This window comes from Gossypium hirsutum, chromosome A10 (genome assembly GCF_007990345.1).
Source record: "Gossypium hirsutum isolate 1008001.06 chromosome A10, Gossypium_hirsutum_v2.1, whole genome shotgun sequence".
NCBI lineage: Eukaryota > Viridiplantae > Streptophyta > Magnoliopsida > Malvales > Malvaceae > Gossypium > Gossypium hirsutum.
In genome coordinates, this window is record NC_053433.1 from 51,639,387 (window position 1) to 51,783,565 (window position 144,179).

Here is a 144,179-nt window from a genome sequence, read left to right on the forward strand (position 1 = left end):
GCCACATTCAATGTTTGAATTCCATTCAAACTCTTGACCGATCAGCCCACCGTTTGCACCGCCTCAGCATGCCAAGAGTCCTGATCAGACCCCAACTCCTTCCCCACGCATGTAGCAAAAATCCCAACCTTGCGTGCATGTCCAGACCTCCGTCTGCCTTGCGCCCTTGCGCCTTCGCCCAAGCTGCTGGCCACTGCACCACATTTTCTCCTTTACTAATATATGGTTACAATTAATTATAAACCTTACCTGCTGAAGCTTTGGTCCGCTTAAAAATAAAAGGGGAATTTCGCCTTCCACGCAACTCGAACCTGTGCCCTTGTGGAACTCCTAGCACACTACTACCACTGCGCCACAAACGTTCTTGTAGCATAACTCGGTCGCAACTATTCTTAAACCTTACTTTAGTGTGACCTGGCTTCTAAAATAAAAACAAGCCTTTGCGTGCGCCAACCCTTGAACCTAGGCACTATACCACACTCCCAGCGCCTCTACCACTGGACCGAGCTTCCTTTTGTGTTACCTTTTAACACACCCCAACTACATATAAGGCTTCCCTGCATCGTTCCCTGATATAAAGAAAAATAAAACACTTTTGCACATGCTGGGAGTCGAACCCCAGCTCTCCCTCCCACTACCTAGCATGCTAACCACTGGGCCAGGTACGCTTCTTTGTGCCAGTCTTGCCCAATTTATTTTATAAGCCTTATGCCCAGATTCCCTCTATGAGGCAAAAATTAAAACAATTTTTTTCCTAGAGTTTACCCCCAAAACAACAATACTTTTATAAATATATATGTATTTTTTTTCTTTCCTATCTAATAATAATAATTATAATAATAATTTTATAAATATATCTAATAATAAAAATTTCAAATATCAATAATACAGTAAATAATAATAATTTTCATAAAAATTTTTCAAACATACATACTGTAACGCCCCCACGCCCGAAACCGTCGCCGGATTCGAGCTTGAGGGGTTACCGAACATAATTTATCAAATTAAGAACTTCAAATCATTTGTTTCTACATTCACAGCTTTCTAACTACCCGCATCACAGTTACAAGAAAAATCATATCTCGAGTTACGAAACTCGAAATCAAGATCCATAAATTTTCCATGAATCTAGACTCATATATCTATTTACTAATTTTTTTATAGAATTTTTTATTGGGCCAATTAGTACAGTTTATTAATTAAATTATCCCCTGTTTCAGGGTTCGACTGCTCTGACCTCTGTGTATTACGAATCAGATATATCTCTATAAAAAATTTCAATGACTATGAGGTTTGTTTCTATTAAAACTAGACTCAATAAGGAATCTGTACATATAAATAAAACCTTCTAATTATTTTAGTAAATTTATTATGAATTTTTAAAGTCAGAACAGGGGATCCAAAAATCACTCTGGCCCTATTTCACAAAAGTTTAAATATCTCATAAAATATAATTTATATGCCTGTTTTGTTCAATCCACATGAAAATAGACTCATTAAGCTTAAATTTCATAACTTACTCATTATTTAGTTCCATTTATACTATTTTTAGTGATTTTTCAAATTCATGTCATTGCTGCAGCAATATTCTGTTTTAAGGCAAGTTTCATCTTTCCATGAATTTTTATGAACTAGATAACCTATTAAACTTCCATAATATCAAACATGATCTAAATTAGCCATCACCATGACTTATCAATATCAAACATTTTCTCAACCAAACATGGCCATATCATAAAATTATTTACACAAAAAAAGTATATTGCTATACATGCCATACTTAAGTTTTACAAGCCATTTACCCAGATGAAAGTCCTTTGGATAGTGTGATCGAACTTTCGACCTGTCCCGATTCTTGAGCCGGCTTGTTCAAAACTACAGTGAATGAAAAGGAAGGAGTAAGCATAAATTCTTAGTAAGTTCATATGTAAATAACAAGTAACATAACAATACAAATATACCAAACAACTTTAGCACGGTACCACATATATCACATCTTTAAACATCATTCATCATCTTACCACCTTATCATTGTTGTATTTATTTTCAACCCGAGGGTTAAGAACATACCTGTCCAAAGTGTCCATTTCACAACACTTACCCAAAACATCACTTATATCTTAAGTGCTCTTCCATTAAACTAGAAATTTCACCCGTTGAACACATCGGAATACAACTCGGATACACGGATAATTTGCACATAAGTGCCTCATATGTAATCAAGAAATCATGTAACCCGCCCCTAAGTGAACTTGGACTCAACTCAACGAGCTCGGGCGTTCGCATTCATAAGTGAACTCGGACTCAACTCAACGAGTTCGGATGCCTAGTTACATCTCACGAACTCGGACTCAACTCAACGAGTTCGGACATTTGCATCCATAAGTGAACTCGGACTCAACTCAACGAGTTTGGATGCTCAACCATCCTAGTGACATGTCACTTGTATCCTAATCTATTCCTAAGGTTCAAACGGGATTTTCCTCGAACACATCTCCTTGCCATCTTCCGTAAAATATCGAAACCAATACTCGGTAGTACTTTATATTTAACAATTAATACACATAATTTGCATTTTATTCGAAAATAACCACAAAGCATAATATTTCATGATAATAATCAGCATCATATCATATAAACAACATTAATAACTTAAAAATAACATTTATGCTACATTATTTACACATGAACTTACCTTGGTACCAAAATTTAAAGATTTTGCAATTTAGTCCACAATCTTTTCTTTTCATCGATCACGACTTGAATCTCGTTTCTCTTGATCTATGATGCCAAATTAATCTTATTTAATACATACATTCATCAAAACAGCATTTAATACGAACTTTGGAAAATTACACTTTTGCCCCTAAACTTTTGCATAATTACACTTTTGCCCCTAGGCTCGGGAATTAAACTTTATTCCTTATTCTTATGTTTTATAACATGCTGATCACTTTTCCCTTCTATGGCAACATCAAATTCTCTCTCTAACATATACTTGTGACTATTAGGTATTTTTGCCGATTAAGCCCTTTTACTTGTTTTCACTAAAAACTGAGTAGCACAAGTTGTCTAACATAATTTAAAACCTAATATTCTATCATAAAACATCAAAATACAAAAATTTCACCTATGGGTATTTTTCCAAATATAAACCCTAGGTTGAATTATTGCTAGCATAAGCTTAATCGAGCTTCCGGGATTCCAAAAACGTAAAGAACATTAAAAACGGGGCTTGGAATCACTTACTATGGAGCTTGGAAGCTTGAAACAAACCCTAGCTATGGAGAACCCTTGAAATTTTGGCCTAATGAAGAAGATGGACAAAAATTGGCTTTTAATTTTGTTTTAATTCATTTTAATAACTAAATGACCAAAATACCTTTACTACTAAACTTTCCAAAAATTCCTTCCATGTCCTAATTTTGTCCATGAACTTAAAATTGGTCAAATTGCTATTTAAGACCTCCCCATTAATATTCCAAAACAATTTCATACTAAAAGCTTCTAGAATGCAAGTTTTGCAACTTATTCGATTTAGTCCCTACTTTCAGTTTAAGCACTTTAGGCATAGAATTTCATCACGAAATTTTCACACAATCATGCAATCATATCATAATCATCAAAATAATTATAAAATAATTATTTCTATCTCAGATTTATGGTCACAAAACCACTATTCCGATTAAGCCCTAATTCAGGATATTACACATACAGTAATATTTTTCTAATAATAATAATTTTATCTCATAATACTAATTAAAATTTCATAAAAATTTAAAATGTCCGTAATAATAAATACAGTAAAAATTTTCTAGTAGTAATTTAATTCAAAAATTTTTTCTTAAACGATAATATTTAAAACTTCTTAATTATTCAGGTTTTCTTCTATCCGAATCCCAGACTCAAAGCCCACTCTTCTAGGCCCCAAATTCAGGGTGTTACAAAGTCAGTATGCTCACTCGGCCTAGCACATGAACATGTGACTTCGCCGTGTGACCCAAGTTAGAGTGCTCCAAAGTTTGGACATGAGCTGGGACACAACTGTGTGTCCTATTACGGGTGCCCACACGGCCTAAAACACAGGCGTCTCTTCATCGTGTGAGACACATGGCCTGGCCACATGGGGGTGTGTCCCCTGTACCTTTGAAAAATTTTAATGTTTTCTGAAAAAATTTTGAGTACCCGGTTTAGTCCTGACTTATTTTTAACATCTATTTTGAGCTTCGAGGGCTCACATAAGGGACAATATTATTAATTTGGATTAAGTTATGATATGAATGCTAGATGATATGAAATATCTGCTATTTGTCATGTAAATTTTGGTAGTGCTTTGTAACCCTGTATCGGTGACGGATTCAGGTTAGGGGTGCTACACTAACAACGAGTTATCCCACGCTAAGTCGAATTACAGGCAATACGTGTGAGCTATGAACTGCGAACTGTTAGATGATACCTGTGCATGCAAGCATTAGTAAAATACACTGAAAACATGTCAAGTCTTTTTGTTATGAAAATTAGATGAAAATAGACTGAGTTAGTAATATTTTCATGGGATTACTTGCTGATTGGATTGATTAACCAGCTTATACATGTGTACAAGTTATGTTTTTCAAGTTTCAAGATAGGTTAGTTGGATTAGTTGTGTTTGGTAAGATGATTGTCTATAAAAATCATGTAATGCTTTGTTGAAATTAATGAAAATTTGTTTTTTTTTTCATTCATTGCTAGCATGTTTGTGAGCAAGCTTGTAAGTTCTTTGTTCCTTAGACAAAAAATGCCAACAATTGATATCCAAAGCCATTGAGCTTTAACGGCCATTTTTTTGTGTTTCTGCAAAAAATGTCTTCAGCAAGTTTTTCACCTCTGCCACCACCTGTGTTATATGGTGAAAACTACCATATTTGGGTAGTAAAGATGAAGACCTACCATTAGGCTTTTGACTTGTGGGAGGTAGTGGTTGATGATATTGAGCCACCACCATTGAGGGCGAATCCTACCATAGCACAAATCAGGCAACATAGTGATAAGCGTGCTAAGAAGTACAAGGCCTGTGAGACATGTGATTTTCACCAGGATTATGGCCTATGAGACTCCCAAAGAAGCTTGGGATAAGCTAAAAGAGGAGTTTCAAGGTTTGGATAATTTATGTCATTAATTAGGCAGCTCATTAATCTCAAGAGAGATTTTGGGAACTTGAAGATGAAGGAGGCTGAAATAGTGAAGCAATATGTAGACATGATAATGGTACTGGTCAACAGCATTAGACTACTAAAGGACCAGTTCGGTGATAGTAGGGTGGTTGAGAAAGTCATAACCACACTTCTAAAGAGGTACAAGTAAAAAATTTTCTTTCTTGAAGACTTGAGGAACATATCAACAATATCTCTACCTAAGTTGATCAATACTTTGTATGATCAAGAACAAAGAAGAGCAAGCAGAGAAAAGGGGCACTCTGAGGAAGCCTTTCAGGCAAGAAACAGAGAAGGCTCTAGCTTATCAAGCTATTAAAAAAGAAGAAGGATTGGACAGAAAAGAAAGAGAAGAGTTGGATAGATAGTGGAAAGGAAAAAAATCCACCATGCTCTCATTGCAAGAAGACCAATCACCTAGAGAGGTATTACTGGTTTGTAACAGCCCGATTTTGGGCTGAGTCGAAACAATGGTTTTGGAACCACCATTCTGAGACCGGAGAATTTATTTTTAATGTTATTTTATGTGTTATAGGATGATTATATGAGTGAATGAAAATTTTGGTGAACTAAATTTAGCGATTGCTTGCTTAATTTTTAAAAAAGACCAAATCGCATAAAGTTCGAAAGTTTCGTTCTACTAGCTAAATGTGTCAAATAGCTATAGAACATTAAATTAGGGGTATTTATTGAGTAAATAGACCATAAATATGTTAGTGGCTGATCAAGGAGACAAAAATATTGCAGGGTCAAAGTTAGGTGAAATGTTGGTGACTAATTTGACTAGTAATATAATAAAATAAAGAAAAAATGTATCATCTTTCATCTTCCTTCTTTCCCATTGAAAATACCAGAAAAAAGGGGTTTTGAAAGCTCAAAAATATCAACAACTTATATCCCTTACAAGTAAGTGATTTTGATGGCCTTTCTTGATAATTTTTGTACTTTTGGGACTCTTATAGCATAATCTAGCTAATGAGGGGACTATTTTGCAAAATGGTTGAAAGTGTAGGGTTTTTCCATGAGATTATTCATGTTTTTTTCTGAATTTTTAAGGAAGAAAATGAATCTTGGTTGTTAAATAAATAACTTTTGTGAAAGGATTTTCATGAAAACACCTAATATGGACCATTTTGTAAAGTTTGTTAAATGGATGGGAATTGTGTGAAATAATTGGAATTGTGAGTTTCTACAAGAGTAATAAAGGTTGGGCTAGGCTTGGTTAATGATGAAATTTGATAAAAAAAAATGTTTTACGAGCCTAGGGGCAAAAATCATAATTTTTGTGAAAGTCTAGGGGCAAATTGGTCATTTTTCCAAAGTATGAATTGTGGAACGCTTAATTTAATGTGATGATTAAATGAGTAAAATTTATTATTTTAGATCAAGAAAATCGAGGTTTAGGGTTAAATCAAGAAAGTACGTGGTTTAGGACAAAAAGGGAATAATTAGCCGTTTTTGCATTCGAGGTAAGTCCGTGTGACTAAATAAGCATATTATCCATGTTATTGTTAATATACTTGAAATCTATCTTGCTATGATTGTATTGAATTATATGTTGATGATATTGAGTATGAGAAAGTGATGCCAAATGTTAATAACATTTATGTGATGATTGAATACATTGGAAATTTGATTGAATATGATATTCCATTGAAATGAGGAAGATGTACGTAAATATTACAAATTTATCATTATTATGCATTTAATGATTGATTTTGCATAAAATGTTTGAATGTGGCTATGAGTAATGTATGATGAGATTAATATGGGAAACTCCCAGTTGAACCATAGGAATAGATCGGATATTCATGCCATGATGCTAAGGAGATATGAGAGCTAGTGTAAGACCATGTTGGGGACATGGCATCGGTCTCGATATATGAGAGCTAGTGTAAGACCATGTCTAGGACATGGCATCGGCCTCGAGACATGAGAGTTAGTGTAAGACCTTGTCTGGGATATGGCATCAGCCTCGAAATATGAGAGCTAGTGTAAGACTATGTCTGGGACATGGCATCGGCCTCGAGATATGAGAGCTAGTGTAAGACCATGTTTGGGACATGGCATCGGCCTCGAGATATGAGAGCCAGTGTAAGACCATGTCTAGGACATGGCATTGGCTTGATATATGTCAGTGTAAGACTATGTTTGGGACATGGCATCGGCACCGATAGATGAGAGCTAGTGTAAGACCATGTCTGGGACATGGCATCGACCTCAATATACGAGAGTCAATGTAAGACCATGTTTCGGACACGGCATCGACTTTGATGTGTGAGCCAATGTAAGACTATGTTCGGGACATGGCGTCGGCACCTTACCCTTCGCTTGAGGCTTATTGAATATCCCATAGTATTCCAAATGGTTCAACGGGAAATTTACAGTTTATGTTGGAATAAGAGAGGTTATGACCATGATGTGAGTGATACAAGTACTTACATGAAATTCATTAAATGCGTGCTCAATGTATGTTGTACGGCTAGTAAGGAGTGAATATGAGTAAGATATGTTTGTGATCATGTTGGAAGGGTACAGGTATGTACTAAAAATTCATGAGTGATGAGCTCGATGTATATTGGAATTTTAGTAAGAATGTAAATGAGTAAGTCATACCTATGAGAATGACTTTCTGACGACCTTGTAAATATTAGGTTAATACCTATGGTGTATAATTATGTGGTAAATTTGATGGATGATTATGTATGAGGCTTTTAGGTTGAATTAAATTAGGACATGATATGTCTATCCCTTCAACTTGTGGCCTAATGAATATGAAAAGAGAAATTGATCGGCATGAAAGCCTATTTAAAGATAATTATGAAAGGGTAAAATTAGCATTGAAATAGTTTTGGACAGCAACAACAGTTCGACTTTGAAAATCCACCAAAAATTTTGGAAATCGCATTAGATGCTGAATAAAATATGAAATTAAAGCTTCTTGAGTCTAGTTTCATATATGAGAATATTTGTAAGCAAAAGAAGTTTATATTATGAGATATTTGAATTGATGTGAGATAGAGTCAGAATGATTATAGAGTCAGAATGATTTCAAAATCCCCTATTCCAATTTGAGAAAATCATTAAAAATCGTATAAAAATAATTATGGGTTATAATTTATATGCTTAGAATAATTAATGAGTCTATTGTCAAAAAAATAAAAGGGAACTTCATCTGAATCCGGTACAAGGAGATAATTAATTTTTAGTGAACAGGGGTCGGAATTGTTAGATAGCAAAACAGGGCTAATTTTAAAGAATAAACTGTACTTATTGGCTAGACCAAAAATTCTGAAAATTTTATGGTAAGAAGATATGAGTCTAGTTTCAGGAAAAATTAGCAGAACTTAATTTGGATTCTGTAACTCCAGATATAAATAATTTAGTGACTGCAACTCGAGAAAATAGTTTGACTTGAACATAAGCAAAAATGCAAATATTGTGGTATTACCTTGAGAAGCAAGTTGATAAATTGCTTATTAATTTCATACGGTCTTACTAAGCTATAAAGCTTACTCCCTTCCTTTCCTTTTCTTTAGTATTGACAAGTTAGCTCGGGGTTGGAGGTCGTCGGAGGTAGCACCACACTATCAAACCATCACCTTTGGAATATTGATATATATATGCTAAGCGCCTTCAAGTGAGTGGCATGTATAGGGACTTGGTTTTTTTTTATGACAAGTGTTAACATCACTAGTCAAATGTATTGGCCTATATTGAGTTATTTGTATATAGCCATGAAAGGTGGCTCATTTTGATTGTGGTTTGTGAACGTATCTATGTATGCTATGTTCTAATGCTTGTGACGTGATTATGTTTGTTGGCCATATATGGTTGGTGTTATGAAATATGTGAATGATGAATGTTTTATGACCAATCTAAATGGTCATGGCCATGAATTAAAAGTGTAATATGGAAATAAAGATGTGAAGGATTAAGGGTAACTTAAAGGCTTGGAAAATAGCCTAAGTGTTGGCCACATGGGCTGAGACACGGCCGTGTGTCTCAACCATGTGGGGGACACGACCTTAGCACACGGGCGTGTGGCTTAGCCGAGTGGTCCAAATTATTCACTGACGTCATAGTTAGAGAGTTACATGGCTTGAGGACACGGGCGTGTCCCTATGTCCACACGGGCGTGTGACCTTGTGTCATGGAAAAATTTTCTAAGTTTTCCAAAAACTTTCTAAGGTTCTCTGTTTAGTCTCTAACTACTTTCAATGCATGTTTAAGGCTTCGTAGGCCTGTGTATGGGACGTTATGCATGTGTATGAAAAGTTTTGATACGAATAAAATTTTATAGCTCGATTTTTGCATGTTTGTGAAGGATTAAGTTCGGTAATGCCTCGTACCCTGTTCCGGCGTCGGACACAGGTAAGGGGTGTTACATGGTTCAAGCCAGATATTTAGTGTAGAAGCTGTAAACAATTTGGTCATGTGGAGAAAGTAAACAAAACCAAAGGATAGTAATAGTAGCAGCAGAACCATACTCAAGCTTAGGTTTCTGATGAAACCCAAGCTCACGAGGAGCATCTGTTCACTACCTCTTGTTTTGCTTCAAGTAGAAAAGTCAACAAGAGTTGGTTGATTAACAGTGTTGCACAAACCATATGACTTCAAATGAAAGGATATTCAAGCTGATTGAAAAAAATTGCATTTCAAAAGTCAAAATTGGAAATGGTTAACTTATTAAGGCTAAGGTAAAATGTGATGTGCTAATTAGCACTTCGACATGTGCTAAAGTAATCCCAGATGTTTTTAAGTGCTGGAGTTAGACCATAATCTTCTTAGCATTGGTAAATTGCTTGAGAAGAAATACACTGTTGTTTTTAAAGTTAAATGTTGTACTATATTTGATTAACTGGGATAGGAAGTTGTGACAATCTCAATGAATAATAGAAGCTTTATGCTGGATTGTAGCCTCAAAAGCCTATACTAGTTTAGTGGATGAATCACATAGTTGGCACAAAAGACAGGGACATGTGAATTATAAATCCCTTAGTCAAGTGTACAAGTTAAATTTGGTTGAGAAGATGACTAAAGTTAAAGATGAAGCTAAAGATGAAGGCTTCGATGACCTTCCTTTTAAAGGCACAATGCTTATTGTTGAAGCTTATCATAGATGTGACTTAACAGTGTTAGAGCCTGAAAATTTTGAAAAAGCTGCACAAGAAACAAAATTGGTGTTTACGACATAGAAGCCAAGGAGGAGTGTTAGAACATAGCCATCCATGTAGCAGCTCTCTCACTTGACGAGATGTAAAAGTACAAGCCAAAATGGCAGATAGTCCAAGTGCAAGCCAAGTGGCGAACAATCCAAGTACAAGCCAAGTGGCAGACAGTCTAAGTACAAGCCAAAGGGAGGATAGTCCAAGTGCAAGCTAAAATGGTGAACACTCAAATAGTGAGCTATCCTATGATAAGTCAAACTACAAGTAATACGTGCGAGCTATGATCTACAAACTGTGAGATGATGCCTTAGTGCATGCGAGCAGTAGCAAAATACATGGAAAACATGTCAAGTCCTCTTTTCTATGAAACTTAGTTGACAATAGACTGGGTTAGTAATGTTTTCATGGGGTTAGGTGTTGATTGGATTGATTAATCAGCTTATACATATGTACAAGTTATGTTTGTCATGTTTCAAGATAGGTTAGTTGGATTAGTTGAGTGTGGTAAGATGATTATCTATAAAAATCGTGTAATGCTTTGTTGAAAGTAATGAAAATATGTTTTTTTTTCACTCCTGGCTAGCATATTTGTGAGCAAGCTTTTAAGTTCTCTGTTCTTCTTTAGACAGAAAATGCCAACACAAATAAACACAAAAACAAGTTATCACAAAAATTTAAAAATTATTTTTTCATATTAATATAGAGAATAAAAAGTTCCATTTCATGATTAATCTAGAAAATGAAGTTTGAACAGGTAATGCCCAAGCTCGACCTGAATCACCAGGTCCGAATCTTGGATATTACATCATACTTAACAAAGTTTCAAAACATACAACACATACTTCTGATTTTAAAGCATATTTATTATGTAAAAGGTCTCATTATTAAAGAAAAGTATTTAAAAGTAAAAATAAAATTTTACGTCAGGCTTATCATAATTTAATTACAACATAAAAGTTTACTAAAGATTGACTCCAAAAGGCGTAATTCTACTATACACCACTTTTCCAGGTTGACCACTATATGCATAATAACTCAGTTCGCCCTTCTTTGGCATATTCCTGGTGTCGTCCATCCTAGAGTAATCATTCACAACAATACTTGGAACATAATCATAACATTTGTAAGTTATACAAATTTAGTGAGTTTAAGTACAAAATACCTTTAAACTTTTCTTGCTAAATTCTACATTTTGACTTTTTGGATTACCATTTCTATCTTTGGTAGATACCTTCACAGCTTTAAATCTATATATATATATATATACTTTATACATACTTATATTGTAACACCCTTAACCCCTCTCCATCGTCGAAATAGGATCACGAGCATTACTAAACAATCACAACATTTAATTACATCATAACTAAAGCTACAAGTTGACTATTTACATCACATCATACAGGGAACAATACATGCTAATTTAATATTTCCATAATAATGTCTCATACAATCGAATAATGAGTTATGATATGTAATGCTAAAACTTGGTATTCCACTGTCTACACTCTTATCACTATTTATCCCCCTCTTGAAAGCGAGAAGTTGGATACATAACAATACTATTCCAAATCAGAGTAAAAAGACTCTTATAGTCCTTAATACAAGTTTACGGAGCCCTAAAAATAGCTTATTAAAAAATAGGGACTAATATGAAACAATTCTAAAAGTTTAGGGAAAATCTCAAAAATACCTAGAAACAGGGGTCACACAATCATATGGCCAGGCCGTGTGGAACGCCCTAGACCGTGTGACTTTTGAAGTTGGGACACATGGCCGTGTCCCAGCTCGTGTCTCTGCCCGTGTAACTCATTTACTTGGGACACACGGGCGTGTCCCAACCCATGTCTCTCTGCCTGTGTAGCTCACTAACTTGGGTAACACGGTCGTGTGTCAGCAAATGTGGGAACTACACTTATACTATTTTACAATAGGTTTAGGGCACATGCCCATGTGTGTGCCCATGTGTGTCACACGGCCGTGTGACAAACTGTGTCCCAAGCCATGTGTACCTAAATGTACCTTAAAACTCAAGTTTACCAAATTGTGTTTACTTGGACATTAAGCAACCAATTCACCAATCATTTAACCTATTCAAAACACAATTAAACAAGCTTAAAACAAGCCAAAAAAACTATCATAAGTGCCTAAACAATGTACCCTCATTAGTACCATATTTTATATCTTCAAAGAATTTGACAAAACATCAACCATTCATAACTTTCATTCATACCAAATTTGTCAAAATTAAACTAACATTTAGCTACTTATGCTAGCAAGCATTAAGCTAAACACATACCAAAACATTAAACTAAGCTACCATACCAAACATAGTCTCAACCACAACCATATATACAAATAACCATTATTTCACTAGAAAACCAAAATATCATCACATTATAAACAATATCAGTCAAATGACCTCATAGGTACATGCCATTACAAAATAGAACATCACCACACTTGAGTTTGGGATTCGTTGTTCAGAGTTGGGTCTATGATATGCTGAAAACATCTAACCTGTGCACGGAAAACAAAACCGTACGTTGAGTATAACTCAGTGGTATTTCTATAATTCGAACAATTTAAACTTGATATGAGTAATTAAAATGTAAGAATGCACAAGTAATGTCATGAACATATGTTTCAGTTCAATAATATAAACTTTCCTCAATCCTTATTCACATCCACTAAATTTTACATGCTCTTGTACATGACAATGGCATTTCATATAGCATTTGATAATTTCAACTCATGTAGTGGCATGATTCATCCCCTTGATCAATATATGACTTCATTTCAATATTCATATCTCATTTCATCATTTCATATTTCATTTCCCATCTCATATCCATTTCTCATCTTTTTCATCTCAATATCACATATAAGTTTTATAATTTAATTTCCCCTATTAACATGACTCGGACTCGGACGGATACACAGATCCAACCAACACACCATTTTAGCACCTAGTGCCTCATTAGACAAATTTGAAATAATAACTACGCCCAACGCTAAATAAGTTGACACTCAATGTCTCATCAGTTAAATCGAAGCAAATTGGCACCCAATGCCTCATCGACTCAAGGTCGAAGAAATCCCTAAACTTTTCCTATCTTATGGCATACCATTTATATCCGACTTAGCCCAAACCAATTAATAGGGTTCCATTTCACTTTCCAATACATCCAATGTCCAAATCTCATATATGTACATTGTCACATATAGACATATATTCAATACAATATTCATATAAGCAACACATTTCATGATATACAAGCTTTGTCCATTCAAATCAACTATGGATTCAATTCAGCTCAAGTACAAGAGTTCTCACCTCAATACTTATCATACACAACAATTCAATATGCAACAATTTATAACTTAGTTCGGATCATAGAAACACAAACAGTATATTCCAAGCTACTCAACGTCGGCCTTGTCTTTCTTTTTCTTACCTGAGGATTCTGGGACAACATTTGCTACAGAATAAAATAATTTAGTCCCTGTTACTCAAAATTAATAATTAATTCCACAATTTAGTCCTTTTTCCACTTTTAACTTAAAAATTTATCAATTTAACCCCTAGTACTTAAACTATTCAACAATGACAACATCTAAAATCTTAAACAATACTAAAAATTATAACATGGGTCGAGTAGCTCTAGGTACTAGGATTCCAAAAACTTAAAAATTAGAAGAAAATGGACTAAATTGACTAACCAATTGAACTTGGAAAGTTAGAAAACCCTAGGTGTTGTTGGCCTCTCCTTCTGTTCTTTCTTTCTTTTCTTTCTTTTTAATTTGCATGCATTGTTTCATCTCTTTCCACTTTCTTTATTGTTTCTTTTTATTATGTTTATTTCTTATTATTATATGCATACATTAAAGTTACTTAAAACAATATATATTTAATAACATAACATTAATTGTCTTTAACCCATGTCCATCCGCTTTAAAAGAACAAAGATATAATTGCTACTTTAGTCCTTTTAATTTATTTTAATCTATAATTATTTCAATCTATAATTCAACTTTTAACACCTACGTGATTTAATCCCTGTACCTAAACAACTCCTAATTTCACGAAAATTACTTAACCAAAAACTAATTCACTACAAAAATAACCTCGTAAATATTTAATAAAAATATTTACGGGTTCGTTTTACTGGAATGGAGTCTCGAATCTCACTTTCTGTCACCCCTAACAATCGGGTCGTTACATACATGCCATTTACCGTTCTTTACTTATTATCTTTCACTTAACTCTTTGGCTATCTCCAGATCTTACGAGACAGTACAATCTCTTCTATTATCATCAAACAACCTTTCAACATTTATTCCAGAACAGTTGTTCACCGATACTATTCTCTTTGCGAATACTACTTACATATCTTTCATTTGGCGGATACCCTTACTAAGTATGATAATCATATCATATCTTGTCTCAGATCAATGCATATTCATACCAATAAGAATTATTCTAGAAGAATTCCAACACATCCTTGTTACATAATACAAAAATAAACCAAGATGACAAACAACTCAGATTTCATAATATTTCAAAACGAGCCATGGTACCATTCAAATATGACAAATTCCAGACACTCATGTTTCAGCACTATGTAATGTAAACTAGCTTAGATTAAAAAATGCTTATATCTTTCATGACTACGAATACACCCATATTCTTAGACTAACAGATTTATACTCTCTTTGAACACACAGATACACATTTCTTTTCAAGATACTTCCCTTAAGACTTATTTGATTACATCATGAAACTAACTCAATCAGATTAACTTCAGATGTATCATACCCTTACCATATACTCATCTATCAAAGATTTCTCATAACTTATCCAGAACTTACCACAAGGGTGAATAACCACATTCTATCACACAAATATCATTGAATACTCCAATATAATGATACAGAACTTGCCACAAAGGCTTAGCAGATCACTCCACACAAGCAAACATATAGAATCACGTGTTTACTGTCCCGTCGGACTTTCACAGAAGGTGCCATGAGTTTCTCCCTTGTGGACTTATACTTAACTTCATATCGGGATCTGTCAGTTCGATCTACAAATTACTGAAGGCATCACCATGAATATTTATACAACCATATATTGCCATGGGTCTCAACCATATGGATTTTACCCATTCTCATGTTGTGATCTATCAGTCCAGTCTTCATCTTACTGGAAGCTACACTATGAGTGTTTTCATATCATACATTGTCATGGGTCTCAACCACATGGTCTTAAACTTATTTTCATATCATGATCTGCTAGTCTGGTTAGCAATATATTTGACCTACTAGAGGCATCACAAGGGATGTTTTATCTAAAACTTACTTACCCAGATTTGTTCACACATAGTTGATCGATTCGTACATTCATTATATCAAATATTACCTGTATACATACAAGTCACTTTTTATTCATATAGTACTTCATACATAACTTCATTATACACATATAACATCTTTACTATATATACTTCACAAACTTACCCATTACCTGAGGTTTTATCATTAAATATATGTATTTACTTGAACAATTAACATGCAGTAGTCAAAATAGAGACTCACCTAATACTCACCTAAACTGTAGCTCGAAGCTCTAGACTCGGACATTCATCTCAACCCAGCAGCAACCACTGCTTAAAGAACACAAATTCACCATTGAAAACCCATTTTCATACAATTTGCTAACATCTCAATCATAGATAACCTCCATGCAAGACCTTGTATTCATACTTACTGTTCCTATAACTCTTAATATATTTACTTCTTCAAAAACCTAACATGCATAACTATAATACTTACCAGGAGGTAGAACAACCACTGATTAAATCAAGAACCTTAGTTTCCAACTTACTGGGAAAAAGATATGTAATTAATGCAAAGTAACATTATTCAAAATAATAACTAATTAACATAATTAACTCTAATATTAATTAAGTGATAATTAATATGCTTAGAATTTCAATTTTTTATCATTATATATAATCAGGGTCAATTTGACAGAAAGTATAAAAACTAGAAACTAAAAATATCATTATACCAACTAAAAACAGTGCCACTTAGCAATCTAGTGACAAAAAAAAAACAATTTTGAAAACTTTAGTGACTAAATTGTAACTTTTTTAGTTAAGTAACCAAAACTAAAACTTACACATAGTTTAGTGACTAATAGTGTAGTTTATCAGTTTCTTTTAAAATAAAATTAACACAACTTTTATTTACATCAATATTTTTTTAATCTAATAATAGTAAATTATAATTATCGCATTCCTTCTTCCCTATATTTTATACTTAATGTTCTATTCAAATAACAAATTTATCCTAAAATTAGCATAATTTTTTAATTAATAAATTTAATTTAAATTCTAATTATTTTTAAATGTGTAGTTATCACAACTTCTATTAAATTATAATTATTTTTAAATGTATAATTATCACAACTTTTATTTATTTCAACTTTTTAACTAATAATTATAAATTAGATATTATAATTATTTTTAAATGTGAATTTAATAATACCATGAAAAATAAATGGTATTCTCATTAGTTAAAAAGTTTTTTTCAAACTCGTACTTTTATATGTCATGTAACGACTCGGTTTTGAGTGGTGTCAGAAAAGACTATTTTGGGACATCTTTTCCGTAAATCAAACCTGTAAATATTATTATTAAATATTTACAGAGTTATTGTATTTTTGAATTGAATTTTGGATGAGAAATTTAGTCAAAAATATATTTAATTAGGGCTCAAAGACTAAATTGTAAAAGTTTACAACTATAAACTTATAATTGACCAAAGGCTTAAGGATTTATATAGCAATTAAACCAAGATCTAAAATGGAAAATTTACCATTTTAGAATTAGTGGATGGTTGGATGCTAACTTGTTAAAATAGTATTAAAATTAAAATTATATTAAATTATAAATTATAAAAGTAAACTAATATATATGAAAGCATAGAAAGAAAGAGAAATCGTTTCTCTTCTTTTCTTCAAAGGATCGAAATCTCTATTTTTGAGGAGGAAGGAATCAGTTTAGGGCTCCAAACTTTAGTCCCTCAGTTGGTGAGTTAATTTAGTCCTTTTCTTGTAATTGATATGTTTTTGAGGTATTAAGAGCTTGATTTAGCTAGCCTGTGTACCAATTTGTAAAATTTTTAAAGTTTTAGAATATTTCCATTGATGATTTCTTGAATTTTTAGGTATTAAATTGATAGATTTTAAGCTTATAAGTGAAAAAGAACTAATTTGTAATGTTAAATTGCTAGTTTTTTAACATAGGGACTAAAGTGTATAAATTTTGAAATTGGTGTAAATTTTCTGTAATTATTGATAATATAAAGTTATATAAGGGTGTATTTGAGATCAATTTCGAAATTGAAGCTCCAATTCAAAAGTTATAACAACTTTGATTTTAGGGACTAAATTGAGTAAAATGTTATTTTTTTATAAAATGAAAATTGATTGTGAATTTGGTTGAATATTGATGGTATTATATATTTATGTTAATTCTTAGCCAACGCCAGTCCATATTCCTCGAGAGGAAAAGAAAAAGCTAAAGTCGTCGACGAATAGCTTGGAATTTCTGATTTGTATTTCTATAATTCAAACCACTTCAATTGTTGTATATCTATTCTATTTTACATGGTAAGTTTATGAGGTGGGCTAAAATTGATAAATTGAGTTGACTTGATACGATTTTGATTGATAACTGAGATGGAGGACTAAATTGAATAAAATTGAAAATATTTTAAATTGATTTAAATATAAAATTGACTTTGTATTCAAATGAATCATGCTATGATACTTATGAATTGATAATTTGGTTGATGAACTAAAAACGATAAATTGTGAAATTTGAACTATATTATGAATTGGACAAATGAATACCTACTAATTGATTAGACAAATTTAGATATACTTGGCATGTCATAGGATAGATTGAGTATGGGTTACTTTGGCTACGTGTCGAAGAATGTTGGGCACAAATTTTACTTCGGTTATACCGATGAGCGCTAGATGCAATTTATTTACTTAGGATTTTTCGATGAGACACTAGGTGCCAAAATTGGTGTGTTGGTTGGATTAATGTATCTGTTCGAGTTCGAGTTAGGTCAATAGGGATTTTAAATGTAAAATTAATAATCACAAATGAAATTGATGGATAATGTGAAAAATTATGTAAATCGAATTATAAGCACGAAAGATTGGTATGAAATTGAGACAAATCGATCAGTTCGATTCGAGATATGTTGTGATAGTGTATGATACTCCTATACTAGTTAATTGAACTTGAATGGAATAATTCATATAGTGGAATGTACATTATAACATGTTGTTTGACATTGGTATTGAATGGCCTTTCTATGAAGTGTTTTTAATTGATTTAAGTTGTATTATAATGTTTGATTATAGAAAAACCACTGAGTTTATTACTCAGCGTACGTTTTGTTTTTGTGCATGGGTTAGGTTTCAAGTGAAATTTCGAACAATGACTTCAGTATCCAAATAGAATCCAGACTCAACAATGTTAGTGAATCCCCTTTTTATTTTGTTAGTTGGCATGTACCTAGTGGAGTCACCTTAATATTTTGTTATGTTTAGGATTGTTGAATTTGAAATTAGTATATGATTATAAACATGTATATACTAAGTTGGTAATTGAAGTTCGGTATAATTTGATTATATGTGCTAATGTTGATGTATGAAAATTGATAGATTAATGATATGTTAGGTATATATATATTGAGCTTGGTAGGAATTTAAGCATTGAAAAATTGCTTAGTTTGATTGAATGGTATTATTTGGTTAATTAATAGAAATAGGGTATAAGTATGTTATTGAATGTATAACAATGTGTCTATGATCCTAGTTGAAATGGTACAAGGATAAATTGTTGATGCATAGTTAAAGATGACATGCTTTGATATTGGTTAGAATGCATATAAGGCATATAGAATGCATATAAGGCATATGAATTGGTATTTAAGATGTGAATTGGTATGGTTTAATAATGGATTGGAATGAGGTAGGTACCAAATGCAGAATTTGAAAATTGTCTATGAGTTATCGATGTTTTAGGAAGGGTATTGATACTTTAGTATTTTTTTTTCAAAACATCGAACTGTAAAATAGTATCGATACAAGGGTAAAGTATTGATACTTTGTAGAAGGTACCGATACTTTAAAAAAGTTATTGATACCTTTGATTTTTGTTCAATTTTTCTAAACTTCAAAGCTCAAATTAGTATCAATACCAAGTAGGGGTATTGATTCTTGATTTGAAATTTTATAAAATATTACAATTTGACCCTTTTTCTCATTAACCTACTTGGTACCTTATCAAATGAAGAAGATAATGGAAATAAAGTAAAAGGTTTTTTTCTAGCAAGATTTAATGGAACAAGATTTACTCACTTCTCCAGTAGTATGACACCTTATTAATGCTTTTAACTCAATTTTTCATTGTTGAAAAAAATTGCACTTTAAGTCCCCTTACTTCTTAAATTTTATAATTTAGTCCTGAAATTGAATTCCATGAAATTAAAACATATTATAAGTCATCCTTATGTCCTTGGCTCTTATTTTCTCAACTTGATCAAATTACATTGTAGCCCTCTAATTTTTCAAAATTTATAATTTGGTCCCTTTGTACCAAAATCTCATATTTTCACAATCATTCTCTCAAATTTCCTCTTCTAAAAATCAAAGCGATTCTTTAAGACTTCATTTATAGAACTTGTTTTCAAATTCTCTTCAAAATTTCATTGTATTGAGTCTCAGAGCAGTACCATTTACTGTACCAAAAATTTGGAGTGTTACACAAGTGATTGAAATGTCGAGGTTCCAAATGAGGAAAATAAACCAGGCTAACAAAGAGAGACCAAGGTTGCCGTACGGACAAAAAGCATGTGTCTTCGAAATGTTTGGACCGCTTCAAGGTTCCCAGGATCCCTAAAGTATTGACTATTGCAACGAGGGGTCAGTGCCCTAGGCACGAAAGGCGCCTATTGCATGACAACTCGGTTGGCTTCCAGAGTTGACAAACTCTTCGGCCTCTTCTATGGATGAGAAGCTTCGGGGTATATCTTGGAAAGTTACTTCCTAAGCTTGGCAGGGAGAAACCTTCGATGGAGAGTTGATTCCCAAACTTTCCACCATTTCATACGCTCAAAAGTAAGCTGTCATGTTGCTTAATTATTTCCTACCAAATCGCTGTCGTTTCAACATTGTAAAAGTCCAGCCTACCTTGCCTGTGAAAACGAAAATGAACCACTCACCTGACAAGACAAGATCAGTCCCTAATAATTTTATCCCGTTCTCAATTATCAAACATATATAAATGAAAAGGAAGATGGCAAAAGCAAATATCATCAACCATATAACATTCAGAGCAAATCAAAGAATTTTTGGTAATGGGTATTGCCATACAATGCCTTAATTGTGCCTAAAAATTAATAGTAAAAAAAAAAACATTACATCTTTTTCCACCAAAAATTAAAAACAATAGACAATGAAAGCCAATGACACTATAACCAAATTTCTTAGCACATCACAAGTCATTCTTCCCCCCCCCCCCCTTTTTGTAACATTTTACAAAGCTACGGATCCTATACTTAGTTACAAAAATAATACAACCCCCAGGTAACTCAAACAAGCTCATCTTACCATTCATCGACTGTTTCGAAAGAAGTTGAGATCCCAGCGACGCATCAAACCATCCATGATGTTATTAGAGGGGTTCCTTACAACTGTTACAGTGGCTTTTGTGCTACCTGACATGTCAGCATCAGATGAACTTTGGGTACTTGCTGATGAATCAGTTCGAGCACAGGATGTGCTCACTGTTTCCTCGGTTGACGGAGCTCTATCAAATGCACGTCCCAAAGATGACACGCTAGTATCAGGGGATGCATGCTCCAGGCCAACATTGGAGCCATTGATTACTAAGGTGGATTGTGTCTCAAAAGGTACCTGATCATGTACCACTTGAGTGGAAGTGGATTCTAGAGGCAAGGAACTGGACTTTTCCGTGGTGGAACAAGTATCCCTGCCATTTATTTCATCTTTCTTTGCAGACTCTGAAGAATCAGCACAAGCCTTGGCTTGCTCTTCTGTCTGAGGTTGTCGCATATCTAAGTCCTTTAAGGACTCAATTATGGCTTCCATAAACATCTGAACCCATCAATAAAAAACTGATGAAGGGTTATAAGTTGATTAAATAGCCATGAATTGTTTTGGACATAATGAAAGATGAGAGTTTTAACTCACCCTCTCTTCTTCCTCCACATTACATGGGAAGCCTGTCAAGTCATCCAGTTGATATTCTACGTACTGATCATCATCCATTGTTGTTGCCACATGTGGGTCAAAGGGATGACCATTGGATAATTCGAAACTTATCATATTGGATGATGATGAACCATTATCAACGGTATCTTTATCCTGCAGTAAATACGATTTGTCAGTGACACCTTTATCTTCCTCCCTCCCACATCATATGACAATATGATTACAATTCTAGTGACACCGCCAACAAGTCTTTAGTGCAGCATCCATTTATAGAACTTTTTCCTTTGCATTGCCCAAAGTTGGAAAATACAGGGACGGGGGAATACCTGACATCCAGGGAGATGTTCTTCAGATGGTATATCAGAAGGAACCTGGGCATAATCGAAGCCACAGATATTAGGCACAAGTAAAAAAAAAAAAAAAAAGTTTCATCTCTTCCAAAGTTAAGATGATAAACCATAAACAATGATAAAGCATAGAACTGTTTACAATGATTTCAAATTCATGACATTGTTTTTCCTTCATATTCTTCTTAAGTTTAGAAGTCTGTTTCAAATGAAAAACAAAATATTAGGCTCTGTTTAGTTTCAAGAAATAAAAGCCATTTTCCTTTTCGTTTTTTTTTTAAATAAAAAAGATAGAGAAAAACATGTTTGGTTGAAAATTTTAAAAAGAAAATTTAAGAAATGAAATGAAGATAAATGAAATTAGAAATCAATAAAAGGTTATTTCCAAATTTTCTCTGGAAAAATTGAAAACAAGAGTTTTAAACATTAAATAAACTGATCCTGACTCAAACCCATTTAAACACAAAAATTCAAATCTATTACCCTGATTAAAATCTATACAAATTTAGGAATTTTTCTTTTCTTTAATTTCTCATGTTTTTATCATAGAAAATAGGTACCAAACATATTTTTAATGTTTTCACTATTGAAAACAAAAATTTATTTCTATTTGCCAAATGTATTTTTCCATTTTTAAAAAGTAAACTGAATTATTTTTTGAAAATAAAAAAAAAATTCAGAAACCAAATGGAGCCTTATTCATCCATGCATGTATCCAGATTTTCATTAAATTGCATTACCACTTGAAATGCAGTAAATTTGAAGATGAATGAAGAAAATATTTACAGCCCATTCTTGAGAAACGACAATAAATAAAGAAACTAAACTGACCTCTGTTCGACTCATAGGTCTTTTGGAACGAACTTGGTTAATGGCATCTGATGTGCTGCTAGTTGCTGGAAACCAGTAAGAGAACCAACGCAATACAATATCATTAACAGGAGTAGCAAAACTTGGCATTTAAGGGAGAAACACAAGGTACACTGGTAATACCTTTAGATGCAGTTGATGAATCTGGGAAAAAGCCTACTTCAGGGATGGCCCAAGTACCCTGAATGTAAATTAGTTAGCAAAAGATTGTCAGATATGACATCAGGGACTTCTAATAAAAATTACGACCACCTTATCCTCATCTTAATTTTAGAGTTCAGCTTACCTTACCAAAATAATCATGTATTGAATCATAAAGTGTTGCCCCCACCTCATCCTCGGGAGGTTGCAGGACATTGTGAAAAAAGATATTTATGGAATCAAAGTAAAACTGAGGACGAGGAGAGTTGTGGTCTCCCTCAAATTTGATAATATTCTTATCACCCTGCAAAAGTAGTGAGTCAATGCACAAAGCATTGCATGAAATACAAGATTAGCTCAAAAACTGAGAAATCAAACAACATTCAATTTATAACTTATACTTTATGAATGTAGATAGATGATAGAAAACCATGTTCAATCACACACATTGATTGGATGTATAAAAGCTAATGAAAAATGGAATCCACAATTTATGGTACCAAACTCTCCTATAAACCGCATTCTTCTTTCTAGGCCAAAACAACTCCATACTTTTTTCCCAAAGTACAGGCCATAAAGAAAATACAGGTCTAGCAAGTAGTTGAGAAGAGCCATCAACTGGATTATCTTCAATCGTCTTGAAAGGTTAATTGAAAGGGAGAGGAATCACGTATCTTTATACAAACATGATTATCATCTTTTTCCAATTTGCAGTTCTATACATGTATAAACAACAAGCTTTAATCCCATATAATACATAGGTATTGGTTTTATTTTTTAGATTATTAACTTGTTTATAAATATTTATGATAGTTTGAGCCTGAGAATATTAAATACAATTGATCTACTCCTGAAAAAAATATTTTTTAATATTAAGTAAATAAATATTTTGATTTTTATACTAATAAAATTAATCATTATTTCAAGTATCATTTATGAGGTAATTTAGTTAGTAAATTATTTAATGGCCTTTATTCAATATTTTAGTAAGCTTACCATCCAAAATTTCATTGATTTAATAATGAACATTAATCTCCAAATAACTATAATGAAAAGTTTGTTACTCAAATAACTGATAAAATAATTGTTTTAATTAATCTAGTAATCTGTTTTTATCAAAAAAAAATGTATTAGTTATTAGAAAAATAAATTTAACATATATACCTCTTAAAGACAAAGTTACAAAATAAAAATAATAACTAACAATTGTTTATTGGCTTAAAGCCTTACTACAATATTTTGATGATAGAAATATATATATATGGTAAATGACATAATTTAGGCATTATCTTTTACTAAAAGAAACTACTTAAATTATCAGATTTGATATTTGAATTTGAAATTTAAAATGCGTATGTAGCAATTTGCCAAAGTGTCTGATTGTTACCATAGGTTCTATGTAGTCAATGTAAGCATACCTTATATGATATGGTTGAAAATTCCTAATATATAAAAAAATATTTATGAATTAAAGGAAATAAAGGATATATGCACATTTTTAAAAATAAATTTAATGGCTAAAAATAATAATATATGATCTACCATTCTATTTGGATTTGAGAATTTGAATTCAAAATATAAATATTTTCCTTTATCCTACATGACATGAAGAGAAATTGTCCACAAAGACATCATGTCAACACACCTTATCTGGTAGTTCATACCTTGTGATAATATATATATGTGTGTGTGTGTGTGTGTGTGTGTGTGTATCTACGCTATTATTGACTCTCACTGAATTTGATGTCACTTGACTCAATGACATCAACTTAGTAGTAAAAGTACATAAAAAACCAAGCTGCATAATAAATACTAGAAACCTATGCGTGTGGAAACCACATATTTAGAATACAAATGTGCGTATAATAATAAATTATGCATATCAAAATAAAATGTATGAAAAACATCAAAATAAAGCTTCGGTTGAGTGGTACAATTCAATTGGTGCGGGTTCAAATCTCATCATTAACATATTTTAATTGGTTTTTGTTAAAATAAAAAGACTAAAATACCCTCGATTAATATAACTCATTTTAATTAAAGAAGGAAATTATTGTAATTTCTCTAAATGAGTTGGTGCCTTGTTGACTCGTGACCCCAACGCAACCAGGGACTTTATTAATAATATAGATATATTATTAAAGTTAAATTGATAATTTAATTTATCATTTTATGTAAAATTATTTTTCTTATTTACCCACTCTCCTATTTTACCCCCATTTTCACTCCCTTTATATTGAGTTGTTTCACTCTTTTCATTATTTTTACTTTTTTTCCTATTAAAAATATCTTATTTTCTTTCCCATTATTCTTTATTTCTATTTTAAATATTTGCAATAACTATTCATAAAAAATATGAATTCGTTATCAAATTCTATCAATAAAAAGAATACACAACTTACCATATAAGCCTCAAATATTCGATCTGAATGATGAGGGCGTATAAAATCATCACCAATAGCGTGCCCAAACAGTGCTGGAACAAAGCAAGATTTCGCCACCTAAATTAAAGTGAAGTGAATTTAACTTTATGCAAACATAATAATACATTAAAAAAAAAAAAAGCATTGACAAGTGAAATCATTCAATCTTCAATAAATAAGCAGAGAGAGTAACAAACAATCAATTTATCTTTCAGGTTCTCTTACAAGTTAGTAGAACAAAGTAAAAAGGTAATAGGCCAAAATGTTATTTAGATCAACTTTAACATAAAAGAAACATGTTAAGCAATAAAGTAAAAAGGTACTAGGCCAAAATGTTATTTAGATAAACTTTAACATAAAAGAAACATGTTAAGCAAAACATTAAGGCTTTACATGGTAGAATGGAAAACTGGAAGGATTGCAAGAGATAGTGGAAATGTTGGAAGGAAAACAGAAATGTGCAACAAATGAACTAGGAGAGACGGTCAGTTTCTAAAACTTTTTATTTCCTTGGGGGGTTGGGGGGTATCAGTTTCTATCCTTATTGAAACTACTCAAGTCAAATTGAAAATAACAGAGGCAAGAAAGTAAGGTCAGAAATTTACAAGACTATTGAAAATAACAGAGGCAAGAAAGTAAGGTCAGAAATTTACAAGACTATCCATCTATTTCTTATTAAATTTTATCTTTTTATCTCCACTTGCAAAGGATATAATTGTAAAAAAAATGTAACTTTTATTTTCCTTTTTCCAGTCCTCAGCTCTACTAAGAAATGAATGGAAAGAATCATTTTCTTCATCCAGTTGCCTATTTTTCCTAAAGTAGACTAATGGAAAGAAAAAACATGATTTCCATCCCTCTACTTTTCTCTTCTTCCAACTTTGCATCTTTCCTTTTTTCATTATCCTTGACAAAAGAAATCAATTCAAAAAAATCAGAAAAAACTCAGACCATGGGAAACCAGAAACATGAGTTACATGATCAATGCGAAAAAGTAAATTATCTCCAGACTAGAACCTTGATGGTGTTCAGGCCTGTTATGTCAAACTTCGCCTTTTTCTGGATAGATTTTCGCATGAACTGGATTGCAAACTTAACCTGGAGCAAGCAAATATAGAAATAGGGTCATAGGACAACATAAGCAGTTATCTCAAGGTTCTTATATTGTAATAAAAAAATATTTGAACACTTCAATAAGCAGTTAGACAGGATAAATTGGGCACAGATAACAACAATAGAACAAAAAGACAAAGGCTGATAACTCAACTTCAACAGCAACATAACTTATCAACAACAACATATTTTACTTGCAGAGGATGATGTATGTCAATTTTATATCACTGCTCTTAAAATTTTTCATTTTGTCTGTAGTTGTACTTGACTGTTAATTAGAAAGAACATGGTATAGACTGACAAGACAGCAATAAAATGTATACAAATGCATCTAATAAACTTGCAAAACAGAACTTGCCCCTCAGTCAATTGATTAACCAATCAGAGGGAAGAAAACATGCTAATTATTGGATGCAGTAGTTAGAATGTGTACATGAAGAACTAAAATCCCAACACTACAGTTTTTCTTATTTCTGTTATTTTGGATATAACACCACCATTCCTTACAATAGTTGCCAGCACTAAATTTCCCACACAATCTTTATGACCAAAAATATATGCTAGACTGGTGGTTAGTTCGTTACCCACATAGACAAAAAGAGCTAAAATCAACAAAATATATAATAATAAATTAATACAAAGCATATACTTACAGTGAACTTGGGCAAACGGAATTTATAAGTATCTACTAGTTCCAGCATCAGCTCGACCAAGTCAGAAAAAGGACTGTCAAGAACAATTCCCGCAATTGAAGGATCCTCAGCTCCATACATTAGGCTGTGAACAATCATTTACATCCTTGATGTCACATAAACATGCAGAAACACATCCGCTATAATAGGTTCACATGAATTTATACAAGCAGATGAGGAAAGACATCAAACTTAAACAATTGTTCTTAATACATAATTGAGAAGTTGAGGCAGGAAATCATTAAATAAAACTCCAGAAATTCATTAAAGTTGGTGAGATGGAAATTATGAGATGTGCTTTCACGCTCAAATCTTTAGAACAGCAAGTTGAAAAGAAAATGGCGAGGGCTTTAGAAACCTGGTAACAGCACCCATTGAGCGGCCCCATAAGCCAATCAAAGAGACATTTCCATCTGCCCGCAGATAATCAACTACAGCTTTCAGATCATCCTTCTGAAAAAATGGAAAAGAAAATCAGGCAGAAGTTTATGACATGCAAGCTAGTCATCGAAAAAGTATCCAACCATCATCCATATGTTGCATACTTTTCACCCACTTTCCACTGCCTTCAATATCCTTGTTTAAGATGAATTTTACATTTTTTTCACTTGGTAATATAAATTGAACTCATCTTTCTTCTCTGTATAAATTCACAGATATCAATGTGGTGTTTCAAAATTAGTGAACAATATTTCACTTTATTGTTTAGAAATATATGGGTTTGTTATTTTAAGAACTTCCAAATGTGAATTAATAAGAAGAATTCACTTTATACCAAGGAGAAGTATCAAAGTAAGAAGAGAAGGGCTATTTTAGGCTTTTTAATTTATTTAACTTACAAGATTGCATTTCAAACGTCATAATTTATTCAACCAGTGGTCAACACTAACAAGCTTAATCAAGGTTCAATCCATATGCCTAAAAATCCAGGTATTCACCCCAAAACAAGTTTACCAAGAAAAAGCTAACAGTCGCTATTCAGCACATATAAAGTAAGAATACCCCAAATAACCCAAGACAAACAACAATTAATATAGCCAATTTGCAGAGATGCACATTATTACAAGTTCACGACAATTAAAGGTTGCATGCTTTACCAAAAAATATTAATCTAATACAAGAAAAGGTATTTTCCTGCACCCATAAGAAAAGTGACAATAAAAAGTTCTAGATTTTTGTTCAAGTAGTTAGTTAGCCACTCACTTCATTCCAACCCAAGGTGACATGCTCTCCTCCAGATAACCCAGATCCTGAAAAATCAAGAGTGAAAACGGTAATATTTGAAGGCAGCAAAATAATAGCAGCTTCACTGGCATCAGCCCTGCAGCCACTGCACAAAATCAAGATGTGCTAGCAGTCAGAAATGATGTCTACAACACACTAAGTAATTTTAATAATAAACTAAAAAGAGTCAAGTAAAAATGTACAACATTTTAGTTGGTTGGCAGCCAGCATTGAAGATGTAACAATAGGATACACACATATATTAGATCTGAAAGTAAGAAACAATTGGATATAACAGAAACTAGATATCAAAGCCTAACACTAGCCAACTGCAATATAGAATACTAAAGCAATTGACATCTGAAACAAACACAACCCACTTCCAATAATTTTTTTTTCATTATCTTTTATTTTTCTCATTTATGTCATTCCAACACTTATTCCTAATAAATGTTCAAGAAAAGGAAATTCTTAATGTCATTCAGCAATTTGTCAGCAAGACTGATGCTCTAATATTGCCTTGCATACGAACTATTTAATTAACATTAGAAAGAAATAAGAAACCAACTAATCCAAATATAAGTTTACTAGCAGATACAAGTAATTTGATTCAAATGTCGATATCCCAATTACAATAACCTTCATTCAAGTGTATTAACTCCTTTATTTTTCCTGCCAATCCTGAAGTATTTGGTGCCTAGATTACAGAAAAGTGACAAATGCGAGTATGTAAAAGCTAAGTTGTATGAAGTAAATTGAAAATAAAAGAACCAACCCTCTATTTTGCTAGAGGTGGTTTAAGTGATAATGAAATTGAACAAGTTTTAGGAAGAAGAATGATTCTCTCTTATTACTTCTAATCTGAATACAGCCTTTTAAAGAATAGCAGGAAAAATAAAAAAGGAAATAAACTCTAGAAATTAGCCTATCCCTAAAAATTAGTAATTTGATTATGGCTAATAGTACAAGGAAATTCCTAGCACTAATGTAGAAAATCTGCTTAATTTAAGGAATTCCAACACTCCCCCTCAAGCTGGAGTGTAGATGTGAATCAAACCCAGCTTGCCCACAATTTCTTCGAACATTTTTCTTGAAATGCAACCCCTTACCAGGAGTCCCTTTTAAGTATCTCAATATCCTGTAGGCAGCTTCCAAATGTTTCTCCCGTTGATATCTCCCCCTGTCTACTTCTTCTCCATCCTTGTCAGTTCCTAATTTAAGGTTGGGTTCCATAGGAGTCTTGTCTATGTTCTTTGGAGTTTCTACACAGTCAACATTATAAACAAAGGCATTGTAGGATTTAGACAAGTTTCCATAGGATACAAACCGAGAAATGGGATGTTGAGTGCAGCTCCTAGTGCCCTTTCTTACTGCAATTGGAAGATGGATGGAAGATGAAGGAGGTGAAACTTCTTCCTCAGGACAGTCCTCGGGTAAAGATGGCATAAGCACTGCTGTTTCGGTCTCAGGCAGCTGATGTCTCCGAGAGTATACACGAAGTCCCTGAGTTTTTCCTTGTTGTTTTTCCGAATGAGTGGGCTGTTTTTCTTCATTAGTATGATTAATCACCCTTGTTTCTTGTTGCTGAACAGTGGAGATAGGAAAAACAGGTTCCAAAACAGGAACAACAGTGGCTGTAGGATTTTCAGCAGGTTTTGTAGTTGTGGTAGGGCTGACAGGTTCCAAAACAGGAATAACAGTGGCTGTAGGATTTTCAGCAGGTTTTGTAGTGGTAGTAGGGCTGATAAAGTCTTGAGATATAATGAGAAGATTGCTCAAGGTCTCATCTTCACTAAGTATCTCCCCCTGAAGATGAGAGGCTGAAAAATATGGCTCGTTTTCGAAGAAAGTAACATCAAGGGACACAAACATCCGGTGTAAGATTGGAGAGTAGCACTTGTACCCTTTTTGTGCAGGTGAGTAACCAATAAAGACACAAGTGTGAGCTCTAGGATCAAGTTTAGATCGGTTAGGTTGATGGTTGTGGACAAATGCTTTGCAACCAAATGTTTTGGTTGGGAGATTAGGAACACGAAATAAGGGAAATTTTTTTTGAAAAGTATGTAAAGGTGTTTGAAAGTTTAATACCTTTGATGGGAGTCGGTTTATAAGATAACAAGCAGTGAGGACAGCTTCTCCCCATAAATACTTTGGTACACCCATAGTAAACATAAGGGCACGAGCCACGGCTACAAGGTGTCTGTTTTTCCTCTCGGAAACCCCGTTTTGTTGAGGGGTGTCAGGACAAGAACTTTGATGTATGATTAAGTACTCTCTCCCATTATCAGTTCTAAGGGTGTGAATATTTGAATTGAACTGAGTTCGAATCATTGAATGAAAATTTTTGAAGACTCTAGAGACTTCGGATTTTTCTTTAAGGAGATAGACCCAACAAACTCTAGTGTGGTCATCAATGAAAGTTATGAACCACCTAGCCCCTGTGATGTTTTTTACTCGACTGGCTCCCCATAGATCGCTGTGGATTAAAGAGAAAGGTTGAGATTGAACATAAGGTTTCAAAGGATAACGGACACAAGTGTGTTTAGACAGTTGGCAAACTTCACAGTTCAATGAACTAATTTTCTTATTTAGAAATAGTAGAGGAAACAGTTTCTTCAAGTACATGAAATTCGGGTGTCCTAGTCTACAATGCCATAGCATGATAGAATCGTCTTTTGATGTAGATAAGGCCATCCCTTCTTTTGAACTGTTTTTGTTCCAAACATATAAGCCATCATTAACTTTAGCAGTGCCAATCATCTTCTCCGATTCCTGTTCCTGAACCACACAACCGAAAGCAGAAAATTCAGCAAGTACTTTTTCATCCCTGGTAAGCTTGCTAATTGAGAGTAAATTACAAGAAAGATTCGGAACATGTAAAACTTTATCAAGGGAAAAATTTTCAATAAGTCTCACTGTCCCCATTCCAGCCACCGGCGAGTAAGATCCATCAGCTATGCGAATCCGAGAGTGATCATGACAAGGTAAATAGGTGTGAAACAAACTTAGATTACCTGTCATGTGGTCGGATGCACCCGAGTCTAGTATCCAGGAAGTTGTGATAGGTTCGTGTGTAGTATTTAAAGCAATACCTTGAATAGCTAGTGACCCACTGGCTGTAGGAGTCCCGAGTAGTTTATGAAGAGCCTCAAGTTGAGTTTTGGTTAGCCTAACATTCTGAGCATCTTCTTCAGTAGTAGATATCATTGCTGCCTTGTTTTCTTTCTGTTTTTTTCCTTCAGGATAGCCATGGAGTTTGAAGCATTTCTCCTTGGTATGCCCAACCCGATTACAGTGGCTACACCATGGCCTTTTTGAACCAGAATCAATTCCATCTTTGAACCTTTGAGATTGAGGGCCTCTTGAAATAAGAGCAGAGTTCTCAAAAGGATGATGACCAGCTACGGTCAATAGTTTTAATTCTCTTGCGTCTCCCAACATAATAAGACGCCGTTTCTCTTCCCTCCTTACTTCAGCAAATGCTTCTCCTATGGTTGGCAGTGTGGTTCTGCCTAGTATTCGTCCTCGGACCTCATCAAGATCACGATTTAGTCCTACTAGGAACTCATAGAGACGTTCTTTGTTAAGATGATCCATGAACTTGGTGTGTTCCAAGCCCTCGCCCCAATCAACTTCATAATACATGTCTAACTCCTGCCATAAGATCTTTAGGTTGTTGTAATATTGAGTGACTTCAAGTGCTCCTTGTCGAATATCTTTCAACTTTAATTTGAACTCGAATACTTGGGAAGTATTTCCAAGATCCGAGTAATTCTCCTTAATTGCATCTCACATTTCTTTGGCAGTTTTGAAAAAAAGATACGTTCGGCTTATATGACCTTCCATCGAATTTATAAGCCAAGCCATAACCATTGAGTTGTTAAGCTCCCAAGTTGCATAACCAGAGTCTGTTGATGCTGGTCGAGGAATTTGTCCATTAATGTACCCAATTTTTCCTCGGCCACGAAGAACCATAAGGACAGATTGTGACCATTGCAGGAAATTTTTTCCATCTAATCGATGATTTGTGGTTATAAGAGAAGAGTTAAGGTCCCCCTGTGGGATTCCTTGACTGTGATTTTGAGTTATTTGTGAGATCTCAGTCTCAGAGGAATTTTCGGTGTCACCCATGGGAGTAGGGTTTCTAACAGAGAAAAACAGAACAAGAGAAGAGAAGAAAGAGCAGGATCAAATGGATTCCTGATGCTCTTGATACCATGAACAAGTTTTAGGAAGAAGAATGATTCTCTCTGATTACTTCTAATCTGAATACAGCCTTTTAAAGAATAGTAGGAAAAATAAAAAAGGAAATAATCTCTAGAAATTAGCCTATCCCTAAAAATTAGTAATTTGATTATGGCTAATAGTACAAGGAAATTCCTAGCACTAATGTAGAAAATCTGCTTAATTTAAGGAATTCCAACAGAAATGATAGCAACAGAAACTATAGCTAGAAAAATCAATAGTCTAACAGTTATTGCATATATAACTTACCAAATTTCATTATCACTGGTACAAGTACACCATATAAGCAAACGAAAAAAGAAAGTAAATAAAAAGCAGGGTATTTATCCAGATATATCTATACCAAGAAAAACCAATGCTATTTATTAGAAGGTTGGAGTTGATAGATACAAGCAAGTTGGACGAAAAGGCCCTTTCCTGTGCAAATGCAAAATCTTAAGTTCCTTAATTTTTTTAAAAAAAAAATTCAAATCTTAAGCTCCTTTTCTTTTAATTTCCACAAATAATTATTCAATTGCCTACATTTTCCATGGGGACCAATAAAACGTCTATGTCACCTGTTTCCATGGCAGTAAATCACACAGGGCAGAGGTTTCCCTTCAGGACTAACCAGCGGTACATAATGACTACACTGTAGAACATCTCCTCTGCCATTTTTAACCTGCAAAATGGCCAAAACACAAGACTTATGATGCAGAGCAACTTAAACTCATGCTAATTATAAGAAATCATAAATAAATAAATAATTTTCTGCTCAGGTACGTACAAAATGATTGTCTACTAACCCCTCACTTCGCAACTAAAAAAAATGAAAACACACAAATAGGACAAGATTTTTATTTACAATAACTCTTCATGATCTAATTACACGTCCAAAAATATTGTCACATAAAAATTAGATTAGGAAATCAACAGTTTAAACAGTTTTACTCCTATGGTTATTGATTTATCCATGTACCCAAGCTTTACATCTTATCTAGAGTTGACCAAAACGGCTGTTTACTTTGTGCTTGAAGACCTTAAGCCTTTCAAACCATCCTACACATACCCCCATAAGCAATTTCATCCGAGTATGTTGATGCCCAGAGATTCCTTTCTAAACTAACAAGATCTCAACTTCAATATTAGTGCAAGTCAATCAAATCTTCATTTAGGGTTACATCTTATAAAGAAAGTATTAATCTTGTTAGAACACACCTCAGACCAGCCCACCAGATAAAAAGATAACAGAAATGTAGTTTCAGAACTGATTTTGCAATTGAAACAGCATCTCTGAGACAAAAACCTAGGCTTACAAGTAAAAAGAATTTGATTTTAGCCTATCTTGTACCAACATGCAGAAGAATGGCCGGCAATTCAAATTTCTATGAGCTTCAATCTTCAATAATGTGTCATAAAGCACATGCCAGCACCACAACGGTTGCCAAGTGCCAATAAGGAAAAGATTCAAAATTACGAATCAAGTCAAAGAAAAGTATAAAATAAATGACCTTTCTCTGTAATGTTTCCTGCCAAAGGAAAAGAAAAGTAAAGAGGTACAATTGCTAGGGGCACCTAACTAACTGGTTTTAGTTTACCAGTAATATGAATGTGTTGATGACAAGACAATGCAGTCATATCTATTGTACTACTACATTTTTTTTAAAGAAAGTTATTTAATTGAGGGATCAGGGAAATGAACAGATTAACATCATAAATAGGTTTGGGAAAAACCAATAAAGTTACGAATTTTAGGAAACTAAATAAATCTAAAATTTTTCATGCGTATATAACTTTAAACTGTACCTCTATATCCTTTCTCTGATACCATTTCCCTTTCAACATGAACTCTTCATCCAAAAGATCACTTTCTGGATTGTATTCAGCTCTGCCACCAAACAATAATACCCATTAGAAATTGGGTACAATAATATTCAGTCTTAAATTAATGATGTCTCAAACGTGTTCATGAAAACAGATTTTGACTATCTTTTGATTCACTTATCTTTCTTGTTTAATATCTCATGAAAGGATCTCAGTGCCCTTTCCATAAATCTGCTGATTATATACCATCTTATCTCCAGCGTAGAACAGCGTTACAACAATATGCTTAAAGCCAGATGACTTATGTTTCTAAATTTCTGGCTATAGTTTTACATTCATGAAGATATAACCTTACCAATAATAGTCAAAATTCCACAGCTAAGCTGAACAAACTATAACTTACAGTATTTATTATTATTATTAATCCAAACATAAGTTTAACAGAAAACAATAACAAAATCACCCAAAGACTCGCATGCCAGAACCCATGAAAGGTTTGAGATTCAAAAACCCACAACTCCCATAACAAGAGAAAAATAATATATATTTATATATGCACAAGAAAAGAAAATTATACAAAATTAATAAAATTAACCAAATCAAGAGCCAAAAGAAAGCCATCACAAATAATCAGACATGCTCTGAAATTATGGAAAGATTATAGGGAACCACGAAGTAACGTAAATTATAAAATTCCAACGGTAAGAGCCCTATAATAACAATAATAATCACCCAGGTATGCTTGCTTAGAAACTGTCAACATGAATAAAAAAATAAAAACTTCAAATCTGATGCTATATAAAAGGGGTGCAAGTAAAAAGCAACGGTTTTCTTTTCTCTTAAATTTTAAATCCCAATTTTTCCTTTCTCTTAACTTTCCTCGTCAACCAAATGGAACAGATCATAAAAAATAAAAAAAATTTAAATTTTATTAAAAAAAAGGGAACAAGATCGTAAAAGAATATTTTTAAAAAAATTAAATTCAACAAAAAGGGAAACAAGGCAATTTTTTTTCCAAAAAAAGTAAAATTAAAAACGGAAAGATTACTACCTGGGAGGGCGTATTATGAAGTTAACAAGCTGCTCCATAGATTTCCAAAAATGATAACTAAAGTGATCCGGGCTGTGCTGTTCTTGTTGAGTTAATGATGTTTCCAAAACCCAACAACAAAAACCTAGAGTTTGTGAGAAGAAATTCTATTATACTATTATGATAAATAAAAGAAAAAGACAACAGCGCATCAAAGAAAAAAGAACCTTGCGATGAGTAAAGAAAAAGGGTTTTCTTTGAAGAAGAAGAAGAACAACTTTGTCAAATGTTGTTGTTGCTGTTGATGTTTCCCGAGTTTCTTTCTTTCCTCCCTTCAAAAACGAAATGTTTTCTTTTAAATAATAATTTTTTGGTTTTCTTTGCCATGCCAGCCCAGCCAAGTGTCTTAATCTTTGCCTCTCTGGCTGTTTGCACGTGCTCAAGAAGTTGGTACGTGTTTGAGAATGAGTTGGGACTGAAATTAATTGGGTTAGAGGTCTTGATAAGTGGAGCCCAACAGATTTTCTTGTTACACTTTTACTCGGGTTGGGTTGGGTTGGGTTTTTAGATTTTTTTTCTATCGTTTATTATAATTTGGTTATCGGCCTAATTTTTTATTTTTGTATTTTTAGATTTATTTGGAAAAAAATTTATTTTATGATTTTTTGTTATTACTCGGCAAAATTTCAAATATTTTTTTATAAATATTTATAAAAATTAATAATTTTTAAAGTAAATAAAAATAATCAATACTATGATTTTTTTAAAAAGTACTTTTTATAGAATTTTTAAGTTACTCTCACTATTTTAAATTAACATATTTGTTTTTTATCATAAAAATTAAAATTAATTATAAATTAAATAAAAATAGAATACAATTTAGTTTCGAGTAGCCATAGTTTTTAAACTTGCATTCTATAGATCATCCAAATACTTTGGTTTGAGTAAGTTTTTAGTTTTTCTTGATTAGCCTTACTTCTACTCATAAACTCTCAAACCCTTAAATCAAAAGAAATATATGCTTAAACACGTTTAAATCTAAGACCTCTTAAGTATTGCAATAGCAACGATGCCAACTGAGCTAAAAATCGATGAGCCGAATTGATTTTCAAATTCGTTGTTTAAGGTTTTTGTCATAATTATTTTAGTTTACCAAACTCCAATCAAATACTTTTACCATTCAAAAAAGGCTTAAATAAAAAATTGACCACCAAATTATAGTCTTTTTCCTACTTAGTTACTTTTTTTTACCTAAAGTGATACTTAAACTTTGATTATATAACTACTTTTAATCCAAACCGTTCCGCCATTTAAAAAAAAAAGTTAGATCTAATTAAAATGTGAAATGTATCATTTTTAATTAAATAAAAAGTTTTAAATTAAAATTTTAATTAAATATTATATTTTTTTATTTTCTCTCATTTCCCTACATTTCATCATCTTCTTTCTCATCCTTTATCCCCAAAAGAGGTGTTCAAAGTCCCATCCACCCTCTTCATTGTCTTTAGTCACCTCCTTATCTTTCAAAATTGCATTGATTACATCTGACAAAAACTTTTTCTTATGATTTTCATTTTACAGTAGCCATCTTTCAACCCTTTCTCTTTTATTCTCCGAACCCTTTCTTAAATTCGAATTTGAAAAGAAAATTATGAAATCATTAATTATTAATTGAATAAAATTAAATTGGAAAACATTTCATATGAAATGAAAAAAAAAACATGTATGGACCGGATCCAAATCCCTCCAAAAAAATTACAAACTCATAGTTTGTGTGTTTTCCTTATCTTGTTTATTACTTACTTCAAATTTTGAATATATATATCGTCAAAAAAAAATTTGTTTTGAATTGTACAGTGCTTGAATGGTGTTAAAATGGAGAAAATTAGTTGTGAATAATAAATTATGTGTTAATTTTTGTCAAGCATGCAACTTTTTGATTGATATGAGATAATTTGATTAATTTTAAAGTAGACTAATCATTTTTTGTGGTTAAATGGCATAATAGACTTAAAGTGATTACGTATGTAAAAATGTTTGATTTTCTGCTATATGATAAATAAGTACTATAGATGTTTGTAGATAATTATGGCTAAATCAATTATTATTTATTGGTTTAATTAAAAGAACGAAAGAACTTGTGGGTTGTGGAATGCTTAAGGATGGCCTAAGGGTATTGTTTGAATAACCCGTGTTTAAATAACCTACCTTTATGCTATGTATCCTAGTTCCCATGTTTGAGCCTATTTACTCTTCCTTGATGAGCATGTCTATAATATTGAAACATTGAGCCAAATTTAAATTGAAACTTGAACCTTTCCCTATCTTTGGTCTTTTATTGCAAGATGAAATAGATGTTAGGCCATAAATATTGAGGGCGTAGGTAGAGACATCTTGGTGGTTTCAAAAGAAATTGAGTGAAAAAAAAGTGAAGATATGAGACAATATGGTGAGTATAGAACTCTCGCAAAAATGTGCATAATGGAAAATACTTGAGCAAATAAAAGCATTGTGAGGGTTAAAAGCAAAGCGAATGGATATAATAATGGATTTGGTTAAAAGCATTGGGACTGAAAAAGAGTAGAATATTTAAATGAGCTTAAATGAAAAATAATCTTCAAGCTTAAAAGAACATTTTCCATTCTACAATGCACTAAAACTTGCTAGCTTTTTATACTCACCAATATTGGACTAAATCTTCTACATCTTTTGGAGAAATAAGGAAGGTGAGAAAAAAAGAAATAAGGCGGTGAACCTAGTAGATAAAATTGGAGGTGAAAGGGAACAATGTTATGTAACCTCCCTAACCCGACCTAGATGTTACGGTTGGATTCTGAAGGCTACATTGGCCACTAAAATGACCTAGTAAAATAATTAGATTTTCAAAACAGTCTTTTTAGGTCATCTGCTTATCTTTGAAGTAAAACTTTGCGTGTTTATCTTAGTTTTACAAAAACATCTATTTATTAATGTTGATTTGAGTTATGGTCTAATTTGATAAAAGATTTAATATTTTGAAAGCTTAGTTGATTATTTGATTGAGTTCACTTTTCAGAAAATCCTGTTTTAGTGTCGCATAGTGGAAAAAGAGAGATTATCATACTTTACTTAAATGTATATTTCATACATAATTAATCCAATCATTAATTTAACCAGTTTTAACATTTTTTAATGTAATGCAAAATTCCCAAAATACCAAGTTTGAACCAATGGCACAATCAAATTAAAAACAGTACAGACCCAAATAAAAATTTATAAAAATAAAGTTGATGAAAATAAATTTTAACAGAAAAGTCTGAGATAATCCTCTGAGTGTCATGTCCGAATTCTAACCTCGCCGGTTATCTGTAATATGGTAAACAAATGGGTGAGCTTAAAAAGCTCAATGTGAGTCATAAACATAAATATCCATTGCAGTACAATAGACATAACATACAAGCTAGCAGTTTTTCAGAAAATGACAATAGTATAGAATCACAGAGTTGACAATATGCTTGTGCATTTTTATGAATGACAATGCAATTTTTGTATTACAAAGAGTTCCTACCCAACACTCGCTATACACCACAGTAAGAGTTCCCTAAAACTCATCTATCCTTACACATTGCATTATGGATAAACCACCAGTAATTACAAATAAACTGCTACTAAGTTATGGATAAACCACCAGGAATTGCAAATAAACTGTCAGTAAGTTGTAGATAAATTGGTAGTAAGTTGTGGATAAACCATCTGTAATTGCAGAAAAACTATCAGTAAGTTGTGAATAAACCACTAGTAATTATAGATAAACTGCTAGTAATTTATGAATAAACCACTAATAATTGCAAATAAACTGTCAGTAACTTCTTCTTTACATATTGTCCCAACCCTATGCAATGTATTATGGCATATCAAGCATATCTGTAGTAGAATTAGTTCAATAACATGCTTCAACATATGATCAATAATAACAATAACAATATTGACATGCTAAATCATGCAATAAATTTAACAGTAACAATAGGCAAGCTTGAACATGTGATCAATTTCAATTTAGTGATTAATCAATATTAGTAAGCATGTGCTCTCATCACAAATCATGTGATCAGTAACAGTAACATACAATAACAGAGTACACATATTCAACCAACATAGTTAGGGCTCATACACAACCAGTTATAGCGCCCAATTCACTTGCTCACATTTGGCCATACCAGAAACCATAGATAGGGGACACTTACATTCGTCCAACCCTAAAAAAGGGCAAAAATCTCATTCGGCTATTACTCCAAAGGCACTCATGAAATCGGTTAGTCTCAATTAAGGCAAGGATGCATTCAAATATCACCAAATACACATAATTTACTTATGGTCAAGACATACACCTTCGTACAAAAATTTGATTTGCACTACTCAAATCTACAACACCCTTACAATTCAAATCTGATTAGCTCTCGTATAGAGCTGAATCTTGAACAAAATAACACCACATCAAAAACACACATGTTAAAATCGATTAAGCACCATAAATGATTCAGCAAAAATAAATTACAAGATCTGATTTCAAGACAACTTACCCCTTTTCCTCAATTTACAAATATGAAACCATAGCACTATTACAAATCAGATCTAGTCTGACACGTTAAATCTGTACCTTAAACAATGAAATACACACTTATTAGAATCAGCCTTGTTAGATCCAGAAAGAAAATAGTGAGATCTGATTAATAGAACAAAAAGAGGGATGTTAGCACACTTGTTTCACATTCGAAAATAGAGATCTAAGCTTGAAAAAACACTTACATGCCACTAGTAAATAGATCGAAAGTGACAAATTTTTCATAGAGGATGAATACAACAATCAACCAAGATGGATTCAGCCAAAAAGGATGATAGGATAGAAGGGAAAGAAAAGAAAAGAAAAATGAGAGATTAAGAGAGAGCAAAGGACAGCGGCAAAGCAAAAGCAAGAGAAAAAATTGAAAGGAAGGCGAAGGGGAAGGGGTGACAAAGAGGAGAGCAAATGAGAAAAAGAGGAGTTGAACAGAAAAAAAATGTTCAATACTATAGTTTAAAGAGCTTGGGATGATAATTAGGGTTTAGGAGCAAAACTTACTAAAAATAAAAATATGCGAGGGAGGGGAATTGATCCTAAAACTCAAGTACTAAACTAGTAACATTTAACCATTTGACCAGAAAATGATTTATTATCAAACGTATATAACATATTAATAAAAATCGGGATGTAACAACTCTCCCCTCTTTAAAAGAAATTTCATCCTTGAAATTTACCTGATCTAAACAAATATAGATACTTTTGATGAATTAAGTCTTCCGACTCCTATGTGGCCTCTTCAATGCCATGGTTTCACCATAAAACTTTAACTAGTGGAATTCCATTTCTTACTCAGAACTTTTACCTCATGATCCAAAATTTCCACAAATTTCAATCTCATCTTTATCTCCTTAATCGGAACGACATAAAATGGGTCAAATCAGTACCGTCTCAACATAGAAACATGGAACACATCATGAATACGGTTGAGCTTAGGAGGTAACTTGATATGAGCAACTCAGTCCAATTCAAAGATCATAATAGAGATGGGCTTAGTTTCCTTCAAGGCCTAATTATGATATCCAAATCCAAGCAGCTAAAAACAAAACTTAACTTATTCCTTCAAGACTTTATCACAAAAAAAAATTCAAGAAAAAAAGTTAAAGCTTCAATACGACGGATTTTAGAGATCGAATAGTCGTGCTTGAAAGCTCAGGTTGGGATCGATCGATGAAGAGAGATCTAATGAAAGCTGAGTAGCGGCTGGAACTAGCGGTTTCCAAAAACCCGCGAACTTCAACTCGAGCCTTTTTAAAATTAAAAGATCTCTACTTCCTAAGTAAGGGAGAATTCTTGTACATGTCGCCAAGAACCAAAATAGCTTTATCAAAAGAATAAGAATCACACACACACACACACACACACACACACACACACACACACACACACACACACACACACACACACACACACACACACACACACACACACACACACACACACACACACACACACACACTCATAGCGCAACCTCTCCTACTGATTGATCTTCTTAACAACAATGAGTTGACGCCACTCTATCTACGCTGACCCTCTCGTCTTTCTTCTTTTTTTTTATATTTTATTACATTACTGGTTAAGGCGAGAAAGAAGATCCTAACAATCGGCGCTGCTTATTTAGCATTTCACAAGAGTCAAGCAAAGAAAAAAGGGGATTCGAGCAGAATTGAACTGATGATGACGGTCTGACCTTACAGGGCGTGACTCGTCGTCCTTAAAGCACTAAGTTATTTACAGATCTCATCTAGCGCCCTAGCTATCTTTATCTTACATCAAGTTAGAAGGACTTCTTAGCCGACTGTGTTAAGCATACGCACATTGACACATTTCTTTGTGTCATTCTTTATCACATGCGCATGATTGAATAAGTGTTGCCGCCGGAATGCGAGGGTAGGAGAGTAGAGTTTAGATGGATAGCAATAAAAAAAGTTAGCTGATTCGATACGTCTTAGATATAATGTGCTCTCTGATTTTGCCTTGGTGTGTTTCCTTCTCAGGCAATCTAATCTCTCTGGGCATGAGCTAGTTAAAGCTTCAATACGACGGATTTTGGAGCAATGATGAATTAGAAGAGGCTAATTTTGTGCGTCAGCCCAAACTTTCAATCTATCATGACAAGCCCATGTGGAAAATTTTAACAAGCTTAGGCACTTCACTTCAAGGACCCCAATCAATCCCATAAGCCTAGACGTTTCATATTAGGTTCGGGTTTTAGGCTTAATTTTTATTATATATAAGCCCAATATTGTATTTATCAACTCTTATTATTTTATTATTATTTTATTCCAATTTTTTATTAAGTATTTTAAGTTATTTAGGAGTTTTATGTTAACAAGAAAGTTTAGTTTAAAACTACTTCTTGTTTAGATTAAATTAGAATTCTTGTATACTTAAGAGTTTTATTTAGATTTATTTAGCTAGCCTATATATAGGCCTTTGCATTGTACACAAATCATACAATTGATTATTATTCAACTTCTCTTTTGAGTTAATAAATTCTCTTTGAGTTTTTCTTTCGGGAATTTCTCTTGAGTTTTCTTTTAGAAGAGTTTTAACAATCTTTTCAGATTACGGGGATCATCTTCAAACTTTTTCTTGGAGGGGAAATCAGAGCCGCTTGAAGGGAGTTGTGGATTTTTCATGTTTCTAAGGCTTCTTAGGACTTTACATACCACGTTTTATCTTTTTATCTATCTTCTTTATTTTTCTTATTTATTAATTCTAATCTTAGATTTCATTATACTATTTTATTCATCTTAGTTATTTATTTTTATCTAACTTGGATTTCGTTTGCATTTTAGGTTGTGTCAGAATCCAAGTTTCTTTTTGAACATCTAGAGCTCTCAGTCAAATCCGTGACTTTGAAAAAGTTTATGATCCGCTTCCGCATTCATTCGCCTCATTCCTTATCATAACTGTTGGATCTGGTGCCCTAAGTATAGTATTTTCGTCAATACACACTTGTAATTTTTTTAACATATTGCTTAATAAAAAAAATTCATTGATTACATTAATATACTTTGTAAAATTGTCCCCACATGGTTTTTGTATCCAAAGAAAAATGGAAGCAAATGTTGCTCATTGGTTATCTAATTTTAACTAATATTAAACGATATTAAGTGGTTGGATCGTAGTACCTAAAGACAACTTGTATTAGTAGACGAACCTAAACATGTCTTTAGTCTAATAGGAAATGAGCTAACCAATTAAAAGACTAATATGTCGTCTATCAAGTCCAATTGTAGAGATGCCTTATCTTGGGCATCAGAGTAGATGACTCCCAAAAGATAGAGACATAGATATGACTGATTGGACTGACAGTACATTGGACAGGACCCAAGCAGAATAGATCCTAAATCCGTTAATAGATTCATTCACTTGTGACATTCATAGTGTGACATACCTAAATCATGAGTGGATGGCGAACTATGTATGTGTGACTCGTACACTTTGATGTAAGTAAAAGCTTGAGTTCAAATAGATAAGGAACTGAAAGCTAGTGCGTTGGGTGTACGACCTCTATAGTATGTAGCGTCATTCAAAATAGTGGAATTCATAGCCCAAAACATGGGTAAATGGTATCCTCTCGTTGGCTTTACATGGTTGATGAAAAGTAAACGTAGCCACGGGTTGTCCATCTTTGTTATAGATGACTTAATCACAATTTGATAGTGATTAACTTTTCATGAAGGAAAATGTAATGAGATAAAATAGGATCATATTGGGAGAACGAATATTATCACAAATAGATCAAGGATATCCTATGAGGGTAACACATTATGAAAAGGTCATTGGACGAGTACTAAGTAGTTACTTTCATAATGCTATGTTGTTGAGGAGAGCTCAATCACGATACTATAGTGGAATGACTTCCTGACTAGATTAGTTTATAATTAATAGGTGAAAAGATAGAATTTAATTATAAATCATTTGAGCCTCAACTATAAATGTCCAACCGATCCCTCCGTTAACTCGTCGAAACCAAAAATGAATTGCGTGTTTGAATAGAAATAAACAGAATGAATAGGAAAAGAGAAATGGTAAACATTTAGGAATGATTATGGTTTTCTTTGAAATGGAGAGATTAAGTCATTAGGAAATGAATGTGGGTTTCCAAAAATGGAAATAAAAATGAAAATGAAAATGAAAATGAAAATGAAAATAGAAACTTGCAATCCTATATAGGATTACTTAAAAAATGATGGAAGAATGATTTTATGTTTTTGGACTGTTTTGAAGCCCAAAAATGAAAATAAACCATTCAGTCATAGTGAACATGTTGAATTGTGACATATTGAATGAATTTTCTTGAAATTTTACTTAGGGTAAAATCGTCAAAATTCTACTAAAGTAAAATTGGGATGAGAAAATTATTTAAATGTAAATATTAAATTTTATTTTGGGAAATAAAAAAATTGAATCGGGTTCAATTACATTACAGAGTACTGGGTCAAAAAGGCTCAAGAAGTACTCGTAATTAGACCTGATATGAGAGAGAGGCCCAAAACCCCTCATATAATATGAAGGGGGCGGCAACCCTAGTAGAAATACAAGGGTGAGTCTCTCACCTCTTTCCTACTCTAAGTAGGATATTATTTTTCTATTTAAAATAAACTTCTACAACTCTACCAGATTCTACCTTCTCTTCCTATAAATAGATTGCACCGATACAACTTTTGAGATATTGTTATTCTACCAAAAAATAGAGAGAATTTATTCTCAACTTATAAACATATTTTTTAGAATAATAATTTTATCGACTTCTATTAAAGAAGAGAGAATTTATGTTTTCACCCCAGAAGGAAAAATTTTTCTAGTTTATGTTTTGATTCAATTGGTTCAAGCCACACACTTGAAGCAGTTTTTGGTACGAGAATAATGGAGAAGATCGTTTGGTTGAAAGCCAAAAAAATAAGGATCCGCTTATCTAAAAACACATGTACGAATTAGATTAAGGTTTATTGCTATAAATATCACAAACCGGGTCGGTTTTCAAAATTTTAATTTTTCGTTGTACAAGAAAACTATTTTTGAATCGTGTTTGTTCCAATAGTAACTCTAATTAATAGGCTACTGGCCAAATCCTCCTAAGAATCTTGTATGACCCAATGAACTTAGGGCTCAACTTGCCTTTCTCTCCAAACCTCAAAACTTTCCTCCATGGTGACACTTTTAAAAAAACTAATCTTTGACACTATACTTAATGTCCTTCCTCTTCAGATCCGCATACGACTTCTGCCTATCTGAAGCCTCTTTTAGTTTGTCTTGAATCAATCTAACCTTACCCTCAGTCTCCTGAACCAATTCAGGACCCAAAATTTTCCTTTCGCCTAACTAAGTCCAACACAAATGGTGTCCAACACTTATGACCATACAAAGCCTCATACAGTGCCATCTGTATGCTTGACTAAAAACTATTATTGTATGTGAACTCGGTTAACGACAAGTGCTCCTAATTACCGCTAAATTCAATCACACAATTCCTCGACATGTCCTCCAAAACCTAAATTACTTACTTTAACTGTTCATCTATCTATGGATGGAAAGTCATATTGAAATCCAGTCTAGTACCTAGTGCCTAATGCAATTTCTTCCAGAATCAAGACATAGAATGAGGATCATGAGCAGAAATAATTGATATCAGTACCCCATATAGTCTTACAATCTTGGAAATATACAACTTAGCTAGCTTTTACAGAGAAAAATCTAAACAAACCAGTAAAAAGTGAGCTGACTTAGTCAACCTGTCCACTATCACCTAAATAAAATCGTTCTTAGTAGGCATTAAGCGCAACCCGCTAACAAAGTCCATAGTCACACTCTCCTTTTTCCACCAATGAATTTTAATAGGTTGCAACAAACCAAAAGGAAATTGGTGCTCAGCTTTCACTTGAAGGAAATTGGCGCTCAACTTTCACTTGTTGGCACATCAAACACTTAGCCACAAAATCTGTCACCTCTCGCTTCAGACCAAGCCACAAGTATAGTTCTATTCGATCTCGATACATCTTATTTTGTCCAGAATGCATAGCGTAAAGGCTACTATGCACCTCTCAAAAAATAGATTGTCTTAGTTCCTTATCATTCGGCACATAATATCTCCCTCGAAAACATAAGATACCATCAGAATTGAACCCAAAGTCCACTTCTTACCTTCCTCAACTTACTTAACTTAAGGTAACAGAGTCACATCCAAAGACTACTTCTCCTTCATCTTACTAACCAAAGTGGGCTTTACTTGCAACTCTTCTAGTAAGCCACCATCCTTAAACAAAGTTAGTCTAGAAAACATGGCCCTCAAATCTACCATTGACCTTCTACTTAAAGCATATGCCACAACATTGGCTTTTCCAAGATGATACTCAATAACACAATCATAGTCATTAAACAACTCAATCCATCTTTGTTGTCTTAAGTTCAACTCTTTTTGGGAGAGAAGATACTTGAGACTCTTGTGATCCATTTAAATAATACACTTCTCACCATACATATAATGTCTCTAGATTTTTTAGTACAAACACTAAAGTTGCTAGTTCTAGGTCATGAGTCAGATAACTGCATCCATACGGTTAAGTTAGCTCGATGCATAGGCCACAACCTTACCGTCTTGCATCAACATACATCTAAGACCAGTATGGGATGCATCACTGAACACCACATATTCCTTTCTCGATTCAGGCTGAATCAAAACCTATGCTCGAGTTAACACAAAATTTAGCTTTTCAAAGCTATTTTGCTAATCATTAGTCCATTTAAAATGCACATTCTTCTTAAAAAGCTTGGTCAAAAGACCAAAATTTAGAGACAACCCCACGATGAATCTCCGATAATACCCAATTAAACTAAGGAAGCTTCAAATCTTGGAAACATTCTTAGGTTGTCTCCATTCCAGAATAGCCACTATTTTCTTTGAATCTACATGTATACCTTCAGCTGATACCACATGACCTAGAAACATTACTTTGAACTTACACTTACTCAACTTCTCTTAGCCAGCTAATACCACTCTAAGATGCTCATCATGAACAACTTTGGTTTTGAGTAAACCAGGATGTCATCGATAAACACAATGACAAACTGATCCAAAAATGGATGAAACACCCTATTCATCTGGTCCATAAATACGGTAGGGACATTATTTAGACCAAAAGGCATTACCAGAAACTTGTAATGACCATACCAAGTCTTGAATGGATTTTTAGGCACATTCAATCCCTTCACTTTCAATTGGTAATAACTAGATCTTAGATCAATTTTAGAGAATATCGTTTCTCATTGAAATTAATCGAACAAGTCATCAATCCTTGGCTGAGGATACTTGTTTTTAACAGTCAACTTTTTCAGCTACCGGTAGTTAAAGTACAGCCTTATTGAACCATCTTTCTTCTTAACAAACATAACTAAAGATCCCTAGGGTGAAACACTAAGTCTTATAAACCATCAATCCATAAGCTCCTAAATTTGAACTTTAAGTTCTTTAAGTTCCTTAAGTGCCATGTTGTAGGGAGCAATGGACACCGGTGTAGTTCCGAGCAACAATTCAATTCCAAATCAACCTCCCAATCGGGAGGTAGCCTAGGTAGTTCCCTGGGAAAAACATTCAAAAACTTTTTTATAGTACAGATACTGTCCACAACTGAACTACTTGCACTTGCATCCCGAACAAAGGCCAGATATGACTCATTCCTTTTTCGAACCAGTTTCTCTACTACCATAGTGAAGATCTTATTGGACAGATAGTCTCTACATGTACCTAACATCACAATCTCTTTACCATCAGTTGTACTTAAAGCCACTATCTGAGCATCACAGTGCAAACTGACTTGATGTTCAACCAACTGGTCCATCCCTGTCACATCCCACAATTTTACTTTAGTAGCATAAAAATAAAAACAAGGAAGTGAAGTGGTCTACTAGTTTAATGCTCCTTAGCTATCCTAGAGGTCCTAAGTTCAGGTCCCCTTGCTCACATCCTTTTTATTTATTTTTTAAAAAACATTTCCCATGTGCACAATGGGCTTGTCGTCCACCCCATAGCTACCTTGTTTAGGAGGACCCCTTTCCCTCTTTAGGAGTCAAACTTACCATAAGTTGAGGTAACACGATCCCCTTTTCACTCCATGCCTGCCTCTCTTGCCATTTCTTCTCCCCATTGCCATAGAAGTGGTTCATTAATCCTAGATTAGATTGACCACCCATTCCCCTCACTCCCCACCTCTCTTTGTTGTCTCCTCCTTCCTCTCCTCTATATTCTCTTTTTTTTCTCATCTACTCCCTTTTGCTAGCCATCACCTTTTTCTTTTTCATTTATGTTTTCTTCCTCCATTGTGACTCGACCCTATCACCACCAAACACCACACCTCTTAGCCACCGTGCTGCTCATTCTTCTCGTTCTCTTCTCCATCTCCGTCTATCACTGTCGTGACCACCACTACACATCATAACGATTCTCTTTTCTCTTCCATCTTCCTCCTCATTTCATCTCTTTTTCCATCACTTCTTGTGACGAACCTTTAGTAATATTATTTATTTTTCTTACTCCCTTCCCAGGACCATCGCTCCTCTGGTCGTCAGATCGTCGTTGCCATCTCTACCGGTGGTTGAGTTTTCTTCTTTTCTTTTAGACTCTTTCGTCTCCTCTAATGATCAAACCTACTGCACTCTCCTACTTGAATTCCTTACTTTGTATTTTAGAATCACTGATCAAATTATTCTTGTAGATCACTAAACTTCTTCATTCCTTCACCAAGTCGAACCATCGGCCTCGTCTGTTAATCGAGTAGAGTAAGTACCCGAGTAATTTTGGCATCATTCCCTTCTCTCTATTTTTCTCTTAAACTGAATGGTGCTAAGTATATATATATATGTCATTCATGTGTTAACACCCTTGTCCCTATGTCTTTTGAAGGACCAAATGATAACGACTCGGGAAATCATTAACATTGGGAGTAAAGGTGTTGGATTTGAGTGTTAGATCAAGGGTAAGTTTATCAGCGAGACTTAAATGATTTATTTCTATTAGGTATAACACTCATAATGGATCCTAACCAATAAAGATTATTTGCGTGTTTAGATAAATCTTTCGGGTTTAGATCTAAGCGAAATCACTACTAGGGGATTGTGGCATATTAAATTTATGAAAAAGGTGTGGGTTCAATACTATTAGTTATGTGTGATGTGTTTTATTTTGTTATATAAATAAATTAATTATAATTAATTGTGAGTACACTAAATATTGAAAGAGAAGTTGAAAAACTCATCAAGGGGAACACAAGTAAGTGACTCTAACCGAGTAATTCTATGAAACATATGATATATGTTATGATTATAACTGTGATAAAGATGTTTGTGTAGGTCTCATCCTCATGTTATGTGATGCATGACTTATATGATACGTTTGATGATTTAAATATGTGATATCTGTATATGTGTATGTTAATATTAAGATCCATTATCTAATATGAAGAGCATGTTAAAGCATGTGAAAGTGATTATTAAGTGATATGTGAGCATGTGAGCATGTTCCCATGTCTAAGTGTAAAAGTGATTCATATGTATTAAAAAGTGAAATTGCCATATCATATGCATGGGGTGGGTTTTTTGAAAGTTGAAAGTATGTGGCAGTTTATCTGCAAATTAGTGGTGGCTTGTCCACAAAGTGTTTTAATGGCAGTATATCTACATATGTGGTTGTCCTTAAAGTGTTATTAGTGGCAGTTTATCTGCAAATTAGTGATGGCTTATCCACAAATGGTTTTTCAGATGGACGAGTTCTGGGGAACTTGATATTGGTGCGTAGCAGAGATGGTAGGAAATTTTAAAAAATGTACATCGTTTTTAAAATATGCATTGGTAAGTTCATGCATAAGTAACAGTGTTAAAATTTATGAATGTTATGATGATCAATATGTTGAGATTTATGTTTTGATACTTATGTGAATATATATTTGTGTTGATCTTACATTGGGCTCTTTAAAGCTCACCCACTTTACTTGTGTTTTAGATAATCCTCATGGTTAGGACTTGGATGTGATCATCAGTGGTGCTCTTGAAAATGTTTTTAAATAAACATATGGACTTTTATTTATGATTTGGATGTTTATGGACTTTATCTCTATTTGGGACTTTTCATATTAAATTATGGTACTGTGGCATGGGATTTTTAACATTGGTCATTATGCATGGAGTATACTTATGAATTTAATAAATTGGATTTTTTTGCTAATAAATAAAGTTTTGAACAATTAAAGAAAAAACTATTTTTGCAAACTCGTTTTATCAAATTTGAATTTAAAGATCACTAACTTATTTTCCAAATAATGACAAAGGATTTCTACCAAATTTTTGGTTAAACTTATCATTTTTTAAAGAGAAATAATAACACATGTTTTCAAAGATGAATGAATTCACTTCAACTAATGTTTTCGCCATATCTATGGCCCATGTAATTGCTTAGGTTGGGTCGTAACGTGTAGGCCTAGTTTAAGGGTTTACAATCCCCAGAGTTAGATCAAATTCTCCAAAAGGCAACTTCATTAGATATGCCAAAAATACTTCACCTTAAACCTCCAATGGACATCTTCTATAGATTTTACTTACTACCACAGACTATCCCAAATTTCCAATTATAGTAACATTTTACACCAATTTTCTCTACCCCAATTCCCAGTAGAACCAATATCAATCGTAGGAAAGTACTGAACAGAATGGATCGTAAAATTACCTTTAATGACGTCAAATGTGTCACAGTCCTCTCGATGCCTAGCTGTATAAATAGAAGCTGGCTACTTGCTGACCTTAACTGAGATTACCAATCACATCAACATTACCAACCCTATTTTGACCTCGACTCCTTAGAGGTAACTGTTGGAAAAAATCTGGTTTGAAAATCTTGCATAGTGAAAAATTAAACTTTTAAAGACCGATCTAGTTTGTGATATTTATAGCAATAAACCTTAATTTAATTCATACTTTTTTAGCTTAGTGAACATTCGTTGCTCTCGACTTTCAAGCAAATGATCTTCTCCGTTATTCTCGTGCCATGAATTGCTTCAACTCTAGGCTCAAACCAATTGAATTGAAACACAGAACTAGAAAAAGTTCTCTCTTTTGGGAGTGAAAACAAAAATTCTCTCTTCTTAATAGAAACTGGCAGAATTGTTATCCCGAAAAAAATATATGTAATAGTTGAGAATAAATTTTCTCTATTTTCCAACATAATAACAACCTTTCAAAATTGTGTTAATAGTTTTATCGTGCCATATATTTTTGGGAAAAGAAGGTGGAATCCTTGTTGAGTTGTAGTGGTTTATTTCAAATAGAAAAACAACATCCTAATTAGAATAAGACTAGGGTGGACGGCACACCCTAGTATTCCTACTAGGGTTTCCTCCTTCTTCATGTCCAAAGGGTTTTTGGGGTTCTCTCACATCGGGTCCAATTATGAGTACCTCATTGGCCTTTTGACCTAATACTCTGTAATGTGATCAAACTCGATTCAATTTTTCTATTTCCCAAAATAAACTCTAATATTTATATATAAAACAATTTTCTCATCCCAATTTTACCCACAACAAAATTTTGATGATTTTGCCTTTGGTAAAATTTCAAGAAAATATGTTCAATATTTCACAACACAACATGTTCACTATGGCTAAATAATTTATTTTCATTTTTGGGCTTCAAAATAGTCCAAAAACATAAGCTCATTCTTTCGATCATGTTTTAAGTAATCCATATAGGATTGTAAATGGATCATTTCCATTTCCTTTTTTGGAAACCTACATTTATTTCCTAATGATTCCATTTCTCCATTTCGGAGAAAACCACAATCATTCCTGAATGTTGCCTATTTGTCTTTTCTTATTCATTACATTCATTTCTATTCAAACACACAATTTGTAACACCCCGAACCCGAGACCGACACCGGAGTCGGACACGAGATGTTAACAAACTTTGAAAAAAAATTTTTTTCAGACACTGCCCAGTCTGAGTACTAGTCGCTTCAAAAATCATATCTTGAGTTTCACAACTCAAAAATCAGTTTTGTGATTTTTCCCTGAAACTAGACTCATGTCCCCACCTATGGATTTTTTTCTAGAATTTTTGGTCAGGCCAATTAGTACAGTTTATTAGTCAAAGTCTCCCATGTTACAGGGGTCGACTACACTGACCTTTTCCCATTACGACTGGGATATCTCTCTGCACAGAGCTTCAATACTGATGCCGTTTGTTTCTATGGAAACTAGACTCAGAGAGGAATCCATACATATATGGTATGACCCATAATTATCTCTGGTCAATTTATAGTGAATTTCCAAAGGCGGAACAGTGAATCCAGAAACTGTTCTGGCCCTGTTCCACAAGAACCCGAATATCTCTCTCTGTACTGTTCCTATAATTGTTTCGTTACTTCCATATGAAAGTAGATTCATCAAGGTTCGATTACATAATTTATTCACTATTTAACTCCACTCCTACGAATTCTTGTGATTTTTCCAATCCACACCACTGCTGCTATCAGCTTCTGTTTTCAAAGTGAACCTTACCTAATTTGGGGTTTCATGGACCAACTAGGGCCTTGTCATACATAAGCCCACATATGGTCATACTTAGCCATTCTAGTGGCTGATCATTTGCTCAACACTTCCATTCCAACATAGTTACATCATGAAACCATCTATACATTCATAAATACGAATGGTCTAATGCCATACTCCACTTCTACAAGCCATTTTCGCATGGCTGTACACTTATACATTTCATAAAGTACTCGAAAGACAACAATGGGTAGTCCTATACATGCCATAACAAAATTCAACCAAAATAGTACCCAAAAGAGCCTTTGATAGTGTGGGCGACTTCGACTTCAAGATCCCGAGTCCGATAGCTGGAGAACCAAAAATCTATAAAACAGAGGAGCAATGTAACGAGTAAGCAATTTATGCTTAGTAAGTTTGAGCAAGGAATTCCAGCATAAACAAGAATATCACACATTTAGCTAAACGGAATATTTCATAATACGCAATTTATCGATATTAAACTTGCTTCGCAACATTAACAACCCTTATGCACATACACAATAGACTAACTTAGCCGAAGGCCGATAGCTCGTTTATCAACTGAGCGAACATTTATTTGTAAGGGCTCGATTTAATTCAACACATACGTAACATATCCCCATATTGGGATGTTTTTCGAGTATTCGCTGGAATTTTACAGCAAGTTCATTCATTACCAAATCACGTACCTTCGGGATTTAACCGGATATAGCTCCTCGTTCAAATGCCTTCGGGACATAGCCCGGTTTTAGTAACTCACACCATGCCTTCGGGACGTAACCCGAATTTAACAACTCGCACGAATGCCTTCGGGACTTAACCCGGCTTTAATAACTCGCACGAATGCCCTCGGGACTTAACCCGGATTTAGTATCTCGCACAAAGGCCTTCGGATCTTAGTCCGGATATATTCGATTAGCACAAAGCCTTCGGGACTTAGCCCGGACAGCATTCAATTAATCATGCACATCTAACAATAATTCATGGTACATTCATATTTCATTTTCGTTTACGAAACTTCAAACATAAGGCACATATTGTCCTTGCACATTCGGCTTAATAGCCACACATAGAGCATGATTTAATCACATCGAAATTTAAGCTCTCTTACTCAAGAACTTACCTCGGGTGTTGTCGAACGATTCCGCTAGCTATTCAACCACTTTTTCCTTCCCTTTATCGGTTTTATTTCCCCTTTGCTCTTGAGCTTAATCAAACAAATAAATTGATTTCATCATTTAGGCATCAAAAGATGAACACAAGGCACTTAGCCCATATTTATACATTAGACATTAAAGTCTCATACATGCAAAAATCATGCATCAACACAACATATTAGCTAATTTCTTTGCCCTTGGCCGAATATGCATGTCCATTTTTGGGGTCGATTTCAACACTTAATACACACATATACACACTAGTAAAGCATCCTCCCCCTTTTCATCAATTTAACACATGCATTGCTCATTAACATGCAAAGTTACATTCGGCCTTAGCACACATCTTGCTAGCCGATTCTTCTCCATTTAGCAACCAATGCACATATGTGCTCACACAAAAAAAATGCTAAAAAGGAGGTTCAAGAATCATCAAGCCATCATCACATGCATCATTAACAAGCTTCATATTTTGCATGCAATGGCATTAACACAATCTCCACCTAGGCCGAATCTTAACTCATCCTCATGCCTCATCACCACAACATCAAACATTAACCAAGAATGATTCATCCATGGTCAAGTGCCATTTCCATCACATAGCAAGATTTAGACCATGGGTTAGGTAGAACTCAAGCTAACAACTAAAACATGCATGCCTCTCATGGAACATCATCAAACTTACCTTAGCCTAGCTACATGCATGGCCGAATCTCTTCACCTTTCTTCTTCTTTCCTCCTTAAAATTTTTGGCCAAGGATGAACCAAAGGATGAGAAAATTTTTCTTTGTTTTTCTTTCTAGTTTTTGGCAAGCATGAAGATGAGAAAAGGATGAACAAAATTCCCCCCCTTTCTCTTCTTTAGCTCACGGCAATGGGGGGACAAACACTACACACACATTTTTTTTTCTTTTGTTTTCCATTTCTTTATTACCCATACTCCTTATTTTATTCTTCCACTAACAAAACATGTTTCATGACATGTTTTGCCCATCCTTCCTTGTCATGGCCGGCCACTACTCATTAGGGGGGAATTTGACATGCAAGTCCCCCCTTTGTCCACATGCACTAATAGGTCCTCACCCATTGACCTATCACATTTTAAAATTTTCTCACATAAGTCCTATTGACTAAATTCACATGAAATCAACCAAATTGAAGCTTGAAATTTTCACACATTCATAATTACATATTCTACACAATAAGTATCACATTCAAACATTTCGGTGACTCGGTTTAGCGGTCCCGAAACCACTTCCCGACTAGGGTCAACTTTGGGCTGTCACACAATTCATTTCTGGTTTCAACGAGTTAGAGGAAAAACTGATTGGACAAATGTAGTTGAGGATCAAATTATTTATAATTAAGTTTCAGCATTTTTCCTATTAATTATAAACTCATTTAGTCACGAAGTCATTCCACTGTAGTATTGTGACTGAGTTCTCCCTAACAACATACCATTGCGAAAGCAACTAATCAGTGCTCGTCCAATGACCTTGTCATTAGTGTGTTACTCTCATAAGATATCCTTGATATCTTTGGGATAATATCTTCTCTCAATTTGATTCTATTTTATCTCATGGTAATAATTACATCTTCCTTCATGAAAAGTCAATCACTATCAAATAGCGATCAAGTCATCCATCACAAAGATGGACAACCCATGGCCACGTTTACTTTTCATCAACCGTGTAATGCCAATGAGAGGATATCATTTACCCATGTTTTAGGCTATGAATTCCACTGTTTTGATTGATGCTACATACTACAGAAGTCGTTCACCCAACGCACCAACTTTCAGTTCCTAATTTATTTAAACTCAAGCTTCTACTTACATTAAAGTGTACGAGTCACGCAAACATAGTCCACCATCCATTCAGGATTTAGGTATGCTACACTATGAACATCACAAGTGAATAAATCAATAAAAAAATTTTGGATCTATTCTGCTTGGGTCCTATTCGATGTACTGTTAGTCTAGTTAGTCACATCTATGTCTCTATCTTTTAGGCGTCATTTGCCCCGATGCATAAGACAAGGCATCTCCCTAATTGGACTTGATAGATGACATATTAGTCTTTTAATTGGGTTTATCTTTTCTTATTAGACTAATGACATATTCAGGTTTGTGTGCTAATACAAGCTGTCTTTTCGTACTACTATCCAACCACGTAATATCACTTTTTATTAGTCAAACATTTAGACAACCAATGATCAACATTTCCTTCCATTTTGCTTTGTGTGCAAAAACCATTTGAGGATAATTTTATACAATATATATTAATTTGATTAATGGATTTTTTTTATTAAGCAATCTTTTTGAAAACAAATTACAAGTGTATATTGATGAAAATACTACACTTAGGGCACTCGATCTAACAGTTTTCCACTTGCCCTAGTGAAGTAGATAAGTCATGTTTCACATTCTTATGCCCCTCCATATGTTTCCTAAAGAGCTCTCTGCTATTAGTGTCTTGGCCCAACAAATCCCTGAGGTTTGTTATCATAACCGGTCTTTGACTACGTCTACCATTCTGTCAAACACTACCGTCTCTCTTATGTGTTTTATCCTTATGTGATTTATTTAGGTTTAATAATATCCACACTATTATAGTGCCATAGCTTTTCCATACCTCATATTCGACCCTCTATAATGAAGTTAGCAGTGGAAACCTCTCCACACTTACTCACACAATGGACCTTCCACCTACGACAAAAACATAGCCCGATGTCGATTTCCTTGAATCTTGACACATTTGGAAGTTAGAATATGTATATTCGATAGGAGTGAGATCTCTTCCAGAATACATAGGCTTATAATCCCTCGTTCTCCTTAAATACTTGAGTATATGCTTAACTTCTTGCCAGTGTATTGGTCTTAGATTCGCCTGATATCGACTTACCAACCCCATACAAAATAGATATCTGGCGTGTGCATAACATTGCATACATGAGACTTCCTAAGACTTTCTATTTCCAAAGCGTAAGGAACCTTTCCCATGTTCTCTCTTTCTTCCGCTATCTTAGTACAATTCTCTAAAGAGAGATGAAATTCCAATATGAAAGGTTGATTTCCCTTCTTCAATTTCGTCATTGAATAATGCTCTAATATCTTGTCTATGTACGAAGCATGAGACAATGCTATCACTTTGTTCTTTCGGTCCCTCAAGATTCAAATATCTAGAACAAAATTATCTTTTCTTACGCTTTTCATGCTAAATTGTTGGGTTAACCACAGTTTAATCAATGAAAATGTCCCTACATCATTCCCAATGAGTAGAATATCATCGACACATAGAATGAGAAAATAACCTTTCCATCCCTTAAGCGTTTATAAATATAAAGTTCATCTATGTTTTGCTCAAATAAAAAAGTCTTGATTGCTTGATTGAATATTTGATTCTAAGAGCAAGGCACTTTCTTAAGTCTATATATGGATTTAAACAGTTTATAAAATTTATGCTCATTTCCTTTAGCTATATATCTGATGAGTTGCTTCATGTAGATGCCTACTCTTCATGATAGTTGTTCAAAAACACTAGCTTGACAACCATTAGCCATATCTCATAATTGAGAGCCACAACAATGGATAGTAATATTCAGATTGACTTAAGCATGGCAACCGAAGAGAAGGTTTCTTCGTAATCAATGCCTTCTTTCTAAGTATAACCTTTTGCTACAAGTCTGGCCTTATAAGTTTCCACTTTTCTATCCACATTTCTTATCCTCTTGCAGATCCACTTACACCTTATGGGTTTTATGCTTTCTGGTAAGTCTATAAGTTCTCACACTGAGTTGGAATACATAAAGTCCATCTTAGCTTACATAGCTATTTCCTGAGCATGGAATCAGCACTCTGCTTCGCTTTGTCATATATGAGTGGATCAACATCTACCTGTTCGATAGACTTAGTGTTAAAAACACTTCTGCTAGATTGGAAGAACTTAGGCCTACAAGAGACCCTTCTACTATAACGAGGCTCTCTATGTTGCTGATAATTTACAGGTCGACTAATAGGAGTTGGTTTTGGAACCGGTCTCATAGGGTTTTGTATATTTCCTAAAAGCTTCCTGAGTACCTTTTTATTTCGAGGTTTAAAGTAATTCATGTAAATTTTTGTAAGGAAAGTAGCATGAGTTGAGACTATAATAGTTTACCCTTTCAAGTTATAAAACAAACCACCATTTGTTCCCTTTAGATATCCTACAAACTTGCACTATTCTATTTGTGAGTCCAACTTCCTTGCATCTTTATCTAATACGTAGGCCGAGCATCCCTAAATCTTAAAATGATTAAGATTCAGTTTCCTGCCATGCTACAATTCGTATGGGGTTTTTGATACTATCTTAGTTGGCATATCATTTAGAATTTAACAAGCCGTTTGTACAATGTATCCCCAAAAAGAGATTGGTAGCTTCGAATAACTAAAAATCAAACGTACCATGTCTAACAATGTTTGATTTCTTCTCTCTGCAATGCCATTCTATTGTGGAGTGTCCATTGCGGTTAATTAGGATAAAATCACATTCTCTATGAGTTACCCTAATAACTCATCAGATAAATATTCCCCACCTCAATTAGACTGAAGTGCCTTTATGGGTAAACCTAGTTATTTCTTCACTTCAACATGAAACACTTTGAATTTATCAAAGGTTTCACTCTTTGCGATGTGTTAGGTATACATACCTATATTTGGAATAGTCATCAATAAAGGTTACATAATACTCATAACCACATCTTGCAATAACGCTCATAGGGCCACATACGTCAGTGTGCCCAAGTTCTAAGGGTTTTCTGACCCTCGTTCCTTTTGCATTAAAAGATCACTTAGTCATCTTACCTTCCAAGCAAGATTCACTTTGTGGAAGACCAACTTATTTAAGCGAACTTAAGATGTTGTCTTTCACAAGTCTAGTGATTCTTTCTTGGTTAATATGGCCAATGTCTCAAATGCCAAATGTACGTCTCATTAGAGTGAGAAGTTTTAAGTCTTTTATTTGATATTTCAGTCTGAAACAGTGTGTAAATCTTTTGTTTAATAAAATAAAGATTATTTGATATCCTTCCATTACAAATAAGATTGCAATTTCTAAATATTGCAATTCCATTATTAAAAGTCATGCTCAAACCGTCTTTATATAAACATGCAACGAAAATTAAGTTTCTTTTGAAACTTGGTACATAGAAAACATCTTTTAAAATAATCTTCCTAAAATTATCAAAATAAAGATGTATATCTCCCACTGTTACAGCTGCTACATTTGTCCCATTCCCCATCCACAATGATAACCTGTTATCTCTAAGATCTTTCGTCTCCTTAAACCCCTACAAAGAAACACAAACATGATTAGTGGCTTTCGAATCAATGACTCAGTGGTCTATTTAGTCTTCCAAACAAGCTTCTATCATCAAGAGTTTCATACCTTTGCCTTTGGTAGGTAGGTATTCTTTCCTACTCTTTACAATTTGCCTTAAAGTGCCCTTTCTGGCTGCAAAAAAGGCATTTAGACTTAGATAAGTCTTTTGGATTTCTGGTTCTCTTAGATAAGTCTTTTGGATTTCTGGTTCTATTCCTTTCCACTTGTGGTGGGCTAGAGACCTTAGCCTTGCCTTTCTTAGCGCACTTTTCCATTCCCTTTTGAGGAAGAAGTGATGACTATATTTAATTATGCTCTTCGGACCAGATGACCATTGTTCAACATCAAATCATAGGATTGTAACCCCTTTATGAGTTGTGTAAGCGTCAAATGTTTGTTGCTAAGGTTATATGTGACTTAAAAATCGGCAAAAGCCTTGAAAAAGATTTTGAACACCATCTCTATTTGGGTGTTTTGGTCCAAATTGACCTCATTGTCTGTGGCCTCGACACAGTAGCCCATAAAGGTGACCATATGGTCTTTGATTGGAGTGCCAGCCTTTTGCTGGGCATTCATTGAGCTAGTTATAGTAGACTATTGAGCCAAGGCAACTTGGCCTTTGAACATGCCTTCTAGATTATCTATAATCACTTTAGTCGTCTCACAGCTCTCCAATTTCTTATACAGAATGCTGGGCACAATTACCAGCATATATCAACGAGATATCTAGTTAGACACTTCCCAGCATTTTCTAGGCTCAGCTTGAATGGCTGGAGGGCACTTAGTATCAAGGACTATTTTAAGTTTCTCACAGCTTAGGATAATTATCATGTTCCTTTTCCATTCCTTATAGTTGTTTCATTTCAATTTGTTTTCACTGAGTATGTTCAACAAGGGAGTTGGTTCCATTTTTGAACTAAAAATAAAAATATTCATACATTAATATCTTTGTATTAAGAAAATCTTTAAAAATGTTTTGTAACATTACAATATGCATTAAGATGATGCATGCATCTTCATTAAACCTTGAAAACATTTGTAAGTCGTTACAATGACAATTCCCACACTTATTGAATCAAGCCATCATGGGGTGATCATGATCAACTAATAAGAACATGGAGTTCCATCCAATTAGTACATGAACTTAATTTCTTATGCATTCACATGTACTAATAATTGTGTGACATTTGACCATCATTTTAACTTAAGTAGAGCTCCATAGAAAGTTACTTAATTAGAAGATATTGAGTGTAAAACCATCAACTCAACACCTATCGTATCATGAACCTCAAATGAGTCATCATGGGACAATCTCACTGAGTAGTGTGATTTGATTAGTTGTCCTCTTCAGAAGATATAATTTCTTACCTATCACATGATAATGCCTACCACAAGGTCCAGTCCAATTATCATTTGATCATAAGAGAATTATTCTTACTTTTAGAAAATCTACTTAGTGAAATCTACATAGTAATCCTATTGTAATGTAGTGCGATGTTGTAGGCCTTGTTTAGGGACCTTCTCCTACTCAATATTGTAAAAAATATGCAAGGTTTTTATAATTTTCGATTTTAATCATGTATGATAAATATATGCATAATAAGTACATGTGACATTCTTTCCTAAACTACATGGCATGCTTATCACATATATGCATGACATGCTAGAGCAATTTAATAATATTCACATTCAATTATTCACAAGAGTCAATCAAACAATTTTGATTCTCTACAGTTTTTCTTTTAAGGGAAGAACTGAAAAGGTGTGTGTAAACTGTGTACTAGGTAGGTTACCAGAAAAGGGAGGTGAGTTATATTTGACAACTTTAAAGCCAAACCTTTTCTTGCCAGATCGAATCCTAGACGTGCACCTTATGAGTACCACATTTCTTTCAATAATTGAAAAACCTAAATAAGTGAATAGAATAATACAACACATCTATTTTCTTATTACCACACTTCTTATCTTTAATAGATCAACAATGGATCATCTCATACATATATATCACAATTATATCATAAAAATTATTAAACAAATATATAAAGAGATGGGTAACAAAATAAAATTGTCAACCAAGGTTTCTATAGTTCTATTTCTAGAAAATAAATGAAAAACAAAAAAAAAACATAGTTTTTCGTTATAAGATATTCCTTATGTATTTGACCACCATCGCTCCATCTTCTCCTTGTCATGGATTCCTTTTTGGAAAAATTACATTTATGTCCTATGTTCATTTTCGGCTCACAAGAATTTTATAAATAAAAATAGTCCTACAAGGAGATAATAATCCACAGTCTATTTCCTAGAAACCACAACCTTGGCAAAAAATAATAACAATATAACAAATATATATAATATTGCAGTCATTTACATACATTCCCCTAAGCATGCAAATAATTACTAGAATACTACATAGTATCAAATATTAATCAAATGAGATGAAAAGAAAGATTCGGTCTCGGTTTACACCATAAACATAACACAACATGGCTACTGTCCAGGTGGACTCTTTCTTCCGTGTTTACTATCCCGATGGACTCTATTCTATGTTTATTGTTCCAGCAGGCTATCTTAATTCCGTGTTTACTGTCTTAGCAGACTTTATTTCTATAACACCCCTAACTCGTTTCCGTTACCGAATTAGGGGTATAGAGTATTACGGCACACATTCAATCAAATTACATCACAACCATTCAAATATTAATTTTAAGCATAGCATATATGCACTTTTAAGCCTTAAATTGAGCTTACAGGGCCTTAAAAATAATTTGAGAATAATCAAGGACTAATTTGAAATAAAACAAAAAAAATTAGAAAAATATGAAAATTTTGGAAACAGAGGTCACATAACCGTGCGACAAAGCCCAGACCGTATGGACAAACTATATACAATTCAAAGTAAGGGTCATACAACCATGTTGCAGCCAGTGTGCCCGCCCATTATACTAATCAAAATAGGGTCACACGGCTGTGTTGCAAGCCATGTCCCAGACCATGTGAGTATTTGGAATGAGGTAACACAACCATGTCCTCAGGCCATATAAATCTCGGTGATCGTGTAGACAAACCTACACCTAAAAATCAAGAAGACACACGGCCGTGTGACTGCTCATATCCCGGGTCGTGTGCACCTTAAATAGCTACTAAAACAAGCCAAAACACTGCCAATTTTTTAGGTGCCAAGCCAAACCAAAACCACATATTTATAAGCCTTCAAGCACATTCAAAAAAACTTAAAACATACCAAAACATTCAACCTAAGTATCTAACCAATGTGCCCACATTGATATCACAACTCAATTATCAAACCAAATTGCATTCAAAACTCACATATCCATACATTAAACATATGCCAAACTTACCACTCATCCACACCATTCATGTCTACTTCTACCATAGACTAGTCATTCACAAGTAACATAAATCAAAATGACCAAAACACATACATATGAACCTTTACAAGCCAAAAGCCAAAGACATATATACATATGAACCAAAATCTAACTAGGACATCATTCAAGTATAAGAAATACCACAAGTAATAAGTAACCAAAACATTAACAAATCACCTATTATCGGCCATATAATCTAAAGGCAAACTTGACAAAATCTACCGATAGACTTTTGGATAGATTGATCTTCAGGTTGATTTGATCGCCCATTCCATACAAAACGATATTTACAAAGAAGAAATGACACGAGTAAGTTTCTATATGCTTAGTAAGTTCAATGGTTAAAATGATAGAACTTACCGAAAAAACATATTGTAACAGCCCGTTTTTTAGTCAAATCGGAACAGTGGTTTTGAAACCAAAAATTTGATGTTAAAAAATTATTTTAATAATATTTTAAGTATTTAAAACATGTTATTTGATATGTATGAAAATTTCGTGAGCTAATTTTATCGATTGGTTGGTTAATTTGATAAAAAGGACTAAACCACGAAAGCGTAAAACTTGTTTTCTATTAGCTAAAAGTATCTAATAGCATAAGAAACTTAAATTTAAGGTCCTTAAGTGGTAATTAGACCAATGATTGCATGATTGGACCATTATGGACAACTATTAAGTGATTATAATAGTTTTATAATAAGATTATTTTTGGAATTTGATAATTAATGATGAATTAAATAAAACAAAGCATAAAAATTATTCTTTTATCATCATCTTTGACCGAATGAAACATGAAGAAAAGCTAGTTAGGGCTTGAAAATTTTGGCTACTTCAAGATCAAATTGTAAGTCCGTTTTTGCTCGATTTTTAATGATTTCTATGTTTTTGTAATCGTTGCAGATCAATCTAGCTAGCCCATACCTTCAATTTTGAAACTGTTAAAGATTCTAAGAGTTTCCATTGATGAGTTTATGTGTTCTTTGGTTTTTGAAGATGAAATATGAAAGCTTGATGATAGTTTTACATGTTTTTTGTAAAGTGATTTTTGATGAAAATGCATAATAGGGATTAAATTGTGAAATGTGCAAATTGTGTAGTTGAAATGCGAAAAAAATGAAAGTTTTGGGTTGCTAGGGACCTATATATAATTCGGCCAAGCATGGGTTTTGTTGAATTATGTGAATTTTTGTGTTATGTGAAATAAGGATTAAATTGTTAAAAGTGTAAAAATTTAAGGGCTAATGTGCAAATAGGCCTAAATGCATGTTTTGGACTAAATTGAATGAATGGTTGATTAAATAAGTTAATTTTGAATTCAATTAGAATAAGAAAGAAAGAATTCAGATTTAGATCAGGGAAAAAGTAAGGTTATCGAGTAGTCGACCCGATCCGTCAATTCTGAATACGAGGTAAGTTCATATGTTATAATTTTATTTCATATGTTATAAGTTTATTTCAAATTTATTTTATGTGCTTTGATAAAGCATGAATTGTGATTATGTGATTACGGACCAGTTCGGAAATGATTCGACGAAGATTCGATAGTTGGAATCCTGGTTAAACCTTAGAAATAGTTTAGGATGCTAGTGACATGTCATTAGAGATACCTTGAGTTGGCTTTGAGCCATGATTTAGCACTTCGAGTGTGAGATAAATTGATTTGGCTTCGGGCCATGCATATCGACTGATTTGGCTTTGGGCCATGATATTAGTGTTTTGGATAAGATACCTTGATTTGGCTTCAGGCCACGGTATAGGTACTTATCGTGTGAGACCCTTAAGTATTTGATTTCTATTCTGAATGGTTCAATGGACAAATGAAAGACGAGAATGTATTGAGATTGGTATGAGATGGTATAGATATGTGAATAAACCATTTTAGATTTGAATCGAAGAAATGATGATGTGAGTATATAGTTTTGCGAATGAGTACTTGAAAGGTTTGATAGTTAATGAATGTTACATATTGATTTATGTTTATGTGATTGCATTAAGTTTATCTCATACGAGCTTACTAAGCTTAATATCTTACTTTATTTAATTTTTCCCGTGTTTTATAGTGATTTCACGGCTAGCTCAGATCTAGGAGTCGTCGAGAACATCATCACACTATCAAACATCTAAGTTGGTACTTTTGGATTATACATTTGTGGTGTATGGCATGTATAGACTAGATGTGGTATTTTAGTTGTGATTATAGCCATGATATTTGACTTGTAAATGATGTTAATATCAATGTGTGTTTGGCTAATAGAAATGGCTTGTAAATGTATATGTTTTGGTTTGTATATATAGCCATGAGTGATAGCTTATTTTGGTATGAATGTGGTGATAGTTTTATAGTTGCTCAAATAGTTAATTGATTTGTGGAGTATAAATGCTTGAGAAATGCCATGATGAGATATGATTTTAGATATTGTGTTTTTTATTTATAGGGTAAGTTATGTATGTGTAAATTATGATAAATGAGCCATATTGTTTGATATTGTTTTGGCATGTATTTGGCTTAGTAAATGGTAGTGATTTGAGAATTGGAATAGATGAAATTATAAGGGTATGAATTGTACATTTGGTTGATAATTTTGGCTGCCTAATTGTATAATGAAATGGTACCATTTTGCCTTGTGTAGGTACTTTGAAGTTGGGGTGGCAAATTGGCCTTGTGAATGGCCTATTTTTGTCCACACGGGCAGAGACACAGGCGTGTGTCTCAACCATGTGTGACACACGGTCATGTTACACGGCCATGTGTCCTCTGGTATTGAAATTGAATTGAAGTCAGTATGCTCCACAAGGTTTCACACACGGGTGTATGACTGGTCGTGTGGTACAAGTCAGTATACCCCCTAATTGGCACACGGCCAAGCACACAGGCGTGTGACTTGGCCGTGTTGCATAAGTCATTATACCCAATAGATTTGGCATGGCCTAAACACACAGACGGTGGTCGGCCGTGTTACCCAAGTCAGTATGTATGCCTTGTTTCCACACGGCCTGAGACACGGGCGTGTCTGGAGGTGTGTGAGGTACACAGCCTGTTCACACGGGTGTGTGACCCCTATATGATTGAAATTTTTTATAAGTTTCCAAAATTTTCATATGTTATCAGTTTAGTCTCGAACCACTTCTAAAGCATGATTAAGGTCTCGTAGGCCCTTATAAGGGATAATATGATTATGTTGAATGATTTATGAGAACGAATGCTTTATGTTTGATAAATGTATGCTATATATTGTGAATTGATCGGTAATACCTCGTAACCCTACTCTAGCGAAGGATACGGGTTAGGGGTGTTACACATATCATTACACAATACAATTAATAAACAATAATCTTGTCAACCACAACCATTCAAGAGGCGAGTCTTTGTGTTTATACACATATTGTATAATCTGATCAATAAAACTAGATCATTCGATACCAACTCATTTTATACATTTAAAAGATCATGTAAGCATTTATAAGATTAAACAATGAATCATATAACCATTGAAAACCTGCCCGATGAATGGTATAATAGATTCAGATATGTGGTTAACCATCCAGAACACACCATAATGCTCAAACAAGCTTGACCAACCGAGAACACACCTAGGCATCATGTGTCTAGCCTGTAGGCTAACATCCCTCTAGAACACACCTGGGCACCCAAAGGCTTTACATCTACCCCTGGTAACACACCAGAATCACTGTAAATATAACACTATAGTCCGCAACAAATGCTAGACTTCGGTAAATTCAGTGGACAGTAAAAATCCATAATCACTATCCCATCATAAGTCAAACCCATGCCCCGCGCATTAATAACCTATTGGCATGCAAATTATATCCTATCTTATGTTCATTCGGGTTCGATACAAGTAATCGTATAATATTTTGCAATTCAATTACATTTCTCACATTGAACTAACTTTATGATTACAACATTATATAATTATATAAATATGAATATTCAACAAATCATAATTCACAAGTTAATATAATATTACAAACTATTCTAATTTAAACCATATGAACTTACCAAGGCTAGATTACAACGATAATAAAAGTTTAGAGACTAATAAACAACTTTGCATTTTCCTCGATTGTCAACTAGTTCTTGATATATAAAGTAATTCGTTTCAATTTATTAGCCTCAATTTCATATAATATTCAACTTAGTGTATATGACTTCCTATTATAATTTTTCATATTAGCTCTTAACTTTTACATTTTATACAATTTAGTCCCTAAACCCAAAACATTCAAATTTATCAAAAATTCATAAATTTTTATGCCAGTTGAATTTTCATTCATATTAGTATAGCCCATAATTTTTTTAAGTTAAAAACAACTAAGATTCATTAATGAAAAAAAAATCTAAAATCGTTAACAGATTTAAAAATAGAGATACGGGTTAGCTGGACTTAATTGCAACAATCTCAAAAACATAAAAATTACTAAAAATGGATCAATTTTACATACGATGCAAAAACCAAGAAAGTGACCGAGGCTTTAAGCTCTAAAATGGAGTTTTCTTGTTTAAATTTCGGTGGAAGAAAGGTTTCCAAAAGATGACCATTTTAATTAAATTTTTTTATGTTTTAATTATTTTATTATATCAATTTAAAATTTTTAATTTAATAAAATTAAAATAAACATCACAAACCATCAATTAAAATTAGATATGGTCTAATTGCAACATAAAACCTCCCAGTTCCACTAATTAAAACATTCAGTTAATAAAAATCAATAGCGATTTAGTTTTATTACGATTTATTCATTTTTCCTTAATTAACAACAAAATCACTAAAATTTTCGGACCAAACTTCAATCTACCTATATAGTAACTCCGTAAATATTTAATAAAAATATTTACAGTCTCAATTTACAGAAACAAGGTCTTGATGTCTCATTTTCTAAAATCGCTTGAACTGAACTAATTTGTTCAATTCGCAAAAATTATTAAAACAAAATCCAATATAATTGTTATAAAATAAATATATAAAGAGTAAAGAACAAAGAAAATGGGAGAGCAAATGAGAGAGCAAATTTTATTGATCAATCAAAATATTTACTAAACTTCTCCAAAGTCTCTATTTATAGGCATAAGAAGTATAAATGAAGTAGAGATCTACTTCTAATGACTATAAGAATTTAAAGTACATCAAAACTTATCTTGGTCTTGATGGAAATCCACTTAATAAGATATTCATAACACTCCCCCTTGGATGTCCATTGATAGATAATATGTCTCGTTAAAACCTTACTAAGATAAAAACCCTGTGGGAAAAAAAATTCCTAGTGAAAGAAAAAGAATACACAAATATGCTGCCTCATTAAAAACCTTACCAGGAAAACTCAATGGAACAATACCTTGGTTAAGGGAAAAAGAGTACAACACGTATTTACTTCCCCCTCATGAAAACATCACATAATATCTCATATTCTATGTATTCAATCTTGAATATTAACTTTTCAAATGACCATTTGAACGTATTAGCTAAACATTTATATCAACATTGTTTTGAAAGTCATCAGTGAGGGAAAATTTTGGGGGAAATATATTTTGATATTTTCAGGAGTTTCAACAATAATAATAGCAAACTTTAATCATGATTCTTCTATAAAAACACAAATAGGTATTTTGGATCTGTAATACCCCAGATATTAAGTAATTATTTTTGTGTGTTGTGTTACACAACAGTGTATCTGTTTTAGTGGTTATGTGTTCTGGGAAGTGTCTGAGAAGTCTTGGGTTCAAGCCTTGGCTTGTACAAAGTTTTGTTTTTAAGTAACAAACCCATTCTTTTAGTTAATATGCATATAAATTAATGTGAGTGTTGCATGACAGAAATGACCTGCTGGTCAAGGGGTAAGTGGCGTGTCATTCCTACTAAAGGTCTTGAGTTCGAGTCCTCTTGTGCACAAGGGATGTTTATTTTGTTGCTCTGCCGTGTAGGAAGTTGAGGTTGACCGCTAAACCGAGTCACCGAAATGTTGAATGTGATATTTATTGTCTAGAATATGTAATTATGAATGTGTGAAAATTTCAAGCTTCGATTTAGTCGATTGCATGTGAATTTAGTCAATAGGACTTATGTGAGAAAATTTTAAAATGTGATAGGTCAATGTGTGAGGACCTATTAGTGCATGTGGACAAAGGGGGGGACTTGCATGTCAAATTTCCCCCCTAATGAGTAGTGGCCGGCCATGACAAGGAATGATGGGCAAAACATGTCATGAAACATGTTTTGTTAATGGAAGAATAAAATAAGGAGTATGGGTAATAAAGAAATGGAAACAAAAGAAAAAAAAAATGTGTGGTTGCCCCCCATTGCCGTGAGCTAAAGAGAAGAAAGGAGAAAAATTTGTGTTCATCCTTTCTCACCTTCATTTAGCCTAAATTAGAAAGAAAAACAAAGAAAAAAATTTCTCATCCTTTGGTTCATCCTTGGCCAAAAATTTTAAGGAGGAAAGAAGAAGAAAGGTGAAGAGATTCGGCCATGCATGTAGCTAGGCTAAGGTATGTTTGATGATGTTCCATGAGATGCATGCATGTTTTAGTTGTTAGCTTGAGTTCTACCTAGCCCATGGTCTAAATCTTGCTATGTGATGGAAATGGCACTTGACCATGGATGCATCATTCTTGGTTGATGTTTGATGTTGTGGTGATGAGGCATGAGGATGAGTTCAGATTCGGCCTAGGTGGAGGTTGTGTTAATGCCATTGCATGCAAAATATGAAGCTTGTTAATGATGCATGTGATGATGGCTTGATGATTCTTGAACCTCCTTTTTAGCATTTTTGTGTGAGCACATATGTGCATTGGTTGCTAAATGGAGAAGAATCGGCTAGCAAGATGTGTGCTAAGGCCGAATGTAACTTTGCATGTTAATGAGCAATGCATGTGTTAAATTGATGAAAAGGGGGAGGATGCTTTACTAGTGTGTATATGTGTGTATTAAGTGTTGAAATCGACCCCAAAAATAGACATGCATATTCGGCCAAGGGGAAAGAAATTAGCTAATAGGTTGTGTTGATGCATGATTTTTGCATGTATGAGACTTTAATGTCTAATGTATAAATATGGGCTAAGTGCCTTGTGTTCATCTTTTTGATGCCTAAATGATGAAATCAATTTATTTGTTTAATTAAGCTCAAGAGCAAAGGGGAAATAAATCCGATAAAGGGAAGGAAAAAGTGGTCGAATAGCTAGCGGAATCGTTCGACAACACCCGAGGTAAGTTCTTGAGTAAGAGAGCTTAAATTACGATGTGATTAAATCATGTTTTAAGCAAATTAAAATCATGCTCTATGAGTGGCTATTGAGCCGAATGTGCAAGGATGGTGTGTGCCTTGTGTTGAGTTTTGCTAATGAAAAAGAAATACGAATGTGCCATGAATTATTGTTAGAGGTGCATGATTAATTGAATGCTGTCCGGGCTAAGTCCCGAAGGCTTTGTGCTAAGTGAATATATCCGGACTAAGATCCGAAGGCATTTGTGCGAGATACAAATTCCGGGTTAAGCCCCGAAGGCATTTGTGCGAGATACAAATTCCGGGTTAAGCCCCGAAGGCCTTTGTGCGAGATACTAAATCCGGGTTAAGTCCCGAAGGCATTCGTGCGAGTTGTTAAATCCGGGTTATGTCCCGAAGGCGTTGTGTGAGTTACTAAAACCGGGCTATGTCCCGAAGGCATTTGAACGAGGAGCTATATCCGGTTAAATCCCGAAGGTACGTGATTTGGTAATGAATGAGCTTGCTGTAAAATTCCAGCGAATACTCGAAAAACATCCCAATATGGGGATATGTTACGTATGTGTTGAATTTAATCGAGCCCTTACAAATAAATGTTCGCTCAGTTGATAAACGAGCTACCGGCCTTCGGCTAAGTTAGTTTATTGTGTATGTACATAAGGGTTGTTAATGTTGTGAAGCAAGTTTGATATCGGTAAATTGCGTATTATGAAATATTCCGTTTAGCTAAATGTGTGCTATTCTTTGTGTATGCTGGAATTCCTTGCTCAAAACTTACTAAGCATAAATTGCTTACTCGTTACATTGCTCCTCTGTTTTATAGATTTTTGGTCCTCCAGCTATCGGACTCGGGATCTTGAAGTCGAAGTCGCCCACACTATCAAAGGCTCTTTTGGGTACTATTTTGGTTGAATTTTGATATGGCATGTATAGGACTACCCATTGTTGTCTTTCGAGTACTTTATGAAATGTATAAGTGTACAGCCATGCGAAAATGGCTTGTAGAAGTGGAGTATGGCATTAGACCATTCGTGTTTATGAATGTATAAATGGTTTCATGATGTAACTATAGTTGGAATGGAAGTGTTGAGCAAATGATCAGCCATTGGAATGGCTAAGTATGATCATATGTGGGCATATGTATGACAAGGCCCTAGTTGGTCCATGAAACCCCGAAAATAGGTAAGGTTTACTTTGAAAACAGAGGCTGACAGCAGCAGTGGTGTGGATTGGAAAAATCACAAGAATTCGTAGGAGTGGAATTAAATAGTGAATAAATTATGTAATCGAACCTTGATGAATCTACTTTCATATGAAAGTAACGAAACAATCATATGAACAGTACAGTAAGAGATATTCAGGTTCTTGTGGGACAGGGCCAGAACAGTTTCTGGATTCCCTGTTCCGACGTTGGAAATTCACTATAAATTGACCAGAGATAATTAGGAGTCATACCATATATGTATGGATTCCTCTCTGAGTCTAGTTTCCATAGAAACAAACGGCATCAGTATTGAAGCTCTGTACAGAGAGATATCCAAGTCGTAATGAGCAAAGGTCAGTGTAGTCGACCCCTGTAACATGGGAGACTTTGACTAATAAACTGTACTAATTGGCCCAACCAAAAATTCTAGAAAAAAATACATAGATGGGGACATGAGTCTAGTTTCAGGGAAAAATCACAAAACTGATTTTCGAGTTGTGAAACTCAAGATATGATTTTTGAAGCGACTAGTACTCAGACTGGGCAGTGTCTGGAAAAATTTTTCAAAGTTTGTTAACATCTCGTGTCCGACTCCGGTGTCGGTCTCGGGTTCGGGGTGTTACATTAAATTGGTATCAGAGCTACGGTTTAGTCAATTCTAGGACTACCGTAATGTGTTGGGTCTAGCTATACATGCCATTTTATGTGATTACTTGATAGTGTGGTGATTTCTGACAATTGTAAATGTGTTTATAGTAATGGATCCCGATCGTGACCGAGAGGTAGCTGATGATCTTGAGAGTGTAGCGCCTGCTCCCGCACAAGGGACAGTGCCGGCAGACTCTCAACCTAATGCTAGTAATCCGAATGATGAAGCTAGACAAGCATTCTATAGCGTGATGAATGATTGGTTCAACCAATACATTCGAACTAATATGGCTGTTCCACAACCTCCATTCCCGACAAATACTACCCCCGCACCTACAATACCACCGGTAACGGACCAAATAAGGTCAAATAAGCCCCCAGTTGACAGAATCCGAAAACATGGGGCTACTGAATTTAAGGCTATGGATAGCGATGATGCCGAGCAAGCTGAATTTTGGCTGGACAACACTATTCGGGTACTCAATGAGCTATCTTGTACACCCGATGAATGCCTAAAGTGTGCTATCTCCTTGCTACGTGATTCTGCCTACTATTGGTGGAGTACTCTGACTTCTGTTGTGCCCCGAGAGCAAGTAACTTGGGAGTTTTTCCAAACTGAGTTTCGGAAAAAGTATATCAGTCAGAGATTTGTTGATCAAAAACGGAAGGAATTTCTTGAGCTTAAGCAAGGCTCCATGTCGGTTACTGATTACGAGCGAAAATTTGTTAGACTTAGCAAATACGCTCGAGAATGTGTTTCGTCCGAAGCTATTATGTGTAAACGCTTCGAGGATGGGCTGAATGAAGATATAAAAATGTTCGTTGGCGTTCTTGAAATACGAGAGTTCGTGGTACTTGTTGAACGAGCTTGTAAAGCCGAAGAGCCTAGAAAAGAAAAGCAAAGAGTTGATGAGGGAACTGGAGAGTTTCGTAAAAGATCCTCGAGAAGGTCTCTTCAACAAGCATCGAAGAGATTTCGAGATGATGCGGGCCAGTTTAGAGGCACTTTGGGCCTTTTTAGACGAGATCGTGATCGACCCCTTGTGGATACACGAGGCACTTCGGTCGCCAGTGTTGGGAATGAACGTCGAGATAGAACGAAATGTCGATATTGCAGTAAATGGCATTCGGGGAGTTGTAGATTCCCTGACCGCTCCTGTTACAAGTGCGGATCAGTTGACCACTTCATTAAAGATTGCCTGAGGTTGTTTGAACAGAATGAAAATCAGAGTGGGAAACCGGGTGCTACCACTGCTCGAGGTAGACCATCTGGAAATACGGGCAATGCTAGTGGTGGTCAGAGAGGTTCTAGAGGTGATATAACCAGATCCGAAGCTCGTGCGCCTGCTAGAGCTTATGCTATACGTGCCCGCGAGGATACTTCTTCGCCTGATGTTATTACCGGTACATTCACTCTCTTTGATACTAAAGTAATTGCTTTGATTGACCCCGGTTCTACTCATTCTTACATATGTGAAACCTTAGCATCCAGTAAGACTTTACCTATTGAGTCTACTGAGTTTGTAATTCGAGTGTCAAATCCCTTGGGTCATTACGTGCTTGTCGACAAAGTGTGTGAGAAATGTCCCCTGGAAATTCGAGGTTCCTGTTTTCCGGCGGACTTGATGCTTTTGCCGTTTGATGAATTTGATGTTATCCTTGGTTTGGATTGGTTGACCGCGCATGATGCGATTGTGAATTGCAAGAGCAAGACTATTGATTTGAGGTGCGCAAATAACGAAGTAGTCCGAATTGAGTCTGCGGACTTGGAGGGGATGCCAGCTGTAATATCAGCAATGTTGGCACAGAAATATGTAAGAAAAGGGTGCGAAGCATACCTTGCGTATGTACTTGATGACAAAGAATTAGAAAAGAAACCCGAATCTGTGCCGGTGGTTTGTGAATACCCGGATGTTTTTCCGGAAGAATTGCCGGGTTTACCACCTGTTCGGGAGATAGAGTTTGGTATTGAGCTTGCACCTAGGACTACGCCGATTTCGATAGCCCCATATCGTATGGCACCAACCGAGTTAAAAGAGTTAAAAGCTCAGTTGCAAGAATTGACGGATAGAGGTTTTGCGCGACCAAGCTTCTCACCTTGGGGTGCACCAGTATTGTTCGTGAAAAAGAAGGACAGAACCATGAGGTTGTGTATTGACTATCGTCAACTGAATAAAGTGACGATAAAGAATAAATATTCGTTGCCGCGCATCGATGATTTGTTCGACCAACTGAAGGGAGCCACAGTGTTCTCAAAAATAGATTTGAGATCGGGCTATTATCAGTTGCGAATTCGAGAATCGGACATACCAAAAAAAAAAACTACCTTCAGAACGAGATATGGTCACTATGAATTCTTAGTGATGCCGTTTGGGCTCACTAATGCCCCTGCGGTATTTATGGATTTGATGAATCGGATCTTCAGACCATATTTGGATCGGTTCGTAGTTGTGTTCATTGATGACATTTTGGTCTATTCAAGAGATGAGACCGAACATGCTGAGCATCTGAGGCTAGTGCTGCAAATTTTGCGGGAGAAGCAGTTATATGCTAAGTTCAGTAAGTGTGAGTTCTGGTTAAGAGGGGTTAGCTTCTTGGGTCATGTGGTATCCGCGTCGGGTATTCGAGTTGACCCGAACAAAATTTCAGCCATACTTGACTGGAAACCTCCAAGAAATATTACTGAGGTTCGGAGCTTTCTGGTGCTCGCCGGTTATTACCGACGATTTGTCAAAGGTTTCTCGATGATAGCCACACCAATGACGAAGCTACTTCAAAAGGACGTTAAGTTCGAATGGACGGAGAAGTGTCAGAAAAGTTTTGATCAACTGAAAACTCACTTGACTGAAGCTCCAATTTTAGTGCAACCCGAATCGGGTAAAGAGTTTGTCATTTATAGTGACGCATCCCTACTTGGGTTGGGTTGCGTATTGATGCAAGACGGTCGAGTTGTGGCCTATGCGTCGAGACAATTGAAGTCACACGAGAGAAATTATCCGACCCATGATCTCGAATTAGCCGCTATCGTATTTGCTTTGAAAATATGGCGACATCATTTGTTTGGTGAGAAGTGCCATGCATTTTCGGATCACAAAAGTCTCAAATATTTGATGACTCAACGAGACTTGAATCTGCGACAAAGACGTTGGCTTGAGTTGTTGAAAGATTACGAGCTTGTCATTGATTACCACCCGGGAAGGGCTAACGTGGTTGCGGACGCCTTAAGCCGGAAGTCATTGTTTGCTTTACGAGCGATGAATGTGCATTTGTCTGTTCTACCAGACAATGTGTTGGTAGCTGAATTAAAAGCTAAACCATTATTGACTCACCAAATTCGTGAAGCCCAGAAAGTCGATGATGAATTGGTTGCAAAACGGGCTAAGTGTGTTCCGAACGAGGAATCGGAGTTTCAAATTGATGATGATGATTGTTTGAGGTTCAGAAATCGTTTGTGTGTTCCAAGGAATTCGGAACTCATTTCGATGATTCTGAACGAAGCCCATTGTAGCCAAATGTCAATTCACCCGGGGAGTACGAAAATGTACAACGATTTGAAACGTCGATTTTGGTGGCATGGTATGAAACGAGACATCTCCGACTTTGTTTCGAGATGTTTAATATGTCAACAAGTGAAAGCGGAACATCAAGTGCCTTCAAGATTACTTCAGCCGATCATGATACCCGAGTGGAAATGGGATCGAGTCACAATGGACTTTGTGTCCGGACTGCCATTGTCAACTAGTAAGAAGAATGCGATTTGGGTTGTTGTCGATAGACTGACTAAGTCGGCTCACTTTATCCCCGTGTGTATGGATTTTTCATTGGATAAACTAGCTGAATTGTACGTTTCTCAAATTGTGAGATTACACGGGGTACCTATTTCTATCGTGTCGGAGAGAGATCCGAGATTCACCTTACGATTTTGGAAGAAATTGCAAGAAGCTCTGGGTAGCAAGCTGCATTTTAGCACTGCTTTTCACCCCTAAACCGATGGTCAATCCGAGCGGATAATTCAGATACTTGAGGATATGTTGAGATGTTGCATCCTCGAGTTCAGTAGTTCATGGGAACGGTATTTACCTTTGATTGAATTCGCTTACAACAATAGTTTTCAATCAAGTATTAAGATGGCACCTTACGAGGCTTTGTACGGTCGTAAATGCCGTACACCATTGTTTTGGACCGAGCTCAGTGAAAGTAAAATTTTCGGAGTTGATTTGATTAAAGATGCTGAACGGAAAGTAAAGGTAATCCGTGAAAGTCTGAAGGTAGCCACAGATCGTCAGAAGTCGTACGCGGATTTGAAACGAAAAGACATCGAGTATCAGGTGGGAGACAAAGTGTTCCTTAAGGTTTCACCTTGGAAAAAGATACCCAGGTTTGGCCATAAGGGCAAGTTGAGCCCGAGATTCATTGGGCCGTACGAAATCTCCGAACGAGTTGGTCCGGTTGCGTATAGATTGATTTTGCCCCCGGAGCTTGAAAAGATTCATGACGTCTTTCATGTTTCGATGCTTCGACGCTATCGATCTGATCCATCGCACATAATTAGCCCATCAGAGGTTGAAATTCAAGTCGACATGAGCTATGAAGAAGAACCGATGCGTATCCTAGCTCGTGAAGTGAAGGAGTTGCGAAACAAAAGAGTTCCGCTAATAAAGGTGTTATGGCTCAAACACGGGATCGAGGAAGCTACTTGGGAGACCGAGAGCTCGATGAAAGAATGATACCCAAACCTATTTACTGGTAAGATTTTCGGGGACGAAAATTTCTTAAGTGGGGGAGAGTTGTGACAGCCCAAAGTTGACCCTAGTCGGGAAGTGGTTTCGGGACCGCTAAACCGAGTCACCGAAATGTTGAATGTGATATTTATTGTCTAGAATATGTAATTATGAATGTGTGAAAATTTCAAGCTTCAATTTAGTCGATTGCATGTGAATTTAGTCAATAGGACTTATGTGAGAAAATTTTAAAATGTGATAGGTCAATGTGTGAGGACCTATTAGTGCATGTGGACAAAGGGGGGGACTTGCATGTCAAATTTCCCCCCTAATGAGTAGTGGCCGGCCATGACAAGGAATGATGGGCAAAACATGTCATGAAACATGTTTTGTTAATGGAAGAATAAAATAAGGAGTATGGGTAATAAAGAAATGGAAACAAAAGAAAAAAAAATGTGTGGTTGCCCCCCCATTGCCGTGAGCTAAAGAGAAGAAAGGAGAAAAATTTGTGTTCATCCTTTCTCACCTTCATTTAGCCTAAATTAGAAAGAAAAACAAAGAAAAAAATTTCTCATCCTTTGGTTCATCCTTGGCCAAAAATTTTAAGGAGGAAAGAAGAAGAAAGGTGAAGAGATTCGGCCATGCATGTAGCTAGGCTAAGGTATGTTTGATGATGTTCCATGAGATGCATGCATGTTTTAGTTGTTAGCTTGAGTTCTACCTAGCCCATGGTCTAAATCTTGCTATGTGATGGAAATGGCACTTGACCATGGATGCATCATTCTTGGTTGATGTTTGATGTTGTGGTGATGAGGCATGAGGATGAGTTAAGATTCGGCCTAGGTGGAGGTTGTGTTAATGCCATTGCATGCAAAATATGAAGCTTGTTAATGATGCATGTGATGATGGCTTGATGATTCTTGAACCTCCTTTTTAGCATTTTTGTGTGAGCACATATGTGCATTGGTTGCTAAATGGAGAAGAATCGGCTAGCAAGATGTGTGCTAAGGCCGAATGTAACTTTGCATGTTAATGAGCAATGCATGTGTTAAATTGATGAAAAGGGGGAGGATGCTTTACTAGTGTGTATATGTGTGTATTAAGTGTTGAAATCGACCCCAAAAATAGACATGCATATTCGGCCAAGGGGAAAGAAATTAGCTAATATGTTGTGTTGATGCATGATTTTTGCATGTATGAGACTTTAATGTCTAATGTATAAATATGGGCTAAGTGCCTTGTGTTCATCTTTTTGATGCCTAAATGATGAAATCAATTTATTTGTTTAATTAAGCTCAAGAGCAAAGGGGAAATAAATCCGATAAAGGGAAGGAAAAAGTGGTCGAATAGCTAGCGGAATCGTTCGACAACACCCGAGGTAAGTTCTTGAGTAAGAGAGCTTAAATTACGATGTGATTAAATCATGTTTTAAGCAAATTAAAATCATGCTCTATGAGTGGCTATTGAGCCGAATGTGCAAGGATGGTGTGTGCCTTGTGTTGAGTTTTGCTAATGAAAAAGAAATACGAATGTGCCATGAATTATTGTTAGAGGTGCATGATTAATTGAATGCTGTCCGGGCTAAGTCCCGAAGGCTTTGTGCTAAGTGAATATATCCAGACTAAGATCCGAAGGCATTTGTGCGAGATACAAATTCCGGGTTAAGCCCCGAAGGCATTTGTGCGAGATACAAATTCCGGGTTAAGCCCCGAAGGCCTTTGTGCGAGATACTAAATCCGGGTTAAGTCCCGAAGGCATTCGTGCGAGTTGTTAAATCCGGGTTATGTCCCGAAGGCATTGTGTGAGTTACTAAAACCGGGCTATGTCCCGAAGGCATTTGAACGAGGAGCTATATCCAGTTAAATCCCGAAGGTACGTGATTTGGTAATGAATGAGCTTGCTGTAAAATTCCAGCGAATACTCGAAAAACATCCCAATATGGGGATATGTTACTTATGTGTTGAATTTAATCGAGCCCTTACAAATAAATGTTCGCTCAGTTGATAAACGAGCTACCGGCCTTCGGCTAAGTTAGTTTATTGTGTATGTACATAAGGGTTGTTAATGTTGTGAAGCAAGTTTGATATCGGTAAATTGCGTATTATGAAATATTCCGTTTAGCTAAATGTGTGCTATTCTTTGTGTATGCTGGAATTCCTTGCTCAAAACTTACTAAGCATAAATTGCTTACTCGTTACATTGCTCCTCTGTTTTATAGATTTTTGGTTCTCCAGCTATCGGACTCGGGATCTTGAAGTCGAAGTCGCCCACACTATCAAAGGCTCTTTTGGGTACTATTTTGGTTGAATTTTGATATGGCATGTATAGGACTACCCATTGTTGTCTTTCGAGTACTTTATGAAATGTATAAGTGTACAGCCATGCGAAAATGGCTTGTAGAAGTGGAGTATGGCATTAGACCATTCGTGTTTATGAATGTATAAATGGTTTCATGATGTAACTATAGTTGGAATGGAAGTGTTGAGCAAATGATCAGCCATTGGAATGGCTAAGTATGATCATATGTGGGCATATGTATGACAAGGCCCTAGTTGGTCCATGAAACCCCGAAAATAGGTAAGGTTTACTTTGAAAACAGAGGCTGACAGCAGCAGTGGTGTGGATTGGAAAAATCACAAGAATTCGTAGGAGTGGAATTAAATAGTGAATAAATTATGTAATCGAACCTTGATGAATCTACTTTCATATGAAAGTAACGAAACAATCATATGAACAGTACAGTAAGAGATATTCAGGTTCTTGTGGGACAGGGCCAGAACAGTTTCTGGATTCCCTGTTCCGACGTTGGAAATTCACTATAAATTGACCAGAGATAATTAGGAGTCATACCATATATGTATGGATTCCTCTCTGAGTCTAGTTTCCATAGAAACAAACGGCATCAGTATTGAAGCTCTGTGCAGAGAGATATCCAAGTCGTAATGAGCAAAGGTCAGTGTAGTCGACCCCTGTAACATGGGAGACTTTGACTAATAAACTGTACTAATTGGCCCGACCAAAAATTCTAGAAAAAAATACATAGATGGGGACATGAGTCTAGTTTCAGGGAAAAATCACAAAACTGATTTTCGAGTTGTGAAACTCAAGATATGATTTTTGAAGCGACTAGTACTCAGACTAGGCAGTGTCTGGAAAAATTTTTCAAAGTTTGTTAACATCTCGTGTCCGACTCCGGTGTCGGTCTCGGGTTCGGGGTGTTATAGTAGAGGTGCTCGGGCTGGGTCTGTGGCATCTAGTCATATGCCTAACGTTGATGCTAGTGAGGCATCGGCTTCACCTGTGACCGAGACGGGGTCTCATGATCATGTAACTGGGGACGACGCATTGTCCCAAGCTATGTTTTGAATTCTAGAATGGGTCACTGGGCCCAATACTGGTACTATGGGACGTAGGTCAGTTACGGAATGACTCCAGTCTAATGGGGTTGAGATTTTTAGGGGTATCACTGGAGTTGCCCCTAATGTGGCTGAATATTGGATTGGGGCCACAAAGAGGATCATGGATGTCCTCGACTACACCCTTGAGCAGAAACTAAAAGGTGCTGTGTCACTGTTGCGAGATAAAGCCTATCAGTGGTGACTTACAGTTAAAGAGGGTACTCAGCTTGACCAGTTGACCTGGGAATTTTTTAAGACTACTTTCGAGGGAAAATATGTGGGCGCTAGTTATGTGGATGCCCAGAGGAAGGAGTTTCTGAATTTGATTCAGGGGGATAAATTCGTGGCTGTATACGAGGCTAAATTTTTGCGACTTAGCCGTTATGCGCATGGGATAGTGGCTACTGAATATGAGCTTTTTGTTCTATTCGAGAACGACCTAAGGGATGATTTAAGGGTTTTGATAGCTCCACAGAGGGAGCGAGATTTTGTTGTATTAGTGGAAAAGGCGAAGACCGTCAAAGATGTGAAGCGCGTTGAGCGCCAGAACCTTGAGAAGGACAGAGGTAGGAACAAGAGGATTTGGGAGCCCTCAAGTTCAGTTATAAGGCCTAAGAAAAAGGCTAGAGTTGATGGGCCAGTCAGAGTTGAGACCCCTGTTGATAGTTACTGGACTCCAGCCTTGTACTGATTGTGGAAGACGCCATCAGGGCGAGTGCTGGAGAAGGAGTGGGGCATGTTTTAGGTGCGGATCTTTGGAGCACCGTATCAAAGATTGTCCACAGAGTTCTGAGCAGATGCAAGCTACTGGTATGGGTAATGTTCAGTCATCGAGGGGTAGTCAGCAGCCATCGAGAGGCCGTGGTTAGGCCAGAGGTGGAAATGGTGTGGGCCATGGTCGTGGAGCACTGGGCAGAGGTGCTGGTCGTACTGAGGTGAGGCAGCCAACTTTGGTTTACGTTGCATGTCGTCGAGAGGACGGAGACGCCCCAGATGTTATCATGGGTACGTTCTTTATCTATAATGTACCTTTTACTGCACTGATGGATATTATATCTACTCACTCTTATATAGCATGCACTTGTCTGAGACCTTGGGTTTAATGGTTGAAAGTACTGCGAGTGAGGTAACTGTGTTGAGTCCACTAGGATAGTCTGTGAGGGTAAATAAATTATTCAAAGATGTACCTTTGGAGGTTCAAGAAACCATCTTTTTGGTGGATTTGATGGAACTCCCTTTCGGTTAAACATCAAGTGAACTTGGACTGTGCTACCAATCAGATGGTACTGAAAGCTATGGAGGGTGACGATGTAGTGGTAACTGGGGAGCACCAAAATTATCTGTCAAATGTGATTTCTGCACTGAGGGTCGAGAAATTGGTTCGTAAGGGTTGTGAGGTGTATCTAGCCTACATTGGTATTTCAGATTTTGAGGTTTCTTTGATTGAAAAGATTAGAACAGTTAAGGACTTTCCGGATATATTTCCCGATGAGCTACCTGGGTTGCCTCCAAACCGTGAAGTTGAGTTTGGGATTGAGCTCCTACCTAGTACAGCTCCAGTGTCCATCGTCCCTTATAGAATGGCACCGAAGGAGCTAATGGAGTATAAAGCTCTGATTCAAGAATTAATAGATCGAGGGTTCATCCGCCCTAGTGTGTCTTCATGGGGAGCACCAGTTTTATTTGTGAAGAAGAAGGATAGATACAAGTGAATGTTCTTCGACTACTGGCAACTGAATAAATTGACTATTAAGAATAAGTACCCTTTACCGAGGATTGATGATCTGTTCGACCAGTTTCGTAGAGCTTCGATTTTCTCTAAGATAGATCTCTAATCTAGGTACCATCAACTGAGGGTCAAGGAGACTGATGTTTATAAGACAGCGTTTAGGACTCGTTATGGTCATTACGAGTTCCTAGTGATGCCGTTTGCACGGACGAATGCACCAGCGGTCTTTATGGATCTGATGAATCGAGTTTTCTAGCCCTATCTAGATCGGCTCGTAATGGTGTTTATAGATGATGTTCTGGTGTATTTGAAAACTGAAGATGAACACGATGCACATCTCTGAGTTGTTCTGCAAATTCTGAGGGAGAAACAGCTGTACGCCAAGTTCAGTAAGTGTGAATTCTAGTTACAAGAGGTAACATTTCTGGGTCATGTGGTATCTGCTAAAGGGATTAGGATGGATTCTCGAAAAATTGAAGTTAACCTAGATTGGAAGCCACCTAAAATGGTATCTGAGATTCAAATTTTTCTGGGATTGGCAGGGTATTATAGACGTTTTGTTGAGGGTTTTTCATTGGTTACTGCACCTCTGACTAAACTACTGTGTAAGAGTGTGTCGTTGAAATGGATTGATACACAACAAGAGAGTTTTGAGAAACTTAAGAAAGTTTTGACTGAGATCCCTATATTAATACAACTAAAGACTAGGAAAGAATTCACTATCTATAGTGATGCATCACATGTCAGTCTGGGATGTGTGTTGATGCAAGAAAGTAAGGTGGTGGCATATGCATCTCGCCAACTTAAAACTCATGAGATGAATTATCCAACACATGACTTGTAGTTGGCCGCAGTGGTATTGGTATTGAAAATTTGAAGGCATTACCTATATGGTGAGAAGTGTATCACTTACACAGATCACAAAAGCCTCAAATATCTCCTCACTCAGAAGGAGTTAAATCTTAGGCAGCGCAGGTGGATCGAGCTGCTTAAAGACTATGACTATTCAATTGAATACCATCTTGGTAAGGCCAATGTGGTGGCTGACACACTGAGCCGTAACGCTATGATTGATCTGAGGGCGATGTTTACTCGTCTCAGATTTTTTGATGATGGTAGCTTGTTGGCCGAGCTACAAGTTAAACCGATGTGGATTGAACAGATTAAGGGCAAATAGTTGGAGGATAAATCATTGGGGCCTATCAACTTGAGTTACCTCCAGAGTTGGACTGGATTCACGATGTGTTCCACGTCTCTACACTGAGGCATTACCACTCTGATCCAACACATATTATCTCGACTGAGGAGGTTGAGGTTAGACCAGATCTGACCTTTGCAGATGAGCTGGTTCAGATCCTGACCGTGATGTTAAGGTCCTGAGAAAAAAGTCTATTTCACTGGTTAAGGTACTCTGGTCTAATCACAGTTCTAAAGAAGCCACGTAAGAAACCGAGGAGGTGATGTGACAACAATACATTCATCTATTTTGACCAGGTAAATTTTGAGGCCAAAATTTTCTTTTAGAGGGGTAGAATTGTAGATCCCTAGATATTAAGTTTTTATGTATTCTAAGAAGTGTCTGAGAAGTCTTGGGTTCAAGCCTTAGCTTGTACAAAGTTTTGTTTTTAAGTAACAAACCCATTCTTTTAGTTAGTAGGCTTGTAAATTATTGTGAGTGTTGCTTGGAAAAAAAGGCCTACTGGTCAAATGGTAAGTGGCATGTCATTCCTACTAAAGGTCTTGAGTTCGAGTCCTCTTGTGCACAAGGTGTGTTTATTTTGCTGCTCCACTGTGTGGGAAGTTGAGGTTGACCAAAACTCTACTAGTTGAGTAGAGTTTGAATTCGGTGGTTGAGGAGATAATGGTGGAGTGATTTTAGGAGGTTTATATGGGATTTGACAGTGATAGAGTGTGCCGAAATTGGCTAGTAGGTGCACAGGAATTTTGGCTGAATTAGCCATTCTCTCAATTGTCGATTTTGTCTATTCTTTCCATTTTGCGGTTTCCACCAAATAGTTCTCTATTACTTCTTTACTTTTCTTTGTTAAGGCCGTATGTTGCTTGACCATTAGGGTATTCTTGTGTTGCATTTTGTGGTCTCTTTTTGACCAAACACTATTTTCCTTCCTCTACAACCTATTGCCAAATACCCTTGTTTCTTCTTCCTCTCCTCAAATCGATTTGCTTTAGTCGAACCTCTTCTCTTCTTTTTTTCTTCCCCTCATTCAAGTCTTCTGTATTAACTGATGCCCATTCTTTTCCACATTGTTACCTTGACCAATTGCTTCTTGCTTTTTTATCTTCTCTTTATCTTAGTATTGTAGCCGAATATCCTGTTCTCTCCTTCTATACTTTTGGTTCTGGTTCGGCTAGTCAAGTGTGAAGGTATGTGGTTATTCCTTCTCTCTCATTTTCTCTTTTCTGTCGCACTTATAGTTTCATCTAACATCTCCCTTTGCTGCCGTTGTTTGAAAGGTACAAGTGTTCCATTGTACCTCTATCATTTATGTACTCCCGGTTCTTGTGGGTGTAGGTCGAATATTCTTCCCTTCTAGTCTGGACATTATAGTTTCGATAAGTGATTGTTCAACTAGTTCAAACTGTTCTGTTGTGTGATGGTTGATAAGGTTTATTGGAGGGCAGGAAACCCCTAAGGCATTGTGATTAGATCTCTTGCAACTGTCCTAGGGTGATCGATTAAAGTGAGTGATAGGTAATTTCTTGAACAAGTGTTGGCTCGGGTTATTTTCAATTCGTTTGATAATTGTTTAACCAAAGTTTGGATTATGATAGGTTTGGAATACTTTGGGCCAGTAGCGTATCTTCGCAATCAAGTGTGTAAACACTACCCAAATCATAAATCGAAAAAAGCCAAAAAATATTAAAATTGATGCTACACAGGTGTGCGCTCGCTCGTGTGGTCATCCGAATTCATAAACGCAGGCATTTGATCATAAAGGCTACCACGAGAAATTTTGTGGGTTTAGGTAGCTTTGGGCCACATTGGGCCGAAATAGGCCGTGTGGGCCTCACGGGCTCGTGGGCCATACACGAACGTGTGGTGATTATTGGGCCAGGCTGTGTAGTCCACACGGCCAAGATAATTTTTGGGTTTCGTGGGCCACACGGGTGTGTGGGCCCACATAGGCCGAATTGCGAACTTTGGGCTCATTTTCACTGTTTGACTGTTAAGGTCGCCCGAAACAACTTGTAACACCCCGAATTTGGGCCTAGAAGTATTGGGCCTTGAGTGGGGGTCCGTAAGGAGGTTGTATATAGGTATTTAATTGTGCAATGAAATGAAACAATTAAATGTTTTCTTTAGTGGTTAATGGCTTTGAGAAGTGTTGGAAAAATCTTGGGTTCAAACTTGGGCTTTAACAAAAATTTTGGTATTAAGTGAAAAAAAACCTGGATGCTTGGATGATGGCCTTTTAAATTATTGTGTTAAATAAATGACACAAAGAGCAATGTGGTCTAGTGGAAGTGGCGTAATTAAGGTTGTATGGGAGCCTGGGTTCAAGCCTTGGCTCTTGCAATTTATTCTATTTTTTTAAGGGAACCTAGACTTTGGCCTTTAGACCTTATAATTAATTGGGGATAAAATATGACACAAAAAGAGCCTGTAGTGAAGTGGCAAGGTGGCGTAATAGAGTTGGCAAGGAGGTCCAGGGTTCGAAACTCATGGCAATCAAAGAGCATTTATTTTGCTAACAGGGGGCGGCTAGAGTTGGTGTTGAATTTAAACTCTGATGTTGGAAGGATCCCACATTGGGAAGCTAACATAAGAGTGGATGCGAAGCTGGCTTTAAATAGAGAAAACCATGAGGAGAGTAAATGTACCTTTCTTGGCTGATCCCTTTCGCTGTATGGCGTGCTCGTTTGGGTTGGGCGTCGGCTAAGAGTGCTCAGAGCGTGGATTAACTCCAGTCTCCTATCAAGTGTGTATTTCTCACTACTCTAGCTGTAGGATGGCTATTTCGGGCCGCGATGGGCCGAAAAGGGTCATGTGGGCCCAATGGGCTTACGGGCTCAATTGGATAAGTTGTTTGATTGTGTAGTAAATATTGGGCTAGGCTAGGTGAATCTCATATCTGTGGCTAGATTTGGGCTAAAAAGGGCCACACGAGTGTGTGGGCCCATTTGGGCTGAGAAGGGGTTTAGGCCCATTTGTATTGTTATCCCTGTTTAGAATACTTTAGTTTACCAAATTACTGAAATACCCTCAACTTGTAAAATTACCAAAGTACCCCCGATTTATAAAATTACCCAAATATCCTCGATTTGTAAAATTACCGAAATAAGATAGAATTACCATTTTACCCTCGATTTACAGAATTACCATTTTACCCTCGATTTACGGAATTACCATTTTACCCTCGATTTACAAATTACCATTTTACCCTCGATTTACAAAATTACTGAAATACCCTTGGTTTACAAAATTACCAAAATACCCTCGATCAATAAAATTAGCAAAATACCCCTGGTTTGTAAAATTACCAAAATACCCCTGATTTGTGAAATTACCGAAATACCCTTGTAGGGTAGAATTACCGAAATACCCTTGTAGGGTAGAATTACTGAAATACCCCTGTAGAGTAGAATTATCGAAATACCCCTGTAGGGTAGAATTACCGAGATACCCTTATGGGGTAAAATTACCATTTTGCCCCTAGGGTGTTAATTGACTGTTTTGCCTTTGTGGGCAAGTGATATGAATGACTTGACTGTGATTGTTTGATTCAAATATGGGCATGATATTCTGATTCTCTATGTTGAATGCCATGACATTTATATCTGTTGCATGGGTTATGGATTATATTGATGGAGGAAGTACTGAAAGTGGCTTGCCCATGTACTGAAGGCTTTGCCTCAACTTACTGATAACTGAGCAGCAATGCTGCAACTGTGGAGTGTAGGGCTGGGTGGGTTGAGCTATTCCCTACATGGAGTGTGGCGTTGGTATGGAGGTGTATACGGCTGGATTGGGTTGGGATTGCATTCACATTCTGATTTTGATTCTGTTACCTGATACTAATTCTGATTCTGATTCTGTCACCTGATTCTGATTCTGATTCTGATTCTGATTCTAGTTTTGATAATGTTTCTTATTCTGTAATGGGTTAAAGCTCATCTGGTACTGCCTGTTATAGTGGGCTAAGGCCCAATTGATACTGAAACTGTAAGTAAGACTGGGGCCAGACTTTTAATTCTTTTATATGACTGAATGTTCCTTTTTATAGTAGGGGGATTTCATACTGAGTTTTCCTAAACTCACCCCGTTTATTAACCTTTCAGGTAATTTCCAGCCTTAGACGGATCAGAGCTGCGAGGGGCTCGGAGGAAGCCACACACACTGTTTATTTTATAGTTTTGATTATTACTTTGAAATGTTTTATGTGGGTTGTAGTAAAGCCATTGTAATTTTCTAGATTTCAAATTTGAAATTTTACTTATTGTTCTTATAATTGCTAGTATTAGAACACGATTTTCCAAAGCAACTACTGTTGTTCAAAACATCACGTATCCGCAATTGTTTTTAAATCAAGCTTCCGCAACTGCCAAGATTTTCACAAAGTTGTTAAGAATGTTATTCAGCTGAGGTTTCTAACAAGGTTTAAAAAGGGTATAAGTTTTTAATTATTTAGAAGGGTTTTTAATGGAAACATGGTTTTCGAAAAACACTTCAATGTGACATGCCAGATTCGAGCCAAACTTCCAGGCCGGGTTTGGGGTGTTACACAACTGTGGACCTACTGTTAGGTCGATAAGTATATCTAGATCCCAATCTGATGAAATGACTATTTTGCCCCTATGAGGTAAAATGACGGATATGCCCCTATGTTATGTATGACTGTATTGAGCATGCCATTTTTTTATATGTTGCATACATGTAGGATATTATGATGTGATGCATGGGGTTGGGTTATTATGATTGGAGGAAGTGTACTGTTCTGGCAGCTCTGTTGCAATTTCTGTTTAGTACCGCAACCGGTTCTATTTTTTGTGTGTAGGGATAGGTGGGTTGATTTTATCCCCACATGTTGTGTATGGTTGGACGGAGCGGTGTGTAGAGGCTGGTTGGGTAGGATTTCTGATTACATATCTATATTGTGATCGCTACTGTTTTGGGCTAAGGCCCACACTGATTCTAATACTGTAATAGGCTAAGGCCCTAACTGAGATTAAACTGTTACTGAAACGGGCTTAGGCCCAGACTGTAAATGCCTACTGTATGACTGGCTGTCGTTAAGGGATTACACACTGAGTTTTCATAAACTCACCCTTTCTGTTATCTATACAGGTAATCCTTAGGCAGACCGATGCTGCGAGGGACTCGAAGGTGGCCACACAACCGCATTTGCTTCCATATTTAACTTTAAATTTATAAGTAATTTTATTTGAGTATTTGTTTTGTAATAAGGCCTATTTAAGTTTTTATTTTAATTTAGGATTTATTTACTTTGATTTATATCTGTTAGTAGTAGGTTACAGATTTTCAAATAATAAACAAATGTTTTTCCAAAACACCACGTTTACACAACATATTTTGAAAGCTACCACAACAAACATTGTTTTAAAGTGTAATAAAAATCTAATATGATCCACATTTTGCTAAAATAATTTGGGTCTTAACAATGAGTAAGATATCCTGAACTTTCGTTAAGATCACAAAGAGGTTTTAATATAGAACGGATTTTCAATGAAATTATGTTTTTCGAAAAACACTTCAATGTGACATTACATATTCGACCATGACGTCTAGGCCGGGTTTGGGGTGTTACAGGATCATTTTATAATCCTCCTTCAACTACTATTCACTAAGTCAAATTTACTAGATATGCTCAAATTATTTCAATTCATATGAACAATTTCTTGATAATTTTAATATGCTTCTGGCATTCTAAATCCTTCAACGATTTTAACATAAACTTTACACTATATAGTGATTCATTAAAGGTTGTAACAATAACCATTCAGAGCAAGTTAAATATTTTATGAACTGTTAGTTTTATAATATATCTAAAAGTTATTGCATCCACCACAAAAGAATATTATATCTTTTCATAGTCAATGTCAGGACTTAGCAAAAACTTCATATTTTTATTTCACTTTTGTAAAAGTACTTCATTTGCACCCTCATTGGCTTTGTACCTTTAGATATTTGGATTACTGGTCCAAAAACTTCACGAATTTTAATTGTACTTGAGTTGTGTCTTTTTATTTTAATCAATTTATTTCATATCTATATTTCTCAATAGATTTATTCAAGATCCTCCTATTATTTAATTATTTCAATAATAATATTTCATGCAAAATCACTGTCGAGCACTTTTTATTATTCTGTTCCACATTTTCTCTAATTGACATAACTTATCGAGATCCCTTATTTTCATTATTTTAATTTTCAATTTCAGATACCTGAATCTCTTCTAGAGTTTTACTTATTAGTTATTTTTGGGCCTATTTTGGAGCACCTGCCTCCACTATGTGACCATCCAGAAAAATTTTAATCTTTGGAACTGATCAATCTATTATTTATTCTAACTAATTGTCCTACTGGGACTTTGATTAAAATTAAAATATTAGATGGTATACAACACTTGGTTATTTTGATTAAGCTTGTAAATACATTTGATAGTTAACTTGTAATGAGTTATCCTTGTTGAACTTTTGGTTCAAATTATTCTCCCTTTAACTCATTAAAAGTTATTATTTCTCTCCCCCTAATGTTGGGAAAACTATCGAATCAAACTGGTAATCACAAATCATGTCATAATCAAATATCCAATACATTTAAAACATCTAATAATACAAAGAGACTTGTAATTAATATATATTCCCAACTTTTTTTGAGGATTCACTTATCTTTGTGCATTGCGGTGGAGTAATTGGAACATATACGCACATACAAAAATTCAAAGATGAGAAATATTTAGCTCTTGATCAAAAACCAATTGTAATGGGGGAGCATTTACAACTTATTGGCTTGATGCGTACAACACGTAAATCAACATAATCTCATGTTGAAAGAGGAAGTTTAGTTCTCATAAGTATGGTTTAGACATTAATTAGAGGAGTTCAATCAATAACATCTTTAAACAATTATGCGCATAAATAACAAACTTTTACAAAAAAAATTTCAAACTCAATCAATAAAAGACTGAGATATAAACTCATCAGTATTAGCAAAATGAATTGTCTTAATTACATGATCTGAAATTAATTATTTAAATAAGCAATCTTGCAAACGACAAGTTGCAAGTTGATAACACATACGCGATTTATTTTGTAGATGCATTACATGGTGGATGAATGGGCCTATGTTCATTTAAAAAATGTAAGACATTAAATTTCAACTTTAGCTAGTGAGTTTCTAACAATCAGTTTTCATTGAGAACAAACAACAAATAAGAATTCTTTAAATTAAAAAATCTTCTGGTTCTTTAATGAATGTTCATATGAAATCTCAATTAATTTTCGCATCATATATGATCTAAGATGGTCTATCTGGTCATGTCAAGTAGTAAATACATTTGTATCAGTAAACTTCTAGTTTACTTTAACATGCGTTTCACTTATACTAAATTGTAACAAATTGATAATTTTACTATCATTTCTTTTACTTTGTATCCACATATAAGTACTATTGTGGCATCTACTACTGGAAATGTCTGAATCAATGTGAAGTCTATAATACCATTAAGTCAATAAATATAATTTCCAAATAATTATATACAATATTCACTTCAAGGAATATGCCAAAATCTTCAAATACAGGGCATTTAGTCTAGTGGTATGATTCTCGTTTCGGGTGCGAGAGGTTTCGAGTTTGATTTAAAATACTTTTAAAACCCTTTTAACAAAAGTTTTGCATAATCAGTTAACTACCAAGAATAACTGCCTAGATCATGTGCAGAAATGAGCCTACACTAAATATATCAGCAAACGTCACATCTCAAACATATAAAAATATGACGTAATGAAAAACTAGTAATTGTTTTTCATAACCATCATCATAAACATGCACGAAATTTAATTCAAAATCCAACCATTCAAGCTCATAGAATTTTTCATTTACAACTGCTCATGTCATTTCTCTAAATAATTAACAAATGGAATAATATAGAATGTATGAACTACTACTTTTAATAATTCTTTGAACTAAATCAAATTCGAATAACCATAAAATTCATTGGTTTATTAACACAAATTTGCTACTAAATATGTTTTAACCAAATATATTATTTAATTATAAAACCTACTATAGCAACATAAATAAATCAGTTAATATTCATTTTCACGAACAAATGAGATGCTTAAAATAATATGTAACGCAAGTAATCAAAACTTAAAAAGAAGACCATCTCAAAATATTTAAATCGTGTATCAAGTTGATTTAATATTTAAAGACGTACCTTTTTTTTGTTATATGTTGAGTATTGACGATAAAAAGCAAGCAAATTAAACTTCAGTAGTAGACTTTGAATCCAATCAAAATCTATCAATAGGAAACTTTGAGAGTTTATCTTATTTTCCAAATGCACAATAGGTGCATAACCAATGTCTCTTCATAACTAAATTGTCTCTCTTCTTAAAAAGTTCTTGGAAATTCTTGTTCTTTTCTTACTTTCTTCATTTTCCACTTCTGGTGGTGAGAAGATTTATTACGACAATCCCCCATAACTATTATTATAGTCCAATTTACTACAATCACGTTAAAGATTATGTCTTTTGAATTTTATTACATATTGTTATATTCTCTTCAAGGAATGGTTAGGTTTCATGGTGAAAATTTTTTGTTCAATCATAAATAAGTTTTTTTCATGATATTTCTACCGTAAGAGCATAATTGAATCATGAAAAGTTGAATAAGTTCTCTCTTGCAAGGTTTTCATGAGTAATATTTTTCTACGTAATTTTAATTGAGAACTTATTTTGATTACTGTAAAGTTATAGTTTTAAAAAATTTGCAACTTCAGGTGCATTCAACCATAACGAATTTTAGATAGAACTACCATATTCTATTGCTCACATTTTTCTTTTACATTATTCTAGAATTTCAGTAGATCTTTCACAATCAAATATTTTGCTTTCAACCCCTTAGTGGAGATTATGACAAAAGAAGATCACAAAGATAGTCACGATAAATTCAATTTATAACATGAGTAATAAATATAAATCAATAACTCAATCCTCTTTTGATTCATATAAAATATAATTTTTTCCTCATTTATAATCTCAATATGATATCCATTATAATGAATATATTTTAAAACTAATGCATTAACCATCACAAATTTTGTACTTTTTAGATATTGATATATTAGCTCTTCTGGAGCTTTGAACTAATTTGAACTACCAAATATTGGAATAATATTGGTTTATATTTTCTTTTGCGTTCATGTAAAATCAAAATTATATAGGATTTTTCTATATATTTTTACCACCTTTTGCAATGACTCAAACTTTACGGTTATCGAAAAAGTATATTTTTGGGTGTTCATTTTTGAAAAAGGGACTCGTAAATATTTATTAAAAATATTTATGAAGTTAACTGAGTGGTTAATTAAAGTTTAATGAAGTGAATTAGCTTAAATTAAGGATAATTAGGAAAAATGATTAAATTGAAAGAAGTGTGAAAGTTTAATTGTAGATTAAAAGGAAATAAAAACGATCAAAATGACAATTAAGCCAATTTACTATAGGTGAGGCGGCAAACTTAGATAAAATCTAAGATTTTTATTGGATTTTTATATGATTAAGGTTTTAAACTAATTATATTAATTATTATTAAATAAATAAAAGAAAGACAAGTGTATGGTAAAAATAAAATACATGTGTAATAAATATTGTACATACATTTGTAATACATGTATGTGTTTACTTATTATTTAAGTAAATATTAACGCATTTATTATTATTAAATTGATATTATGTGATGAATAAATTAAATAAAGACAAATGTGTGAATATGATTTGATACAAGTGTATAAAAAAAACACATACAATTGTAATACATGTATTTAATTATTAAAAGATATTTATTATTTATAAAAGATATTTATATGATAAATAAAGAAAAGAATGACAAATGCATGGTGATATATGGATACATATGTATTAATAATGTACACATGTATAAGAGTATTATTTATTATATAAGTATATTATTATAGTTGTTATATTATATTATAAGATTTTTATGTAATAAATATATTAAATTATGACAAGTGTGGATATAATGGATACAAATGTAAAATAAATATTTGATATTAATTAGATATTTATTAAGTTAACATATTATATTTATATATATATATATAAAGTAAAACAAAAGAAAAAGAAATGAAAAAGGATAGAAAAGAAACACAATGAAACGAAACAGAGAGCAAGGGGGGAAAAGAAAGAAAGAAAGAAAAGAAAGGAAGAAAAGAGAAAATTTAAAGCTTAAATAGGTAAGTCAATTTAGCCATTTTTACTTAATTTTGATGTTTTAGAAGCTTTGAAATAAGGTTTTGAAGAAATTAAATTGATATATTGAAAGTTATTAGATTTTAAAATATTGTTTATGTTGAATAAAATGATGAATTAGGGATTAAATTGATAGAAATTCAAGTTAGAAGTGAGATAAGGATTGAATTGTAAAGTAATTCATAAGTTTTGAATAGTAGGGACTAAATTGAAAGAATTTTGAAATTATGGTTTTATGCTGAAATTAGAGAGCTAAAATTAGTTTAAAGTGAAAATTGAATAAAAATATTGAGTTAAATGTGAAGAATAAAAGTTAGTCTCGGTTTGGGACTAAATTGGAATTTAGACAAAAATTGAATAAAAATTTAAACATTCAATGTGAAAATTGTACTGCATTAACGATTATAAATTGTATTAATTTCATAGCTAACGGGGTCTCGAAAAATCCTCAGTTAAGAAAGGAAAAGACGAGGTCAACGAGGGTTAGCTCGGAAATCACGGTTTATGTTTCTATAATCCGAATTTAATATTTAATTGTTGAATTTATTATTTAATGTGTAGAATGATACATTGAAAAGTGAAATTTAATTGTTAATTATTATATTTGGATTGAATGTTATGGTAAGTAATTAAGGTAAGCATTATTGTGTTTTATGATTATTGAAATAAATCAAAATGTATATTGTATTGTAATTAAATTGCATTGCATGTGGATTGATATGGAAAAATGTATTAAATTGAATTGAATTTAAATTACAAATGAAATTGAAAATTTGAAAGTTCACTGAATACCCTATTAATTGTATCGGCTAGTTGGATATAGTTGGCATGCCATAGGATTGGAAGTGTTCAGGGATATTCCGACTGTGTGTCGATGAGACACTATATGTGTCGACTACTGTGACTGTTCCGGATTCGTTCCAAAGAGGTATTCTATACCTGACTGTGACTGCTACTGTTACTGTTACCGTTACGGTGTATTCTGGCTTCGGCTGATGAAACATTGTATACTATCCCCGGTGTGTGGGTTGGATCCGTGTATCCGTCCAAGTCTGAGTCATGTTAATAGGGCAAATAAGGTACTGAAAAATTGACTGCTACCAAATATTTGACTGTTACTGAATAAATGAATGAGTGATACAGAATAATAATGATTAAATGATTGTTATTGAAAAATATTGACTGTCATTGAATAATTGATTGCTACCGAGTAAAGGATGCTACTGAACGAATAATCGTTACTAGATAACAAATTGTTATCGAATAACTAAATGTTACTGAAAGAAACTGAAAATTTAATTGATACTGAAATATGTTTACTGATTTTGAATAGTGAACAAAAATATAAGTAAGACATATGAATAGATAAATTATTGTTGTGAATTAAATGGAAAAGCTAATCAAGTTATTAGATGATGAAAGTTGTATGAGTTGTAAAGAAATTATCTATGAAATGAATAAATGAATATTTATGATTCTTATAGGATAATAAGTGTATGTTACATTTTAAATGTTAGGATTATAAAAATACCATTGGGTTCACACTTAGCGTACGGTTTGTTTCCGTGCGCAGTTTAAGTTAAAGTCAGATCGTTGAATCAGCATCCCAGGTTGATCCCGAACTTAATAAGGTAAAGCATGTTAATTGTTGATAATGACATGTACCTAGGATGTCTTAAATGTGTTATTTTGCATTGTGATTGTAATAGTGAAATAAGTAATTGACATTTGATAATGATACATGATAAGTGTTTTAAGTCAAGTATTGAATTGTTTTAGTATTGGTATTTTGTATTGGTTGTAGTTTGAAATATGCAAGGTTGGCTAGTAAAGTGTGAAAGGTTCATTATTTAGTCCACACGGTTTGTCACACGGGCGTGTGCCTTGGCTATCATGGCCGTGCTTCAAAGTCAGTGTTGCACACGGGCTAAGGGCACGGGCGTGTCCTAAGCCACACGGGCGTGATACATAAGCCATACGGGCCTGTGGTACTATTCATAAAAGGGAAAATTTAATAAATTTTATATAAAAAAATTGTAAGCCTCCAATTGAGTCTCGGTTTAGTTCTAACATACATTTTAAATCTCGAGGACTCATTAAAGGAACATTAAGATATATTTTATGAACTAAATTTTATTTTCTTTCTTTATTAATCGTAATCAAACTGTAGTAACCGGTAATACTCCGTAATCCTGTTCTGACTGTAACACCCCAATTTTCGGGAATTTTAAAAATGTTGGAAAAATTTAAAAATTCTATGTCCTGTTTGTTTGTCGTAGGATTAAGTACGTTAGTGGGCCTCTAGAAGGCCCAAGCTTAAGGTAAAACCCGGTAGTTTTAATTAATTTTAATTCCATAAGAAAAAGGGGTTCTGGTTAATTGGGCTTTTAGGTATTAATTGTGTAAAATAAATCACAAGGAAGCATGTGGTAAAGTGGCTAAGTGACACCACTGGGAATGCTATAAGTGGCATGTGGATGATTGGGAGGACCCAGGTTCAAGTCACAATGACAGCAAATAAGGGATTAATTTTTATGAATGGAAAAGGTAAGTAGTGGAACTGAAGTGAAAGACTGTTAGGAAGAGTTGGAGTTGCTCAGGAGATTGAGTAAGGAGAGGATAACGGAGAGAATTTAGGATCTGATTAGGGAGAGCTGTGTTGGCCGAATAATGGACTCTTGAGGAGCAAGAGTTGGCCAGCCAAGGGGAGCTTTAGGGAGGCAAAATTTGGCTAGGGTTAAGGTCAGTATAAATTCGGCATTAAGGGGAAGTTGGGCTGTTTGCTGACCATTTCCCTCTTCATTTTTCTCCCCTCTCTTCATCAACCTTTTTCTTATTCTCCTTTCTCTTTCATAGCCGAACCCTTCTAACCTCTTGTTCATCTCCATCCTTCCCTTCAGACGTTTCAAAACCTTCATAGCCTTTGGCCATAAAAAGCCGAAATCTGGAAAGCTACACTTTCTTCTGTGCCATTTTTTCCTAGCAAAATTCTCTTATTTTGCTTATCATATTTGGCCAATTCTTTCCTCCTCTAAACCTCAAGTTTTTGTCGACAAGACCAAAGTAAAACCCTATTAATTCATCTTTTTCTACACAATTGCAAAAAAGCCGAAAACCCCACTTTCATAGGGACTTAGCCGAATATTGAAAACACTGAAGGCTTGACTTTGGTGATCGTTTGAGGGTAGAGCGGCATTGGATTTAAGTAGGCATCAATTGGAAACATTGGTCGAAGGAATCGGTGGTAAGTAGTTTCAAAACATAGTCTTTCTTTTGTATTTTAGGAAAGGCCGAAATCCCTAAATGTTAGGGAGGCTATCGATTTGGACTTGTAGCCCTAAGGGGTTGTAATAACTGTTCTGCTTTGGTAAATGGCGTGATTTAGAGGCTGCTGATCAAGGGCTTGGACAAGTGGAACGATCAGATCTTTGGATTTAAGACATAGGTCGGCAACAAGGTAAGAGCAAGAAGGTTCTAAACATGTTTGGCCGAATATGGAAAGGGGCTATTTACTCAGTATTAATTCGATATCTTGAGTAATATGTTAGTGATTTAATTGTAGGCAGTTCGTGCGTGGATCTCGAAAACGAATCGTCACAAAACAGGTGTGTAACTGACACCCTCTCATAGACTAGATCGGCAAAAGCCGAAAAGCCAAAATGCCGGAAAGTTGGTATTTTGGGAATTTGTGAGTGTGCGAATGCTCGTAAGATAGTTGGATTTGTATGTTTGGTATTCTGAAGGTTATAAATTGCAGTACGTGTGATTTCGTACATTTTGATAATGTGGGCTTAATAGGCCAAAAATCGGGTTCATGGGCTAACGGGCTCAATTTGGTAAGTATGCGCGGTATGTATTCTGATAGTATGTAAATGGATAGGATATGCATGAAAACCCTAGAAGTAGCTAAATCACTACAATACCCTCATGTATGGAAAATTACCATGATACCCCTAGGTGTAATGACCAATATGCCCCTAGGGTTAATTTTGTTTGAAAAGCATGTTGATTTAAATCTGTATGATGTATGCCATGAATGAATATTTGTTGCATGGGGACATGGGTTATATTTTTGAGGAAGCGTCCTGGTGGCTATGCCACATATTTCTGTTCTGGTGGCTCTGCCACGATTATCTATATCTGGTGACTCTGTCACATTATCTGTTCTGGCAGCCATGCTGCATAATTCTGTGGCGTGTAGCGGTTGGGTGGGTTGAGTAGTCTCCCTACATGGTGAAAGGTTGGTAAGGGGGTGTATGTGGTTGGTTATGTGTTGGATTTTGCATATACATGAAATATCTGATCTGATCTGTTATGGGCCTATAGGCTTAATTCTGTATTCTGTTCTGGGCTAAGGCCAATTTATTCTGTTTCTGTGGTTTCAGCTGATATGGGCTATGGTTGGGTTAATTTTACACACTGAGTTTCCCCAAACTCATCCTCTATTTTCCTCCATGCAGGTAATCCCCAGCCATAGTGGGCTTGGAGCTGCGAGGGATTCGGAGTGGCCACTCGTTCTGCAATATGGATTTCTTTTGATGATTTGGACTTCAATTTTATTTACTTTGATGATTTGGGTTTTGTTATGTCATAAGGCCGCTTATGATTATTTTTAATTGGGTTTCGATTTATAACTTATCATGATGACCTTAAATCATATTAACTATAAAATGGGCTAGATCTAGGGTTCGTTTTCCAAAAACATAAACTGATTTTGAAGTAACACGATTACAAACAAGGCTTCTGCTATGATAACGTTTTACAAACTTAAATACGTTTTATTCTAAAATAGACATAATTTCAATGGTAACCTAAAAATATACGCGATGTTAGAGTGTAGCAATGGCGGTGTGCAGTCTAGGATTGGATCCGAAAGAGCTTGATACTTAAGCAGTCCGATGGACTCACCTCATTTTTCCGGTTTCCTACTTGGTGCGCAACTTCCATTAACTTTAACCCTCAATAAATTAATCCTTTGAACATCAAGTATGATTTCCTAGACTTAGAATGAAAAAAATGTTTTAACATTTTGATGTGGCACGTCGGATCCGGTCATAACGTCTAGGCCGAGTTTGGGGTGTTACATTTTGTGGTATCAGAGCCAGGTTGTAACAACTCGGCTGTGGAATGGGTTTACAAAAACGAAGATTTCAAAAAAAAATTCTGTTTTTAAAATCTGGACTTCTGAAGTTGGCATTCCAAATCTCCGGCCCAAGCCTGTAAGTATTTTGAATTTTTCTAAATATATTCTGAATTATCTGTCTGTACTGAAAATTTACTAGAATACTCTAGATAGGATGCTATTGAAATACTAGAAAAGCTTGCTAAAAGACTGAAACTGTAGCTAGACATCGATTCTGCGAAAACCAACTCTGAATTACTGTCTGAATCATAAAACATCTGTAATAAACATTGGAATGATATTAATGCATAAAATTCATAATCAGATAATACGATATAAGTACAAGAGCCACTCGTGGAAGAGGCCGTGGACGTGGCCGAGGAAGGGCTCGAGCGGTATCTTCATCTTCGGGACATATGCCGGCGGCAGATGTACTAGTACCATCGGCAACAGAAGTGGAGTCTCATGATTGTGGTGCCGGGGATGATGCCCTGTCGCAGGCTATGCTTCAAGTTCTGGAAAGGGTTGCCGGGGCAAGTTCGGGCAACTAAATTTGAGGATCGATTTCTGAACGACTCCGAGCTAACGGAGCGGAGATCTTTAGGGGCGTATCTGGTGTAGCCCCAAATGTGGCGAAATATTGGTTGGAGGCCACAGAACGAATTATGGATGACTTGGACTGCTCGGTGGAGCAGAAGCTGAAGGAGGCCGTATCGCTGCTGCGAGATGAGGCTTATCAGTGGTGGCTCACCATGAGGGATGGAACCCCAGTTGATAGGGTTACTTGGGAGCTGTTTAAGACAGCCTTTAAGGGAAAGTACGTTGGGGCAAGTTATGTGGATGCCCGCAGGAAGGAATTCCTGAATCTGGTCCAAGGATGTAAAACTGTTGCTGAGTATGAGGCTGAGTTTCTGAGGCTGAGCCCGTATGCTGTGGGGATAGTCGCTACGAAGTATGAGCGTAGCGTTCGCTTTGAGGATGGACTCAGAGATGACCGTAAGGTGCTGATTGCTCCGCAGAGGGAGCGGGACTTCGCGGTTCTGGTGGAAAACGCTAAGATAGCTGAGAAGGTAAAGCGTACTGAGAGGCAGAACTGTGAGAAAGATTGGAACCATTTCCGGAGGGATTCTGGACCTTCGGGTGGAACAAATAAGAATGTGAAAAGGGCGAGAGTGGAGGAGCCAGTTCGAGCAGCTCCGGTGAATATGGTTAGACCGCCAATTTGTGGAGACTGTGGAAAGGTACATTTGGGTGAGTGTAGGAAACGTTCCGGTGCTTGTTTCCGATGCGGGTCTATGGAGCATAGAGTTAAGGACTGCCCACGGAGAGCTGATCAAGCTCAGGTTGCTGTACAGAGGGTTGTTCAACCCGCGAGAGGTGGACCACAACCACCGAATGGATGTGGACAAGGTAGGGGCGAAAATGAAAATGGAAACGGTCGAGGTCGAGGGGCGCCTGGCAGGGGTACCAGAAATGCTGAGGCTGGACAGCCAGTGTTGGTGTATGCGGCTCGTCGTCGAGAGGAGGGTGACGCACCTGATGTCATAACTGGTACGTTTTTGGTTTCTAGCATGCCGTATACTGCTTTGGTGGATATTGGATCTACTCATTCCTATGTTGCATGTGCCATATCTGGGTAATTGGGAGTGCATTCTGAAAAGATAGTGAGTGGGGTCTCTGTGTTAAGTCTTTTGGGCCACTCGGTTAGGGTAGACAAACTGTATAGGGATGTACCCCTAGAAACTCAAGGTAGGATCTTTCCTGGAGATCTAATGGAGTTGCCGTTCGGAGAGTTTGACCTCATTCTGGGAATGGACTGGCTTGTTAAGCATAGGGCAACTTTGGATTGTGCTGCAAAACGAATGGTGTTAAGGACCACAAAGGGTGAGGAGGTTATGATGATAGGTGAGCGAAGAGATTATTTGTCTAATGTGGTGTCGGCATTGAGGGCCGAAAAGTGGATTCGAAAAGGTTGTGAGGCCTATTTGGCATTCGTAAGCCAGTCGGAAGAGAAGGGATTAACAGTGGATAAGGTCAGGACCGTAAAGGAGTTTCAAGATGTTTTTCCGGAGGAGCTTCCGGGATTACCTCCAAACCGAGAAGTGGAGTTTGGAATCGACTTGTTGCCTAGAACGGCGCCAGTGTCTATCGCACCGTAAAGGATGGCACCGAAGAAGTTGGTGGAGCTAAAGGCACAAATTCAAGAGTTTTTGGATAGGGGCTTTATTAGCCCAAGCGTGTCTCCACGGAGAGCACCAGTGTTATTCGTGAAGAAGAAGGATGGTACAATGTGGATGTGCATTGACTATCGCCAGTTGAACAAACTGACCATTAAGAATGAGTATCCACTGCCAAGGATTGACGATTTGTTTGACCAGCTTAAGGGGGCTTCTGTATTTTCTAAGATCGACCTTAGATCTGGATATCATCAGTTAAGGGTCAAGGAGACAGATATCCATAAGACGACATTCAGGACTCGGTATGGTCATTACGAATTTCTGGTTATGCCATTTGGGCTGACGAACGCTCCTGCGGCATTTATGGATCTGATGAATCGGGTGTTTTAACTATTTCTGGATCAATTTGTAGTCGTCTTTATTGACGATATTCTGGTATATTCTGAAACAGAAGCAAAGCATGATGAGCATCTCCGTATAGTGCTACAAGTGTTAAGGGAGAAGGAACTTTATGCAAAGTTCAGCAAGTGTGAATTATGGTTGAGAGAGGTAACTTTCTTAGGACATGTGGTCTCTGCTGAGGGGATTAAGGTGGATCCTCGAAAATTTGAAGCAGTTTTGGAGTGGAAGCCGCCTAAGTCAGTATCGGAGATACGGAGTTTCCTGGGATTGGCAGGATACTACAGAAGGTTTGTGGAAGGTTTTTCGGTGTTGGCTGCACCTCTGACTAAACTCATAAGGAAAGGGGTACCATTTGTATGGACTGAGACCCAGCAGGAAGCTTTTGAAAAGTTGAAGAAAGTTTTGACTGAAGCACCTGTGTTAATTCAGCCGGAGTCTGGGAAGGATTTTACTGTGTACCGCGATGCATCACATGTGGGTTTGGGCTGCGTGTTAATGCAGGAGGGTAAGGTGGTTGCATATGCGTCACGGCAGCTTAAGCCTCACAAGGGGAACTATCCTACTCATGATTTGGAATTAGCAGCAGTGGTTTTTGCACTTAAGATTTGGAGACATTACCTGTACGGAGAGAGGTGCATTATATACACAGACCATAAGAGTCTTAAGTATTTGTTTACTCAGAAGGAGCTGAACCTTAGGCAAAGGAGATGGATTGAGTTACTTAAGGATTATGACTGTTCAATCGAGTATCACCCAGGAAAGGCTAATGTGGTAGCCGATGCTTTGAGTCGTAGAACCGTATCTGATCTGAGAGCAATGTTTGCTCGTTTGAGTTTGTATGATGATGGTAGTTTGTTGGCTGAATTGCAAGTAAGGCCAACCTGGGTGGACCAAATTAAGGAAAAACAGTTGGAAGATGAGTCTTTGGTCGCTCGTTTTCAACAAGTTAAGGAAGGGAAAACTTCTGAGTTCGGTTTAAATGGTGATGGAGTTCTGTGTTTCCGAGGAAGAATTTGTGTTCCGAAGGACTCTGACTTGAGGCAGACAATGTTGAAGGAAGCTCATGGGGGACTATGTGCCATGCATCCTGGAGGGAATAAGTTGTATCATGACTTGCGGGAATTGTACTGGTGGCCTAGACTTAAGCGAGAAGTGACGGAGTTTGTAGGAAAATGTTTGACGTGCCAACAAGTGAAAGCTGAGCATCAATTACCTTCTGGACTGTTGCAGCCGGTAAAGATACCACTTTGGAAGTGGGAGAGGGCAACCATAGACTTTGTGAGTGGGTTGCCGTTGACACCATTGAAGAAAGACTCGGTATGGGTGATTGTGGATAGGTTGACCAAATCGGCCCATTTCATACCAGTACGTACCGACTTTTCGCTTCAAAAGTTAGCCAAACTGTATGTGGTGGAGATTGTGCGACTTCATGGAGTCCCAGCTTCGATTATCTCTGATCGGGATCCCAGATTCACATCTCGATTTTGGCAAAAGTTGCATGAGGCATTGGGGATGCGGTTGAACTTCAGTACGGCTTTCCATCCCCAAACTGATGGTCAGTCGGAAAGGGTCATTCAGATTCTGGAGGACATGTTAAGGGGATGCATGATTGACTTTCGAGGTAGTTGGGAGGACTACTTACTGTTGGTAGAATTTGCATACAATAACAGTTATCAGGTGAGTATTCGAATGGCACCGTATGAAGCACTGTATGGTCGAAGGTGTCGTACACCTAGTTGTTGGATGGAGCTAGGGGAGCGACAAGTTCTTGGACCGGAATTGGTGGCTGATACTGAGGCTAAGGTCAGAATAATTAGGGACCGTTTGAAAGAAGCATCTGATAGGCAAGAATCGTATGCAGATTTGAAGCGTAAGGAGATTGAGTACTCAGTAGGGGATATGGTCTTTTTAAAGGTTTCTCCTTGGAAGAAGATATTGAGGTTTGGTAAGAAAGGCAAGTTCAGTCCGCGGTTCATTGGGCCTATCGGGTTTTGAAGCGAGTAGGCCCAGTAGCTTATCAGTTGGAATTACCTCCAGAGTTGGACAGGATTCACGATGTTTTCGATGTCTCCATGTTAAGGCGTTATCGTTCTGACCCTACTCATGTCGTGCCGGTTGCGGAAATTGAGGTGCAAACTGATTTGACTTTTGAGGAGGAGCCTGTGCAAATTTTTGACCGAGATGTTAAGATTCTGAAAAGGAAATCTGTCCCATTAGTAAAGGTGCTTTGGCATAATCATGGCAGAGAGAAAGCTACTTGGGAGCCAGAGGAGGCGATGCAGCAACAATACCCTCATCTGTTCAGACCAGGTAAATTTCGAGGACGAAATTTCTTTAAGGAGGGTAGAGTTGTAACGCCCCAATTTTCGGGAATTTTAAAAATGTTGGAAAAATTTAAAAATTCTGGGTCCTATTTGTTTATCGTAGGATTAAGTACGTTAGTGGGCCTCTAGAAGGCCCAAGCTTAAGGTAAAACCCGGTAGTTTTAATTAATTTTAATTCCATAAGAAAAAGGGGCTCTGGTTAATTGGGCTTTTAGGTATTAATTGTGTAAAATAAATCACAAGGAAGCATGTGGTAAAGTGGCTAAGTGATGCCACTGGGAATGCTATAAGTGGCGTGTGGATGATTGGGAGGACCCAGGTTCAAGTCACAATGACAGCAAATAAGGGATTAATTTTTATGAATGGAAAAGGTAAGTAGTGGAACTAAAGTGAAAGACTGTTAGGAAGAGTTGGAGTTGCTCAAGAGATTGAGTAAGGAGGGAATAACGGAGAGAATTTAGGAGCTGATTAGGGAGAGTTGTGTTGGCCGAATAATGGACTCTTGAGGAGCAAGAGTTGGCTGGCCAAGGGGAGCTTTAGGGAGGCAAAATTCAGCTAGGGTTAAGGTCAGTATAAATTCGGCATTAAGGGGAAGTTGGGCCGTTTTCTGACCATTTCCCTCTTCATTTTTCTCCCCTCTCTTCATCAACCTTTTTCTTATTCTCCTTTCTCCTTCATAGCCGAACCCTTCTAACCTCTTGTTCATCTCCATCCTTCCCTTCAGACGTTTGAAAACCTTCAATGCCTTTGGCCATAAAAAGCCGAAATCTGGAAAGCTACACTTTCTTCTGTGCCGATTTTTCCTAGCAAAATTCTCTTATTTTGCTAATCATCTTTGGCCGATTCTTTCCTCCTTTAAACCTCAAGTTTTTGTCGACAAGACCACAGTAAAACCCTATTAATTCATCTTCTTCTACATAATTGCAAAAAAGCCGAAAACCCCACTTTCATAGGGACTTAGCCGAATATTGAAAACACTGAAGGCTTGACTTTGGTGATCGTTTGAGGGTAGAGCGGCATTGGATTTAAGTAGGCATCAATTGGAAACATTGGTCGAAGGAATCGGTGGTAAGTAGTTTCAAAACATAGTCTTTCTTTCGTATTTTAGGAAAGGCCGAAATCCCTAAATGTTAGGGAGGCTGTCGATTTGGACTTGTAGCCCTAAAGGGTTGTAATAACTGTTCTGCTTTGGTAAATGGTGTGATTTAGAGGCTGCTGATCAAGGGCTTGGACAAGTGGAACAATCAGATCTTTAGATTTAAGACATAGTTCGGCAACAAGGTAAAAGCAAGAAGGTTCTAAGCATGTTTGGCCGAATATGGAAAGGGGCTATTTACTCAGTATTAATTCGATATCTTGAGTAATATGTTAGTGATTTAATTGTAGGCAGTTCGTGCGTGGATCTCAAAAATGAATCGTCACAAAACAGGTGTGTAACTGACACCCTCTCATAGACTAGATCGGCAAAAGCTGAAAAGCCGAAATGCCAGAAAGTTGGTATTTTGGGAATTTGTGAGTGTGCGAATGCTCGTAAGTATTTGGGTTTGTATGTTTGGTATTCTAAAGGTTATAAACTGCAGTACGTGTGATTTTGTACATTTTGATAATGTGGGCTTAATGGGCCAAAAATCGGGTTCATGGGCCAACGGGCTCAATTTGGTAAGTATGCGCGGTAAGTATTCTGATAGTACGTAAATGGATAGGATATGCATGGAAACCCTAGAAGTAGCTAAATCACTACAATACCGTTATGTATGGAAAATTACCATGATACCCCTAGGTGTAAATGACCAATATGCCCCTAGGGTTAATTTGGTCTAAAAAGCATGTTGATTTAAATCTGTATGATGTATGCCATGAATGAATATTTGTTGCATGGGGACATGGGTTATATTTTGGAGGAAGCATCCTGGTGGCTATGCGACAATTATCTGATCTGGTGGCTCTGCCACATATTTCTATTCTGGTAGCTCTGCCACGATTATCTGTATCTGGTGACTCTGTCACATTATCTGTTCTGGCAGCCATGCTGCATAATTCTGTGGCGTGTAGCGGTTGGGTGGGTCGAGTAGTCTCCCCACATGGTGAAAGGTTGGTAAGGGGGTGTATGTGGTTGGTTATGTGTTGGGTTTTGCATATACATGAAATATCTGATCTGATCTGTTATGGGCCTATGGGCTTAATTCTGTATTCTGTTCTGGGCTAAGGCCAATTTATTCTGTTTCTGTGGTTTGAGCTGATATGGGCTATGGTTGGGTTAATTTTACACACTGAGTTTCCCCAAACTCATCCCCTATTTTCATCAATGCAGTTAATCCCCAGCCATAGTGGGCTTGGAGCTTCGAGGGATTTGGAGTGGCCACTCGTTCTGCAATAAGGATTTCTTCTGGTGATTTGGACTTCAATTTTCTTTACTTTGATGATTTGGGTTTTGTATATAATAAGGCCACTTATGATTATTTTTAATTGGGTTTCGATTTATAACTTATCATGATGACCTTAAATTATATTAACTATCAAAATGGGCTAGATCTAGGGTTCGTTTTCCAAAAACATAAACTGATTTCGAAGTAACACGATTGCAAACAAGGCTTCTGCTATGATAACGTTTTACAAACTTAAATACGTTTTATTCTAAAATAGACATAATTTCAATGGTAACCTAAAAATATACGCGATGTTAGAGTGTGGCAATAGCGGTGTGCATGTCTAGGATTGGATCCGAAAGAGCTTGATACTTAAGCAGTCCGATGGACTCACCTCATTTTTTCGGTTTCCTACCTGGTGCGCAGCTTCCATTCACTTTAACCCTCAATGAATTAATCCTTTGAACATCAAGTACGATTTCCTAGACTTAGAATGAAAAAAATGTTTTAACGTTTTGATGTGGCATGTCGGATCCGGTCATAACGTCTAGGCCGGGTTTGGGGTGTTACACCGACTACGGGATAGTGTTAAGGGGTGTTACACCTTTTAACTTAATAAATATGTTAATCTTGAGTAATTATTATTGAATTAAGTGAATTTTACTTAAATATTAATATTGGACATGAATTTATAAAGTGTGTGAAATTATGCTTGAATCCTCAAGGATCTCCCCAAATTTCCTTCCCTTGTCGCAAAGCCTCCTCATTGCTACCGAAGTGTTTTGCCAGAGCAACCATATTGTCGCCACATTCTTATTGCCGTCGCAGCCTATTGCTGTCGCACACCTATTGTTGCTGTAATCCCATTGATGTTGTAAGCCTATCCTCACCGCAAAAAAACCTTGCTACCACCCATTGCCGATTTCTTTTCTCTTCCTTTTGCCAAAACTTTGCCTATTTTTCGAGAAAAAATCACCATGTCTTGCAAAGAATTAGATCTTTTAAGACCTCTACTGGAATTCAAATTGTGATCCAAGATGAGGAAGCAAGAGAAAGGTTTGATTCCATCTTCAAAAATCAACCTATGATGCTAGAAAAAGATTTCAACTTGGAGAGAAATGATAAGATGGTTGTGTTATGGCCAACACGAAAGACAATTGATGCCTTCAATTGGAACTATTTTTGCGATGTACGATCATTGCCTGAAGAGGAGTTAGTTCGAGAGTTCTATGCCAGTTTAATTATGCCAGATGCGACTAAAGTTCTTGTTCACAAAAAGAAGGTATCCCTAACTTCAAAGTCCACTAATGATTTGTTTAACCTACTTGATATTGAAGAAGATGAGTACTTTGCCATAATGACAAATATAAATTGTGATTTTTTCAACAAGTGCTTAATGTTGTGAAAAATTTAGGATCCCAATGGATTATAAGAAAGTATGGTAGTCATTCTTGCTAAAGGGAATATCTAAAACCAGTGGCTAAGTTATGGTTCTACTTTGTTCGATATAGTTAAATGCCTATCTCACATAGTTCCACCATCTCAATGGAGCGAATACTTTTGTTGTATGTAATTATGATAGAAAGGTCTATCAATTTTGGGAAGATTATTCTTAAGGAGATCCATGATTGTGCTAAAAAGAAGACAAGAAGTGTTTACTTCCCATCAGTGATAACTTCACTTTGCTTAAAGGCCCAAGTTAAAACAAAAGCAAACCTGAAGGGCTCATATGTTCAAGGTTGCATCACTACCCATGATCTTGAAAAGTTAATGGAGAATATCCATAAGCTGAACCCAATTGAACCGAGTGAACCAACAGAACCAGAAATTGATGAGTCATCGAACAAATCCAAAACTGAGGCTAACTTTGTAACTGAGATAGAAAAAGCAGAATTTAAGGAAGAACCGAACAATCCAGAACCTAAAAAGGAACCAAAAGCCTCTAAACCAAGAGAAGAGCTGAATGCTAATGAGCCAGTTGTACCAGGTGTTGATCCTGGGTTGACCATTCCTACTCCTACTTCTTTAAACACTGTGAAGAAATCAAAAATGTCAATTATGATGGATATGATGAAATTTATGCATAACCAACAACAGGCTTATTGGAAATATGCGAAGATTAAAGATGATTCTATAAGAAATACATTCAAAAATATCTTTAACAATTTAATTATTAAGTTCCCAGATTATACCTTCATGTCATGGAAGGAAGATACGGATTAAAGCAAGGATGAAGCATCAAAGGAGGAAGACGATGAGGATAAGTCAAATAAATAAACAGAGGGGAATTTCTTGTCTTTAGTATTTATTTCTTTTTAAGTATTTCTTCCTATTTCCTAAATAGAATTTTTCCTTCACATAATAAATTGCAAGCATGAATAAAATAAGCTCTATGCCTTTTCGTTAGGAAAAACAAAGTGATGTGGTAATGGGAATGAACATGTCTAGGATTGGATTGTTGAGAAAGACTTGGTACTTAAGCAATCTTTATGACTCATCTCTCTTTTCTTGCAACATTACTTGGTGTTTAGTTTTCATTCGTTACTTTGTTTTCGCAATGAGAACATTGCTTTTTTTTAAGGGCTTTAGGCATTTTGCATGAATTTTAAAGTATGTTTCAATCTTTTTTCTTAAGTATGCTAAAATAGATGAATGTTCAGAGAGAATTTTTGTTCACAAGTTTGTTCAAATGAAAGCATGATTTCTGATTTTAACTAAGTTATTGTAACATCTCGAAATAGGGCCTAAACAGAATAGTGGTTGCGAAACCACAAATATGAGTTAGAAAAATTTATTTTATTATCATTTTAAGGTCTATGGCATGATTGCATGATTGTGTGAAAATTTCGTTTAGAAATTTTATCGATAGAGGGTCCAATTTGATATTTAGGACTAAATTGCAAAAGTTGTAAAATGTGTGTTCTAGTTCACAAAGGTACTAATTACTTGTGAGTAATGGGTTTTTAAAGTGGAGGTCCTTGGATAGTAATTAGACAATTATACTAGTTTGGACAAAAATACCTAAAGGAAGATAAAACACCATAGTTTTAATTAAGGGCATTTTGGTCATTTAGATATTAAAATGAATTAAAAACAAAATTAAAAGCCAATTTTTGTCCATCTTCAACCCCTTGGCCGAATTTCAAATGAAGAAGACATAGCTAGGGTTTTTCAAGCTTCCAAGCTCGATTGTAAGTCCGTTTTAGCCCCGTTTTTAATGTTCTTTACATTTTTAGAGTCCCGATAACTTGATTAAGCTTATTCTAGCAATAATTTAACCTAGAGTTTATATTTGGAAAAATACCCATAGGTGAAATGTGTTTATTTTGTTGTTTTATGGTAGAATATGAAGCTTTAAATTGTGTTAAACAACTTTTGCTAAGCGATTTTACGTGAAAACGAGTAAAACGACATAATCGGTAAAAATACCTAATATTCATAAGTACATGTTAGAGTGAGAATTTGATTTTGCCATAGAAGGGAAAAATGATTAGCATGTCATAAGACATAAGAAAATAGGATGAAGTTTAATTTTTGAGCCTTGGGGAAAAAGTGTAAATATGTAAAAGTTTAGGGGCAAAAATGTAATTTTGCCAAAGTTTGAGTCAAGGACTGTTTTAATAAATGTGAGTATTAAATAAGCTAAAAATTTTTATTATAGATCAAGAAGAACGAAATCCAGAGTTAGACCGAGGAAAGAAAAAGATAGTGGACTAAATCGATATAGTTGATTGTATTTTGTTTCGAGGTAAGTTTGCGGTAAATAAATGCAATATTCTATTATTTTATGTTAATGTTGTTAATTTCCAGCATGTGTATATTTATTTTATGAAATTATTCAAAGAAGACTCAAGCATGAATTGACGGAGAAGTAATTTCAGAAAGTCCCGATTGAACCTTAGGAATGTGTAGGATACAAATGTCATGACATTAGGGTTTAAGGATACCATGTAAGACCATACCAAGGCATGGCAATTGGTAAGGTTTCTAAGGCAAGGAAATCATGTAAGACCATGTCAAGACATGACATTGATAAGTTACTATAAGGCAAAGGTCCCATGTAAGACCATGCCAAGGCATGGCATTGGAGAGTTCATAAGGCAATGATACCATGTAAGACCATGTCAAGACATGGCAATGGTAAGTTTCAAAAGGATACCACTTAAGACCATGACAAGTCATGGCAATGGTAAGGTACCCGTGTATCCTTAGTATTCCAAGTGGTTCAATGGAAAAATTTAAAGAGAATATCAAGGTAAGGTAAGGTAAGACGAGTTATACTAAAAAGGTAAGATAAGTTCATGCTAGAAGAGCAAAGGTAAGTATATAATATTCATGCATGCTTGATAAGGAAAAAGGTAAGTAAAATGTATTAATAAATTTGATTAAGTAAGTAAGTATTTAAGTAAGTGAGTAAGTGAAGAAGTTTAAAATATGTCTATGACAATTAATGAAGTTGCATTAAGTAGTATCATGCCAAGCAGTAAGATAATTCTTATGAATGTTGTTATTTATTTGCATGCAAACTTACTAAGCTTAATGCTTACCCCCTTTATTTTCCTTCTTTTTATAGTTTTTTCAAGCTAACTCGGGATTGTAAAGTACGTCAGAGGTCTGGGCACACTATCAAAAGGATTATTTTGGTATAGCTAGACGTTTCATTTTGAGTATGGCATGTATAGCATCGTAGCCATTTTTTGTGTATGATCTTATGACATGGATGATGAATGGTATGTAAATGCTTGATAATAATTAGCTGTTGGAATGGCTAATCAAGGACATGTTTGGTGTTATGTATGCCTAAATGCTAGTTATTCCATGGAAATCATGAAAAAGGTGAAATTAGCTTTAAAACAGTATCGGACAGCAGTAATGACGTGAATTTGGAAAATCACTAAAAATAGTAGAAATGTATTTACATAGTGAATAAGATATAGAATTAAATATTATTGAGTCTATATTCATATGAAAGAAACAGAGTAAATAAAGGAGTTGTATTTTACAAGATATTTAAATTTTGGTGAGATAGGGTCAGAATGATTTCTGAATCCCCTATTTTGACTTTAGAAATTCACTAAAAATTGTACAAAAATAATTAGGAGTTATACTTTATATGTATAGATTTCTTATTGAGTTTAATTTTAAATAAAATAAACATCATGGTTATTTGAATTCTTTACAGGGAGAAAATTAATTCGTAGTGAACAGAGGTTAGAGCAGCCAAACACTGAAACAGGGGAAACTTTAACTAATAAACTGTACTAATTGGCTAGACCAAAAATTTTGAAAAAAATTTAGTAAGAAGGTATATGAGTCTAGTTTGAGTTAAAATTTATAGATTTGTATTTCAAGTTTCGTAACTCGAGTTATGATTTATTTAGTGACTATGATGTAGATGGACAGTTTATTATGAAAGATGAAATAAATTGTTTTGATTTGTTTAAGTGATCGAAATTTTTTTATTGATTCCAGCTTATTCTTGAACCATTTCAATCTCATGTTTTAGGGTCTCGAGGACCCTTTTTAAGGACATATAGAATGAATGAAACTAAATTAATTTTAAAAGCAAATTTTTATTCCCGAATTAGTAAGCTAAGTCAGGTAACGCTTTGTGTTGGACTCCGGCGACGGTTTCGGGTAAGGGGTGTTACAGTTATTCTTGTGTTATCTTGAGTGATGGAATGCTTGTATGTTCTTTGGTATTATGTATTATTTCCCATAAAAAAATTGATTTCTTTAGAAATAGACATGCATGAAGGTTTAAGTCTCTAAAATTGGCTTAGTAACTTTCTTGAGGCAGAATCCTAGGAGGTATAAGAATCTAATATTATATAGGCATACTTTCTTTGGATAGTTTGAGTCTTTCAAGCCGACCTTATTAATTTAACCCTTGAGACTTAATTTTTGAGCTTAATGGCCTATTTATTGCAAATTACCTACATCATAAGCCATATTATCATCTTTTTATTTTGTCCTGTTCTTTTTCACCTATCTTAACTAAATTTGTCTTGGAGATCAAAGTTTGAGGAAAAATACAAAAAGATGTACATGCTCTTCACATGTTAAAAAAAATGAATATAGAGCAAAGAAAAGATTGCTTAAATTCTAAAAAATAAATAGCAAAGTTTGCTCAAACTTTGAAAAATAAAGGTTGAGCATGAGCTCGAAATAAGTTTGGGGGTGTTCCAAAGACCCAATTGTATGAAGATTGTGACGCAAAAGGATCCAAGAAAAAGTTAGGATTAAGATGATTGAACCTAAAAAATTCACTTCTCTTTATCCTTACCTTTAGCCTAGCCCCATTACAACTTAATAAAAGACCTACTAATTTGATGATTATACCAACTACATTAGTGGAGAGGAATTGTTAAGTTCAACATATGAAGATCATTAGTTAAACCTTGTGATTACTATGTTCAGATTGATAAGGAAAGCTTATTAATTGGTAAATGTTATATATGACTTTGAAATGTGCAAAGATTTTTTAGCATGATTTTGTTGATGCATAATAATGTGCAAAGATTAATGCTGCTTTATCATATCATAAAATTTTCCTTAGAAAAAGTTGTGTTGTGCATGAACATTACTCAAGACGAGCAGTGGTTTAAGTTTGGGGGTGTGTAAACTTGTAACCTCCCAAACCCGGCCTAAACGTTATGGTCAAATCGGGAAGGCCACATTGGACACCTTAGTGTCGAACCTACCCTAACGATAGTTAAAAACCTTTAAGTACTCCTTTTTAAAAAATCGTGATTTCTTGGAAAACGTTCATTTTCTTAGTCTAACCATGCTTAGGTCAAATTAGCGAATTAGGTGAGTTTTTGTAAAAACTTACTAACAGTGTTGCCTTTGAAAGATCATTTTGTTATCTTCTTCGAAGTAGAAATTTAACATTACTAGTCAAATTATTAATTTAGCCATATATCACGCATAGTCTATTTCAACATATTTATAAGAGCCATGCATCTATACCAAATATCTGTGTCATGCATGCATGAAAAACCCTAAAATCTCGAACAGTCCCAAACCACAGTTTAAAGAAACTTTACAATCCAAAATCGAAAATAATAATAAAATAACCTAAAAATATAATAAAATTAAAATAATATGACAATGTAAAGTCCGAAGTCTATCGTACGTCTATATGCTAATTTTGATCCTAAGTTCGATCATTAGCTGAGAAGTTGAGATAATGGGGTGAGCTTAACAAGCTCAGTGTGATACTAAATGAGTATTAAGCATTCATAGAGGTACCAATAGCAAAATCGAAAATTAACAACAATAATTTTCAAATGCACATGATCATGAAAAAAGCACATGTGAGATCGTACCCATAATATCCGCTACACACCACGAGTTCCTTAGAACACATCTGCCAAACTCTAACGTTTGCGAGCAATGCTCGAAGTGGTAAAACCACCAATAATCAATAATGCCGTGAAACTACCAAATAAATAATGCAATATAATTGCCAATCCCCTCGGTACTCCAAAAGCAGTGCACTGACTAAAAATATATACGAACTTAATATGTCACCGGTACTCCACGGAACTCCTCCGTCAACCACAAAATCCCATCCCAATGCACATGCAATATATCATACAAATTCATACACAATCACATTTAAATACTTTTCACATTTATTCGACATGCTCAACATGTCCTTAATAATCACATACTTTCAGAGAAAGGAAACAATGTTCCAATTTTCAAATTACCATTAAGATGGTATCTATCAATATCGTTCAATTCACATACTTTACAAATTTCATTGTGCACCAATAGCAACCTCACGTATATATATCATAGTAAATATGTAACGCCCCAAATTTGGGCCTAAAAGTATTGGGCCTTGAGTATGGGTCCATAAGGAGGTTGTATATAAGTATTTAATTGTGCAAGGAAATGACACAGTTAGAAGTCTGCTCAAGTGGTTAAGGGTCCTGAGATGAGTTGGAAAAGTCTTGGGTTCAAACCTAGGCTTTAGCAAAAATTTTGGTATTAAGTGAATAAAACCCTGGATGCTTGGATGAAGGCCTTTTAAATTATTATGTTAAATAAATGACACAAGGAAGCATGTGGTCTAGTGGTTGGGGTATCATTAAGGTTGTATGGGAGCCTGGGTTCAAGCCTTGGCTCTTGCAATTTATTCTGGTTTTTTTTAAGGGAACCTGGACTTTGGCTTTAGACCTTATAATTAATTGGGTCATAAAATATGACACAAAAGGAGCTTGTGGTGGAGTGGCAAGGTGGCGTGTTGTGTAACTGTGAGGCCTGAGGTTCAAGTCTTGGGATGCGCAGTAGAGTATTTATTTGCTATTTGAGCTGTGTAGGAGGTGGAGTTGGACTGGAACTCTATGGTTGAAGTGGTCATAAGAATGAGGAATTTTCCTAATGGTTGAAAGTAATCCCACATCCGGAAGCTAACATGAGAATTGGTGAGAAGCTGGCTTTAAATAGAGTGAACCAGATGAGTTGGTGAGGAAGACTCAATGCAGGATGTGCCAAGGATTGGTGATCACTGGTTGTAGGTGGGATCATTTCATACCTACTTAACCAAGGTTGGTGATCGTGGACTTCGGTGCGTTCTCGTAAACAGGTGTGTATTTCACACTACTCTAGCTGTAGAACTGCAAATGTCGGAATGCCGGTTACACGGCGATGGCAGCCACACGAGCGTGCGAGCGCACGTGTGGGAGCTTTGATGTGATGGTTGAGGCCATCATGAGTGCTCTCGTGGGCTTAGGTTGTTTTGGGCCAGGATGGGCCATGTGGGACCAATGGACCCATGGGTCCAAGTGGATAAATTGTATGATTGTGTAGTAAATATTGGATTGGACTATGTGAATCTCATATCTGTAGGCTAGTATTACTAAAATACCCCTGTAGGGTAGAATTACTGAAATGCCCCTATAGGGTAGAATTACTGAAATGCCCCTGTAGGGTAGAATTACTGAAATACCCTTGGTATACAAAATTACTGAATACCCTTGGTTTAGAAAATTACCAAAATACCTCTGGTTTGTAAAATTACCAAAATACCCCTTGTTTGTAAAATTTCTAAAATACCCTTGATTTGTGAAATTATCGAAATACCCTCGACTTGTAAAATTACTAAAATACCCTCGATTGGTAAAATTACCAAAATACCCTTGATTTGTAAAATTTTCAAAATACCCCTAATTTGGAAAATTATCGAAATACCCTTGATTTGGAAAATTACAGAAATACCCCTGATTTACAAAATTATAAAAATACCATTGACTTTCGAAAATTACAGAAATACCATTGGTTTGTAAAATTACCAAAATACCCTTGGTTTGTAGATTTACCAAAACACCTTATAGGGTGAAATGACTAAAATACCCCTAATAGGTAAAAAGACTGTTTTGCCCCTCTAGGGTATATGACTCACTGATAATACAATTTGATTGATTTGACTATGTTTTGACTGAGAATGTATGACTGTGATTTGACTGTTGTGACTGTGATTTGTATGATTTTGTATGCCGTGTGTATATTTGCTGCATTCATATAATATTATGTCGTACATGGGTGGGGATTATGAAACGGAGGAAGAAATTGAGGATCGCATGGTCGCTTGACAACTGTGAATCCACCGATTGAGGATCGTATGGTTGCTTGACGACCGTGGATCCACTAATTATGGATCGTATGGTTGCTTGACGATCGTGGATCCACCAGTGGCTTTTAAGCCCAATATATGATTATTGACGACTCTGTGTCGATCATATTTGCCTGAGGCTATGTGCCGACTATATTACCATCGCTGATGGCTATGTTCCTAACATGATACAGCTACCGATGGCTTAAAGCCAATTATTCTGATTATGGCTTTGCGCTAACCTACATATGGCTCTGTGCTAACCTGATTATGGCTGTGTGCCAAACGTATTTGCCTAAGGCTATGTACCAATATATGATTATTGACGACTCTGTGTCGATCACATTTACCTAGGGCTGTGTGCCAATTATGTTACTCTAGTTGATGGCTATGTGCCTAACATAATGCAGTTACCAAGGACTTTGTGCCAATAATAAGACCATTACTGAAGGCTTAAAGTCGTATATATACTGGCAGTTCTGCTGCAAATACTATATAGTGCCACAACAGGTGCTAATTCTGGAGTGCAGGGATGGCGTGGGTGAGTTATTCTCCACAGGTAGTGCAGGGCTGGACGGAGGTAAGTGCAGGGTTGGATGGGATAGCATGCATCCATGTATTCACACATTCTGTTCTGTTATTGGTTTGGGCTGAGCCCAATTGATTCTGTTATGGGCTGCTACCCAAATGATATTGTAATAGGCTTTGGCCCACGTATGCACTGAACTGGTCTGTACTGTTACTGTTAATGGGCTCTAGCCCAGACTATTTCTATTTCTATTTCTGTATACTAATTGTTACTCTAGTAAGGGGATTACACACTGAGTTTTTGTAAACTCACCCCGTTTATTAACTGTGTAGGTAATCCCCAGTGTTAGGTGGATCTGTGTCGTAGAGGGACTCGTAGACAACCACACATCTGCACATGTTTTTCTATTTCGTTTATTTAGTTAAGAACTTTGGTTTTTGATTTGGGCTGAAATAGGGCCTCTTTATTTTCTTAACTTTTTAATATCAAGTTTTAGTAATTATTTTAAAACTAACTTCCGCAATTAAGAGAGATTTTGGGAATAAAATTATGCATTTTTCAATGAACCACGCTCTGAAATTAGACTAACGTAAACTGGGGTTTTATACAAGTTTTAATGACCAAAAGTTGTTATTTAAATATTACGAAGGGTTTCAATGAAAACATGGTTTTCGAAAAACACTTGAATGTGACACGCCAGGTTCGGCCCTAACGTCTAGGCCGGGTTTGGGGTGTTACAAAATATTTCATAAATTTAAATCATGCATAAAACTAATATTTCAACATTTCATACCATTCCATCAAACATTCTCATATCACATAATATAACTATGCATAACAATCTCTATTACACATTCATACAGTCAAACTAGCAATTTTGCCAACACATCAATCTTTTAAAGCTCGAAATGTACCTACTTTGGCCACTCGTAAAACTAATATTTTGGCTACTATGCCAAACCAATCAACAAGATAATTATCAAATATAATATAACATTTATCATTATCAAACAAATTTTACAAGTTTAGGACCCACACCTTATTTTTCACTTTCTCGCAGCACCCCAATAAATCTTCCAATTTTCCTTAATAAACCTTTATACGAACCTAAACCAAAATTCAGTATAAATTAAATTAAATTACCACTTAGCCAACTCCCAATGACCCACTTATGGGTTCAAACCAATTGTTGAATTAATAACAATTTTACGAATTCAACTAGTTCGATTCCTTACCTTGTACCGATGCAAATAGTACGTATGATCGTTCTTCAGCTTTACGGTTGATTCGAGGTGTTTGGGTAAGCACATAATTCCATAATATATTGGAAAATAAGTAGCTAATAATTATTGAATTATTTAATTTAATCAATCCATTACATTTACCCTACAACTATGTCGAAACAACAATTAATTTTACACTTAACCGCACTTATGCTTATCGATTTGTGAGTTTCGAATGCCCAAACGATCAAGAAAGATTTTTCCCTAATTGACATGGGTTTAATAGATGATTATGAGGGTTCAAACAATCAAATTAAGACTGGAATTAATTGGGCAAGATTCAAGAAACAAAACAATCCTCTATTCTACACATATGCGCACGCACCACTGCCCATGGCGGCCGAAATTGGCGTTGAATTTTAAAATGATTTGAAACCTTATTAAAATCTGGAAAATACATTTAAAAACATTTAAAATCCCCTAAATTCCAGATCTAAAAATTTAGATTTTTAATGGACAAGATTAATTAAGAGATTGAAGAGAGAAGAGACCTTACACAAACTAGTCGAATCAATTCCCTATTTTTGATATATTTTTAAATTTTATTCAGCTGAATTTGGGATGTTGCAACTTTGCCCTCTTAAATAAATTTCGTCCTCAAAATTACCTGTTTCGAAGAGATGAGGATACTGAGGCCGAATTGAGTCCTCCGACTCCCAAGTAGCCTCTTCGACGCCATGATTTCTCCACATTACTTTAACTACTGGAATTTTATTTTGTCTTAACACTTTAGTCTCACTTTTGTAATATTCAAACCGGTTCCTCTTCAAATGACAAATCTGGTCTATCCTCAATCTCCTCAACTGGAACAATATGCGATGGATAGGATCGATGCCGTCTCAAAATTGTGACATGAAACACATAGTGAATACGATCTAACTCAGGTGGCAACTCTAGTTGGTAAGCCACAGAACCAACCCTTTTAGGCACTCGATAGGGACCAACGAATCTAAGGCTTAACTTTCCCTTTCGACCAAATCCCAAAACTTTCTTTCATGGAGAGACTTTAAGGAAAACGAAATCCCGCACATTGAATTAAATGTCCTTGCACTTCAAATTAGCATATGACTTCTGTCTATCAGGAGCTGCCTTCAATCTTTGTTGAATTAATCAAATTTGATCCTCAGTTTTTGTAACCAATTCTAGACTAATCAACTTCCTTTCGCCCACTTTAGTCCAACATAAAAGCAAGTGACACTTACGACCATAAAGAGCTTCGTAAACTTGGAAGTCGATTACACAACTCCTCAATATATCTTCCAATATTTGAATGACCCTTTCTGACTGACCATCAGATTGTGGATGGAAAGCCATACTGAAATCCAATCATGTACCTAAAGCCTCGTGCAACTTCTTCCAAGATCGAAATGTGAATCTAGGATCTCGATCTAAAATAATCGACACTGGCACACCATACAATCTCACTATGTTAGAAACATAAAGCTTAGCTAACTTTTGGAGAGAGTAATCAGTACAAACAGGAACAAAATGGGCAGACTTAGTCAATTTATCAACTACAACCCAAGCCGAATCTTTCTTAGTAGGCATTAAGGGCAACCCACTAACAAAGTAAATTGTTACTCTCTCCCACTTCCACTGTGAAACCCTGATGGAAACTGATGTTCAGCTTTAACCTACTGGCAAGTCAAATATTTAGATACAAATTTGGTCATTTCACTTTTAAGACTCGGCCACAAATACACTTCCCTCAAATCATGATATATATTAATACTACAGGATGCATAACATAAGGGCTGCTATGTGCTTCCTGAAGTATGGACTATCTCAAATTCTGATCATTAGGCACATAATATCTCCCCTTAAAGCATAAAATTCCATCAGAATTAATCCCAAAATCCTCAATCGAACCATCCTCAACCTATTAAAACCAAGTTGTTAGAGTTTCATCCAAATTATGTTTACCTTTGATTTCCTGAACCCACGCAGGACTTACTTGCAATTCAGACAAGATACCCTATCATTAAAAAGTCTCAAGTGAGCGAACATAGACCTCAAATCAAACATTGCCTTTCTGTTCAAGGCATCAACCACAACATTGGCTTTTCCGGGGTGATATTCAATTGTATAGTCATAGTCCTTTAACAACTCAATCCACCTCTGCTGCCTCAAATTAAGTTCCTTCTGGGTGAGGAGATATTTGAAGCTCTTGTGATTGGTGTAAATAATACACTTCTCACCATACAAGTAGTGTTTCCGAATTTTGAGAGCAAAAACAATAGCTGCCAACTCCAAATCATGAGTGGGGTAATTACATTCATGTGGCCTAAGTTATCTTGAGGCATATGCTACAACTTTACCATATTGCATTAGAACACAACCAAGCCTAACATGCGAAGTATCACTATACACAACATATTCATTACCAAATTCTGGTTGAATTAAGACGGGAGCTTTTGTCAACACGGACTTCAACTTTTCGAAACTGGCTTACTGTTTGTCTTTCCACTTAAATGGAGCATTCTTCCTTAACAAATTAGTCAATGGAGCTGCTATTAAGGAAAAAAACCTTGACAAACCTTTAATAATACCCAACAAGACCCAAAAAACATCGAATTTCTGAGACATTCTTTAGTTGCTTCTAATCTAGGATAACTTCAACCTTCCTGGGATCTACGCGAATACTCTTAGCTGATACCACATGACCCAAAAACATCACGTCCTTCAACCAAAATTCACACTTACTAAGTTTGGAAAAAAGTTTTTTTTCATAGAGTATCTGTAAAAAACCACTCTTAAATACCCGTCATACTTGATTTTTGTCTTGGAGTAAACAAGGATGTTGTCAATAAAAACCATGATGAACTGATCAAGGAAAGGTTGGAAGACATGATTCATAAGATCTATGAAGGCTACTGGTGCATTAGTCAACCCAAAAGGCATGACAAGGAACTCGTAATGTCCATAACGAGTCCTAAAAGCAGTTTTAAGAATATTGAATTCTTTCACTTTGAGTTGGTAATACCCAGATCTTAAGTCAATTTTGGAAAAGACAGTTGCATCTCTGAATTGATCAAATAGGTCATCAATCCTTGGTAGAGGGTACTTATTCTTGATAGTTAATTTATTCAGTTGTCGATAATTAATGCATAACCGTAAGGTTCCATATTTTTTCTTCACAAATAAAACCAGTGCACCCCATGGCAAAATACTGGGTTTAGTAAAACCCTTATCCAGCAGTTCTTGCAACTACACCTTCAACTTCTTAAGCTCTTTTGGTGCCATGCAGTAGGGAGTGATGGACATTAGTGTCGTTCTCGATAATAACTCAATTCTGAATTCCACTTCCCTCTCCGGAGGTAACCCTGGTAGTTCATCGAGAAATACATTCAGAAATTCCCTCACTGTACGAATACCTTAATCTACAGGGTCAATGAAGCTTGCATATCAGACATAAGCCAAAAATGCTTCACACCCTTTTTGAACCATCTTTTCTTCTACTAAAGTAGATATTATATTGGACAGATAATTTTGATGTTCCCCTACCATAATAACTTCTTTCCAAGACTCAGTCACTAAATTCACCCCTTTCAATGCATAATCTAATCGAACTTGATGCTCAACCAACTAGTCTATCCCCAAAATCAAATCAAATTCTTTGAAAGGAATTTCCATCAAATCAGTAAGGAATACCTCCTTTTGAACCTCTAAAGGACATCTTTTATAAACTTTATTCACAAGTGTGGAGGATCCTAAAGGACCAACTACAATTGTAGTGTTTTTGATTTCCTCTACCCCAATCCCCAAATTACAACCACATTACAAGCAACATATGAATAGGTAGATCCTATGTCAATCAAAGAAAAATAGGGTATCGAGTAAATAGTGAAGGTACCTACTATGGCATCAGATGCATCTCTATCCTCTCGGTGCCTAGCCGCAAAACTAAGGTAGGTTGTCTCACCTCAACTCAGTTCGCACCTTGTACTGGTGCTCTCTGATCTCGATTACCATTTCCATTTCGATTCTAATTACGACCCCTTTGAGCACCCTGATTACCTATCTAATTTTGACCCCTAGCTGGGCCTTGACTTTGATCCGAAGCTTGTACTTGATACTGACGATGAGGACAATCTCTAATCTTATGCTCCATCAAACCACATACCAAACAAGCACCCATCTTCCTCCAGCACTCGCCCAGATGACACCTCTGAAAATATTGGCAAACCTGAATCTACCTTTTTCTAAAGTCCACTGCTTTCTTATTCTGTGGTGGCCTAGACTCTCAGGCTCGCTTAATAGGTCGCAGATTTGGGCCAGTAGGGCACGTTTCTCTTTTGGGCTGATCCCTCTGTTCCCCTTTCCTCTCACGCTCTATGCGTTTAATCTCCTTAATAATTTTGGTCTTCTCGACCAAAGCCTCAAACACATGCTCTTTATTTGGAGCTACCTGAACCTTGAGGTCATACCTTAAACCTTCCTAAAAACAAAAACTCTTTTCCTGCTCAGACGCTACCATACTAAGTGCATAGCGGCTCAACCTTAGAAATTCTGCCTCATACCAGAGACTTTCTTGTCTCTCTGTTTAAGTTTAATAAATTCTAACCGTCAGGCCTCCACATAACGAGGGCCTACATACTTACCTTGAAAGGCCCCCTGAAAATAAGCCCAATCAATACGCTCTAGCAGTGTTCTTCTAACCACTTGTTACCACCACCGATATGCCTTATCCCTTAACAGAGACACGACACCCTTAAGTTTCTGCTCAGGAGTGCATTCCAAATCCTCCAAAATTTGTTTAGTGGCTTCCATCCAGTACTTAACCATAATAGGAGTAATTCCAGTAATACCCCTAAACAATTCTTCCCCACTAGAGTGGAGCCTTTCAGCAATTGTACCATAACAAACGCCTCCTATTGGAGCACCAACAACCTTATTCAAAGCCCTCAATAAAGCCTGAGTTACTGGATTATTCGCAACATGGTCATTATTCATATTCCCATTTTCCATATCCCCCCATAGTGGGTTCAATGTTAATCTCATTTTGTTCATTACCCAATTCTGGCCCTAACGATACAACTGACTCAATCAGAGCCCTCAGAGGTCGCCCCCTACAACCCCTCCTACCACAAGTTATCATTCCACATGCATTCATTTTGATGTTTTATGGATCTACAATTTTACAAGTAAGAACTGTTAGTACCTTGTTTTAGTCTTTTACGACTCACATTTTATAATTCTTTTATAAAAAGTTTTATGCAATAGTCTCTATAGTCTTAATAGATTTTCAGTGCTATTTCTATAGACTTAGCATCTGACCTTCGGACTTCGTCGTTTCCTGTATAAAAAATTTTCCACATCTATTGTAGTTTGTTTTTCCCTAAAATTTTCCCTTTTTATCTATGCATGCATGAAAACTAACTTAAGTAGACTTAAAATCTCAGTCTGAGGTTTTGAACCTAGCTCTGATACCACTAAATGTAACCTCTTAAACCATCCTAGACATTATGGTTGAATCGGGAAAGCCACATTGGACACCTTAGTGTCAAACTGTAACAGCCCGATTTTGGGCCTAGTTAGAACAGTGGTTTTGAAACCACTATTTTGGGGCTAGAGAAATTATTTTTAATGATATTTTATGTGTTATAGCATGATCATATGGGTGCATGAAAATTTTGGTGAAATAATTTTAGCGATTTTATGTTTAATTGCGAAAAAGGACTAAATCGCGCAAAGGGAAAAAGTTTTGTTTTACTAGCTAAAGGTGTCAAATAGCTATAGAACATTAAATTAGGGTATTTATTGAGTAAATAAACCATAAATATGTTAGTGGCTGATCAAGGAGACAAAAAAAAAGGTTGAAAAGTCAAAGTTGATGTGCATTAGGTGACTTTTTGGTAATAAAATAAAACAAAAAGAAAAAAAATTGTTGTCATCTTTTCATCTTTCTTCTTCCCACTGAAAATACAAGCAAAGAGGGGGTTTTGAAAGCTCAAAAATTTCAGCAACTTATATCCCTTACAAATTAAGAAAATCGAGATTTGGGCTTAAATCGAGAAAGTGCGTGGTTAAAGACAAAAAGAGAATAATTAGCCCAAATTGCATTTGAGGTAAGTCTGTGTGATTAAATGAGCATGATATTTATGCCATTGTTATTATACTTGAAAATCTATCTTGCCATGATTGTGTTAAAGTTTATGTTGATGATATTGTATATGAGAAAGTGATGTCAAATGTAAATAACATTTATGTGTTGATTGAATGCTTTGATATTTGATGGAATATGATATTCCATTGAAACGAGTAAGTTGTATGTAAATAATACATCTACATTGTTATTATATGTGTTTAAATTGAAATAGCATGAATTGCTTGGTTGTGGAAATGATTATGTATGATGAATATTGAGATAGTAGAATTCCTGTTTGAACCTTAAGAAACAATTCGAATATTCATGCCATGACATTCGGGTTATTTGTGTGCTAGTGTAAGACATGTCTGGGACATGCATCGGCCACATAATGAGAGCCAGTGTAAGACATGTCTAGGACATGCATTGGCCTCGAGATGTAAACCAGTGTAAGACATGTCTGGGACATACATCGGCTACTAGATGTGTCAGTGCAAGACCATGTTTGGGACATGGCATCGGCACGGATATGCGAGAGCTAGTGTAAGACCATATTTAGGACATGGCATCAACTTGATGGATGAGCCAGTGTAAGACCATGTCTGGGACATGGCATCGGCATTTTACCCCATGTTTGAGGCTTATTGAATATCCGGTAGTGTTCCGAATGGTTCAACAGTGAGAGTTACGGTTTAAGCTAAATGAGAAAGGTTATGACCATATTGTGAGTGGTACAGGTACTTACATGAAATTGATGAGATGTGAATTCAATTCATGTTATATGATTAGTAAGGAATGAATATGAGCATGTTGAGTAACACAAGTATGTATGCCAAGTTCATGAGAAATGATTTCAGTTTATGATGCATATTTAGTGAAGATGTAAATAGGTAATTCATGCTTATGAGAATGATTTTGTGATGACCTTGTGATTATAGGTCTATACTTATGATGCATGAATATGTAACCTTACCAATGTGGTGAAAATGAATTAATATGGTGTGATAAACGTAGTATCGTTAATTTACACTAAAACAGTTTTGGATAGCAGCTATAGTCCGAATTTAAAAAACCACAAAAAATTGTTGAAATTGAGTTAGAGGCTGAATAAATTATGAAATTAAATCTTAATGAGTCTAATTTCACATAGAAGAAATGGTGTAAGCAAAAGAGTTTCATATTATGAAATATTTTAATTGTCGTGAGATAGAGTCAGAATGACTTCGAAATCCACTATTCTAATTTGATAAAATCATTTAAAATTTTAAAAAAATATTTATGAGTTATAATTTATATGTTTAGAACTATTAATGAGTCTATTTCCAAGAGAAATAGACGGGAGCATCATCCGTGTAACACCCCGATTTTTGGGCCTAAAAGTGTTGGGCCTTGAGTCTGGATTCAGGTAGCAGACGGCCCGAATAATTCGAATTTTATCATTATTATTATTTTTATTTTTATTATTTCGTATGTTTAGAGTAGTAATTAAATAAATTATGAAGGGTTTATGGCGTCTGGGAAGGAATTAAAGGTCTAGGGTTCAAGTTGCAAGGTAGGCATATTGTTACTTTTTAATTTTAGACATGTGCTGGGCATGTGATCACTTAAGTGAATTTCGGCAAGGGCCTTAGGGAGGTTGGGCCGATTGTTTTAGTTGATATTAGGGTTAGGTTCTTTTCTTTTTCTGTCTTGGAGAATTAGGGTTAGCCACCTAAAAGCTTTCACTGTCATTCATCCTTTCTGAGTTCTCACAAAAGCCGAAAACACAAATTCCTTCTCCTTGGTGCCGATTTCTTTTTCCTCCATTTTATTTCTTCCTTTTTTCTTTTTTTCCTAGCCAAAACCTTCTGATCACCCTACTCACCTCCTCTGTCGATCCCATCCTCCACAAAACCTCTATAGTTGATTGCCATAAAAGCCAAAATCCCGAAAACTCACTTCTTGTGCCGATTCCTCCAAGCCAAAATCCTTCAGTTATTTTTGTTCTTTTTTATCAAATTTCATCTTCTCTAAACCCTTAGTATCTATCGGCAACATTACGCCAAAGTTATAGCCTCAAATCGTCATCTTCTTCATCACTTAAAAAGTCGAAATACCATAGATTTAGGGACATATAGCCGAAAATTCAGATCTCCTGGATTCGAGTTCTACTATCATTTAGAGAATAGATCTGCATCAGATCTACGTAGAAATCAAAGAGGAATAAGTGGTAAGTGCTCATCACCTCAGATCTAGTCTTATTTTACAATTTAGAAAAGCCGAAGTCCCTAAAATCTAGGGAGGCTGTTGATTTGGGCATAGGGCTTTAAGGGTCTTTAACCGATGATTTCTTTTGGTGATTAGTGTCTTCAAGAGGTTTGATCGAAGGCTTGGATCTTTGGAACAACTAGACTTAGACCTTGTCATCGGTTTTCGACAAAAAAGGTAAGATTCTAAAGGCTTTAAGGGCATGGTTCGAATATGGGTTGCTGAAGATTGGGATTGGTTGTTGTGGGTTGCAATCTAAGAATTGTGGTAATCAATTGTAGGACATTGTAAGGGATCTCAGTAGCAGTCATTGCGAAATAGGTGTGTATCGAACACCCTCTCATAGTTCAATTTGGCAAAAGTCGAAATGCAGAAATTTCGGCATTTTGTGGGCTTGTGAGTGTGTGAGTGCTCACAAAATGTTTAGAAATCATTAGATCTGAAATCACAAAGTGGTAAGTTAGTCGTGTGTGAAATTTCGTGCACTTCGGTAATTGAGCCTCGATAGGCTAAAACTGGGCGCAATGGGCTTACGGGCCCATACGGGTAAATAATAATAAAAATATATAGTATAAAAAAATAGGCAATAAGTATGTTCTGTTAGACTGTAGAATCGAAACTGCTTAAACCAGTAAACAGGTCATAAAACTTGAGTTAAATGGGATTAAATTGCTAATGGACATTGTAGGGCCCATTAGGGGTTTTAGGGCCCAATGGCTAAAATTGTGAAATTGAGATAAATAAATTACTGCGATGACAAATGGGCTAGTAAGGACCGTAATATTCATGAGAATCCTTAAAACTGATAAAATTACTAAAATACCTTTATAGGTGGAAAGTTTACATTTTACTCCAAGGAGCAAAATTACTAATATACCCCTAGGGTTAAGGTTGACCTGAATGCATGCTTGACTGTTACTATTTAGTGTATGCCATGTTATTATTATCTAATGCATGGGACTGGGTTATTGATGGAGGAAGTACTGAAAGTGGCTTGACCACGTACTGGAGGCTTTGCCTCAACTTACTGATATCTGAGCAGCTATGCTGCAACTGTGGAGTGTAGGGCTGGGTGGGTTGAGCTATTCCCCACATGGAGTGGAGGGCTGGTACGGGTGGAGTGTAGCAATTGGTTATAGGCTGGGTTGGGCTTGCGTACACGAATATGTCTGTTCTATTCTGGAATGGGCCTACGGGCCATACTGTTATCTGAAAAGGGGCCAAGGCCTAGTTTATCGTATTCTGAAAAGGGCTTCGGCCCAGTACCAGCTGTTATCTGAATAGGGCTTAGGCTCAATGGGCTTGAGCTGACTTGGGCTTTGGATGGGTTTTCCATAGACACTGAGTTTTCCAAACTCACCCCCTTTCTATTCCATCCTTGCAGGTGAGCTTTAGTTGGTGGACTTGGAGCTGGGCAAGATTCAGAGTGGCCACGAAGATTAAATTTCTGGTTTTAAATAAGTTTCAAGTAGCTTCCTTTAAATTTTGCATTTATTTTTGATTATTTCTATTTTGGTTAAAGTGTAATAAGGCCGCTCTATTATTTTTATTTTCGGTTTTTAAATTACTTAAATCATTGTCGACTTGAGATTCACATCACTTAAATTGATTCCTTGAAATTGGTTAACTCTGGGTTTATCAAAAATTACTTGTTTCAAACCGACACGACAATCAAACGTCTTTAGAATGAAACTTTTCAAGGTGCAACAAAAGTCATGTTTTCTAAACCCTTAACAATCGATAATGGATAGGACTCACAATAGTGAATCGGAACATTTCTCTTAAAACTTCATTAATGGTTTTTGCAAAGCTCACCCAAACTTTAGTAAACTAGGTAACTTGGTTAGTGGTAGGTAATGTGACACACTGGATTTGGCCGTAACATCTAGGTCGGGTTTGTAGTGTTACATTTAGTGGTATTAGAGCTGGGTTGCAACAACTCGATTGTGGATCGGGTCCAAAAAGGTTTTCAAAACTTTAAGCCCAAAGAGGGTATCTCTGGAAAAATTCGACTTGTGAAAACAAATTTTCTGGTTAAAGGAGATAAATTTTCAAACTTGGTTTCTTTAAATCAAATGTTTGAGAAATAGATTTTAAAAAGGCCTAAATCTTTTGCGTTTGTCTGAAATCTGATAAGGTGGCACATTGAATCCCCGACACCAAGTCTGTAAGTATCTTTTTGCTCTATATATATACTGTACTGTACTAAAAATAATATTGTAGATAGAACTGAGACCATATCATGACATTATAGCTAGGATAATACTAAAAACCCTAGAATAAATGAGACTATAGCTAGGCTATGAAAATAGAAACTTTAAAATACTATCTCTGCATAACACGTATGAATAAGTATTATTTTTGAATCGAGATCTTGGTAGTTATTGTTATGCATGCTGATAATGTAGAGTGTTGATATGGATACTGAGGATAAGCTAAGTCTGCCAACTTTGGGTAGCGGTAACTCGGAGATTAGGACTGAGGCACTAGCCGAGTTAGTAAGGAAAGTGGTAGAAGAAGTATTGGAGACCAAGGTTAAGGAAATTAGGGAAACGCTTCAAGTGGGGTGCTTTGAGTGTAAGAAGAGGAAGGATTCTAGTTCTCAGAAGACCGAGCTTCGTTCTGTGAAACATGTTAAGAAATGACCAAACTTTCCACCCTGCAAGAATTGCAATGGGCGTCATACGGGTGAATGCCTTAGGAAGACAGGAGCGTGCTTTAGATGTGGGTCCAAGGAGCATTGAGCTCGGGATTGCCAAGTTTATCCTATTTAAGTATGTGTTACAAATTGTGTGCGTGCTTGATAGATGTTTGTTTATTTTGGTAATTAGACGTTCTGGGTTGTACTAAGAATTATTTTTAATTAGAGTGTGCAGCAGAAGCATAATGGTTTGACTTGAGTGATACGGTTAGTTGATAGTTTGAAATTTCGAGACGAAATTTCGAGACAAAATTTCTTTAAGGGGAGTAGAGTTTTAACGCCCCGATTTTTAGGCCTAAAAGTATTGGGCCTTGAGTCTGGGTTCGGGTAGCAAACGGCCCGAAAATTCGGATGTTATCATTATTATTATTATTATTATTATTATTTCGTATGTTTAGTGTAGTAATTAAATAAATTATGAAGGGTTTATGGCGTCTGGGAAGGAATTAAAGGTCCAGGGTTCAAGTTGCAAGGTAGGCATATTGTTACTTTTTAATTTTAGGCATGCGCCGGGCATGTGATCACTTAAGTGAATTTTGGCAAGGGCCTTAGGGAGGTTGGGCCAATTGTTTTAGTTGATATTAGGGTTAGGTTCTTTTCTTTTTCTGTCTTGGAGAATTAGGGTTAGCCACCTAAAAGCTTTCACTGTCATTCATCCTTTCTGAGTTCTCACAAAAGCCGAAAACACAAATTCCTTCTCCTTAGTGCCGATTTCTTCTTCTTCCATTTTCTTTCTTCCTTTTTTCTTTTTCTTCTAGCTGAAACCTTTTGATCACCTTACTCACCTCCTTTGTCGATCCCATCCTCCATAAAATCTCCATAGCCGATTGCCATAAAAGCCGAAATCCCGAAAACTCACTTCTTGTGCCGATTTCTCCAAGCCAAAATCCTTCAGTTATTTTTGTTCTTTTTGATCAAATTTCATCTTCTCTAAACCCTTAGTATCTTTCGGGAACATTACTTCAAAGTTATAGCCTCAAATCGTCATCTTCTTCATCACTTAAAAAGCCGAAATACCATAGATTTAGGGACTTATAGCTGAAACTTTAGATCTCTTGGATTTGAGTTCTACTATCATTTAGAGGATAGATCTGCATCAGATCTACATAGAAATCAAAGAGGAATAAGTGGTAAGTGCTCATCACCTCAGATCTAGTCTTATTTTACAATTTAGAAAAGTCGAAGTCCCTAAAGTCTATGGAGGCTGTCGATTTGGGCATAGGGCTTTAAGGGTCTTTAACTGACAATTTCTTTTGGTGATTAGTGTCTTCATGAGGTTTGATCAAAAGCTTGGATGTTTGGAACAACTAGACTTAGATCTAGTCATCGGTTTTCGGCAAAAAAGGTAAGATTCTAAAGGCTTTAGGGGCATGGTTCGAATATGGGTTGCTGAAGATTGGGATTGGTTGTTGTGGGTTGCAATCTAAGAATTGTGGTAATCAATTGTAGGACATCGTAAGGGATCTCAGTAGCAGTCGTCGCGAAACAGGTGTGTATCGAACACCCTCTCATAATTAAATTAGGCAAAAGCCGAAATACCGAAATTCCTGCATTTCGTGGGCTTGTGAGTGTGGGAGTGCTCACAAGACGTTTAGAAATCATTAGATCTGAAATCGCAAAGTAGTAAGTTAGTCGTGTGTGAAATTTCGTGCACTTCGGTAATTGGGCCTCGATAGGCTAAAACTGGGCCTAATGGGCTTACAGGCCCATACGAGTAAATAATAATAAAAATATATAATATAAAAAATAGGCAATAAGTATGTTCTGTTAGACTGTAGAATCGAAACTTCTTAAACTGGTAATCTGGTCATAAAACTTGAGTTAAATGGGCTTAAAATTTTAATGGACACTGTAGGGCCCATTAGGGGTTTTAGGGCCCAATGCTAAAATTGTGAAATTGAGATAAATAAATTACTGCGATGACAAATGGGCTAGTAAGGACCGTAACATTCATGAGAACCCTTAAAACTAATAAAATTACTGAAATACCTTTATAGGTGGAAAGTTTACAGTTTTACTCCAAGGAGGAAAATTACTGATATACCCCTAGGGTTAAGATTGACCTGAATGCATGTTTGACTGTTACTATTTAGTACATGCCATGTTATTATTATCTAATGCATGGGACTGGGTTATTGATGGAGGAAGTACTGAAAGTGGCTTGACCACGTACTGGAGGCTTTGCCTCAACTTACTGATATCTAAGCAGCTATGCTGCAACTGTAGAGTGTAGGGCTGGGTGGGTTGAGCTATTCCCCACATGGAGTGGAGGGCTGGTACGGGTGGAGTATAGCAGTTGGTTATAGGCTGGGTTGGGCTTGCATATACAAATATGTCTGTTCTGTTCTGGAATGGGCCTACGGGCCATACTGTTATCTGAAAAGGGGCTAAGGCCTAGTTTATCGTATTCTAAAATGGGCTTCAGCCCAGTACCCGCTGTTATCTGAATAGGGCTTAGGCCCAATAGGCTTGAGCTGACTTGGGCTTTGGATGGGTTTTCCATATACACTGAGTTTTCCAAACTCACCCCCTTTCTCTTCCATCCTTGCAGGTGAGCCCTAGTTGGTGGACTTGGAGCTGGGCGGGATTCAGAGTGGCCACGAAGATTAAATTTCTAGTTTTAAATAAGTTTCAAGTAGCTTCCTTTTAAATTTCGCATTTATTTTTGATTATTTCTATTTTGGTTAAATTGTAATAAGGCCACTCTATTATTTTTATTTTGGGTTTTTAAATTACTTAAATTGCTATTGACTTGATATTCACATCACTTAAATTGATTCCTTGAAATTGGTTAACTCTGGGTTTATCAAAAATTACTTATTTCAAACCGACACGACAATCAAACGTCTTCAAAACGAAACTTTTCAAGGTGCAACAAAAGTCACGTTTTTCTAAACCCTTAACAATCGATAATGGATAAGACTCACACTAGTGAATCGGAACATTTCCCTTAAAACTTTATTAATGGTTTTTGCAAAGCTCAACCAAACTTTAGTGAACTAGGTAACTTGGTTAGTGGTAGGTAATGTGACACACCGGATTTGGCCGTAACGTCTAGGCTGGGTTTGTGGTGTTACAATCCGAGTCTTGTATTATGAGATAATTAATTTTTAGTGAAGAGGGGTCAGAACTATCAGACAGCGAAAAATAGTAACTTTAAGGAATAAACTGTACTAATTGGCTGAACCAAAAATTATGAAACTTTTATGGTAAGAAGATATGTGAGTCTAGTTTCAGGGAAAATTAGCAGAACTTAATTTGGAGTTCCGTATCTTTAGATATAAATAATTTAGTGACTGTGGCTTGAGAAAACAACTTGACTGGAACATGAGTAAAAATGTAAATAGGGTTGTATTACCATGAGAAGCAAGTTGAAAGGTTACTTATTATTTTCATACAGTCTTAATAAGCTATAAAGCTTACTCCCTTCCCTTTATTTCCTTTAGTGTTTTTAGGTTAGTTCGGGGTTGGAAATCGTCGGAGACAACATCATAATATCAAGTCGCTACCTTTGGAATAATGAAGCATATATTAGAAATTTCATGTGAGTAGCATGTATAGGGATCTAGTTGATTGACATGTATTATTTTGCTTTGGCCAAATGTGTTGGCTTATATTGAGTTATATGTATATGGCCATGAGGCGTGGCTCATATTGATTTTGGCTTGTAAGCCTAGCTACTCATGTCGTGTCTAATGTTTATAAGGTGATTATGTTTGTTTGTCATGCATGATTAGTAATATGACATGTGTGTTGGATGTATGCTCTATGACCAATTGAGGTGGTCATAGCCAAGTAGTAATCGCACGTTATAAACACAATGTGATAATATTGAACTTGAGTCCTTGATGGATAAGTTGGTAACCATAGTATAATGGTAAAAGTGGTCATCAAAATGATAAGTCTTATGAATCTGGAATAAGGAATCTAGGCTTGGTATTACATGAGTAGATGCATTACTTGTAAGAGAACATGTTAATGTTAAGGATATGTCTTAATAAAGAGTGTTTAATCACTAAAATGATGCCATGATTTGAGATTTTGATGTGCATAAGGTTGTAAGAGATTATGGGTAACATGAAGGCTTGGAAAATAGCCTAAGTGTTGGCCACACTGGCTGAGACATGGCTGTGTGTCTCAATCATGTGAGGGACACGGCCTGGAGACACGGGCATATGGCCCGGTCGTGTGGTTCGATTTGCATGCTGGTATCATAAATAGAGAGTTACACAGCCTGAGGACAAGGGCGTGCCAAAGGCACACGGGCGTGTCCCTATGTCCACACGGGCGTGTGACCCTGTTTCATGGGAAAATATTCTAAGTTTTCCTGAAACTTCTCAAAGTTCTCAGTTTAGTCCTGAATCGATTCTGATGAATGTTTTGGGCTTCGTAGACCCAAATAAGGGACGACATGCATGTGTTTCAAAGGTTTTGAATCAAAAGAGATTTTATGGCCCGATTTTTACATGAAGGTGTTTGTTTAAGTCCGGTAATACCTCTACCCTGTTCCGGTGTCGGACATGGGTAAGAGGTGTTACATGAACCTACCCTAATGATAGTTAAAAAACCTGAAAGTGCTCATTTTTATAAAACTACAGTTTCTATTGTTAGCTTTGGAAAACGTTCATTTTCTTAGTCCAACCATGCTTAGATCAAATTAGAGAATTAGGTGAGTTTTTGTAAAACCTTACTGACGGTGTTGCCTTTGAAAGATCATTTTGTTATCTTCCTAGCAATAGAAATGTACCATTTCTAGTCAAATTATTAATTTAGCCATATATCATGCATAGTCCATTTCAACATATTTATAAAAACCATGCATCTATACCAAATATACGTGTCATGCAAGCATAAAAAACCCCAAAATCTCGAACAGTCCCAAACTACAGTTTAAAGAAACTTTACAATCAAAAATTGAATAATAAAAAAATAACTTTATAATATAATTAAATTAAAATAATTTGATGAAATAAAGGCTAGAATTAATTGGCCAAGATTCAAGAAACAAAACAGCCCCAATTCTACACATATGTGCACACACACCACTGTCCATAGTGGCCAAAATTGGGGTTGAATTTTAAAATGATTTGAAACCTCATTAAAATTTGGAAAAATGAATTTAAAAACATTTAAAATCCCTTAAATTCCCGATCTAGAAATTTAAGTTTTTAATGGAAAAGATTAGTTAGGAAATTGAAGAGAGAAGAGACCTTACACTAGCTAGTCAAGAGAAACGACAATGGCACTTTCTAGGTGATGTTTGAGATAGATCTTGGAGTTCAAAGTTTTAGATTTAAGGCTAATTTAATTGAGGGAAAATTTCAGCCATATAGAAAAGGAGATGGTGCACAATCTTGATGCAAAAAGAAGAAGAAGAAGAAGATGGTAAAAGGAGAGGTGTAGGCAACGACAACAATGGAGGAAAAAGGGAAAAGAGAAAAAATAGAGATGAACAGAGGGAGAGAGGGTTACGGATGGCTAAGGTAGAAGAAAATAGGTTAAAAGGCTGATTATTTTGATAAAAAATTGTATTTATACCTAGGTTTACTAAGCTTGGATGCCAACACATAAAAAAAACAAGAGAATTTGCCAAAAAAAAATTATTTCGTAAAAGTTGAGACTTGAACTTGGGACCTCCAACTAACTTTCAAGCTTTCACATTTAATGACTAACCATTGGGTCAATTCACTATTTTTGATATATATTTTTAAATTTTATGGAGCTAAATTTGGGATGTTACAAAACTCAAAATTATATAGGATTTTTTTAATATATTTTTACCACCTTTTGACTTAATAAATATGTTAATCTTGAGTAATTGTTATTGAATTAAGTGAATTTTGCTTAAATATTAGTATTGAACATGAATTTATAAATTATTTTAAATTATACTTTATTACATGATTTTTATGCATAATTTTTATTATTTTCATGTTAATTATTAGTATGTTAATTTTCACTGGGTAGTAGGACCATGAAAGATGAGATTAATATAAATGTTGCATGGACATGCAGACATCATTTCTATAACGGCAAGACCATACAAAACTAGGTCATTAGGATATGAATTTGATCCAGTAAAAGTGTTACTACATGATGAACATGTCTGAGTAATTATTGGACTAAGAAACCGTCTAACAAGGAGGAGTCAAGCCCAATTTCAGCATAAGCAAATGGCTCCCCAGAAACAAGCTTTGGGATATTTTGTTGAAGGTCCCTACTATTGGAAAGATGTCAAAAATTAACATACAAGTCTACCCTTTGAAACCATCCACCTTATGGCCATTAATAGCAAAGTTTTGAATTCAAAATCAAACAACCAAGTCATCCTCTTTTGCACAAATTGTGGCCAACCAAGCATGAGAGAAAAAGGAAGGACTTTTAAATTCTATTTTTAGTAAACTTCACCCTTACCTTCACCTATAAATACCACACACTTTTCACCTCTCAAAGCATCCCTTCATTCATAACACATCCCTCATCACCCTTCCATTATTCTCCCTTTTCCATTTTCTCATTTTCCTTTTCAGTTCCATGCCTTCCACTACATTTCCCCTTCCATTTTAGCCAACAAAAGCTTTGTCAATACACTACCTTGGCTAGCCACATTAAGAAACCTTAGAAAAGAAAAGCAACAAGTAGAAAAAAGAAACACATCAATCAAAAAGATCCAAAAGGCTATTGAACTGAATTAGAGTTTACTTTTTTCTTAATATTATTTAGTTTAATTATGTTTGCTATGTGTTTATTGTTCTTGACATCAACTGATTCTATTTGCTAGGATGATTATGTTAATTCAATAATATTTATTTGATTCATGTTTAACATGTTTGTGCCTCAGTCGATCATATTTTCAATTAAAATCAAGATGTATTTCATTCATACAAGATTGGATGCATTTAGATTATCTGAGCGATCTTAACTAGACGATGGCTAGTAGACCGATCCTAACCAGATAACGGCTCGTAGACACATAATTGAAAAGTGCAATACTCAATTTAGATCATTAAACCCAACTAAATTAGAGGTTCATAATATCTTTAGTTAGCTCTATTATCTTGCATAGTTTTTAGGTTTATGTGATTAAACTGTTTCAAATGTGAATGTCTCTGTTACCTCGCATAAATACTAAGAAACCCTTAGCTTAATATGATTAGTAAAATGCATATTTCACTAAGTAAAAGTTCTGAAAGAAATTAATTTGGTTTCCAAACTTATGATAAATTGAGTTGCCATGGAATATTTTCTGGACACTGTTAAGCATGATAAAAATGAATTGAGTTGATTAATGTAATTATCCTAGCCTATTTTATGTTGATTGGTTTTGTTGCTAAAGCCACTCATTCATACATTTAGATCATATGGATTTAGATTTAATTGCATAAGGATCATCTTGCATCTAGATAGTTTAATTTAATCATCCACCATTCAAAATATTGTTATTTTACCACCGAATTGTTAACTTATAATTTTTACAAATAATCGATTAACATACACAGTCCCTATGGAGACGATAATTCATTTTACTTATTACTTTAACGACTGTGTACCCTTGCATAAAAATACCGTTACAGTTCACTTTGAGGAATGCAATAGACTTACTAGGACACTGATAAATCTCCAAAAAAATTCTTTATTTCATAATCACCATCGCAAAACATGTGTGGAATTGAAATCAAAATCTATCTATTCATGTTTGTCATGATTAGTCTCCAATTATAATAAACATGATATAATAACTAAATCATAGTAAAATATACTTGAGATTTTTTAACATCATTGTTATCACCCTGGCTATTATCACAAGCACTAAGTGGTTAAAGGGTATAATGATTACCCATAGTGCGCAGGCCTCAATTGAAATAGCAGCAGCTTTAGGAGGCAACCAACAACAGTAAATATTGGGATATTTTTATGGCTTATAGAGAAAAAATAATTAAAAGAGAATCGTGCTGATACTTGTTATAAAATAAATAGACAGGGAGTAAAGAACAAAGAAGATGAGAGAGCAAAATCGAATGTATTTTATTTATCAATCAGAATATTTATAAAGCTTCTCTAAAGTCTCTATTTATTGGCATAAAAAGTATAAATGAAGTAGAGATGTACTTTCAATGACTATAAGAATTTAATGTTCCTCAAAACTTATCTTGATCTTGATGGACATCTACTTAATAAGATGTTCATAACAATAATATTATAATTGACTCGTATATATTAAATAATAATAAATAATAATATTTACAAAGTCACTCATCGGATTTGTTATCTTGAAATCACTGTTTTCGACACCATTGGAAAACGGGCTGTTACAACTCTCCCCCCTTAAGAAATTTCGTTGTCAAAATTTTTACCTGAGAATAGATTCGAGTATTAGTTTGAAGTTCTTTTACCTCACAAACTAAAATCATTACTGGCTACTCTGTATATGACAGATAATGATCTATTGACAACCTCGAATAACGTGAACTTTATCTTCAGCTTCTCAACTCAAGAATGTCCGAACTATCTTATTTTCGCTCAGTTCAACCAGTATAACAGGGTTCTACATTTCTGTTCGTATAAAGCTTCAAACGACACCATTTTTATTCTGGATTAATAACTATTATTATATGCAAATTTTGTTTACGAAAAATATTTTTTCCAGATACCTTCAAACTCGAGAACACAACTCCGTAACATGTCTTCTAGTACTTGTATTACCCGTTCGACTGTTCATCTGGCTACAGATGAAATGTTGTACCGAAGTTAAGTTTAGTACCCAGAGCGTCGTGGAATTTACCCCAAAATCTTAATGTGAATCTCAGGTTTCAATTTGAAATAATATACGACAATACTCTATTTAATCTAACAATCTTTGATACACATATAACTCAACTAATGTTTTAAGTAAGTACTCTATTCTTACCGGAATAGAGTGAGCTGACTTGTTAGTCTGTCAACAACAACCCAAATCGAGTATTTCTTTCTCTATATTGTAGGTAATCCAGATGCAAAATCCATTGTGACTCATTCTCGTTTACATTCAGAAATCATAACAGGCTGTAATAACCCAAACGGAACTTGATGCTCAGTTTTCACCTACTAACAAACTAGACATTTAGCCACAAATCTGAAATTTCACATTTCATACACAGCCACCAGTACAACTGTTTCAAATCACAAAACATTTTAGTACTACTTGAATAAATGAAGTACATACTACTGTGAGCCTTTGATAATATGTCTTGTTTCAATTTCAGATCATTTAGAACACACAACCCATTGCAAAAATACAATCTACCACCAACACCTACACTGAACTCTATGAACTAATCATTCTGAATTTGTACTCGATTAACTAGCAACTACGTTAATTTTTCCCAAAAGATAATCAATTATCAAATCATAATCTTTTAATAGCTCCGGCCATTGTCATTGTCTCAAGTTCAATTCTTTTTGAATTAATAGATATTTCAGGGCTTTCATAATTAGTATATATGTGACATTTCTCACTGTAAAAATAAGTCATCAAATCTTTAGAGCAAAGTCAATCATCGTCAATTCTAGATCCTGACAGTTCTTTAAGAAACACATCACTAAACTTACTAAAAATCGGTACCTGATCAATCTTCAATCTCGATTCTCAAGTATCAAGTATATATGCCAAATACGATTCACAACCTTTTCGAATCAATTTCTGTGCAAAGAGAGCTGAGATAATAAAGTAGCATTGTTTGATCTATCGAACTTAACTGTAATCATTTCACCATCTAACATTTCAAATCAATCTGTTTCAGTCTACAGTTCACCATAGCATCATGTAATGTCAACTAGTCCATTCCTAAATGATATTAGATTCATGAAATGATAACAAGATCAAATCAATCAGAAAGTCACTATTTGGTATTCCCACTGGGCACTTTTGACATATCAAGTTAACTGTCATATTTTGACCTAGTGAATTTGTAACTCGAACATCAAACTCGGTTGACTCAACAGGTAAATCCTCATCCGTTACTAATGCAACACAAATATATGAATGGGTTGACCCAGAGTCAATCAATGCATACACAGTAATATCAAAGAGATAGAATGTACTAGAAATAACATCAGGCGCTAGAATGTACTAGAAATAACATCAGGCGCGGTAGCTTCAAATCTAACAAGTGTGTCTTTCGTCCCATTATAATTAGCTCTGATATTACTGCTCTAACTAAGGAGTCTACCTGTCTGAGGTGTAGACAATTGTTTTGACACTCCGCTCATCAATGTTTCCCACTTTTCTCCGGAAATTTTTCATGAAGTGATCCATTGATCCACATCTAAAACATGTACTTAACCTGTCCTGCATGAAATTTTTTATAATGCACACACACAAGTCTAGGGGCATTACGAACACTGTCAATCCATAGACGCAATTTCTCGAGTATATTTACTAAGCTATACAAATCCCTGTCTAGATATCATTTGTTAACATATTTCTTCTAAACACCGATCTAAAGAAATCCAAAATAACATTGTATCTCCGTACAACCATTATTAATGCCGACCACCAGTTATAAACCTTATCTTTTATCAAAGACACGACACATCTGAGATAATCATCAAGGAAACAAGCCATATCATCCAAAATTCTCTAGATATTTTCGAGCCAGTACCTAACCCTAGTTGGACCATCAGTTATTTTACCTTTGAATTCGTCATCAACATACTTTCTAATTTATCAATCGAGAGTAATTGAACTATTTCAGTCGGTTGAGGACATGGGAATGCCACAAGATGCACAATAGGGGGAAGAGGTTGCTCAGTCGTAGGATTGGCTGGCATAAGTTTCGTGAACCATTGACTCAATAGATCATAGAAAACTGTGACACCCCAAACCTGATCGAAATAGACTGACCCGAATCTAAAGCGACACATTAGCCACCGAAGTGACTCTCCAATACAAAACCACCTGAAAACACACCTCAACCTTATAACACCTTAACTCTAACTAATAATTGCATAATCTTATTGCGTAAGTGATTTGTGAAACATTTTAAAACTATTTTTAAGTATTTAACCCTAAGGGTATTTTAGTCATTTTACCACCTAAATCAAAATGATCCTGATTTTAATTATAAACGATTACCAACTTCATTTTAATCAATTTTGGGGAACCCTTAAAATTCTTTTTAATTAACCATTTTTCCTTAATCCATTTAATAATTAAGGCTATATTAGCTAAGTTTTATTACTTTAATCATATATATACAATTTTAATTAATCTAATTACAACTAATAAACAGGATGTATTCATGATTTGAACATTCAAAATCATGCTTAACAAATAATAATTAAATCAAATAATGGACTTACCTTAGCCACAAAGCTATTCACTCCTTGACAAGCTACAATTAAAATCTATTAGTGAAATATTCATGCTTCAATCACCGTGATATCACTTAGCAACATACCATAATCCACACAAAATTTAACCATAAAATCAATCATTAAAAGAAACAAGTATAATATCTCAAAATTAAAATCCAAATAAAAGTCTCAAATGTCCATTACAAGTATATCAAATTATCCCAATTGAGTGCCACAATGCTCTCAAATTTTTCTAAATAAGAGTCCTTAGTCTATACTACTAAATAGCCTTAAACTTGGACCTACCTTGCCCTTGCTCCTCAAATCCCCAAAACCAGAAAAAAAAAACTCTGCACAAAGTTGTGAGGATGTGAGCTGACAAAGCTCAGTGAGTGGTCGTAAATTCAATAAGTAAATCACACCAAAAACATAGTTAAACCAAGGAAAATCATGTATCAAATTTTGAGTATATGAATCATAGTTTCAATTATATTTTCTTGCAAAATTATAGCATTCAATTGACTGAAATTTCTAGTAATAATGTAACATCATAACATCATAATTCCATATGTAATTCCATGAGTAAAAATCATATTTATTATGCCATATGGAAACATAATTTAATTAACAAACAAACATTTATATTGGCAAATGACATCCATGGAAAAATATAAACATGTGATCATGCATTGGAAAACAGATCTCTGATCTCTTAAATATCGAATACAATACTTCGGTTGTAACATCCCGTAATAGGGCCTAAACAGAATAGTGGTTGCGAAATGATGAATCTGAGGTCAAAAAATTTTATTCTGATTAAGTTTTAAGGTTTATTCATTGATTAAATAATTGTGTGAAAATTTCGTGAAGAAATTTTATGTATAAGTGCCTAATTTGATAATTAGGACTAAATTGTAAAATTAGCAAAATGTGTGTTCTAGATAATAAAGGGGATTTAATTGAAATGGGTTCTTAAAGTGGAGGTCGTTATTTAGTAATTAGACCATTATATTTATGTTTGGACAAAAATCGGCAAGAATAGGACAAATTTGAAAGAAAAGCCTTTAAGGGCATTTTGGTCATTTAGTAATTAAAAGAATTAAAAAGGGAAAATAAAGCCAAAATTGGTCCATCAACTTCATGGAGGCCGAATATAGCGTGGGGGAAGCCATGGTTAGGGTTTCCAAGCTTTCCAAGCTCAATAGTAAGTTCGTTCTAGCCTATTTTTTAATGTTCTTTACGTTTTTGGAGTCCCGGTAACTTGATTGAACTTATTCTAGCAATAATTCATGCAAGGGTTCATATTTGGAAAAATACCCATAGGTTAAATGTATTTATTTTTATGTTTTATGGTAGAATATGAAGCATGAAATTATGTTAAACAACCTTTGCTAAGCGATTTTAAGTGAAAAATAGTAAAATGACATAATCGGTAAAAATACCTAATGTTCATAAGTACATGATAGAGTGGGAATTTGATGTTGCCATAGAAGGGAAAAATGTTCAGAGTGTCATAAAACATAATAAAAATGGATAAATTTTAATGTTCGAGCCTAGGGGCAAAATCATAATTCTGCAAAGGTTTAGGGGCAAAATTGGAATTTTGTCAAAGTTTGAGTTAGGGAATGTTTTGAATAGTAAATTAATTAAATAAGTGAAATATGATGTTTTAGATCCCGGAAAGTGAGATTTGGACCTAAAACGGAAGAAAAACTAAAAATCAAGAAAGTTGGTAAAATGCTCGTTTTGGTATCGAGGTAAGTTCATATGTTTAATAAGAATTTAATTATGCATATTTGAATGATAAATTGATATTTTGGCCATAAATACTTTAGTATTGAGTTTCAGATATAATGATTAATGTTCGATAATAATTCGATATTGGAAAGAGAACTTGTATAATTTATATGTAAGACCATATTTTTTATTATGGCTTTGTATGATAACAAGAAAGTATAGTCTACCATAGTTTGATGAGAATAAGTTAAGTTGATGATATGGTGACATTGAGAATGTAAGTATGTAAGTTGAGTAGCATTTTATTATTATGCAGTTATTGTTAATAGTATTGTTATTATTGAGTTATGCGACTAACCTTGAGAATTTGAGCAAGTATTTTTTAGCTATGACTTGACAAGGCATTGATATCTCAAAGTCCATGGTTGTACCATGGCAATTAAGGAAGAATTGATGGAAAATTCCATGTTCATAACATGGCATTTAAGGAGGAATTGACGGTTAAGGATACCATGTAAGACCATGTCAAGACATGGCATTGGTAAGGCAAGGATCCCGTGTAAGACCATGTCAAGACATGGCATCGGCATTGATTAAGGACTCCATGTAAGACCACATCAAGATGTGGTATTGGCACTAAGACAAGGATAGCATGTAAGACCATGTTTGGAAAATGACATTTGGTAAGACAAGGATACCATGTAAGACATGTTTGGATCATGGCATTTGGTATGATAAGGATATCATGTAAGACCATGCCAAGGCATGGCATTGATAAGTTCTATAAGGCAAGGAAATCATGTAAGACCATGTCAAGACATGGCATTGATGAGTTACTATAAGGTAAAGGTCCTATGTAAGACCATGCCAAGGCATGGCATTAGTGAGTTCATAAGGCAAGGATACCACGTAAGACCATGTCAATACATGGCAATGGTAAGTTCAAAAAGGAAAAGGTTCCCGAGTAATCCAAAGAGTAAGTCAAAGAAACGAAAAGGTGATAACATGAAGAAAGAGTACAAGTATGCATTAAAGGCTTATTTAATATTGAGATTGTAATTAATTGAGATTATCAAGTATTAAGTAAGTGATGAGTTTTCAGTTATGCTTGTGACACTTCATGACATGATGGCAATATGTCTATATTATGAAAGTGTACTCATGTGTTAAGTGAGATGTCGCAGGTATGTAAGCAAGCTATTAAGTAAGGTGCCTTTTGTATTCTGAGCCTTTGATAAGGTTACTGATGAGTAAGATGGGAAAGTAAGAATTAAACATTATTTATGTAATACCCCTACCCGTATTCATTGCCGGAATAGGGTACGAGGCATTACTGGAGTTTACGAATTAAATTTTTTTTTATTCAATATAGCCCTTTTATAAATATCTAACCTTCCCTGTAATATTAAATCGAGACCAATCCACATCAACCAAGTCAATTCAACATATTTTCATGATAGATTCATGCATTTATATAAGATAACGTCATCACATATCTATAACCAGGTTTGTTAACCATACTAATGGCTAACTTTACATTCATTTCACGTTAACATTTACTTTGTTAGCTTATACATGCCATTGATTTCCAAAATAAAGTTTCTTTATATACCGAAATCCTGAGGTTGACAGTGTGATGTGTCTCTGACCAAATCCGACCTCCGAGATCTTAACACTACAAAACAGGGAAAAAGGAAACTGGGTAAGCACTTTGTGCTTAGTAAGCTCATGTAACAAGAATTATACTTACCTAATATTTTCAATACAATACAATAAACATCCATATATCCATTCAATGCATTATTACCCTAATATGCACAAACTCAACATTCAAGTTAGTACAATAATTTCCATGTACCAATAATATATACTATGATTGATGAGCTCGTCAATACCATGATTTCCATTTCCTTGTTATTTTTTCATATTTATCCCATTGAATTTCTTGGAATTTTCGATGGATTTTCAGAAGTACACTTTTAGTGTACAATTCCGGGTCAGTCAATTCATATTCATGTGCGCACATTTCCATTTCAGAGAGCACACTCCCGCGAACCTCAACCTTGCAGCGGGATTACTAGTCCAGGCTAAATCCCCTGCAATATAAACTCATAGAGTATTGTCGGGATTGCCAGTCCAGGCTAAATCCCCTGCAACAACAATTACTCTAATGAGCTTGGATCTGAATTACCAGTCCAGGCTAAATTCAGACCCTAATTCAGATTACCCGTCCGGGCTAAATCCATTTTACACATATTCTTCGGGAGGGCTATATCAAGATAGGATCACCCGTCCGTGCTAGATCCTTTTTACCGTCAATTCCTTTTCAGAGATCCATCGAATTTTCCTTTCATTCAACCGGGATTTCTTCCCATTTTATCAAATATATCAATGTTTCATTAATTTTCATACAATGAACACTCAAATCATATTCACATCAATAACATACAATCTCAAGCATTTCAGAATATAATTCAAGTTACACGAACTTACCTTGATACTTGTTTGTAAACAGTAAAAATCTACTAATCCCGAACTTTTTCCTTTCCTCGATCTAGCTTCGTATTTGAATCTTCTGGATCTAAATAAATAAATTTAATTATCAATTTAATACATTTCATGTTCATATGCAACATTCTCTATAATTCAACTATTATTTATAGTTCATTCAAAGCTGTCTACTTGAGTCATAGTTACTAAATTATTTATAACTTAACTTGAGCTACAGAACTCAAAATTAAGATCCGTTAATTTTCCCTGAAACTAGACTCATATATAGTTTTTCCATAAAAATTTCAGAATTTTTAGTTTATCCAATCAGTACAGTTTATTCTTCAAAGTCACCCCTATTCTGTTGTCTAACAGTTCTGACCCTTCTTCACTAAAAATATATTATCTCTTTATACAAAATTCAAATGATGTTCTAGCTTGTTTATATTAAAAATAGACTCATTCATAATTCTATACATATAAATTTAAGTCCCTAATTATTTTTATTTAATTTTTTATAATTTATCAAAGTCAGAACAGGGGAGCCCCAATTCATTCTGAACTTGTCTCACAAAATTCATTATATCTCAAAATTTACATATCTATTGCTTACAATATTTCTTCTATGAGAAACTAGACTCAATAATCTTTAATTCCATATTTTGTTCATCTTCTAATTCGATTTCTACAATTTTTGGT